Genomic DNA, 144,179 nt, shown 5'->3' on the forward strand with positions numbered 1-144,179 from the left:
TATTTTACTTTATTTTATTTTAGTCCAGTGTAATCAACATACAGTGTTATGTTAATAAATTAGGCTATTGGGACCCAAATACCTTTCTAGAATTTCATCCTAAGCACACCGACAAAGGCTGAATATTCATCTCTGACGTTACTAAACATGGAGGGGCCGAGGCTGCTAGAGGAACCAACCATCCTTTCCTGCTACCTGGATGTGTGGGGTACCCTGGTCGCTGCTCTTTCTAAGCCTGGTTCTGCAGCTTTCCCTTGGATCCACAGATGGCCCTGTGTTCTCCCAATGCGTTCAAGTTAGCCAGAGTCAGGTTCTAAACTTGCAGCAAAGAACCTGAGCGAATAGAATCCTCATTTGATACAAGTGGCGGCTGGACTTCGGAAGCTAAGGAACTCTTAGCTTAGTATGTGTCAGTTCCAGGATATGAACCTAGACAGTTCAGTTTTAGAATTAGCATCCTTCTGCCCCTGGCTCTTGCCACACATGCGACTTTTGAAATCTTGAGATCACTGGGCTTTGGGACGCTCCCTTTATCCTTCGGGGAAGCGTCTTCATGCCAGGGTTAGAAAAACCAACAAAAGCGTCAACAACAAGCCGGGAAGCAAATGACATCACTTAGGGGACCCTGTCTGGTTGTAGCACATATTTTCCTATCTACACACTGTTTCCCATGCCTTTTGAGTTTAAGCAGTCTCTATTTGAATTTTAGCCACAGCAGTTCCTTTCCTCCTGCTTCTGAAGCCTGAAGTGAAAAGTCAGAAAGCCGAGCAAACTTAGCAGTAGCTGCTTCTGTTCACTCCCCTTTCACACCTGTCAGGGAAAAAAAAAAGCCCACTCCTCTGTGAACCAGTTTCTGCACATCCCAGTTAAGCTAGTCCACTCTCTCAGTTACTCCTTCAGTAATTACTGGACCCGCTCTGTGCTGGCCACCTTGCTGCTTCCCCAACCGCAATTGCTTTCTTAGGAATACTCCTCTTTTCTAGATCTCTCTCTCTGCCGGAAGCTTTTCTCAAGTTCGAGGTTCTCCTATCCTAACACCACAAACAAATCCCTCAACCTGATGTTTCCCTCTAGCCAGTGACCTTCTTCACAGTATCTTTCAATGTTTGGGTTCTCGCTGTATTTGAAATTGATTCTCGAGTTTGGTTTGAGGCAGTGTTATAATTTCACTTTTATGTGAATCATAGCTGTTTCAGCTCCATTTGTTAAATAATTTCTCCTTTCTCGTGCCACCTCTATCCTATATCAAAATTTCACATAGTCATATACTGTTTTGAGAGCTAATTTGTGTAATTGGTCAATGAGTCCATCCCTATACCATATACTCTTTCTAATCTTTATATTTAGAGCCACAAGTCTCTTCTCCCTCTTTCCCTTTTCAGAAACAAATTAGCTATTCTCTGCCTTCTGGTTCTCTGCATAAATTTTAAAGTCAACCTGACCAAAAATCCTGTGGGGATTAATTCTGCTCCTTGAGAATACACAGACTATTTACCTCTATTTATAATTGTTATACACTTACTTTGTCAGGACTATTCTATCACTATTGATCACTGATTCCTTAGGACAATTTTCTAGATAACAAAATGTTTAGTATAATATGTTCTCTTCCCACCAAACACTGTGTTATAGAAAATTTTTAATGTCCAGAATAGGTTGAAAGAAGACTAAAATGCATTCCATGTACCAGACATCTAAATGGAACAAGTGTTAACATTCTGCCATTTCAAAGATGCAGACGTTGTGAGTCTCCTAAAAATTAAGACATTTCTATATCTCTTAAAAGTAAGGAAATTTTTCTTTATATTCATAATACTTTTATTACCTTAGATAAAATTAACCATAAGTCTCTAATACAACATCGGTTCATATTAAAATATCCCCCAGTTGTCCACAAAATATCTTAATTAGCTTTTTTATGAAAAAAAAAATCTGATTGATTGAAGTTTACCCATCATATTTGATTGTATATCTTTATAGTCTCTCTTAATTGAGAACAGTCTCACTACCTCTTTTTTTTTTTTTTTTTAACAACATCGAATTTTGAAGAGACTGGGCCAGTTGTCTTGTAGAACTTCTACGATCTGAATTTGCCTGACTGATTGTTTCCATCTGGATGCCAATTATCTTGCTTCTTTTATCTCCTATATTCCTGTAAACTGGAAGTTTGGTTTAAAGGAATAATTAGCTTCAGGTCAAACATGTTCAATATGAATACTTTATAGGGAATGCTATGTGTTTCATATTATGTTATATCGGGTGGCACATAAAATCAAATTGTCTTACTCTTGGTGATGTCCAATATGAGCCCTTGATAAAGAGGGTAAGAGTCAGATCTTTCCGTTGTAAAGTCGTGTATGTTTTCATCCTTAGAGTTAGAAAATTACGAGATAGTTTGGTTCCGTGTGAATGTAGCCTTTTTTCAGCTTTATTGAGGTATAATTGACAAATAAAACTATAAGATACTTGAAGTGTATAACATGATGATTTGGTATACATACACATTGTGAAAGGATTTCCACCATCAAATCACTTAACACATCCATTACCTCACATATTTACGTGGGGGGGGGAGGGAAGGGTCTGTCTGTGGGTGTGTGAAAACACAAGTTCTACTCTCTCGGCAAATTTCAATTCAACAACACAGTATTTTCAACTCTAGTCACCATGTAATATAGTATTAGATCCCCAGACTTGATTCATCTTAAAACTCTAAGTTTGTACCCTTTAACCAAGCTCTCCCTGTATCTCCCACCCCAGCCCCAAACAACAACCATTCTACTCTGCTTTTATGAGTTCAACTTTATTTTTTTAGCTTCCACATATAAGTGATACCAAACAGTATTTTTGGTCTTTATCTGTCTGGCTTATTTCACTTAGCATAATGCCCTCCAGTTTCACCCAAGCTGCTACAAATGGCAGGATTTCTTTTTTAAAAGCTGAATATTATTTCATTGTCTTTAATACACACACCGCACATTTTCTTCATTCATCTGTTGACAGATGCTTAGGTTTTATCTTTATCTTAGGTTTTATCTTTAACAAAGATATCTTTGTTATCTCTTGTCTTTTGATAATAGACATCCTAACAGGTGTTTAAATTGAGTTATTTGGTGTTTTTGCTATTGAGTTGTATGAATTCCATATATATTTTGTATATTAACCCCTTATTGGGTACGTGGTTTGCAAATATTTTCTTCCATTCTATAGGTTTCCTTTTCATTTCGTTGATAATTTCTTTTGCTGTGCAGAAATTTTTAAATTTGATGCAGTCTAATGTGTTTATTTTGTTTTTGTTACCTTAGCTTTTGTTGTCAAATCCAAAAACTCATTTCCAAGACGAAGGTTAAGGAGATTATTTCCTTTGTCTATTTCCAGGAATTTTATGGTTTCAGGTCTTAACATTAAACTCTTCAATTTTTTTTTTTTTTATTTTTGTGGACGGTGTCAGAGAGGGGTCCAGTTTTGTTACTTGGCATGTGGCTATTCAGTTTTCCCAACACCATTTATTGAAGAGACTATCCTTTCCTTCTTGTATATTCTTGGATCCTTTATCAAAAATTAGTTGAACATATATGCATGGATTTGTTTCTGTTCCACTGATCTATGTGTCTGTTTTGTGTTAATATCAAATTGTATTACCTTTCATTTTCTATTAATGTGGTGTATCACATTTACTGATTTGCAAGTGTTGAATCATCCTGGTATCCCTGGAATAAATCCCACTTGATCATGGTGTATGATCCTTTTAATGTACTATCTTTTTTACAATTTTTTTTAAATGTTTATTTATTCTTGAGACAGAGACAGAGCATGAACAGGGGAGGGGCAGAGAGAGGGGGAGACACAGAATCTGAAACAGGCTCCAGGCTCTGAGCCATCAGCACAGAGCCCGACGTGGGGCTCGAACCCACAAACTGTGAGATCATGACCTGAGCCAAAGTCGGACGCTTAACTGACTGAGCCACCCAGACACCCCTTTAATGTACTATTGAATTCAGTTTCTTAATATTTTGTTGAGGATCTTTGCATCTATGTTCATGAAGGATATTGGCTTTCAATTTTCTCACCTTGAAAATGTCCTTGTCTGGTTTTTATAATCAGTGTAATGGTGGACTCATGAAATGACTTTGAAAGTGTTCCTTCTATTCTAGTTTTTTGAAGGAGTTTGAGAAAGATTGATAACAATTCTTCTTTAAATGCTTGGTAGAATTCCCCATGAAGCCATCTGGTTCTGGACTTTTCTTTGCTGGGAGGTTTTTCATTCCTGATTCAATCTCCTTAAAAGTAACTGGTCTGTTGAGGTTTTCTGTTTCTTCATGATTCAGTCTTGGTACATTGTACATTTCCAGGAATTTATCCATTTCTTCTCAGTTATCTAATCTGTTGGCATATAAATAATTGTTCATAGTCGTTTCTCATGACACTTTGTGTGGTATCATTTATGATACCATTTGTCTCCTCTTTCATTTCTAATTTTATTGATTTGTATCTTCTCTCTTTTCTTAGTCTAGCTGTTTGTCAATTCTGTTTATCTTTTTAAAAAACCACCTCTTAGTTTCATTGATCTATTGTCTTTTTAGGTTCTTTTTCATTTATTTCCACTCTGACCGTTGTTATTTCCTTCTTTCTACTAAATTTGACCTTCCTTGTCCCTTGGTACAATTTTCGACTTAAAGTTTATTTGGTCTGATATAACTATAGCTACCCTTGCTTTCTTCTGATTTTGATTTACTTGTAATATCTTTTTCCATCCCTTCACTTTCAGTCTATATGTTTCCTTAAAGCTGATGTGAGCCTTTTGTAGGCAGCATATAGTTGGGTCATTTTTTTTTTTTTAATCCATTCAGGCACTCTAGGTCTTTTGATTGGAGAATCTCGTCCATTCACATGTAAATTCATTACTGATAGAATATGGATTTACTCTTGCCATTTTATTGTTTTCTGGCTCTTTCACAACCCCTTGTTCTTTTGTTTTCTCTTTTTCTTCCTTTCTTTCTTTTCTCTTGTCTTTCTGCTTTCTTCCTTTGTGATCTGGCTCAGTCAGTGGTGCATGTGACTCTCGATCTTGGGGTCCTGAGTTTGAGCCCCATGTTGGGTGTAGAGATTACTAAAAATAAACAAATAAACTGAAAAAACTAAATAAACTTTAAAATAGCAAGCCTCACTCCCATGATCACATCACAGAACTTTTATAATCAAATCAAGAATCTGGTACATACAAAGGGTTAGGGCATTTTACCCAGCAAAACACTGTCTTCACGACTCTGTGGGGTAGAAATAAGTGTTGCTATTTTGCAGATGAATAAAGAGACCGAGAGAGACTAAGTAACTTATATATGATCACTTAGGAGGAGATTTTACAAGCTACTAGTTAAGCCCAGAGCCACCTGCCCCTAAAGCCCACAGTTTTTCCATTATATCATGCTACTTCTTTTGTGGCAGTGGAAAAACACGCAAAGTCATGGACTAAGGAGTTGGATTGTGAGACATTTAGTATTTGCCCTAAGCAAATAAAACCTTCCTCTTGTTTTCTCTGTATGTCTTCCCTGTTTATCCCAGATCCTTCGGTCTTAGGCATGTGTGAACAAGACAATATATGATTTTTAAAAAGAACAAGGCTATCTACTGAGGCTCAGGGAGATCCCTACCGGGACTGCTGTCATGGTCAGTCTCAAATATCAGGGGCAGATGCAGTCTATTAGGAATTACAAGGCCAGCTGTTGTTTTATATCATTAGGCTTTTGAAACCAACTGGGAAAAATCTCCTTCTGCCAAGAGGCAAGTCTCCAGGCTCTGCAACAAATATCAATTCCAATTTGGTTGAAGTTGTGCAGGGTTTTTTGTTTTGTTTTGTTTTTTTCATTTTCTCATGATTCCAGAAGTGATTCTCTGCACATTGGTTGGAGCCGAACCTGAAGTATGTCATATTTTCCATCTAGACTGAAGAAGATGTGCATTTATCCATGCCTTCTAAAACAGAGCTGGGCACACCATTTCCGTCTAGATTGAAGATGTGCATTTATTTATGCTCTCTAAACCGGAGAGGAAGCATAACAGTTGTTGGGACTTTGAGCCCAGAACAGTGCATGATTTGCAGAGGCGATCATCTTGCCTTAGACAATGGAAAAAAGGATTATAATTTGTTTTCCTCTCTTGCGAACAGTTTCATTGTCCAGTCAAGGTTACCAGCCATCCAGAAATTCACAAGTGGTTCTCCCTGGCAAAATTGGATTTGGGATTTGACATTAATGCTGATGATTTCATAGCATTTTAGAAGCATGAAATGTTAACGTTGGAAAGGACTTTGGAGATCACATAATCCAAATATCTCATTTTAAGGATGAGGACATTGATGTTCAGAGATGTTTCAAGGTGGCCGAAGTCATAAAGCTGGAGTATGAGCTGGTCCTGGAAATCAGAGGTTCTGATCCTTGTTTACTTCTGTTTCTATTACCCCACAGCTGCCTCCTTTGACTTAGTTGACATGTCAAACTCCGTTTGCTCTGACTCTGCCAGCAGTTTCCAATTCAGTGGGGAGGCTCCTTGAAATAGGAACGTTGAAATGAATCAAGTTTTATGGAGCATATACTTATTGGGGTTTTTTTTGAAAGAGTATTTAACACAGCACTCAGTGTGGTGCCTTGTACATATAGAGACTTCAATCATCCTTCCATCCATTTATTCAGTCAACAAGTATCAAATATATATTGAGCATAAGAAATAATAGATGCTCATGAAGATGGAATTCATTGTTCATTTCTACTAAGATAAATAACAGGTGGCTTCTGCCCTAAAGGAGCTTGCAGTCCGGTGGGACATAAATATGAACAATTAATAATGGTTTAATCAATAATTACACACAAAAATAGATTCAATTACAAAGGCACAATAAAAGCACTACAGAAAGATGAAATTTTACAAAGGGCCTTACTGAGTAAGTAGCATATGGAATCAAATCTATAGACTCCAATGGAGGAATAGCATTATAGGCTGAGAAAAGAGCAGGCCCAAAGGTGCAGCAGTATGAAAGGTCAGGCGATATTCTGAAATCATGGAAGGGGATAGGCTGCACAGCCCATGAACGAGATATGGAGGTAGAAAGACACAATCACATCAGGTCTTGGTGGCAATGGGACAATAGGCAGAGGAACGCACGTATCATCATGGAAACAATGGGGCTATTACAGTGAGGGAACTGAGATGATCCAATCTGTACGTTTGGGGATGGCGTAAACGTTGTACCGGAAAAGCAAGAGAAGAGAGATAATTAGTAAATAATTACCAGGGTATCTCCACCCAGTGTAAATCCGATAATCCCACTGATTGTGTTTGATTAGGTCACCTTCTCCTTCAAGATCCTAAAATAGCTCCTATTGGTCATCCTTTCAAATCTAAAATCTTTCGCCCTTCACCAGATTCCTATCCTACATCGTGGACAGAAAACAGATGTCATAAAATCTTTGTGCTCGAACATTGGCAGATTATTTACAAGACACTTTCTTATGCACTGCCCCGTTTGATCCTCACAATTATCCCCTACAGTAGGAAGAGGTTGCTAAGTTCATTTTACAGATGATAAAATAAAGGCTCAGAAAGACTAATATTGACTTATTGAGAGCCTATTAAGCATGTTCTTCTAGTCCTCCACTTCTCTAAACTCACACGTCTAGTAAATGGCAGTGACCTCCCAGGTCCTTGACTTCTCTTCTCCGATGACGTTGCCCTCCCTGACCTCGGTGACACCCTCCCACGGGCATTGCCTGGACTTTGTCACTACCAATAACCACAGCACCTCCAACTTTCTTCATTCTTACCCAATGTTCCCACCCGCTCCCCTTGTCAATCCTATCAGTCCAACCTCAGGAATGCTTTAACCTCACCGCTATGAATAACCCTACCCCCTTCTCACTGGTTCTCATTCCTTTGATGTCTCTTGTCTTACACAGCATAAATTTATAGCTAATCATTCGCATCTCTCTATTACCTACATCCTTAAGAAGCTCGCCTTTCTCGTTGTGTCAAAGCCACAGCCCAGAAGCCCAATCATTCCATCTATTCTGCTCCTGCACTCAATGCCGCTGAACATGGCTGGAAAAAAAAAAAAACACAAGCCACTCTGTCTGTCTGCCCTGACCTTAACTTCATAACCACAAACCTCACATGGGCCTTAATGCTGTCAGAAAACCGAGGTATCCGCACCTAGTCCGTTCATTGTGCTATTTAACAATTTAACACACCAGCTTTTCTCTCCCCAGATGTCCAACACCCCCTTCCTCCACCCCAGTGCCCTCCCCCCCCCCCCCCCACTCTCAACTGATGACCTTGTCTCCTGCTTTCCTGGGACAACTGAAGCAAACAGAAGACAAATTTTAGACTCACATCATGATATCCACTTACCTATTGGCATATGCGGCCACAGGCTCTGCCCTCCTGCCTGTTACAAAACATGCACTCTCTCCCTGCTCCTCCGTAAGCCAAGCTATCCACCTGCATTGGGCAGATTCCATCCCCTCTCAACTGCTTGAGGACCCGAATCTCGGGGTTCTCCCTTCTCACACCCACACCAATTTCCCCCTCTGTAGAGGTCAGTTCTAACCAGCATACACATATCTTGTTATTGCCTCCATCTGAAGACCAAAACCAAAAATAGTGCTTCATCTATCAATACTAGTCTATGCCCTTGCTCCCCTCTGCAGCACAGTTCTGTCTACACTTGGTGCTTCTGATTTCTCTCATTTCTTAAACTCACTTTAATCAAGCTATTACCTCCTATTAAAAGTAGGGTCACTAATGGCTTCCCCATTGCTAAGCCCAGAGATAAGGGATTCGTTAAACACCATAAATGCACAGGACAGCACCCCCCCTCCCCCAGCAAAGAATCATCTGACTAGGAATGTCAGTGCTGAGGCTGAGAAACCCTTGTTTATCCTCATCACAGCTGTTAGAGTGATCCTTGCTTTTGAGACAGAGTGAGAGAAAGAGAGAGAGAGAGGGAGAGAACAAGCAGGGGAGAGGGGCAGGGGGCAAGAGAATCTTAAGCAGGCTCCACACTCAGCACAGAGCTGGATACTGTGCTCGATCCCATGACTCTGGGATAATGACAGAGACGAAATCAAGAGTCAGACCCTCAACTGTTCAACTGACTGAGACACCCAGGCACCCCTAGAGTGGAGTGATCCTTTTTCTTTCTTTCTTTCTTTCTTTCTTTCTTTCTTTCTTTCTTTCTTTCTTTCTCTCTCTTTCCTTCTTTTTGAGAGAAAGAGAGAGGGCACAAGCGAGCGAAGGGCAGAGAAAGATTGAGAGAGAGAGAGAGAGAGAAGCAAGGCTCACCAGAAGCGGGGCTCATGTTTTACCCAAAGCAGGACTTGTGCTCACCAGAAATGGGACTCGGACTCATGAACCGTGAGATCATGACCCGAGCTGAAGTCAAATGCTTCACGACTGAGCCACCCAGGCATCTGATCCTTTTTTAAGAAACAAAATTAAAATTTCATATTAAAAAAAAAAGAAAGTGGGTGATGGGCATCAAGGAGGGCACCAGTTGGGATGAGCACTGGGTGTTGTATGGAAACCAATTTGACAATAAATTTCATATTAAAAACAAAACAAAACAAAAAAAAAAACAAAATTAAATCTGGGCACCCCTCTGTTAAAAACTCTTCAAAATGTCTCCGTATCATGAAAGTAAAACCACCATTTCTACAATAACTTATAAGGCTCTATAGGATCTGGTGCCTGATGTTCTAGCATGCTCCATCAGGCTTATTCTGCTCCAGAGGAACTGCCTCTATGTTGTTCTTTAAACATGCTGGTTATGCTGCCCCTTGAGGCTGCAATCATTCACTCTGGTCAGGATACACTCATACCCCCACATTTAATCCAAATCCCACCTACTCTTACTGGTTGGCATCACAACCTGCTTCCTCCCCTGCCATTTCTGACTCTCCTTACTCCGTTTTCTGTTTTCTATTTCCCATAGCAATTATTACTTTCTAACATGCTATAAAATTTACTTTGTTATGTATGTTGTTTACTGTCTGTCTCTAGAACATAAGCTCTATCAATGTGCCCAACAATCTAGAAGCATGCTTGCAGACGAGGTGCTTGGGTGGTTCAGTCAGTTGAGCATCAGACTTCAATTCAGGTCATGATCTCATGGCTTGTGGGTTCGAGCCCCATGTCGGCTCAGAGCCTGGAGCCTGCTTCAGCTTCTGTCTCTCTCTCTCTCTCTCTCTCTCTCTCTCTCTGCCCCTCCCCCACTCCCACTCTGTTTCTCTCTCTCTCTCAAAATAAATAAACATTAAAAAAGATTTTTTAGAAGCATGCTTGCATATAGGAAACCATATGTTTTGAATGGTTGAAGGTTGCTTGAAGGCAAGAAGCCCAACCCAAAGTTGGGTTATGTTCGCAGAAGTAGATAGATCAAGTCATTTGCAGAACAAATCTGAAAGGAAGACATTCTCAATCCTATTCTTCAGGTAAACAAGAAGTCTGACTTGCCCTAATTCGTGCAGCTAGTATATAGGGAGCAGGCTCCAAACCCTGGTCCTACTTGACCCCAACTCGCTGTTCTTTAAGCAGTGTTAACCTGCACGCCAATAATCAGCATGACATTAACATGGGCAGAGTGGGGGAATCTTACGTGAGTTTCACCACTCAAAAAGCATAATAAAGGTGCAGAAAAAAAAAAACGGGTTAATAAACAAAGTTGGCAAAACCCTTTCTGAAAGAATCGAGGCAATAAGAGTAGAAGAAAAAAGGGAAAAGGACAGTATTCTCAGAGAATCACAGAACGGGCAGGAACATAGAGACTGTGCAGTCCTCATTCAACAGATGAGAATGCTAACGTCTGGGGGCAGGACAATTTAATCCCGTTAAAAATAGCTCTGACATGGCAAGAGTCAGGATGGAAACTTGGACATCCTGCTCTATCCAGTGCCCTTTTGATCGTATCTCCTCCGTAAAGTAGAGCTGCTCTTCAAAATAAAATTGGCCACTGTGAGAAGACACAACAAAAATTTGAACAATTCGATTTAACTCAAGGGTGAAGGGAGTGGACTACTCAGGATGAGAAACTATTTTTAACAAATTGTTTTCAAATTCAGATGATAACAAAAACTACGTTTAGGAGTGCTGTTAAATATTAAGGCTGCAGTGGTCTATACTAATTAGCACACTATTGTTAATGTGCATTGCTAACATATAAACACAGGCTATAAATACATAAATACAGGGGCGCCCGGGCGACTCAGTTGTTAAGGGTCTGACTTTGGCCCAGGTCATGATCTCACAGTTCACGGGTTCAAGCCCCGTGTCAGGCTCTGCACTGTCAGCACAGATTCTGAGCCTGCTTCGGATTCTGTGTCTCCCTCTCTCTCTCTCTCTGCCGCCTCCCCCCACCACTTGCGCTCTGTGTCTCTTTCTCTCTCAAAAGTAAACATCAGAAAAATTTCAATACACGAATACATACTTTTAACACATAATTATGCTTTCTATCGTAATCCAGAACTGTTTTCTCTCTGAAATTCCAAAACCTTTCCACAAGCCATGGCCCACCTCTCAAATCTAGCAGATAGGCATTTATGTGTGTACGTGTGTTACGTATGTATAAGTACTTATTTATGCCTTGTCTCTCAGCGTGCCAGGACTATGCACTCATTTCCCAGATTCTACCCCTGCCCCACCCATGTATATTTATAGCCACCAGAGCTGCATGGAGGATAGGCGGGTCCCCCAAGCCTCAGTATGAAGCAACTTTCCAGAGCACCAGATCCTTCCTTCTCCCTTCTCAGTGGCCAGCGTATCTCTGGCATTCAGGATTCCATTCCAGCTGGCTGCCAAACAGCCAGGAGAGCTACAAAACAGAAGAAGAAGAGGGTAAGAACGGGATTCCAGAGGACCTTACCCTGGGGTCCAGTCTCTTGGGTTAAATTATAATACATTACTAAAAACTGTTAATTTCTCTTCAATTAGTTTTCTATTCAGTACATCAGAAAATGCTTCCTTCTTCCTAAATAGGTTAGTGTGCCATAAAAAGTCATACTTATGCTATATCCTATGTTTTCCAAAAACCTTTTATAGTGGCTCTTTGGGCACTCACCTGCCTGCTTCTAAATTATCTTGCATAGATCCTTCTTCAGACAATAGGATCTTCCAGAGCAGGATCTCTTTCTAGTTAATCTTGTGTGCCTGATAATGGTAATAGGAGTAGTAATTCTTCTCTAAAAATTTTTATTTTAATTCCAGTACACTTAACATACAGTGTTATATTCGTTTCAGGTGTACAATATAAACATTTCCACACAACACCCGGGGCTCGTTGTGGTAAAAGGATAATCTTAATCCCCTTCACCTATTTCACCCACTCCCCACCTCCCTCCCCTCTGGTAACCTTTACTTTATTCTCTACAGTTAAGAGTCTGTCTTTTGGTTTGTCTCTTTTTTCCTTGTTCATTTGTTTTGCTTCTTAAATTCCACACATAAGTGAGATCATATGATATTTGTTTTTCTCCGATGGACTCATTTCACTTAGTATTATACCCTCCATATCTATCCATGTTGTCGCAAATGGCAAGATTTTATTCTTTTTATGGCTGAGTAATATTCCAGTGTGTGTGTGTGTGTGTGTGTGTGTGTGTGTGTGTGTGCGCGTGTGCGTGCGTGTGTGCGCCACATATTTTTTTTATGCACTCATCTATTGAGGGACACCTCTTCCATTCAATAGGTTGCTTTTTAACATTGTTGGTTATTTCTTTGGCTGTACAGAAGCTTTGTATATTGACACAGTCCCAATAGTTTATTTTTCCTTTTATTTTCCTTGCCTCAGGAGCCATATCTAGGAAACTGTTGCTATGGCTTTTGTCAGAGAAATTTTTGCCTGTGTTCTCTTCTAGGATTTTTATGTTTTCAGGTCTCACGTTTAGATCTTTAACCCATTTTGAGTTTATTTTTGTGTATGGTGTGAGAAACTGGTCCGCTTTCATTCTTTTGCACGTGGCTGTCCAGTTTTCACACCATTTGTTGAAGAGGCTGTCTTTTTCTCATTGCCATATTCTCACCTCCTTTACCAAAGGTTAATTGACCGTATAATCATGGGTTTATATCTGGGCTCTCTATTCTGTTCTATTGATCTTTGTGTCTATTTTATACCAGTACCATACTATTTTGATTACTACAGCTTTGTAGTATGTCTTGATATCTGGGACTGTGACACCTCCAGCTTTGTTCTTTTTCAAGATTGCTTTGGCTTCGGGGCACCTGGGTGGCTCAGTCGGTTGAGCATCCGACTTCAGCTCAGGTCACGATCTCGCGGTTCGTGAGTCTGAGCCCCGCGTTGGGCCCTTTGCTGACGGCTCGGAGCCTGGAGCCTGCTTCGGATTCTGTGTCTCCCTCTCTCTCTGCCCCTCCCCGACTTGCGCTCTGTCTCTCTCTGTCTCTCAAAAATCAATAAATGGAAAAAAAATTTTTTTTAAATAAGAAAAAAAAGATTGCTTTGGCTTCTTGGGGTCTTTTGTGATTCCATACACGTGTTAAGATTATTTGTTCTACTTCTGTGAAGAATGTTGTTGGTATTTTGATAGGCATTGCGTTAAACCTGTAGATTGCTTTGGGTAGTATGGACATTTTAACAACATTGATTGTCCCAATCCACAAGCATGGTATACCTTCCCATTCGTTTGTGTTGTCTTCAATTTCTTTCATTAATGTTTTATAGTTTTCAGAGTACATGTTTTTCACTACCTTGGTTAAGTTTATTCCTAGGTATTTTATTATTTTTGGTGCAACTATAAATGGGATGATTTTCTTAATTCCTTTTTCTGCTGCTTCATTGTTAGTGTCTAGAAATGCAATGAATTTCTGCATATAGATTTTGTAGCCCGCAACCATGATGAATTCATCTATCAGTTCTAGTAGTTTTTGGGTGGAGTCACTAGGGTTTTCTATATGCAGTACCATGCCATCTGCGAAGAGTTTTACTTCTTCTGTATCAATCTGAATGCCTTTTATTTCTTTTTGTTGTCTGACCACTGTGGCTAGGACTTCCAGTACTATGTTGAATACAAATAGTGAGAGTGGACATCCTGGTCTTGTTCCTGACCCAAGGGGAAAAGCTCTCAGTTTTTCCCTCTAGAGTATGATGTTTGCCGTAGGTTTTTCATAAATAACCTTTATGGTGTTGAACTATGTTCCACCTAAACCTACTTTGTTGAAGGCTTTTATCAGGAACGGTTGTTGTACTTTGCCAAATGCCTTTTCTACATCTATTGAGATGATCATATGGGTTTTATCCTTCTCTTATTAACGTGATGTATCATGCTGATTGTTTTGTAAATATCAAACCACCCTTGCATCCCCCGAATCAATCCCACTTGATTATGATGGGTGACTTTTTAAATGTATTGTTGGATTCGGTTTGCTAATATTTTGTTGAGGATTTTTGCATCTCTATTCATCAGAGATATTGGCCTATAGTTCTCTCTCTCTCTCTCTCTCTCTCTCTCGGTAATGTCTTTATCTGGTTTTGTTTCAGGGTGATGCTGGCTTCAAAAATTAAATTTGGAAGCTTTCCTTCCTTTTCTATACTTTTGGAATAGTTTGAGGAGAATAGGTATCAACTCTTCTTTCAATATTTGATAGAATTCACCTGTGAAGCTGTCTGGTCCTGGACTTTTGTTTGTTGGGAGTTTTTTCTTTTTTAAATTACGGACTCATTTTCATTGCTGGTAATCAGTGTGTTCAAATTTTCTATTTCTTCCTGATTCCGTTTTGGAGGTTATATATTTCTAGGAATTTACCCATTTCTTGTAGGTTGTCCAATTTGTTGACATCTACCGTTTCATAATATTCTTGCAATCCTTTGTATTTCCGTGGTGTCAATTGTTTTTTTTTTTAATTTTGTTTTTAATGTTTATTTATTCTTGATACAGAGAGAGACAGAGCGTGAACAGGGAGGGGCAGAGAGAGAGGGAGACACAGAATCCAAAACAGGCTCCAGGCTCCAAGCTGTCAGCACAGAGCCCAATGCAGGGCTCGAACCCATGGACCATGAGATCATGACCTGAGCCAAAGTTGGACGCTCAACTGACTGAGCCACCCAGGCGCCTCTCCGTGGTGTCAGTTGTTATTTCTCCTCTTCCATTTCTGATTTTGTTTATTGGATTCTTCTCTTTCTCTCTTTTCCTGGATACTGTAGGTGTAAGGTTAGGTAGTTTCTTTGAGATTCTTCTTGCTTCCTGAGGTACGCCCGTATTGCTCTAAACTTTCCTTTTAGAACAGCTTTTGCTGCATCTCAAAGATTTTGGATCGGGGCGCCTGGGTGGCTCAGTCGGTTAAGCGTCGGACTTCAGCTCAGGTCACGATCTCGCGGTCCGTGAGTTCGAGCCCCGCATCGGGCTCTGGGCTGATGGCTCAGAGCCTGGAGCCTGCTTCCGATTCTGTGTCTCCCTCTCTCTCTGCCCCTCCCCCGTTCATGCTCTGTCTCTCTCTGTCTCAAAAATAAATAAAAGGTTAAAAAAAAAATTAAAAAAAAAAGATTTTGGATCACTGTGTTTTCATTTTCATTTACCTCCATCGATGTTTTGATCTCCTCTTTGATTTCTTGGCTTGTTCATTAATTGTTTTGTAGCATGTTATTTAACCTCCATGTATTTTTGTTCTTTCCAAGATTTTTTCTTGTGAATGATTCTTAATATGAGCATAATGCATCACAATTTTCAAAGGATGTTCATACACCCTATCTCACTTTATTTTCACATGTTGGTAAAGTATACGTATTAGAAGTTTAGGTCTAAAGACATTTACAAGACTCACTTGGTATCATAAAACTAATAAGCTGTGACTGGATCTAGAATATAGAACTCTTATTGCTACCAATGTTAAAAAATAGTATAATAATAATAAGAAGAAGATGTTTAAAATCCATTAAACTTAGTGATTACAAAGTCATTGGAGATATTCATGAGTATAGTTTCTGTAGCATAGTGGTAATAAAAGCAGTTTTAAAAGTCTGTAGTATGTCTCACAGTAAGAAAATGGAAAAAGAAAATTAACCTGAGGATTTTGATAGTAAAATGGAGACAGGTAAAAGATCAGGTTGATGGAGCTGCAGGTCAAGAGCCTGTTTTTAGGTCATAAAATATGAGCATATTGACATGTAATAAGAGAGCAAAAAGGCTAGAAAAACTATATAAGCATGGTATAAAGAGTATCTTCCTGAAGAGTTGTTTTGAGAGAAGAGCAAAATAAAGACAAAAAGTGTCTAAAAAGAGAGAATTTTATCTTAACGTCTCTCTTTAAATTGCATTTTTGAAAAAATACCACAGCCGCAGATTTCAAATTAAAAATACGTGAAGATGTTCTACAGACGTATCTTCTATTCATTCAACAGATGTTGATTAAGTCTCTGCTCTATGGTAGGCACTGTTCACCCTTGGATTTAACTTCTCGGCAATGACTCTCTGAAGTAGTTGTTTCAATCCCCACTTTTCTGATGGGGAAACTGAGTCTATCAAGTCTGTGATTTTCCTAAGGTCTCCCAGCTAACCCAGGGACAGGCCAGTGTCTCACAGGAGCTCTTTCCAGCACATTAACCCCCCTTGCAGAGGATTTACCACCTACTAGGCCAGTAAGACAGGTAAAGTGGGCAATTATTGGATACCCTGGGCATACCCACTCGGGGGGCTGTGAGGCTCCTATCCACCTGGAGACCATCAGAGGAGGCTTCGTAAAATAAAACAGTTTAAAATATCTCTTTGAGATATTTAAGAAGCTATTTCAAATATTCAGCAAATGTTCTCTTTTTAACTGCCTTGTTTTTCCGAAATTCTCACAATGCCTTTGAGAAAGGCGTTGCAGGAAAGAAACTGGTGTTAGCCACTTTGTCCTCTAGTGCAGTTCTTTCTGGAGCCACCATGTGGTATTGTTGTGTAATTAAAATAGCTGCGTCTTCCGGCAACCTGGCCTTCCCTTGCCCAGTTCCAATCTGAGTATCTTCTCTGAATATTACCTGTCAATTCTGTAATAGGTGCTTATATCCTTTCCCTGACGTAGGGCTTTATAAATGTCTACGTTCTCCACTTTCTCTAGAAGCTGAGGGAAATGGCTGGCCAAATAACATTTGTTCAGACAAAAAGCCACTAGGGCATCTGTTCCCCTGTCACTGTTTCAAAGAAAAAGGACACTTGTCTATCTGTGGGCTGGCCGCCTTTTATCACAGCATCACAGGGGATAGCAGTAGTCAGCCCACACTCTGTTGGAGCGACCCCACGGCCAGGGCATAGGATAGCACCACTCGGATGCACTGGCTTGAGCTGGTTCTTTGATGCTCCGCAGCTCTTCCATCATGAAAGCCACATAAAAGCACATGAAAAATTAGGTCTCACATTGTCACCCCCTAAGGGAAAGCTATCGCTGGGGGAGGGCAGTTCATACTGGCTGGGATTTGTGGAAGAACACTGAGCTTTGGAATTTGCACCGGAAGTCCTGGAATCTCCTTGGAAACCTCTGGAAAGGGTTGGGTCTCAAATTTCCCATCTGTCCTTGAAAGATTATCCTTGTTTTCTACCCATCAGGATCACCATCGTTACCGTTTATTAAATTCTTATTGGCTTTACATTATTTTGCCGTCCCGTCTGGATACGCTAAAGGACAATTGCTCAGAATCTGAGATTGTGTTGGAAGTGAAACAACACCTCAAATCAAATGGAAAGGGTGTGCTTAAGGCAAACAACCGTACAACCTCTAATACTTTTGTATTGCTGAGGAGTTTTCAAAGTATCTTCTCATGCATTATCTCATTCGATCTCACAGCAACTCTGGAAGGCAGGTATGACGTTTAGTGATTTTCCTCAAGTCACCAAGTGACAAAGGCAAGGTGGAACTCGGGCTTCTGATGCTCAGTACGTTGTGTTTCCAGCATGCCTCAGCTACCCAGGCTAAGAGGCAGAATATAACAAACAAATTGTACGCTCAATAAATGGAGTTTGGGACACAAGGCAAGGAAAAGGCATGACAAGGGACAGAGTATTGGGGAAACAAAGGACAGTGAGATTTCACTGATCAAAATATAGTACATGCTTGGAACTCCCTTTTGGTAGAAATCTCATAAAATGGCTGGGTAGGCTGCAGGGAAGTTGATTCCACAACTTAAGAAAATCTCATCAGCTAATGTTTGTCATGATGTCTTTCATTTGAAAATGTGCTTTGCACATGTGAGTGCCTAATAAATGCTACTTGATAATGACAATGAGGACTGATGAACTGAGATCACCTTTGGCACTGAACTTGTCAGCTTTCACATGAGCTGCATGTGATGAGGCACCCTGCATCCCATTACCAGCTTGCTGAGCATTTGAGTCTGTAATAGTCACTTTTGGAACCCACTGTGGTGGGGGCACAAGGACTGGTAACACGAGGCCATATACACGCAATGCCAATCATCCCGATGAGAACTGAAAAATTCAGTCAATCATCTAGGGATCTATCCACATGACACCAAACATCTGGATCCCTGAGTGTTTCCAGTTTTCACCAGCTTGGTGCCATGTAGATGCTTACACTGACTCATAGAGGCCAGTAATGCTCCAAGATAAATAAACTTTTACATAGCATGGCACATTTGGGGCCACAAGAGTATATTCCATTCATTCCTTCGCTCAGTAAACACATTTGTAAGAGGGAGAACTGTGTGTCACCAATCACTGTTTTGGTACAAGGGACCAAACATATACAAAGTCCTCATGATCTAATTCAGGAAGACAGTGATTATAACGCACGGTAATAAAGTCTATCATAGAGACGTAAACAAAATGCCAAGAGAATGCAAAGCGGAAATGAGCTATCTCTGCCTAACAGAGCCTGAAAAGCTCCAAAGATGAGGTAGCATTTGAACCGGGCTTTATGACACGTCAGCAGAGTAGGCGTGGGTGTTCCAGGTGAAAAAGAAAGTCAGAGAGTAGCATATAGGAAGACAAAGACATTCTTAAAAGCACTTTTTAGAAAAAATGAGAAATTAGGAGGGGAGGAGAACTTGAGGTATATTGGCTATACCTTCTCGAGGTCCTGTGCGTTAGAGGACCAGGCTTCAGTCGGCCTCCACCTACACACCTTCCATGAACCAAGAAGTCCTTGGGAAAGAGAACATACTCACTCAGAGCTCATACCCATGCCCTCCCCACCACCCTACCCTTATCCTCTGCAGACCACAGTCTGCTTTCCCAGGGTCAAAATGCCCCTGTCCAAATGGCCCCCAAACACACTGGAGGGCTTGCAAAGGCCTTTCCCCCAAATCCATCCTTCCAAATGCAGACCGCGCGATTGATGAGAGCACCCACGGGCTGAGATGAAGCCAAAGAGGGTGAGCGTGTGGTCAAGCTTGGATGCATGAGCTAGAGTCCACGTGGTGTGTATGAGGTCCCTCACTCTGTGGCTGAAGCTGAATGTCGGCTGTAACCAGGGGCTGGGAGCAACCACCCCACAAGCTTAAGAGTGGAACTCACAAGAGTCCAGGAAATCTAATTTAGAAGGTAGCCTGCCAGAGTGTTGTAAGGGCAGGGTACTCAACGTGGGATAGTACAGCATGTGTTATTTAACAGTCTGTTACCTTGTTTTATAACTTTTAAATATCTAAATGCCTGTTCTATGAGCTTCCACTGATAGCCTTGACCTGCATTTTATAAATTTTAGAGACAAGTCTGTATTTTGGGGAAACTGGTTAGAGAAGGAGCTGGAGAGAAAGGCTGGATCCAGGCTGTGAAGGGTTTTACATGAAAGGCTTGGCATAGACTTTTCTAAAAACAGATTTGTGAGATGTCAAGTGGCTCAAACTTCCCTCTTTCATATCTTCTCCAACTGCTCCTGCTCTCAGAGATGCCTTTCTTTTCCAAGCTACTATTATGATGATTGGCCACAACATAGAGGTTAGCTCTTAATTAGACTATCGAATTGATTAATGAATATCATCTTAACTCCCCTACCTGACTATTAGCTCTAATGTAAGATAATAAATGTCTAACATTTCTTTTTTATCTTCCATGGATGTCTTGCATAATTTTAGGGTGGTGGTTTTTCTAGCAACTACTTAAGGATTCATTGCACAAAGTTGTTGACGAAAAGCAAATTTCAGGGTCACAACTGAGCCATGTTCTGATGCCAACCTTTTCACATTCCTCTATCCTTTTGGGACTGGCTATACAACTTGCAGCACCCAGTGGAAAATGAGAGTGTGGGGCCTCTTGTTCAAAAATGAAGAATCCCAGGAAGGAGATAGGGCCAAGCCTGGGGTCCTTCCGAGCATGGGGTCCTGCATGATGGCACAGGTATGCTTCCTTTTCCTCACTTAAGACAAGATGCCTTTCCAACAGGCTTTGTTAGTCAACTCAGTGGAAATGGTCTTTATAACTCTTTCCCAAAGTGTGGTTCAGTGGTAGACAATCTGATTTTAGATGGTGCACAGATGGACATTTGTTTAGTGTAATGGTTATGTACCAATGTGTTATGATATATGTAATAGTTATGCAAATAGGCTTTAGGGAAATACAATTTGCACATCAATCAATAACTTCATGTTTATTATTGTTTGGGACAAGGCTAAGTTAAAAAAATGGATTGAATTAAAGAAAAATATTAAGTAAATAAGAGTACGGATGGTATGCAGATGTTGTAGAAAGCATAAGATGATATTTACATGATGGAAGTTTGGAAGCCGTGCAAAACTGAATGGTTAAGGTGTCCTAACGCCCTTATCTATTTGGGTAGCATTCTTGGGCCACATCTGACCTTTGATTTTTTGTCCTGGCAGATCCCTTTTTTGTGTTTTCCTACTTGTCTGGTACAAGGTTTTCCAGTTTTGAAAAAGAAAGTCCACTGAATCTGGAGTCTGGTAGTCCCCAGAAATCCCAGGATCCCACAGTCCGTGATGGACCCCTTCACCCTACCCTTTCCTTACCCTATTTTGCAGATGGAGAAGACTCTTTTCTAGGGCAGAAAATGGAACCACAAAGCTCTTTCTACCAATTTCGAGTTGACTTTCTGCCCAAGCTTTTGCTCTTCCCAGTTTTAGACCTGTGCATGCAAAATTTTAGCAAAGATCATTCGAGACAACTGCCCGAATTTATACCCTTTATTTAATTAAAATACTTTTGTTTTTTCAATTTTTTTTGAACGTTTATTCATTCTTGAGAGACAGAGCATGAGTGGGGATGGGGTGGAGAGAGACAAAGGGAGACACAGAATCCGAAGCAGCTCCAGGCTCTGAGCTGTCAGCACAGAGCCCGACGCAGGGCTCGAACCACAAACCGTGAGATCATGACCTGAGCCGAAGTCGGACGCTCAACCGACTGAGCCACCCGGGCGCCCCAAATTAAAATACTTCTAAAAGTACAAAATGAAATTCCTAATCTTATTTGATCTTATCAACCTTCCAGGAAAGTGTTAGTATATCTGTATTGCCAAGTGGCTTGCCCCGGATTGCCCAGAGGGCGAGTCTCTGTAGGAAAGCTTGTACATATCTCTTCCAGTTTCCAAATGTGTAATATTTCCACCATCCTTTGCTGGGGCATTTAACACCAGAGCTCCAGGATTCCGTTCTAGAATGAGATTTCTTCCTAAATTTATCCAAAGCCAGTGTTCTACATTCCCGACAGCTATTAATCTTAGGGACTTGGGAACAAGAAATCCAAATTCCTAGGGATTCCCGAAGTCATAAGGTATTCTTAAAATACTTCCCACGTTCTTTATCCTCTGTACTCATCATGGACGTCTAAAAAATGCTTGTTTAATAAATATATTTACTATTGCTGATGAATTTATCAATGTTGATTGTTAACAAGTAAGAGATATTAAGTTTGGTTGTACCAGCAAGAACTATGATCCACAGCAGATATTCAAACAGTAGAGAACATTATTGGGTACTCTTTAAATGAAGTAACATTTGGCTTTTCAAAACAGGATAACGGCAGTACATAGAATCGCATGTCAGTATTATCAGCTGAAGGACTCATTTCACCTCCCCAACTTGTTATTTCTAGAAACGCTATTCCAAGAATTTGTATCAAACATTCCACGTGACTAGACTTACTGATATTTGTTTTATTTACAGGAACGACTCTGTTCGCAGCACAGGGACCGTGGTCCGACCACAAGCGAGGCTGATCAGACTGTGATCTCTCCTGCGTGTTGCCGCCCTCCCAGTGAAGATGCTGCCTTTGCACTTGCCCTCCACACATCCCGCTTCCCGAGATTCCTTGGACTCAGCAACGTCTCTGCGTTGCTGATCAAGTTTAAATCTCTCAGGAGATGATACATTTCTCGCCATTTTCTTGATTTCTCAGCCTATTTTCCTTGGGATTCATTTAGAAAAGACGATAAAGGTAAAAGATACGCTGGAAGAAATTTCCAAATGAAACACTACCTGTGCCGGGCAGGGATCCAGGATCGCAAGCGTCTGGGCGGAGCCCTTAGGTCAAATTATTTGTGTTCTGAGAAAGAGAAGGGCAACAATTAAGTAAGGTTTTTAAAAGCACTTCCTGTTTTTAAGTAAAGAATGCTCTAAGCCTCATATTAGGTAATAAGCGTTCTACATGGACTTAAAATCCAGTCTTCCCAGGAAGAACTATTATTTAGGAGTTAATTGCTGTTGCTTGTTCAGTCTTTCTGTGGCCGTCAGATTATTGCTGAGTGGGGGCCTCGTAAACAAGAAGCTTCCTAGCCTGTCCTCTCCAGACCAAATGGACATGTGTTTCCCATTTCAACATTTCATTGCCCCAACTGAAAACAAATCAGCTGTGTCTTTGGGATCTGAAGGGGAGAAGGTTGGGATTTATTCCTGGACAAGCCTGAGGAAAACATTACCCTAATGGATGAAATATGTTTGTACTAAAGACTTCTTAGAAGTGTTGAACTGATCTTTCCCAACTCGATCTCCTTTTCTTTGAAAAGAGAGAAAATGCAAGAAAGTCCTTCGGCGCTCTCCTAGAGCTTTGTCCTCAAAGGAAGAGTAATGGATGCAACTTGCTTTGGTTTCGGTAAGCATCAGAAGGAGTGGCCACTGTCTTTGGAGATTATTCACACACCTTTGACAATGTGGTCCAGAAGTCCCATTCTCTGTTGGCCATACACAGCAATAGAAACCCACTTCCTGTTTTCTAAAGCCAAATTCCTCCTTTGGTTCAGTTTTTCCCAAGAAGGCTCTCCCTGATTTCTCAATACTCAATGTGGTCAGCAAGAAAATTGGTGCTGGAAAAAATATTTGACTTTCTGTGTAGAAAATAATGGTCTCCTAAGACTGCAAGCCCACTGTGGAGGAATTTTGGCTTATTTTATGTTTTGTACCCTGATGGAGCACAGGAAATAGGAAAATAGATTATTTTCCTTGGAAAACCCTGAGTGTGTTTGGTTTAGCAATTGGACAATTTTTAAGAGTTCAAACTGGCCAGCACAACGTGGAGCCACTCTCAAAACGGCGTGTCAGGGTCTGAAGCATAATTAGGAAAATTCATCAACACTAACGGCTTTATTCTGAAATCTATGCGATAGGACTGCCCGGCCAGCACAATATGTGGGTATTTTTCTTTTCCGGGTTTCATTTTGCCATAAAAGGCTTGGAAACGCAAAGAAACTGGAGAGATGGCGTGCCCCACAGGGTCCCCAAGGACCCGCTAGCTAACCAGAAGCTGGCACCTTGCTTGTTTCAGTGCTAGGCCACTCAAGCAGGGAAAGTATGTCAGAGTGGTATAAAAAGTCAATTTAAAATTATCCTGGGGCACCTGACTTTGGCTCAGGTCATCATCTCACAGTTCGTGGGTTCGAGCCCCGTGTCGGGCTCTGTGCTGACAGCTCAGAGCCTGGAGCTTGTTTCAGATTCTGTCTCTCCTGCTCTCTCTGCCCTTCTGTTCACGCTCTGTCTCTGTGTCAAAAATAAATAAACACTAAAAAATTTTTTTAAATAAAAAAATAAATTATCCTCATATAGATACCCAAATCAAACTGAAAATGAATTGTAGAAGTCACTCACAACAAGAAACCTCACTCAAGCTGGTAAGCCTCCATCTGGAGATAGCATGAGGGAACTCTTCTTATTTTAGGCAAGAACAAACCTAGGCTCCCAGAACCAACCTGATTGTCTCTTAGCAGAGACAATTTGAGCAGAATCATCAGGGGTCAGTCTGTGGTTTGCCCTAGATTACCTTCTGGCTTTCCTATTCTGTGGTATGATGTCTTTCTTTTTGAGTTTTAATTTTTTTATTTTTTTTTTTAAATGTTTTGTTTATTTTTGAGACAGAGAGAGACAGAGCATGAGCAGGGGAGGGGAAGAGAGAGAGGGAGACACAGAATCTGAAGCAGGGTCCAGGCTCCAAGCTGTCAGCACAGAGCCCAACGTGGGGCTTGAACCCATGAACTGTAGATCATGACCTGAGCCGAAGTTGGATGCTCAACCAACTGAGCCACCCAGGCGCCCCTTGAGTTTTAATTTTTTAAAGTGAGACCGTAGGTTTTCCTTACAATCATCATTCTGTAATGCAAAACGAGAGTTTACGTGGCAAGATGATTCGCATTCGTGTGAAATGTAAGCATATTATCTCATGCTGAAAATCAGATTCAGTTTGTATTTGGTACCAGCATGGTTGCCTTCCAATAGTAGATGGTGCCTAAATTTCAGGAAATTTCAAGGTACGCATACAGATATATTAATCATCAAGAGAAGTATAAATACAAGAATAAGTAATAAGGATTATAATAATGGTTATCATTGCTTATTTGCAGATCCTAGTTCTTGAGGCATTGAGGACAATTCTGAACATATAATATTCTCAGAAGTGATAGTGGGAACTTTGTTTTGGGTCTGGATGTTCCATCAGTTGATCAACACACACCATGAGTTTAACCACTACTTTGCAGCTCAAGCCATTGATCAACAACGGTTCCTAGATCTCACTTCCTACAAGTCAAACTCTTCACCACAGGGTCGTTCCAGGAGCTTCTGTTTCTGCTACTACATACTTTATTGGTGTCTCTAACTTTTTCTTAGAGTTCTACAGTCAGGCTATTTTTAAATCAACTTTATTGAGGCCATAGTTTACATACAAGAAAATATACTTAGTTTATGCATGTGGTTTGAAGAGCTTCAACAAACGTGTGTAGTCATGTAACTATCATCCCAGTCAAGATAGAACAGTGCAATCACCTCAGAAAAGATCCCTTGTAATGTTTGCAGTCAATCCTCCCAGTTCCATCCCCAGGCAACCTACTGAATTTATACTCCTCCAGATTGGATTTGTCTTTTCTAGAGTCTCACGTAATGGAAGCAAACATAGACACTCTTTTATCTGTATCTTCTTGCAGTCAACATGTTTTTGAGATTCATTCGTGTTGTAGCATGAATCAGTAGTCTGGCCTTCTCCCTGCCAAGTAATATTTGATTGTATATATATATACCACACGTATGTTTATTCATTCACCTGTTGTGGGCATGTAGGTGGTTTCCATTGGGGCTATTATGAATCAAATGGCTATAAACAGTTGGGTATAAGTTTTTACATAGCTAAATGTTTTCATTTCTCTTGGATGAAAACCTAGGAGTGGAATTTCTTGGTCACATGGTACTGTATTTTCAGCTTGATAAGAAACTAACACAATGTTCTACAAAATGATTATATCATTTTTCATGTCCACCAGCAATGTATAAGATTTCCAGTTGCCCTACAACCCCACCAACAGTTGGTATTGACAATCTCTTTCATTGTAGCCTTTCTAGGGGGTAGGTAGTGGAAACCACACCAGTGAAAGACATTGCTTTACATAGATTTTGTTCCTTTGGAACTAGAAGTCCACTAACCGGTTATCTAAAATATATAAACAATGAGGACCATTTTGAAATGAATTCTGTGCTTCAAGTCCATGAGCTATTCTTTCAAGTTTTGGGTCATTTGAGATTTTGACAAGCTTACATTTTTTTTTACCTTCGTACAAGTAACCGATTAAACGATTAAGCAAAAATGGACCTAGTCCCAAGTTCTGAGATAAGCTAATAAAGACAGATAACCTTTGGATATGGTTTCTCAGCCAGTCAAAAATCATATGCAATTGCACTCTGTCATTATCTATCTCATTTTTCTCTGTTGGTTGTTGTTGTTGTTGTTGTTGACAAATGAGAAACTTACTAAAAAAATCCTCTTGGGCATCTTCAACTTTGTAGCTACCAGTCTGAGGATAAAGCCATCAAGTAAAAGAGTACGGAATCCCTACCATACTAAGTTTCTTAATTTGGGGGCACCTGGGTGGCTAAGTCGGTTAAACATACAGCTCTTGATTCAGTTCTGGTCCTGATCCCATGGTTTGTGGGTTCAAGCCCTGCATTGGGCTCTGCGCTGGCAGCACAGAGCCTGCTTGAGACTCTCTCTCTCTCTCTCTCTCTGTCTCTCAAAATAAATAAACTTTAAACATCTTTAAAAAAAGTTTTCTTAATTTTTAAAAGGTCTTCAAAAAGGAAAGTGACAAGTACTTTAGAATATCCTAACCTACCAGTTTACTAATCCTGCCCATTTAAAAGAGCATAATCAACACATCCTATCCTCTTGTGGTCGTATTCACTTTTATCTTTTTCTAGAAAAGCATCCATTCACTAGTTTTCTGGGAAACAAATAAAACAAGACAATACATTTTAGCAGGGGGCTTGGATTGACCTAAAGACCAAATGCAAACATTACTTCAATAAATCAAGCTGGATTCGCTTTTTAAAAGGATCCTTAAGGAAGTTAGTACTGTTAGAATACACAGCACATTTTCCAGGAAAAATGGAAGGGCACATTTCCACACCATAATATCCCGTACAGTTACGGATGATAACATCTTAGTAAGTGAGGGTCACACCAGCCTTCAGGAAACCTAGCTGCTTTGCTTCCTTGGTCCTATATAGGCCAAAGCAGGCCTGAGCCTAGACTAGACTGAACATATGCCTGAGATTATCAAACTGATTATTATACAATGTCCTATATTATTATTAGGTACAGCTCTGCATAGTACATTCAGAAATCTCCCTCAGCCTCCATAGGTCACCATGAGTTCAGTCCAGGTATGTTCCAAAACTCAATAGAGTGGGATAAAGACAAGGGTCAATTACTGTGATGTCTCCAACAGCCAGACCAGCATCATCATAGACTGCCTGTAGGGCTTCTTCCCTACACACACACAGGGAGAATATCTGTTATCTCCCTTCCTTAAAACTTTGTGATATCTTCCTGGACATATGCTTCTGGAATACCTTCTGCTGTCTATGACTTTCAGATATGGCCTATCATGTTTTCCCATCATATTTCTTTAGTTAATGATAGGATGTTTAACCAATTTATAATGAAAAGGTGGTCTGTATACTGAGTTCTTTGATATTTAAAAATTATTTTATATTGTCAATATTCATAAAAATCAAGCTCATTAGTTGTCTTGTTCAGCTCTTCTGTATGCTTCCTAATTTTTAATCTGCTTTATCATTGGCTGAGAAAAGTACGTTAGAATTTCCAACTGTGATTGTGGATTTTTAAATTTTTTTGTAATGCCGTCATTTTATGTTCTATAAATTTTAAGGTTATGTCATTAAATGTTTAGTGTTCTTTCAAATTGTTACGGCTTCGTGTTGAATTGTTCTTTTTGTCATTATGTAATGATGCTCCCTATCCCTAATGGTGCTTTGCCTTGACGTCTATGTTATCTCTCATTCATATGGAAAGACTAGGTTTCTTTGGTCTAATACTCATCTGATTTATATTCTCTTCAAAATCCCATCCTTGTGTTTTATGCATCTCCTGTCAATAGCATATACTCGCAGGCTATTTAATGCCATCTGACCACCAGCAATTTATTTCATATTGGCATGAGATGGGGGAGAGAGGTGTATTCTTTCCTTGGGAGGATGGGGACTGAGTTAGGTACCTAGTGAGAGAGACTGCAGGGTGTGTGGGAGCCAGCCCCAGACTTCAGTTTTTTGAGGCTGAAAGAAGGACATGTCACAATCATTCCCAGGCCCCCATGGTGACTGCTTTTTCCCTCACTGACCCAAAAACAGTTGACTCCAAGAAGACTCTCTGAAAACTCGCTTGGAGCCAGGAAGGCAGAGGTTGGGAGTGAGGAGAAAGAGGGAGGGCCATCCAGGCTGAGGGCAGTTCTCTAGCAGGCTGGCATCTGACACTCCATCCCTGAGGAGAAGGGACATCGCACAGACAAGAACACTAGGGAGACGGAACTGAACTAAAACACTTACAGGGCCTTGTCTTCCCTCAGAAATGATCTCTGTGCTCTAGGGCTTTGTGTCTGAGCTCTTCTGTGTCACTAAAGAGAAAAAAGGAATTCATTGAAACTCTGTAGTCACTGTTCTGTAGAATTGCCATTGGGGTAGGGAGAGGGCTTCTCAACTTCTGAGCGCCATTTTGGTATCCCAGGCAAAACACACACACACACACACACACACACACACACTCAATGTTTTAAAAGTTTTTATTTAAATTGCAGTTAGTTAACATACAGTGTAACATTTCAGGTGTACAATATAATAGTTTCAGGTGTGCAATAGACTGATTCAACTCTTGCATACAACATCCAGTGCTCAGCATAGCAAGTGCCCTCCTTAATCCCCATCGCCCATTTAACCCATCCCCCCACCCCCCCCCCCTCTGGTAACCATCAGTTTGTTCTCTATGGTTAGGAGCCTGTTTCTTGGTTTGCCTCCTTCTTTCTTTGCTCATTTGTTTTGTTTCTTAAATTCCACATATGAGTGAAATCGTATGGTATTTGTCTTTCTCTGACTGACTTACCTCACTTAGCATAATACTCTCTAGCTCTATCAATGTCCCTGCAAATGGCAAGATTTCATTCTTTCTCATGGCTGAGTAGTACTCCGTTATATATATATATATATACATATATGTATATATATATACACACACATATATATACACACACATATATATAAATAATAAGCAAGTATATATATGTATATATGTATATGAATATATATAATATATTATAATATAATATATATAATATTATATATTACATATATTATATATAATAAGCAAGTACATATGTATATGTGTATATGAATATATAATATTATAATATATATTATATATTACATATTATATATATTATATATATATAATAAGCAAGTATATATATGTATATGTGTATATATACACCCATATAAATTTACACACACACATACATATACCACATCTTCTCCATCAATTCATCACCTGAAGGACACCACTTGGGCTGTTTCCATAATTTGACTATTGTAGACAACATTGCTATAAACATCAGGGTACATAGGGTACCTGTATCCCTTTGAGTTAGTATTTTTGTATTCTTTGAGTGCGATTGCTGGATCATAGGGTAGTTTTATTTCTAACTTTTTGAGGAACCTCCATACTATTTTCCACAATGGCTGCACCACTTTGCATTACCATCAACAGTGCAAGAGGGTTCTCCTTTCTCCACATCCTCGCCAACACCTGTTATTCCTTGTGTTGTTGATTTCAGCCATCCTGACAGGTATGAAGTGATATCTCATTATAGTTTTGATTTGCATTTCCCTAATGATCAGTGATGTTGAGCGCATTTCATGTGTCTGTCTGGATGTCTTCTTTGGAGAAATGTCTGCTCATGTCCTCTGTCCATTTTTAATTGGATTGTTCATTTTTGGGGTGTTGGGTTGTGTAAATTCTTTATAGATTTTGGATACTAACCCTTCATCAGATATGTCATTTGCAAATATCTCCTCCCATTCTGAAGGCTGATTGTTTCCTTTGCTCTGCAGAAGCTTTTTATTTTGATATAGTTTCAATAGTTTAATTTTGATTTTGTTTCTTTTGCCTCAGGAGACATGTCTAGAAAGAAGTCAATGTCAAAGAAGTTACTGCCTGTAAAAACACCTCAATTTTAAGAGTAGCTAGGCAACAGGAAAACCATCTTGTGTATACTTGTGGGAAGAACAGTAAGGTCGCCCACATTCTATGCAATATGTTCCCTCTTTTCCTTTCTACATTTTTCCTCCTCCTCTTGCTGCCACACTTCCCTCATCTTTAAATTCCTTCTGCTTTCATGCCACACAGAGAGCCTGGGCCTCCTGACCTTTTCAGGACTCTTTTCGCTGTTTCTGAGTTGCTCCTCGATAACATAGAAGGGAAAGGAAATCCACAAGGGGATTCCAGTAGGATGTTAATGCTTTATGTATGTTGTCTTAGTTTATGAGGTAGGTATCATTGTACAAAAGAAGAAAAAAGACAACTTTTTCTTGTCTTGGGGATAAGCAACTTCCCAAGATCACACTGCAAATAAGTAACCAGGCAGGGACCGGAAACAAGGTCTGTGTTTGCCTCATTACATCCCGTTATCCCCTCAAATTCCCCTCTGTAGAGTTCTCCTCAATGTTTGCAATTCTGCAACAGGATTCTCAGACCCTACACACATACGTCTCTTTTGCCCCCATTCCACGTATCAAAACTATGTCCTATTCTTTCAAGATCATGCAGGAATGATGATGGCTAATAATAACTTCAAGGTATGGGTCACCTGATAGAGACCAGATAATGGATCCTGGAAACTCATATTCTGAAAGCACAAATTTAGGTACAATAGTAAACTGAGGGAGATGTTTTTGGCAGAAATCTTTCGGAGCCATTGACTCTTCAATGCCTAGAAGTTTGGGTGAGTTAAGATATATGCAGGGTTTGTTTTTTTTTTTTTTTTTTGTCTTCTAAAAAATATAACATTCTTCCTCCCCACTTGGCTACAGCAAAGTCTAGAATTACACAAACACACCCACCTCAGTCTCCCATCTTCCCTTGCCAAGGCGGTAAGATATACATGCCCATTCTTTTCTCTCCACATTTAACAAATTTTGAAACATGATATGCACAGAAAAGTACAAGAGATCAACATCATGAACATGTTGTACTTACCACACAGCTTTTGTTGAACTTTAAGACTTGTCATATTGGCATCTCATATTTTTTATAAGATATTTCAGATGTGTTTGAAGGACCCAGTGTATCTCTCTACCTCCGTACTCAGAAATTGCTTTTCTGAAATTATTATTCTGAAATTGTTTTTCACTCTTACGCGTCTTTTTACATTTTTGCCACATACATTTGTGTTTACAAACAATGCATGATTTTAGTGTGCATTTTTAAGCTTCATGGAAATACGGTCTTACAGCTTTCTGCAACTTATTTTTCCCCCTCAGCGTTATGTTTCTGAGAAGGATCCAAGTGGATATGTGTAGACATGGTTCATTCATTTCTTATTTCTGAATAGTATTTCATTATATGAACATATCACAGTTTATTTATTCTCCCGTTGATGGACATTTCATCTGTTTCCAAAATTTTGTTATGACAAGCCATTCTGCAATGAACATTTTCGTTCACGTCTTCCTGTACACATGGGTGACTTTCTCTAGCTGTCTGGTTTTGCCAGCCTTGATTTACCTCTTCTTAACTGAGTGACACTAAGCAAATAAATAATATGACTCTAAGAAGTAGTTTTCAGATGCCTTCAATTTGTAGATGACCTGGCTATCTTCCTTTCAGGAATGCTCCTTTTTTATAACTAGAATAACATTTTCTAGGAAGTCCAGAGCGTCAGGCGTTAATTTATTGACAGTGTTAACAGTGTTATTTCATGTATTCATTTACTATTGCATCCAATTACTTTATTAGGGGTAATCCAAAAGGCACAAGATGCTATATAACTATATAATATTTATATATGTAATATTATATATTATATATATATAATATAATATAATATAATATAATATAATATATAATATTTAAATGTCCAGGGTGGGAGAATTAGAGTGTGTGGTCATTGAGAGCCATGTCTATGAGTTACAACAAGCATCTTGAAATGCAGGTAGTATGGGAGAAAGGAAGGAAAGAAGGATGAAAGGAAGGAGGGAAGAAGGGAAGGAAGCACGGAAGGAAGGAAGGAAGGAAGAAGGGATGGGCTGAAGGAAGGGAGGGAGGGAGGGAGGGGGAGAGGAAGGAAGGGAACAAAGGAGACTAAGAGAGAAGAGAGAGGAAGGAGGTGTATTAGTTAGGTTGGGCTAGGTTGCGGTAACAAATAGACCTGGTTGTATAATGATTAAACATGATAGAACTTTATTTTTCTGTCAAATAACATGCCAAGATGGTTCCTGGTCAGCAAGGTTGCAGCTCTGTTTCCTGCAGTCACTTTTCAGGATCCCAGGTTCTGCTGCTTTACCATCTTTAAAACATGGCTTCCGAGGTTGAAGTCCCCTGGGGGCCAAATGCTGCGGTAGTGCCTAGAACTAGAGATGGGGACAAGAGGAGATGTGTTGGTGCCCGATACAGGCAGACACCCTGGTCCGGATGCACAGTACGCCTCCACCTGCAGGATACAGTGACTGGATCATGGCTGTGCACAGAACAATTCAGGACCCTAGAATCCACCCTCAGGATTTTTGTAACAGGACCTTGTTTCTCTGATCTTTTCTCCAAAGTGAAATGGACGATGGTAGCCTGCTACGTGGAGAAAACTTGCCTGCGGAGATGGGAGGCAGACAGAGAGTTCTGACCATGTCAAGTCTCAGTTCTAGCGCCCGAGGTTCTCAGAGCTACCCTAGTTCCTATAGCCCCTCCTTTTGTTCTTTGACCACCCCTACCCATCTAACAAGTCCCCTAATGAAACCATCTCAGCCTAATTAGAGTTGAGTTTCTGCCACTTGCAACTGAAAGGTACTTGACAATATAGAAACTGATAAGTAAGTGGAGCATTATCTGTTACAGGCCTTGAAATCTAGAAGCAGATGACCAGAGGCACTTCATGGAACAGGGAGGATCTCTACCCAATCCCAAATCTCCCAGACTCCCAAGGGTCAGACAATAGTAAACTCGTTTTTCAAGCAGAGTCGGGAGGTTTGAGACACGGTGGAAGATATAAGGGCTTAGAAGCATAGGGCAGAGAAATGACTGCAAGTGTTCTTTCTCGGTCCCTTCTCCCCATTAGCCTGAAACAATGTGTCAAGCTCCCCCCCCCCCACCCCCATTCACCACAAAGCATCATATATGGAGATGCTGCTAAGGATAAAGGGCTCAGGAACTGTCCAAAACTCTGCTGCCACCCTGTCTCAAGGGTCGAGGACTAAAGAGGCTTTCAAACTGAGGTCTTGGGTGAGCAGAGCTCTGTCCTGTTTCTAAGAGGGAAAAACAAAGTGAGGCCAGAAGGGATTCACATTCAAGAATTACATCTCAGCAAGATTTCTGGCATGGGTTTCTGTTTCATGGAATCTCCAGAAAGTGACCCAAAAGACAGAGCTTTAAAAAAGGTGTATGGCACCCATCCACTGGGGACACTAGAGCAGCGTCTGGGCCCCGGGGACAAATGAAAGTCCGCGTGTTCACGTCCATAAATTTGTTATAAATCGACCTAACAAACCGTTCAACAAATTCTGTTCTACCCTCCTATTTTAATGAACATACTTTTGCAGTGACCCGGAAATTCAAGCTATACGTAGAATTCTCAAACTATTTGGGGTTCCTTTCCAGAACATGGCAGTGTGGGGATGCTCTGACTCTCGAAAGCCAGCCTGCGGCCTGTCCACTTCTCTTTTCCCATCCACCCACCCAGCACCAAAAGCAGACCTGCACATACAAAGGGGGCAACTGCATTATGCATATCCCAGATTCGTCTGCGTATCCTGACCCACACAAACATTGGTTCACAGGGGCCTAAAAATGGGCTCAGATGATTGAGCAGGGAATTCTAAATCCCAAGTGCCTGAAGGATGGTCTGCAATAAGGAGTGCAGGTTCCAGGTGGGCACGTCCAGTTGGCCCTGCAGACTCGTTGCCCAGGAGAGGGGCACAGTCAGAAGAGTGCTCATGGATGCCAGGACAAACTGTGCGGCTCTTGCCTGATCTAGGGACTTGGGCCTTCTTCCAGGATCTGGGATCTCAGGAGCTGCTTGGGCTCCAGCAGTACTTTGGGTTCGGTGAGCAGCCCTAGGGGGCTTTAAATAAAATCCCTTGTAATTTGAACCGGGTGGTAGGTCTCTGCCACCTGCAGCTGAAAGAATCCTTATTAAAAAATTTTCAGTGCCAGCATGTCTCAAGCAAGGGGCCTATAAGCCGCTGTTTCTGGTTTTTCTGAAATGCTTATTCTTACCCTGACTTGTCAAAAGGCACCTTCTTCCTCCGGCACCGTAGTAAACTGTACTCTAGAAAATCATGCAGCCAATGGCCTTTCCTACATCCCCGGTTAAGCTGGTCTGCTCTACAGCATTTGAGCATATTGAACATTCCCTTCTCTTTGACAATTCCTCTTTTTTCAACTCTGGGATTACAAACAAGCTAATCTTCCCCTATTTCTCAAACAGCTCCTTGTAAATTGTCTTCCATAGCCTTCTCTCCAACTGTAGATGTTCTGCAAAGTATAAGCTTCCTCCCTGGGTTGAAACTACAGTTGGCCTTTGAATAACCTAAGGGTGAGGGGCGCCAACCCCCGGTACAATAAAAAATCCATGTATAACTTTTGACTCCCCCAGAACTTAACTACTAATAGCCTACTCTTGACCAGAAGCCCGACCAGTAACACAAAAAGCCTATTGACACAAATTTTGGATACGATTTATATGCTGTATCTTTACAATAAAGCCAGCTAGAGAAAGGAAAACGTTGTTAAGAAAGTCATAAGGAAGAATAAACACATTTACAACACTGGACTATCAAAAAATCCACGTATCAGCGGTCCCACGCAATTCAAACACGCGTTGTACAAGCGTCCACTAGACTTCCCAAGGCCATTTATCAGAAGCATGATTTGAGCACGGTGACGATGCTCTCTCTTCTCGAAGAACTCATTCGCTCTGGTACCTCATGGCGTCACCTCCTTAGAGATGAATCCCAAGGTTCCATCTCCATTCGTGACCTTGCCTTCAAGCCCTACTTGCATATCTTCACTTACTGGACACTGACATTTTGGTTCTCAAGTTCAGTCACACTCTTAAAACTGCAGTTATTGTCCTCTGTCACTGGGTCTCTCCTGTTTCTCTTGGGTTGTCAGTTTTGTCCACCGAGGGATTCGTTGTCCTGGTTCCCAGGTGTCAAACCAGTATAATCTTGGACTCTAACCTCTCTTTCCTGCCACAAGATCCTATTGATTCTTTCTTTGCAAGACGTGTCCTATTCAACCTTTGCTTTTTGGCTCCACCCCCCGCCCCCCCCCCCAGCTGTTTTTCTTTTTTTTTTTTTTTTTTTAATTTTTTTTTTAATGTTTATTTTTGAGAGAGAGAGAGAGAGAGAGAGAGAATGTGAGTGGGGGACGGGACAGAGAGAGAGGGAGACACAGAATCCGAAGCAGGCTCCAGGCTCCGAGCTGTCAGCACAGAGCCCGATGCGGGGCTCGAACCCATGAACCATGAGATCATGACCTGAGCTGAAGTCGGACGCTTAACCGACTGAGCCACCCAGGCGCCCCCCAGCTGTTTTTCTGCTTCTCGCTCCTGTTCTGCTCTGGAATAGCTTCATTCTTTGGCCACAATGATCCTGCTAAAGTTGTATTGTTTTGCATGACCTCCTTTTTTTTTTTTTTTTTTTTTTTCCTGACTGATAACTTCCAATGGGTTTCTGTGGCCTGAGCAAAATTCCAAACGCCTCTGCCCTGACACACAATACTTTGCAAGATGAAGACTCGGTTTCAATCTCCAGTGTTTTCTTCCATTCAGCTTCACAACAAACCCTCCGTTCCATCTGGGCCCATCTTGCCATGGTCCCTGAACACAGATTCCTCCTTTCTGTGTCCCCGTCTTCATCCCATCTCTACTCCCGGGCTTGAAAGGCCAACAACATCTCCTCTCCTCTCAGCGCTCGCTGATGAAACAAGCCAGGTCCTCCGAGAAACCCTCAGCCACTGGAGCTCGCTGTTTTGTTTTGTTTTTTCTCCCTCTCCTGGACTCCCGTCTACACTATTTGTTTGTTTGACACAGGCGCTTACCGTCTTGAACTGTTGCATACCTTGGTTCATGGTTAATTTGTATGAAAACAGAACCCATGTCTCCCAATTTGGTTTTCTAGTTCCCTCCCAGGCCCATTCACCCAGCGTGAAACACAGTGAGCAGCTGCCTAAGAAGTTTTGCCCTGTTGCTTCTGTACTCTAAAATGAAAGTCTGTGCTTTGTATTTTGTCTGTTTTGTCATCCGTCAGCTGGTATTGTGAGCGCTAAAGTGGGGGGTAAAAAATAAGTGAACTCCCATAAAAGTTCCACTTTACACGTACCCATTATACCAATAAAGGCCCCCTGTCCCTCCTACCATTGTCCTTGCTTTAGAGGAATAGATTCTTTCCCTTTTTGAGGAAACACTATCACACTCCAATAAAAGTTCTCTCCTACAAATCCCTCTTACCTTCACTCTTTCCTGCATGTAATCTTAGGTCCCAGCAGATCTATTTTTGAAATTCGAAGAGAAAACAATCAGCAGACTCAAATGTACGTAACAAAAGACGACACAGTAGTATCCTTCTTCTTTTTATTGAAAAGGAATCATTTCTATTCTAGCGCAAACAATGTATATTTTACATCATAAAGCAAGATATAATTTACATATTACATTTCTTATGAGATCTTTATACCCTAAGTGTCATTCCCTTTTTTTTTTTAATCACCTTCTCTGGTTAATTTTAACCTGCCAGGTATCCTACAAATCAGCATCTCGTTTGGGGAGGGATTGGGGACACAGATAGTTGGTACGCATTATCTGCACCTGGGTATAATGATGGCGAGGAACAGGGGTATGTATGCCTTGGGACTTTGTGGTCCCGAGACCCTCTCTTGAGACCTGGCTTGGGAGCCAAAAGGCTACTCCTCTAAATCAGATATCCAACTTCTACCTTAAAAAAAATCAATAATAAATGAACAATACTGAGTGCTTGTCCCATGTGTATACTTCTTGATCAGGTGCTTAAATAACAGATGCTTTCGTTATCAATGAAAGCTCCTATGGCTGATCTCGGATATTCTCGGATATTCTCAGACATCGTTAATCTCGGACATTCTCAGACATCGCTTCCCAGGCTCTAGTAGTAAAACTTCCCAGTTTCACAGAGCATTTGGGTTTGGGGTTTGGGGTTTTCTGTGCACCGCTGAAAACGGGTGTCAGGATGAAAGCTTCAAATGACTTTGTTTCACAGGACCTTCTATCCCTTTACACCCTCTTCGAAGACTCCCCCATCCAGCAACATCTTGTCATGTGTGATTTCTGTTCCCTGCACTCTCACCCAAACACACTTGTGGCTCTTCTCCCCAAAGTCCAAACTCCAAGAGTTCGCCAATGTCTCGGATCGTACTCGGATTTCACAAAGAATGTTTTAATCTGTTGGACCACACCGTTCCTTTGAATCTTGAGAATCCACAGCAGCTAGCGGGACAGAAGACTTCACCGAGGGACTCTTTAGGAAGCAAGTAATATGTGGTGTTCAGCCAGCCTACATAAAACATCTGTTTAATAGTTATATTAAAAGAAGAGGGGATCAGTTGGTGAAAGCAAAATGCATAAGATGGGCTTCCTTCTCATTGTGAAAAGAAGTACAGAAGCAACATTCAAAATATGTTTTCAGATCGGTGGCTGTTTGGCTGAAAAAACTACCACCATTCACTCAAGGTGACAGGTGGAAGGGGTGGCAAACGTGTGAGGAAAGTGCATCTTAGTCCTTGCCTGTCATTCAGAGTTGGCGTATTTGGCCAAAGCCAATCTAAAGCTTTTTAATTACTGACAACTAAGATTACTGGAACCGACCTGGTCAGGAATAAAAATAGGTCGAGAATATGTCTGTTCTGTGCATCTTACATTAGTCTTTGGTCAAGTGATGTGATTTTTGAGAGGTCTGGAAGTATAAACCTATTTCTCATTTCCAAATACGAGGCTGTTAAGTATTTACGGCAAGGTAGCATTTCCTTGCTAGGAAACGAGGCTTCCAGGTACCATATCTTTCCATTAACGTTGTGTACTTTTGGCTACAAAGTGCTGCACAAAGAGAAAATACAGGAAAGAATGAAGGAGCAAACGAAAGGAGCCTCACAACACCCCTGTGAGGTAGGTAAGTATTGTTAAACCCATTTTTACAAAAAAGGTAAACTGAGGCACAGCACGGTGGTGTAGTTTGGTCTAGTCCACCTGACAAGTTACCAAAGCACAGCTGGAGACAAAAAGAAACAAACAAAGACAGGTCAGTCCTGGCTCGCAGCCCTAGGCACTAAACTTTATTTCAAAATACTGTATTAGAAAAAGAATGGCCCACAGTGGCCTTTTCCATTTTTGGCACTTAGACAAGCCTTTAAGTATCCCATTTAAACATGGCCTTTCAGATTCCTGTCGAGTGGAGAGGCGGAAAAGTACATGGCTTTCCATCCTCTGAGCGTAATTCCCATGAGGTGTACCAGGATCTATCCCCATTCCACCGGAGCTCAGACTCCAAACTCAAGAACACTGTCAGAGCCTCAAATAGGTTCTGATTTATTTGAAGCCCAAATGTGAAAATGAGACCTGTTCTCAAACAGATGCCCTATCAGTTGCTCTGTGGCCTTGATGAGAATTGTGTGTAGAGAAAGAAAGGAAACAAGATCCCTAAAAACATCTCATCACTGTAGAGATAAGGACAGCGGTGACGGCGTGAAACTTGCTTTTTGTGGTGTTTGAGTTTGCAAACTCAAGCTTGCAAGAATATTTTATATATATATATATATATAATATATAAATATATACAGTATATATATATAAGTGTGCATCTGACTACCCTTAAGGCACTAAAGAGATGTAGGCCATGCCTTTCACAACTCAGTCTCTGTTTTCCTAGAGAAATTTCTCTCCCTCTCTCAAGTGAAATATATTTCTTTTAACAAATAGCCCGTGACAGCAAATCATTCAGAAACAACAAATATCTTTAACTTAATGTGGCTGACTGCTCGGATGGGGGTGAGGGACGGTGGTGATGGTGATATTATCGTCTACAGCTTAGAGCTTAAATCTATAGCTTATAGTAAGTAGAGCTTAGATCTATAGCTTAGAGCTTAGAACTAGCCAGACACAGCCAATCGCAGTGGATCTGACAAGCCAGTGGCCAGATGTGGTTAACAGTAGCTGATGGAAAAGCCGTACCGTGACCAACAGAGATGGAGACAACGAGAAAGGAAATCGTATCTGGCACAGATTCTGCAGAAAGACTTTGGCTTTCCAGAAGTTTCCAGAGCTTCTATACAGAGAACTGGGAAGAAGGAAAGGGTAAGGCACTGAAGTTCAAACAGGTCACTGAGGAGACTATAGACAATGATTCTGAATATATATACGATTTCTTTGGCTGCTGTAGGTTTTTTTTTTTTTAACCCATACAATCATGGGGGTGGGTGGGCTGAACCTAACTGAAGAAGCTTGGAGTATATTAAAGCAAAGCGCATGAATAGAAGGAAAAACAAAATCAACACACACAGAAACAAGTGGTGGTGGTATCCCAGAGGGAGGAGAAACATTGGTTAACTAATTTTCATTTTGCTCCTCTCCTGCTTTTCTCTGCCATGGTCCCAATATTTTAGTTCAGGTTTTTGGTTTGTTTGTTTTTATTGATTTTTTTTTTTTTCCAGCAGATGAAGAAATGACAGAGCAGGATAGGTGTCTTATGGTTTTTGATTTCTTCTTAGGCCTGCTTAATTATTTTTTTTTTCCTCAGTTGACTGTTGGCACCTGGTTCCTCTGTAAACTATATTCCTTGGCCTTCAGTCTCAGGTTGGCAATGCTGTTGGCCATGTTGATGCCCTGTGCAGGGCTATTGTTGGCACATGTGGCAGAGTAAGTGGCCATGGCGCTGTAGGGACAAAGGAGAGAGCAGGGAGAATAACAGGCATTAGTTTCACGAAGCTGCAAGTCTGTGCCCCAGATGGATGCAATTCTCAGCGCGGGGCAGGTGGGGGCAGGTGGGTCGGATGAATGACCTCTGAGGTCCCTTACTTACAGCCCCAGATCTCATTGGTCTAAGGCACTTGGGAAAGTGTTTGGAAGGGCAGGGGAGAGTGGGGAGAGTGAAACAGGGCAGGGAGAGGTATCTGCTGTGTTGGACACGGTGAGTAATCATTTATTTCTGGGGTGAGAGAAGAAAGCTGCTTATGTTGAATAGCAGGTGTTTCGTCAGCCGACCAATGGAAACAGTATTGAATCTCTCTTCCTGCTTACATCGCCAGCCTGGGGGAGCGGCGAGCCAGAGAAGCAGGCACTTGAAAAGGAACTAAAGGGCATTTTGTCCTCTTCGCTCTGAGTAGCGGCCTTTAATTCTAACACATTTTAGGTAATCAATGAATACCGTATTAAATAGTGTACTTGAGAACCAGTTCAGCAGCCCATTCTTGATTGGTGAGTGGCGCTAAGTATAGCCAAATCAAGAGCTTCTTATCCCGACTGGGCTTGATTTTATAGCTTCTTCTCAAAAGTACGTGAGAAGCTCACGATGTCTTCTGGGTCAGTTATTTGGGAAATGTTGAAATCCCCTAGATACACCAGCAGAGGCTCCAGCCGGTTTCAGGATCCCTGACCTCAGGGGTAACGATTTCCCTCTGTCCTTATTCTGGAGAAAAACCTGAAGTTGTTTCACATTGTCAGAGACTGTAATTAAAAACCTAGAAATACAACTAGACAGAAATGTGCACTTGGGTTTTTTTTTGGTTTTTTTTTTGTTTTGTTTTTTTGCTAATTGCATCCATGAATTTCTTTTAAAGGAAAAAGCAGTGCTTTCTTAGCTTTGAATGTAAATTATTCATTACTGTGTACTAAACAGTTAAAAGGGAGCTCATGTTAATTAAACGAAAATGTTTCTAGTTGTTTCTAAGATTAGCAAAATCCTTTTCAACTGAGGCCTGAAATGAGATAGACTTATAAATGGAATGACATGTGCTTTGCTGTTGCCTGCATTCCAGCGCAATTTTATCGGCCACACAGGAGTTTGTGGCTCTGGGGATCAAGTGACAGACCAGAAAGAGAGAAAAAGTAAAGCTACTCTACAAATAGAAAGACCGTATCATGAATACTCATCTGGGAGACCGTATAGTCAAGACTTATAGTCAAGACTCACAATAGCCTATTTCAGTTACTAGCAATTAACCCAGGAAAATTAGGTTAATGAAATGTAATTAGTCCCAGATCACTAGGTTTTTCCAGAAATGCACATCCTTAACTTAAAATCCTTACAGCACTGGTGTGTGTGTGTGTGTGTGTGTGTGCCTTATAACTGAGAAATAGCTACTATAATTAAACTGATTCCTGCTCAGTGTCATTGATCAAGCAGGGGCTGATGATTGCATATTCTTGATCCATTAAAAATATCTTTTCATAGTTAAAAAATGAACAAATATCAGTGCAGGTTAGACCTACTCGACAGACCATCACTCTACCACTGTCTACCGAATGAGGCAGAAGGGATCCCAGTTAAGGTAGTTTTCACTTAGGAGTGAGATAAATGATCAGAATAACCTGTTAAAATGGGGCAAGGTTTTTTTAGTAATATCCCCAAAGTTCTCATTTGTTTTCGAAACCCATACACATATCATTCAATTCCTATATGAATTACGTGCTTCCATTCAAAACCCTACCAGAAATCTAAGCAAACCTGTAAATCTTACACTCAAGAAATTGCTAGGATATACTGAAATCTAAGATTTCAGTGAAATCAAAGATGTAAATAGTGAAGAAAAGAGAATTGAATTTGGGAAATGTTCCTAAGTTATAGATTATAAAGTGAACCAAATCAACCTGGTTTCTGTGAGAGAAGTCCTAAAGACAGTTCTAAGTACCATTTAACATGTGCAGGAGAGAAGCTGAAATGGTGAGTTATCTGTATTATTTGTTAAACACTGAGAGTCAAAATGAAAGACTTCTGAAAACAGAAGGCTAAAACTTTATGAGACGACATAAAGAAAAACCTTCCCTGATGGTAAATTGTAGAATGTCATAGAGTATTGCATTTTTAAGCACTTGACCTAATTTTCCAAGGAGTCTGTTTTCCAGCCTTTGAGATTCTAGACAAGCAAAGTCCTATTTAATAGAGATTCCCTCCTTTTTTGATGGTCAAAGGTGTGGTCCATTTTCCTTAGCAGACAAAGGGAACTGGAACCTTGGGGGATTATTTTCATTAACTGAAGATGCTACTACTGTTTTCTAGAAATGTCTACTAGAGTTGTGACTTCAGTTTCATCTACTGTAGAGTCATTGTTGCCATTCTTGCATCATAGTTTACTAACTTCATCTGACAGTCTGGTTTGAAGACTTCATATGGTAACACATCTCTTAGAAATACCGAGATTCTCTAATGCGGGCCAGATATTAACATCCCAAATGAGATGAATGTTGGTCCACTTTCCATCTCAAAACCAAATCAATGCAAATTAGACTTGTATGTCGCACTGGTCACACTGGAAATTGGATTTGCACTGGGACATTTTCCCTTAAGTGGCAGCCCGAGCTGCTAGAGTTGAGTAAGTACCCCTGTCCGACTGTACTGTGGTGCCATTCTAAGGACAGCACTGTATTAGCGATACTCTGACGATGCCTTGTAGGTAGCCCTCAAGTTAGTGGGGCTTGAAGACAAAAAAGCAGCTGATATTAACGAGTTTTGCCATTCCCTAGGAGCTTAATAAATGATAACATTTGCACTTGATAAATGTCTAGGAAAATTATTAACTCTCAAAAATGGATTCAACGTACTCCAGCACCTTCCATAACCCTAAGAAATAGGACAAAAGAACAGAGGCAGTCTTACTTCATGGCCTCTAAACCAATGTTTAGAATATATAATCCTGCAAGTAGAGACCATAGGGAGATTTTGTGCACATACTAAAGAATTACAAGTCCGTGTTCCCTCCGGTAGTTTGACATGGGTCTCGTTTCTCAACTTGCACCGAGAGAGCCATAGAGGCAAGCAGAGAACAGTCCTTTGACACCCCGGTGGCAAGCAAGACTTGTGACAGGTCAGAGAAGACAGAATTAGTGAGTGGGTACTCTAGAGCAGCTTAGTCATACTTTAAAAACAGCATGAAAAGTAAGCTGGGGAGGGACCCGCTTCCTAAAGTGACAACAGATGCAAGCGAGGCTTGAATGGCCGCCAAAGTGAAAGATTGTTTGTGACCACCTGTTTTCCATGTCATCAAAACGTATAAAGCTCTGTCTTAGGAAAAGGGAACCTTGAAACGTTTTCTCAAAAGGACGGAAACAAGTGAGGATAGTTAGCTATTTTCGACAGATTTTATAGGCACATTCCAAAGGTAAAATACCTGCTCGTTCCTATACAGGATCAAGCTTCCCGAGATTAGAAAGTGAGACAGAAACTAAGTGATTGGCATAGATAAAGCACATGACAACTCCAAGAGCCTCCTTAGCAACCCTGAGAGATCCTGCGCATTGGTCCTGCCTTCTAAGAATCACCTGCTCCTCTAACAGGATGCAGACATGAGCTGAGTACAGGGACTGGGCTTATGGGATTTGGCTGAAGCATCATTTCTATTGAGGTTTGAAGAATGTATGTTCTTTGTGTCTGTGACCAAGAAACTGCATTGCCAAATACAATGCATGGAGGAATTAGAGATGAAAAGGAAATGCTTGTATCCCATCTGTCGACTCAGCAGATCTGCACCGGGACTTGCACAGACCTGACACATTGAAGCAAGCTTGAAATTTTTCCATCTCCTTATTTGGAGATTCCTAACAGATGGAGCTCGGCCACAGACAGCAGAATGCTAACCACCAGCGGGGTTCGAGTTCTGTTTGCACTGGGGACAAATCATTTCTGATCATTTCAACCTACCCCTAAAGGTTGTCGGGAGGAGGAACGTGTTCGAGTGACTGCCAAACACCAAGGAAGCATGGAAAATTCTATATACGGTATGATTTTAAAGCCAGGAAACTTATGGACATCTGCCCCTCTGCTTTCGAATCACCCGTGGTGTTATGTCCCACAGATCACAAAGCAATTGAGGAGCGCTGGGGGAAGAATAATACCTGCCTCAATTTTCAACTCTAACTTTGTTTTCTATTTGGCCCTTTTGGACAAATGATGACAAGCTGTTGAAAATTTCCCCCCAAAGACAAATCTGTCAGCCCAAGAAGCCCATGTGTCATCCTGAGATCCTAAGGTTTCCCCAGCTTAGGGTTTTTTCCAAAGGCTGTAGAGCTTGAGGCATGTGTGACCCTGTCTGCGAGGTGTGGAGGTTGGAGACCATCTTTCTGGCTTGTCCTCTCGTCCGTGCAAGAACAGAGGTAGACCTGCTCCGTCTAAGACAACTCAATACCAGCTTTCCTGTGGACATTTACTTAAAAAGAGAGACCCCATAAATCCTTTTGGAAACCGTCTTTTGTGACTTAAATAGGCATTTCTAATTTCCGTTTTTAAAATTCAGGAGCTGATTTTTTTTAAGGGCGCATTTAGCTCTTAAAGTAGGTACACTTGGACCACAGTTCATTGGCAAGCGAGCCTGGAGTTTGCACTGAAGGTTCTGTGAGCCTTCTGCCATTTTTAAATGTTCTTTCTAGACACGTCTTTGTACCTGGAGCCTTGCGTCTTTCTCTCGTCTCAAGGACTTTCTTATCTCCTACTTGAAATGCACAGTGACTACCTGAAATCAAACGCCCCTGGCAGATACGCAGTAGGGAAACGTTGCTAGCTCAACCTTAGATGCAAGGCTGCATGAGGGACCGATGATCCAACTGGCCTGGGGAAGAGCAGGAGCCAGGATGAGAACGTAGTTCTTCGGACCCCTGCCCCGTATCCTAGCAGTCATCGAACACCCGGTGTCGACAGCATCAGCACCACGTGGAAGCACGTTAGAGATGCAGACCCCGACTCCCGCTCCAGACTCACAGAAGGAGTCTGCCCTGTAACACGCTCCCGGGTGATTCACATGCTCAGCGATCTTCAAGGAGCCCCGCTCCAGGCCATCAGACTACCCTTAGCTTGAGGGACGCGTATGCTCACGGCTCTGGTTTCCCGGGGGTATCCCCGACTTGAGGACCTCACTGCTGCCATTGCTACAGCTGCAAGCCCCGCTTTCTCGAACACGCTTCATTCCCACTGAAACCCTGCCCCCGCAGCAGCCACCCTCTTCCCCCACTGACAAGTTACCTTTTCAGTGTCTTCCGTTAGAATCCGTTATGAAGCCCCTCGTGTAAACAACATCTTGGGAGGGACGAGGATCTATTTTTGAAAGCGTGAAAGGGAGAAATGAGCCAAATGCGTTCAGCGGATGTCAGGCAGCACCGTGACCACGATCAAATGGGGGAGGAGGAGAAGGGCGGGGGAGGGGAGCCGTGGACAAGGATAGCTGGCCTCTCTTTCGCTTGTCGCGACTTTTCTGTGAAGCCCAGCCCCCCCTCTGGAATGGGTACCACAGACCCAGCGCCGCAGATCCAGGCCATTCTCTACCTCCCAGAGGAGAGGATGTCTCCGGGAGGGGCTTCTTGACCACTTCACGGAAAATAACAGTTAAAAGCCTAGGATTTGGTCGATCGCTGCTCCCCAGGAGGCAGAGCACCGCTAGACTAGTGAGTCTTAATACCTCTGGTGTGGTGCAAGCTCTCCTTCGCCTACGGAAAACAGATCTGAGCTAAGCAGCGGGCCCATGTGCCAAAAACAAGCTTCCCTCAACCGGCTGTGAGTAGATAAAGAAGACACCTGCCGGGACAGTAGTGTCTGTGTCGTCAGGGAACGCTTGCCTCCTCCTGGTGACTCAGTTGCCTGCCTGACGTCATCACCTGTAACATGCTCAAGGGAACGGACAAGGCCATGTCGTGCTATAAATAGGATGAACCATATGTCCCGGTTCCTCCTGTTGTCCTGGTGTAACTATTCACAGCGGTCCCCTTTCACTCTCAAAAGTGTCCCAGCTTGGATGATAAATTGTACAGCCGCCACTCTGGATATAAAAGACACCCAGAAAGAAAAAGGGTTGGCTGCTTCCCATCCCATAATTCTGCCCAGATGCAAACAATTGCTTTGAGTCTTATTTTCCTCCTCTCTTCTTCCAGGGGAGAGCCGCGGAAGTCAGCGAACCGTCCCCCCTGGCCAAACTGCTCACTGTCCCTGGGTTGCAAGGCCAGGCCACATCCAAGGGGAGGCTCACAGACCCCAGAAGGTGGCTTTCAGCTGTGGGCATGCTGCACCGATCTGAGACCGAGCCTGAATCAAAACGGCATGATCACACAGTCTCCCGGTCTTCTAGTTTTTATTACGTCCAACGTAACATAGGGTTTAATTTGAATGAAAATATGGTTATGTGGCCTAATATGTTGGACTGAAACAGGGATCACGAGCAGTGGGTCTCGTTCTGCTTGCTGAAGCCTTAAACTTGGGCCACTGTTCAGTTTCTTCTTTGGAACCAAAGCAAGGACAGAGCCGCGCACAGGCGCGTTCCAAGGATTGACCGAAAGAAATGCCTTTTAATGAATGTCACACGTGAGATAACTAACTTGACATAATAGTGCCAACAGAAATAGCCCATTAATTTTTTTTATAACACAAAAGGTCTATCATTGCCTTCGCTTTTCGTCACGTGTTTCTCTTTTATGTTTCCTAAACAAGACATATTTCCTACCAAGCTTCAATACGTGAAACCATAATGTATCTTGGTTCTGAACATAGCAGAAAAACCTCCGAGTAACAGAATAGCTTTGCCACTGTTAGAAATTAATCGAAATAGAAACACTTCAGTCCACATGGGGTCAAAAACATTGAGGTTGATTAAATTACTGCTTTAGACCATCATTCTACTTCTGTCTGGAGATTAATTTATTCTTCACACAGAATATGAACAGAGTCTATGCAATTTTTAATTATTTTTTGTTTACAAATTCTGTAACTAAGAGAAAAATTATATAAAAGTATACCATGAAATGAGTAAAAAGCACTAGTTTATACGATTTTAAATGAAAACAGCAGAATACAAAAATATGTAGGCTAAGGCTACACTATATAAAATACTGTGCTCTAATGGCAAAAATAAACAAATTCGTCATGTAAAAATGGTAGAATTATGGTTTTGTTTTGTTTTTTTGAAATGTACCTACTATTTCTCCATAAACTTTCAAAATAAAAATAGACCATTTCCCAAAAAGGCACACACAAACTGCACGTTAATAATTTCAGTTAGATGCCCATATACAAAATACATACGATGGAGGCAAAGGAACTTGAGCTTCCGCTGAGGTGCAGGTGATCTAATCCAATAGTAATGCAGGAAGGATTTCATCCCCACCCGCGCAGTGTCCCCTTAGACTCTCACTGGCAAGGATAACACAGCAGCCAACTGCACTGTTCAGAGCTGAGGTGAAAAGTTCCTAACGGGGACCCAGGCGGAAAAAGGAGCACTATTTCCTGGTTGTGACCAAATCCAAACCAGAGCCCTTGAAACATCGAGCTTTGAATCACATCCATTTCCCAAGCCATGTAGCGAGTCTATGAGCTACGAATATTTATCAGAGAGACAAAGCAGTCCTCCCCTTATTTAAAATATTAAAGAACACGTGCCTTTACAATGGTCTCCAAACTGTGTTTTTAGTAAATCTTATGGGAAAAGAGTCTACATTTTAAGTAAGACATACAGATGTGACTAACCTCTGGCAATCAGCAAGGCTTACTATATCGGAGAGCGATAGAAATTTCCAATTTCCCATGTATAGGGGTGTCTGAGTTCTAAGACCAACGTAATTCAGGCTGATTTCACAATGGGGGATTTAAAAAAAAAAATCCCAAATACATTTATGGCATTTCTTTCAAGGAACTGATTTGGAACAGAAAGAACATTTAGGGGAGGCCTCATGCTTCGATTAAAACCATCAACTTTTGAAAATTATTTGTACATTTTGCAAACGTGGCATTTCACATCAGGAGTTCAGCTTTAGCTGGGAGATAATCTCCTATGATTAGTTTAAGACCTCTCCTTAAACCGCTAATTAACCTTAGCAATAAAAAGGCCAATAAATGGACAATAAATGAATTTGTGAATACTTCCTCCACTGCAAATGGCCAGAGACCGCACACGGCCTTGACCCGTTTTCTAAGAGTACTCAGATTTAGGTTCAAAGAAAGGCACTTGGGATCAATGACAATGTCTCAGGCACTCACGTCTCAACTTCCCTCTAGCATTCACCTGTATCATAATAACCTGAACAGCGTAATAAAAGGAGGTTGAAAACCTCTCCAAGAGATTGAAATAGTACTCTATTAGTTGCTTCTTTAAAACTTTTCACCTTTTTAATATAAAAGTTTAGCGTAAATCATACATTGTTGTTTTTTTTTTTAATTTTAAAGACTCCGCACCCACAAACCGACCCCCAAAGAACTTCAGGTAAGTAGGTAAGAATTAGCAATAGAACAGGAAGGTATTTTAGATCATGAGACGTCCACACCTACTGACAAGGACAGTGGCCGTGAGGGTGATCGGGATGATTGTGGATTCTCCTTCCTCACCTCTCTCCTTCCTTCCTCCCTTCCTTTCTCTTTCCTTCCTTTCCTGGTTTGGATTCAAAATCAGTTTTACTGTGAAATTTGCCTTTGAGCCTACACTTAGAGCCTTCCAAGTTAAATTTCTACTCGAGCGTGGCGAAACCAATCTCTCTTAAATTTGGAAATGGAGTCAAGTTTTGTTCCTGCGTGGTTGCAAGAGGGACTCTGGGCATAGCTTATCAATCTTTTCTTTTAGATTCTTCCCCATCTTTGAAACCTTCGCAAGAGTTCCTGAGTCCAAGAGAAGGTTGCTGATGGCCTGCCCCTCTCTCTTCTGCCCCAAACCCTGCTCCTGGGGCAACTAGCAAGCTCCCGTGAAAATCTGGGGGTGTCAGCAAGTTGAAAGTCTCTGAAGAGGTTAACCCAGTAAGAAATGTCAGCCAGCTGCACAAGCAGCTTTGCACGTGACCGAGCGCTGAGAAACGCATGGAAGCGGAGCAAGGGAGGGCGGGCCAATCATTCACCTGTACGGAGAGGCCGTCCCCCAGGACAGATAGTCGGTGGGTCTTGGAGCAGGACGAGGTACAATGGGTTGTTCCACGGCAGTCACGTCCCCTGAGTAGGATTTGAGGAGGGAAGCGTTTTTATTGGCCAGCATGGCTCTCTCATTCCTGCGGAATTTGGCTCTTCGGTTCTGAAACCACACCTGGAACAGCATGGGGAGGAGAGGAGGGCGTGAGGAGGGAGAGGGAAACAAAGAAGAAGAGGTTACACGAATAACGTCCTGGCTGACTGACCCTATAAATGCGTCCCCGAGGAAGACACAGGACAGGGACCGGATTCTTCCCAGAGCAATACAAATATGCCGCAGTCCTTCCCCGGTGGGCCAAGCTAGAGGGCCACTGAGGGCCAAGACTCTTACAACCGGACCCTGAGGTACTTCCCTAATCGAGCCTCCAGAGGTGAGATCCACGGCTAACATATGGGTTGTGACCCCTGTTGCTTTGTAATCAAGGAAAAGAGACAAACCTCATTAGAGTTCGGCCACGGATACAACGACATTGCTTTTTTAAGTTGTTTCAAAATTCTTCAAAATGTGACAATACCATCTGCTTTCAAAGTACTTCTTGGACATTTCAAGAAAAGTCTCTCCATCTCACCAAAGGGGCGTGTGGCAACAATTTACGAGGCAAGTGGCTCGCTTGGAAGGTGTGGGGGGCGTCGGTATAAGAGCGAGGTGAAAGGAAGTAAAAGGAAGTAACAGGGAAGAAGAGCAGCTTCTAGAAGTGAGTTTCCAGGCAGCGCCCCCGTGATGGCCCAGCCACGGGGCCCTGAAGACCAGTGCAGGACACAGGGCCCAGCCGGGGTGAGAGAGCCCACGATCTGTACGCTGGCTCCCATCGGTCGTGGGTGATGAATGTTCCAGCACTTCTAGCATGCGGAACACAGGCAGGGCAGTCTCCTGACGTTCTAGAAAGAAACACGTAAAATAGAAATGCAGATACCCAAGGTTGGAAGTGGACTGGAGCACGTTTCCCGGCAGGGTCTGAGGGGTGTGGGCAGCTCGGCCACCAAGGGCTGCACCCGATGACACAGCAGCATTGATCAAGTGCCGCGAGGACTCGGAATTACGCGAGCACATGGTGTACATTACTTCCAGTTATCGTGGCCATTCCACACTTTAGGTCGCACTGTTTTCTACTTCGGAGCTGAGGAAACAGGTTCAATGAGATTCGTCTGTTGAACTTCACACATAATAAGTGGCTGCGTGTCTGTGCTCACGGACATCTGACTCATGATCATACAACTCCTGCAGAGCGCCACGGAATTCTATTCACTCGGTTACTCATTCAAGAAATCTTTATGGAGTTCCTGCTGTGTTCCAGGATCTGTGCTAATTGCCGGGAATAGACATGAGATTTACTCTCTGCTCATAAGCAGCTCATAGTCTATTAAAAGAAGGCAGGCATGCAAATGTCAAAAACCGCCAAACAAGTCTTTTAGGTACAATTATAGAAATGCATGACAAGGTATGGGAGAAAGAAATTCTCTGGTGTGGAGTGGGACAGGTGCACAGCCTTTGGGAGCAACATTCCTATAAAATACCATGGGGCTGGTGCCCCGCAGAGTCGCGTCACTGGAAGGGCCCGGGGGGAACTCGGTAAAGGAGAATCTGGACATCTCTTTCTGGCTTCGCGCGTGCCCGGCTCTTTCGTTTCTCATGTGTCCTTTGCATGGCGATTAGATTTCTCATCTTAAATGCAGATGGAATCGTGTTAGCGCCCTGCTTCATAGCATCCACTGACTCGCTCTCCATTACTCACAGAATAAAATCAAAACTTCTTACCATAGAGCAAAGGCTGTTCAGGAATTAGCTCTTGGTCCACCAACCTGGCCACATCGTGCATCACTTGGGCCTCACACGCTGGCCCTCCATCATTTCCAGTTCTTATCCTGGACTCAAGACTACCAGACGTCTTCAGTTATTTGCCACCTCTGTGTATTCACACCAAATCTCCCTCTGCCTGCGATGGTCTCCCCCTCTTTGTCCAGGTATCAAAAGACTTGTTTTTCAAGATTAAAATTTTTTTAATGTCTATTTATTTTTAAGAGAGAGAGAAAGTGGGAGCAGGCGAGGGATGGCGGGGGAGCAGAGGATCCAAAGCGGGCTCTGTGCTGACAGCAGAGAGCTTGATGCGGGGCTCAGGCTTACAAACCGTGAGATCATGACCTGAGCCGAAGTCGGGTGCTCAACTGACTGAACCAGCCAGGTGCCCCGGTTTTTCAAGATTTAATACATCACCCCTCCTTTGTAAAGTGGGGTAGCGGAAAGAATGTGACTTTAAAGTCTATCAGCGTTGGATAAAAATACTGGCCCTATTCCTTTAAAAATTTGTCGTTGAATAGTTCTCTAATGTCTCTGATCCTCTGTTTCCTACCCAAATGGAGGAAATAATACTCACAGGGCTCTTCTGAGAGTTGGCACAGAACGGGTGCCTAACATACGTGTATTTTCACCCTTCTTCACCGGGCAGGTTTGCTCATTCCTTCCTCTGGTCTATCGCTATTTCTTGTACATTCCTTCAGTGTAGGACTCATCTTACTATATCATAACAGTGTGCTATGCACATCTGTCTTCTCTGCCTCGAGTCTACAACACCCTAAAGGAGAGGGCCAATGTCTTACTCATCCCCAGCAACCCAAAAACAGTTCCAAGAGTATAACAGGTGCCTGATAAATGTTTGGGGGTGCGGGTGGGGAAAGGAGAGGAAAAAGAAAGAGGAAGAAAAATGACTTTTGCAAAAATGATAAGCTAGGACCTCCATCCAAGAGGATTCGCAGTCTAGTTGGGGAAGCTGGCCCACATACAAGTCAATATAATACGTGTCACGTTGTGATAAATGCCATAAAAGAAGGCCAGAGTCACGAGGGACTGGTTCAGGCTGGGGGAGGGTAAGACTTCATGGAGGAGGAATAAAGTTGCACAGGGAGAATTCTGTCCTGCTCGTGTATGAAACGCCCACAGCTCTGAGAGGCATGAGAACATAGTAGGGTTGGAAAGGAGGAGGAGAAAATAGTTTCAACATATAAGACAGCATTCGTTCATTGTTGGACTGGGAGGAAGACCAACTCACAAACTGCTCTTTCACATTAAAAAAATTATTTTTTTCCAGCTTTGCCCCATCCAGGTTTCCTTATTTACAATTCAGATCACCACGGCAGAAGTGGTACTTCAAGGTACGGTGGGGGGGGGGGGGGGGGCGGTTATTGGTCTAAAATGACTCATTACACCACTGTAGGCCAAGCTTGGGGCACAGAAGCTATGGGGGTTTTGAAGGGAGAGGAAGGGATTGAAAAGTGGAAATACGGAGCCTGTTTGGAGAGCTGTGGTTAGCTGCACAGGGGACGAGGATGTGGGAAGGCAGACCTCAGGATTTCGCTTTGGATGGTGGGATCCAGGCAGCAAAACCGAGTCCCGTCCCTGCACATCCTGCCGGTCTCTCTCACCTGAGCCGGGAGGGATTGCCACGCAGTGCCCAGTGCCTCACGCTTTCTCCTGACCCACGTGGCGCCATGGGGTCTGGGCCACTTCCCCTTTGGTGGCCGACCTCTTTTTGTTCTCCTGGGGAGCACTTCTAGGTGAGGCGGATGCGTCCCTATGGGGAGAACTCTTGCAAAGTTTCTCACCAGGCTGAAGGGACCTCCAGGACCCTCTCCGTCAACCCAACCAGTGTCCCTCACGGTACACCTCCTGTCAAGGCACAGACACGGCCTCAACGCCCTGAGGGTCTAGCTCAAGCGCCTGTCAGTCGAGAGATCTGTCATCTGCAGAAGGGAATCCCTCAAGCCCAAACTGAACACAAATATACAAACAATACCTTCCTCAAGAAGACAAGACAGATTGGCCTGGTCCCCTTCCACTCTTACCAAGATGGCGGCTCACCCCCCGGCTAGGCAGAGGACAATGAGATCTTTGCTTCCAGCAGAGGTAGCAAAGGGCCCCTGGAAAAGCACTTAGCCAGCAGACTCTTACTTATTCAAAGTCGACTCCATGCTTAAAAGCATGAACTCTGCATATCTGCACTCCAATCCGAGCTTAGCTACGCCCTAGCTGCGTGAGGCCCGGCAAAATACTGTAACCTCTCTGTGTCTCAGTTTCCACGTCTGCAAGGTGAAGAATACTATCCACCTCATTGAACTAGCAGGACGATTAAACAGTTTATATAAAGGACTTAGAACGCTACTCGGCCTATAAGGGTTCAAGCAGTGTTAATTATTACATTATTACCTTCATTAGTACTAATCCCGGGTTGTGTTATTTCTAGATGCCTGGATAGCAGTTGATGTGTCATGGCATTAATGTCACAAAGAATTGCTGTTCTCTCTCTACACGGTCTTACGTGCCTTTGCTCTTCATCGCTTCACAGAAGCACAGAATCATCTACCGGAACGTGCTCTTAACGCAGTTCCTAAACGCAAGGTCTCTGATGGGCTCATTTCTACTGCCACCAGGGTCCATAAACGTGTATATTTGTAATACGTCTCTTGAAGGTTTGTATGTTCCCAAAGTCTGGGAAGGAAAACTGACGTGGGGAACGGAGAATTCATCTCCGTGGCCACCCTAGAGCTCAAATTGAAAGCTGGGGGATGGGGGGGTGGGGGGGTGGGGGGGGAGGGCCGAGTCAAATGCTCCGAAGTACAACGTTCATACCATGAATCTGAAAGGGCGGGCAACAAGGAGTGAGAAGTCAGAGCTGTAGCGAGGCATATTCTGCCCACCTAAGGGCTTACATCTGATTTTTAAAAATACTAAGCTGCCCAAAGAAACGCAGCTCGGATCCGATTCTCCCTCGTGCTGCCCCCTTTTTTTTTTTTTTTTAATTTTTTTAATGTTTATTTATGAGACAGGGAGAGACAGAGCATGAACGGGGGAGGGTCAGAGAGAGAGGGAGACACAGAATCTGAAACAGGCTCCAGTCTCTGAGCTGTCAGCACAGAGCCCGACGCGGGGCTCGAACCCATGGACCGCGAGATCATGACCTGAGCCGAAGTCGGACGCTTAACCGACTGAGCCACCCTTAACCGACTGAGCCACCCAGGAGCCCCTACCCCTTTATCATCTTTCTCAGCAGCAGCCCCTGTTTGAAACCAACGACCCGTGTTTTCGAGCAGTCTGCAGAGGTGTGCCCCTGAGGTGGTACTTTGGTTACCTGCACTCTGGCCTCGGTGAGGTTCACCCGGCGGGCGAGGTCCTCTCGCACAAAGGCGTCTGGGTAGTGTGTCCGCTCAAAGACGCGCTCCAGAGCCTGCAGCTGGCTGCTGTTGAAGGTCGTCCGGTTCCTCCGTTGCTTTCTCTTCTTCTTTTCCTCGGAGTTCAGCTGGTCATCTGGGGCAGAAAAATTGATGCTAAGGAGCTAAAGTCATGTCGGAGTCCCCAGGTACACTCTGGCTGAATATCTATGGTAAGGGATCATCGCATTCACTCACATTCTTATCAAAGTGTTGGAACCAAATGCCACTTTCAGGGGGCAGATTCGGGCATCGGCGCTCTTGAGGTCACAAGCCGACGACCCCCAGGGAGTTCTGATGTTTGGCTGTTGCTTCTAAATCTGGGACCAGACCCGAACCGACAGGGAGACATTTCTTGCACGTTCCTCGAACCCTGTTCCGTCAAAGATGGCTAAAGGAAAATCTTACTCCTACCCATGATCCCTAGACTTCTCTAGAGATGAGGGAAGAAGGGTGGATTGCATTGGACCTTATTTGCCGTATATTATGTTCATTCATACAATTTCACAACCAAGGAAACCAACTATTCCCTGGTTCCTTCTCCTCAACATACCCACACAAACACAAATGGAGAGTTACGGAGGGAAAAAATGTGTTCAAACTGATTAGAATGATTCCTGTTTTACCACGCATTCTCCCAGAAACCTCAAGTCATTTCTGACTGCATCTGCTCTCGCTAAGGCTGGCTAGGGAGGCCTCAGCCTAGTTCAAGGATGGTGCTCCAACACCATCAACCAAAGCCAGCATCGGCTTGGGACGTGCCCTAGGAGAACGCAAGCACGGGGAAGAGTACTGAAAGATCTCTGAAACAGTTTCACCCCAAACTGGAGTTCTAGGGCCCTGAGATCTTAGGAACCTTTGGAGAATCGGGACCCCAATTCTTCACCTGTCGAGATCCCCCCTGCCTTGTTTTCCGCTGAGTTCTCCCAAAGGCACCTTGGCAAACTGATCGCCCAGGATGCTCTTGGAAACAAGAGGGTAGCATGCTCCCATCCTGCCACCTGACACAGTCCAAGCAGGAATGACAGATGTGTGAATCCAAGCGGAACACCCGTTGTGCTACCATGACCACCATCCAGGTGAGGTCCAAACCACGGCAAAGGCCATGTAGTTCTCAGAGGTGCTGAGGCCTAAGACACACGCTCTGCCTGAGGGACTGGACTATTAGCTCTCGGCCAGTTTTATTTCCAACATGTGAGGTTGGAAATCCTGATCCTCTCTGACCATAAACATACAACCCACTCAAGAAAGGGACCAGCATGAATCATGATGTCCCAAAGAAAAATGATGCCTACCTGAGCTATAGCATTATCTAGATTTGGGTGTGCATTCAAAGCATAGCTTGAATCCAAGAGCTCCTGGCCCAGATCTCTGAGCGCCTGACAACTGAGGCCTCTAAGTGGTTTTGATCAGAGTTTTCATGAGTGCCGCCTTCCCAGAATAGATACTTGGGGTAGAGACTGCGCATTTCCCCCGGATATTTAAAGCACCCGGATAGCGTAAGTACCTGTTGCATTTGTTTTCAAGGAAAATGTGAAACTTTTCTTGTCTTTAGAAAACTGTTACTGTTGAAAGAAACCACATGATCCCAATCCCATTCTTCCAGCTAAGAAGGTGCCGACACCCATTCTGTCAGCTTCAGGGTTGTGATTCACAGTTGACCGCCTCCCTGGTTTCTTCCATTCGTGGTACCCCAACCAGGAGCCCTGCTTTGAAGACGCTGCTGTGACATTTTCAATAAGAATGTCAGACCAGTGGCATCCTGAGAATGAAGCCAATCTAATTATCATGATCTCTGGGATCTATCAAGACCGGGAACATCCCACCCAGCATCCTGTTCGGCTACCAGCGAAATCCATTTGCAATTACATCTACACTAGAATTCACACACCTGGGGTCAAACCGCTCTCAGCGGCTGCCTCACATCTGTGTTCTCCTTCCTATTAAATATTGGGAGGCTTTCCTGTTGGTCTCATTCTCTTTCCCAAATCTCTTTGTCTACAGTTTGATCTGTCTTGCACTTCAGGTCTCTCTGGGTCGTCTAGGCCTTTTTCACAGTGCCACCATCTGGATTTCATGCTCCTACGAAGCCAAAGTCTGGGGGAAAAAAATCCTTAGTTTCCATACCTGCCCAGGACTGAGACCAATTAGACCCTCGGCTATTATTCTTATTCCTATCAAGGAAATCCCTTCTTAAGCCGATCCCATGATCTATTTCTTCCCTCAAAGAAGTCTTCCTCAGGTATAACCACAAATTCTAAATCCTTTCTTCTGGTTTGTAAGCCTTTTCTTTTTGTGCTGCCACACTCTGATCAAGAACAAGGGTATTTTGTGTTTTGTTCTTAGTACTACAACCTGCTACATAATCTCTTGGTAGTTCTTTGAAATCGTCCACTGTTCACTCAAATTCCACCGACTGTCCACCATAAACCACCAGCTCCCCCGACGTGGGAGTAAGGGAAGTGGAGAATTATAGTTTGTGACACAGAATAAATAGCTATGATGGCCTGAAACAATTCCAGCAAAAGTTTCCCAGTGAATGTTCTTGTTGTTTTTAACAAATGAAAACAGCAGTCCAGATCACGTGCAAGGTGAGAAAAGACACACAAATAACAGGGGTCCACGGACTCCGGATCTGGCAAACGTCCTTCAAAGTGCAAGGATAATGGAAAGAGACACTGAGTGGGCAACAGAGACAGCTTGAGCGGCAGTCCTTGGCTCGTCTGTCTTTGCTCACTATCCACAAGCTGCGCGCTCCCTGTTTTCCTCCAAGAACACCGAAGACAGGACCCAACACGGTCTCCCGGGCAGCACGAGAGGAAACGTAAACATTGCAGAGGTTCACAAATGTGGGGCATCTGAAGGGCCTGTGATAAGCTCTTTTACCAGATTCCGGACTCCGGTTAAGTAGAGGGGAGAGAATTCGGTGTATTTTTATCACTGCAGGTAAATCATCTTTCTCGTAAAACCAGTTGCTTCGAAAGTGGATTTTGATACCCTTGCTGCCCAAGGATACTGATGTCCGATTGGACTTCGGGAAGCATTTCCTGTTTTGAAATTCTGAAGTGGGTAGGAGTCACCAAGCTGCAGAATAACCACAGAGGACACGGACGGATTCGTCTCAAAATCAATATTTCTATTCCAAGGTGTTTATGGATTTTATGAAGGATTCTGTATTTTTATGTATGCTATGGATGACTAGTAAATTGCAAGTATACAGTTACTGCCACGATTTCTAATAAAAAGCTTGGACTCACGAGTCATAAAACATTGGCACCAAGTGAAGCCAGAGAAATTGCCTAATTCAACCCCCTCATTGTATAGATGAGGTAAACGAAGGCTTGAAGGATGAAGTGACTTACCCCAAATTACACTACCAGCTGTGACGGAGCCAGAGCTAGAAGCCAGGACTCCTAATTCCACTCCAGTCTCAAGTACAAATGACAATAGTCATGTTGTATGAAGCATCAGAGATATAAATAAAAACCCCTATTCTGGGAAAATTTTCTGGGGAACACAGGTTTTTCCATATGAGCTACATAAAGAGGGTCTAAGATAGGGGGTGCATGTGTATCACATGTTGTCATTCCTATCAGAACATTTAAAAATGTAAACAGTCTCATCTAGAATAGCTACTTTGATCCAGATGTTCTTGAATTTTCTTTTTCAATGGCTTCTATAAGTCCCTGCTTCATCAATTAAACATGTGCAGGGGGATTTTTGCACAGTAGGAAACCCCGTCTTCCATCTTCTCTCCACATCCATATTAGCCCTTCTCTTCCTTTCGTTCTGGGACACAGTTCAACATCTCTGCTTCCTGTGGCACATCGCAAATGTTACCTCCTCTAAGACTTTGCTGATAACTTCTATCCATATTGATCTCTCCATTCTCTTAATCCCCACCTATATTTTAGTATACTACCAAATACTTTGTTTTAGAGGGGGGAGAGGGGCAGAGAGAGAGAGAGAGAGAGAGAGAGAGAGAGAGAGAGAATCTTAAGCAGGCTCCATGCTCAGGGGGGGAGCCCGACTCAGGGCTCAATCCCACGACCCTGGGATCATGTGCTGAGGCAAAATCAAGAATCAGACACTCAACCAACTGAGCCATCCAGGCTCCCCTAACCAAATATTTTTTTAAAAAATTATGGTTTCATCCTTTCTGTGTAAATGTTTTGTCACTTCGAGGCACTCATATATTCCTGTAGAAAAGGTATAGGGTCCCTTGATAAATGGCATGACAATAAAAACATAAGAGTCGGGTAGTAATTGTAGCATAGAAGCAGTCTCAGAAAATCAGAGCTTTGGCGATTCATCTGGTTTTAAACGGCTGAATGATTTCTGAATTCCAATTATTTTTTTTAACAGCCCATAGCAAATAGTTAGGCTAGCAAATAGTAACCATTTAGGTTAGGTTAGGTTAGGTTAGGTTAACAGTCTCTTTTGTTTCTGGATCACCTTACCGGTGGAGGAAAGAAAACGTTTACCGTTTCTTTTTCAGATCGGTCAGTCATCATCAGATCTAGACCTGGGAAAGATCTGTGTGGTTCCGATTCCTTTGTAAGTGCAGGAGTTAGTCCTTCATTTTCATTCCTTACTAGAAAAGCAGCTCCGAGATAAATGAATGGTTTCCACGAGCGGAAGCACAGGCGAGAAAGAGGTGCTTAAGGTGTTTGCAATGGATCAGGATGTTAGAACACTCCAGAGAAGAGAGCCCCTAAGTCCTAGGCGGGACGTCCCTTGTACATTCAACCAGTAGTTAAAGGGAACACCAGCTCCGTCCTAGGTTCTGGGCTGAAATTCACCGTGGACTCCACATATGGCTGCCGGAGCCTCCCTGGAGAGAGGGTGGAGAAGACAGCGTGAGGCGTGAGGAGGGCCATCCTCAAGCAGAAGGGCCAGGCGGCACGCCGTGACCCCTACTCACTAGGGCGCCGCACTCACCACGCAGGCTTCATTAACTCCCAAAGACCTCGGCCCTCTCTCTGCCCCGCATCTGGTGGGAGATGCCTCGGAGATTCCAAATAGGTCAGCCAAATGTAATTTAAAGGTAGAGCAAAAACATATTTTAGGAATAAAATCCGAAGAAAAATGTGTTTCGTACGCCTGAGTCACATCAATTTGGAAAGAAATCTGATGCAAGAAGATAAAACGCCAGCTTCAGTAGCAGAAACCAACCACCACATCAAAGCGTGTCTTCTTCCTTTGGGTTGAAAACATGGCAGGCAAGCGGCTCTAAAGAGCAGCCCGCTGATCGTTTTATGGGCCTGGAAGAATGTTTTCAAAGGAACTTCCATTGCACAACAACTACTTACTTTAATGGGATTTGTGTGGTTCGGGCCCGGCAACCTTTGGAGAATTGAAGGGAAGTATAATTGCAAAAGCCACTAAAAACTGTTTAGCTTTTATTGCAAGGCCTATGAAAAGCAGCAAGACGCAGCCGTGGTATTCGTTTGAGTTTCTTTGGTTACACTAAGCTGCAATTGCAATTGAGACAGCATCCTTTTAATACGCGCCCCGATAGGTGGCACATGGGTCACTTAACGGGGATGGCTGTTGCAGTGTAGACCGAGCTCAGTGCGTCACAACGACCAAAGCCAAAGTTAGCAGCACATCTACACCTTCTCAAGAGTAGACCTGGTATCTCCCATCCCTGAACCCCAGCAACTGTCAAGAGTGCCCGGGTCTCTGCCAACGCAAGTGTCCAACGTGCAAGCTATTTCCACCTCAGGGTGCAGCTGCCAGACCCTGAACGTCGCGTGACGGTCCTTGATGTGTAGAGTTTTTTTCTTTCCTGTCAACTTGGCAAGTGCCACTCTTTCTTTTCAGTCAAGTATCAGTCCTAAACCCTAGAAACGAGCATGAAAACACGTTAAATGTAATTTTGGGGCCATCTGTCCTTTGGAGAATACAATCCTTTTTCCAAGGGACATAATTCTCAATCATCTTATCTACTTTACCTCTCTTAAGACACTTTTCTGAAAAGATTCCTGATCGGAACCCCAATGAGACCCGATATAAAGCCAGCCTCCTCATGCAGTCCCATACTGGAACCCTAGCTTTCTTTTGGGACGAGGTGCATAATTTCCCCCTGCTGGCATTTTCCACGTGGCTCTCAGTCTATTTTATTTATTCACGTATTTCTTTTTTGTTCAAATTCGAGTTCGTTAACATACTGGGTCATCTTGGTTTCGGGAGTAGAACCTGGTGATTCGTCTCTTACATAACGACTCCTGAGTCCGATTTAGACCGTAACCTCAGAGTACGAAGTTTATGTTTGTACTCAAATGAAGCTCTTATCAATGCTCAATAGATACAAATTAGTAATCAGGTGTAAAATATCCTATACTGGAATTATTATTGCAGGAGTTCAGCTGCTGCACAAGTTACCTTCTCTTTGATGAAAAATAAAATTCTGGCTTCAGATATGTAACCTACTCCCAATGTCTCTGTGGATGAATCACGTATATACTTATTTTCAATTCATTTTTAGATGTCAAAAAAAAAACCACTGAAAAATAAGAATGTTTCCATCAGACCCAACTAAACTGCCACTGGCAGGTGGCCACAGTGACGGGGAGCAGAAGTTGAACTGGCTTCGGAATCAAGATGACCCGTGCTCTCCCACAGGCCCTGCTACTTCCTGGCTGTGTGACCTTGGGTAAGACCCCTCCCTTCTCTGAGCCTCAGTTTCCAAAACAATAAAAGGGAAGACCACCTACCTCCCAGGGTCATTTGAAAATGTAATGACCACACAGTAGGCGTATAGTCTGGCACATAGTAGGCATTTGGTAAGTGGTGGATTATATAGCTACTTCGTTACCCCTCAGAGACAGGCTGCTCAAAACCCCTGCTGTTGTTTTTTTTTTTTTCCTTCTGTTCACTGTTTGTTGGTATTTAATCGGCAAGCTTTCTATCGTAGCGTAACAGTGGAGAAAGCGAGAAAACCATTCACATGTGTGAGAGGGCTTCGTTCGTTTGAAGGAGGGCAGGACTGAGACCTAGGGAGCTTGAAAAATGAGCAAAAGCCTTAAAAAATCAAGATCTGAGACATGGTGGTTGACCAAAAATTGTACCATAGAAGTCATGCACAGACATTTGTCCAAAAAGCCTCATTCGGGACATATTCTGTCGTTAGTCAATCCTGGCTTTCTAACAAGACATTTTTCCTTTTTCACTTCAGATGTTGAGGAAACATTCAGAAAGCAGGCCGACTCTCCACTCAAAGACAGGGAAGCCATCGGTACCTTGAACAAGTAATCCCAGAAATGAATTTTAAAAAAGAGACAGACAGACAGGAAAAAGGAAGAAGGCCAAGGGCTAAAGCCAGGCTATGAAAATTCAATGATTTCCCAGCCTGTTTGCCTTGGGTTGACTAATTTGGTTGCCACATGTCTAAAAACACAAAACTTGGGTCATATTACTCAATATTTATTCAGTGACTTTTTTTTTTTCTAAATGTCTGAGCACTTTGGTAAATGCCAAAGGGATGAAAAGAAAACCAAGAAAGGCAAAGTTCTGGGAAAAGAGCGAGCTCTGACTGAGATTTTAAAAGCTTTCTAAACTTGCAGTATTCCAGGTGTGTGGTCCCCTTGGAAGTGCTGATGTTTCGAGCAGGATTACAAACACAGCTCTAGATGAGCCATAGGCTCCTGCCTTCTTCTGGTGCCATTTTTTCCTTTGTAGTGAGACTGTTGTCATCTTGTAAATGACACAACATCAATCTTGACATGAGCAGTAGAAATTGGTGTCTTCATGGGAGGTAACCACCGTGTGTTGGTTTTTTTTTTTTTTTTTGATGATTCATTTTTTTTTGGCAATAAATTTTAATGGTTCTAAAGAAAAAGCTGGTTTAAAAAAAACAGCTTTAAAAAAGCACAACTAAAAGCAGAAGGAATGAAGGAGATGTACCCCATTAATGAGGAAGCTCAGCTCTTGGAAGGACAGTAGCCATGGAACAACTCTTTTAGTTGGAGAAAAAGACAATTATGAGGCAATTATGAGGCATTTAAATACTTGAGAGTAGGGGTGCGACTTGTACTTCCTTAACTTTGTCATCTCAAGGGTTTTCTCTCTCTCTCTCTCTCTCTCTCTCTCTCTCTTTTTTTCACCTCAAGTTTTAACTGTAGGACAACAAGCCCACAAGAGAGAAAGCCACGGGGAACAGAGAATTCACGTTTCATGGCAATAAAAGACGGGGCCAAGGTAATTCTGTAACAACACCACATAGAGTAGAAGAGGGAGGCCGGAGAGAAAATAAAAGCCCGTCTCAGGTGTTGCCCCAGTCTTTGACATCAGACTAAGATGAAGACCGAAACATACTAAAATGGTCAACATAAGAGGCTTGGTATTTTTAAATAATGTTTAAATGAAAGGAAATCAAAAATTGTCCTTCAAGAATAAGAAAAACCTCACAGTGATATAAAGCTGAATGTTTTTTGGAGGAATATGCCACACCGTAACATCGCTGCATTTCAAATTTCTCATCTGTCAAATGGGTTGTGTTGAGATATAAACAATACATGTTTTTAAAACTGTAATGATTAGGCATGTACATTTCCTTCTATTTTTTTTTTATTTTTTAAAGATGAGAATTCTTTTTTTTTTCAAATGTTTATTTATTTTGAGAGAGAGAGAGACAGAGAGAGAGAGAGTGAGAGTGCACGCCTGAGCCAGGGAGGGGCAGAGGGAGAGAGAAAGAGAGAGAGAGAGAGAGAGAGAGAGAGAGAGAGAGAGAGAGTCGTAAGCAAGCTCCACGCTCAGTGCTCAGCACAGAGCCCATCCTGGGGCTCGAACTCATGAACCGTGAGGTCATGACCGGAGCCAAAATCAAAGAGTCGGATGCCCAACCAACTGAGCCACCCAGGTGCCCCTTCTATTTTGTTTTAAATGCTACTATGGAGCAATTGTGGAAAGGGCTTTGGAGTGGCAATCAGGAGGCTCACATTCTACCCCAGCAGCATTCCTGGCCAAATCCGTGATGTAAAGCTTCGGCGGACTTACGGGCAAAGTTACAGGTTGGAGTAGGTGACTAAGATCTCTTTCAATTCCAACGTTGCGGGTTTCTACAATTGTTTTATATTTTCCATATCTTGCCCAATAGAAAAGTACGAATAATTGCTTATTTAAGGCAATGTCTGAATCTTGTCCTTTGTTGTTATTGTTGTCATATTTTTGTTTTGCCTTGTTTCGTTTTGTCTCTGTTCTGGAACATCCTTGGCTAGGTGTTATATTGGAAGAAGACTATACTGTAATTACCCGTGCCTGGAGAAAGCCCAGGTGATTGACCTGTTCCTCTATACCCAGAGCATACTGCAGAGGTCAGTCTCCAAGCTGGAATCAATGTGACTGTTTTTTTTTTTTTAATTTTTTTTTTAATGTTTATTTATTTTTGAGACACAGAGAGACAGAGCATGAATGGGGGAGGGGCAGAGAGAGAGAGGGAGACACAGAATCGGAAGCAGGCTCCAGGCTCTGAGCCATCAGCCCAGAGCCCGACGCGGGGCTCGAACTCACGAACTGCGAGATCATGACCTGAGCCGAAGTCGGACGCTCAACCGACTGAGCCACCCAGGCGCCCCTCAATGTGACTATTTTAAAAGAAATTTTAAAAAGCAGAGGGTCAGAAAGTGCCTGGTGGCTCAGTTAACGGTCTGACTCCTTCAGTCAGTTAACCATCTGACTCTTGATTTCGCCTCAGGTCATGATCCCAGGGTCGTGGAATTGAGCCCCGAGTTGAGCTCCACGTCAGGCTCTGTGCTGGGCATAGAGCCTGCTTAAGATTCTCTCTCTCCTTCTCCCTCCACACCTGTCCCACTTGCACACTCTGTCTCTCTAATAAATAAATAAATAAATAAATAAATAAATAAAATCCGGTCACCTTTAAGCACAGTCTAGAGAAAGAGGAAATCTGAGAGGTTCCTAAAGAGACAGCTATTCTAATCTTTAAATTTGTCAAACAGAAATGAGAATAACTGTTATTTCTCTTCTTTCTTCTACCAGCCTTGACCTCCTAACCACAGCTTAGCTAACCGTGGCCTTGCTGAGAACACTGTCTATATCAACCACCTTAGGCTAATCCCAAAAGTGACATCACTAACAATGGTCACACTCAGTCTTGACCTTCACAGGTTTTCACTAGCACCCAGTTCATTCATTTGAACAAATATTTACCGAGCATGTGCTACGTGCCAGGCAAATAGGTGCTCTGAGAAATGTCGACAAACCCTTTCAAGAACTTCATCCCTGGTTTGGGGAAAGAAGTCACAAGTACTTGAAAAGTAAAGTGACAGTAACCAAGAGATATTCCAGGAGGGGTGGCAGCCAGCAGAGCCGATGATAGGCAAGGGAGGAGGGCAGAGACAGCAGCGTGAGTGGTAGGTCCAAAGACAGTCTGTAGAGGTTTTCTCTGTCCTATGAAAGTCCAGCATCCCTCTCTCAGCCACATTGTGACATGTCACTCCATCACCCTACTCTACTTGTGCTGCAGACAGTGGTGACATTTTCCTCGTCTTTCATTTACATTCTTCTTTCACCTTGATTCTGCCCAACTCCACAAGCTTACCTGTATCCACTGACTACATCGATGGCTCCTTGTCCTTCTCCAAGCCTCAGTTTACCTGTCAGCAATTCACAAGGACCTTCTCTGATCACCAACCAGAAGCAGCCTTCTTATCATTATTCTCTGTCCGGCATCTGAACCATCTGCTTTACGACAACCCTTCTGACCATCTGTAATTACTGCTGCTGACTGCCTCACTCGAATACAAGCTCCGCGAGGAACGATTTCTGACTCGTTACCTGTAGCGTCCCGGCAACTGGCGTTAGCGTCTGGTACATTTTAGGCACTTTTCTTGGGACGACTGAATATGTTAACCGTGCTTGGTGAAAATGCCTATTTGGCACAGCCTGATCGGTTCACATTCAGCCACCAAACCTGACAGCCCCTTCGGGGATGAGTCTCAGTGAAGTCTCGGCACACAAATTTTCCTGAGATGAAGGTTTACTTCACTCTTTATAAGACACGTAAATTCCAAGAGCGTGTGTTATCCAGGTCTTGCACGAACTTTCTCCGTGCGAGACTTTGCATCAGTAATTAGCTCCCCAAATTAGAAGGCAAGCCTGGAAGGCGGGTGAGCCAAGCCTATAGAATGGAGCCCCCTACATCTTGGCAGCCCCCAGTAAATGCTTGGCTTTGATAATGATGACCCGTATGGAATTATTGACCATTTTGGACATGCCCTGGCACGGTCATGTCTATGTGCCAAAAAATATGTTTAGCTTTGGGTTGTATTTTCTTCTAGTTAGTCATTTCTAGTCACTGTGTTTTCTGTTCCTTTTCACTGGCAGAGGAGCTTGGGCCAAAGCCTGGCTACTTTATTCTCTACCATACAGCAACATGACTCCCTGCCAACCACACCTAAACCTTAATTATACGGTGATTTCCTCTCCAAGGATGTGTGACTGTTTTAACTAGTAAGAAAGCTGATGCACTAAGGTCACATGAAGTTAAAAAAAAAAAGTTTTGGGCAAAACACTCAAAACTCCATGCGGAATAATCTTAGTCCACTGAATCATGTCCCCTGTTGTTGAACAGCCCTAAAGAACTCCTTGTTAATAGGTGATTCTGTCCGCCTGGAGTGGAAACCTATGAGTAATCTATGTGTCACTGTGAGTCATGTCATGGCCACCACTTCCAACTCCCCATCATCTGAAAGTTGGCAAGAAGAATTCAGACTGCTCAACTCATAACAGGAAGAAGCCAGGATGGAGGAAAGACCTAATAACCAATTTTATTGATTAAAAAAACAAAAGATACCAGAAAAGGAGGCTAACCCAAGGTAAGAACAATGGCTTCTTCGTCGCCACCGAACACATTCTCTTCCCTGGCATCTGTTTCCAATGTGCCTCTGGCGCTAACACAGGTGCTCTTCCTTCCACAACCTTGAGTCTCTTTCCAGATTTCCCCTCGTTTTAGAGGGCTTTCAGACTTGTAAATTACTTTCAAGAAAGGACTTTGATAGCAATATGTTGAAGCAAGAGGAAGGACAAACGGGGGCAGGCCAGTGTGTAATCCCACTACAGCCATTCCCCAGCCATCGATAGGACTTTCGTTTGCCAGCTTCCTTCTTATTACACTTCCATTCCTCTGCAATTCCAATTAAAATGGCACAGAGTTAATGATGTGATTAACTTACTGGGAAGTCAGCACATTCAAAATAAAGTGTCTCGAGGATAAACTGGAAGATTTTATGAACTCAAGGGACCCCAGTAAAGGACATATACTGATTCGGTAGGTAGGTGGAAGAAGAGATTTTGGAAAATCAGATTTTATAAGCAAACTGTTTGCCATAAATTGGTTAAAGGAAAGTATGTGTATGACAGTGGGTTTAGGCAAAAGTGGAGACATCTTAGCATGTACAATTTTTTATGTAGCCAACGAGGGAGTTATTTACAAGGACGTCTTCTCCTCTTTGGCTCTTCAGACATGTTTTGCAGACCCTTGCTGGGCTCCTTCATCTTATTCATTTGATTATTTCTATCAAGGTTTTTTTTAGGGATAGTGATCACACCTCCTTTGGTAGCATCAGTAAACTTCTTCCTTTACTACAGATCTGTTAGTTTGGGGATAAAGCTCCTTGGTTAGAAGGATCCTTGTGATTTTCTTTCCTGAGGACTTCAGTTTTAGATTGAGTCCCAGCTCTTCCCAAGGCTAAAGGGACACTAGCTTTGCCGGCCGCTGTGGTTAGGTGGTCACCAAATAATATGAGATAGTTAACTTCTTGACCGGAGAGAGCCCATTTTTTAATACCAAAGCTTATCTCTAGTCACAGCCCCAGACCAGATTTATTCAATAGTTTTATACCCCTTCTCACATTTTCCACAATTCAATATTCTAAAAAGTTTTTTCATAGAATTTTATCATTAAGGCTTTACATAATGGTTGGGGGTGGGGCTCCAGTCGATTAGAAGTCAGACAATGTGGGGTTTCACTCTGTCCCTAAAAAGTCATGTGATTTTTTTTTTCCAGCCATGTAATCTTAAGAATGTAACTTTGCCAAGTGGGTTTCCATTTGACCCTTGTCAAAAAGGGTATTGCCCTAGATTGTTTCAAATATCTCTTCCTGATTTTAACTTACAAATTCCTTTTTCAAATACTTGACCAATGGAGAAATCTAATAATAATATGTTTAGTCCATGTTTGTAATCTACTAATTTAACAATGGATTAACTAGAGTTTATATAATTCCACAGCTACAGATTTCTATAGTCAAATGTGTAATGTTCTTGATGTCCTAAATAACATTGCTGTCGAGTTTTGCAGATGTCAGGGTTATTTCAACATTGTATGGATGCTTGTTTTCTGTTAAGTAAGTTTTAAAGAAAATGATCAGATCTGGCAGGTATTCAAACAATTGAGAAGACAGCAAAGATGAAAAACTGCTTTCGCAAAGTTCTTGAATTTTAAAATAATTTTACACTGAAGGATGGGGGGACACATTTCTCATAAAATGTCTGCGTACCTGTGCACGCATACGTGGCACGTGTGGGTGTCTGTACGAGCGTATGTGTGACTCAACTCAGAGAATCCAGGGTTGAACTATAACAGCGCTATAAACACGAGAACCAGAAGCAGATCCAATTGCCCACAGGGAAAAGGACAAACCTGTGGCACTGTGAAAGATCTTACTTGTTTGGGCTTTCTGTAGAGCCCACTAAAACTGCTGAGACCTATCATCATTACCTAGTCTCATGCCAACTATATCTGGTAACGCACTTTGACATATCAGTTTCTAGGTAGACGCTCTAAGACAATGGCTCATGTGATATCCGTGCCAGCTGGAGTCAGCTGCAAACAACACACACACACACACACACACACACACACACACACACAGTATTTTAAAATAGATATTTCAGATGTTTCAAATTTAAATAAAGCAAGGCAGAGTGTGTGATGTTCCAAGCGAAGTCAATTGCCAAGCTGTGCTGGTTGGTACGACCAAGTGCTATATCAACGGAGCCATAAATCTCTGCATAACGCAGACATGGCGGAGGGAAAGTGGCAAGAAAAAAAAAAAAGAGTGTGCGTGCATTAAAGATGAATCCCTAAGGATACTCTTCCGTGAAACTCTGAGAGTTTACAAAGTGACACCATCCCACCAGGACCCACGGAATATGTGAGCCTTTGGAACCATTTGCAGTATGTGTTTCAAAGTCCAGACAAAGCTACTAGGCAAGTTTTATTGGTCCCTCTAGAAAGCAGTTTTTTGACAGGGCTGGAAAAATGATGTTACAAAGGATCCAGTAACAACAGAGTCTAGGCCTGTTAGTTAGATTCCAAGTTGATGCCTCTTCCAAAAGCAGAGCATCCAGAAAAACACCATATTCCCCGGACTAGGAGAGGAGGTCCAACATTGAGGATTGAGAAAAGTTTGGTAGATAGTCTATTATACGCAGGGTGCACATCTGTTGGTGCAAATCTGTTTTACCCTTTTGTTTCAACAAAGACTATCACAAAGGTGAGTTTCTCCAAGATAATCCCATGTAGGAACTTGAAACAAACGACAGGAGGATGTATGTATCGCTGGCTTTCCAAAGTCTATCTTGCTTCTCAAGTTTCTTTAAGAACTAGTACAGCCGAGAAGACAAGTTTGCATGCATACAGTCCTGTACAATGACCTCAGTGACCAAAGGCCAATGAATCAATTACATCACATGCACCCTACTTAACCTTTGGGTATGATGAATATTCGGAGTGTGTTTTTGTGGTCTCGAGCCAAAAATTAACCGCAGCCTAGAGGTTGTTGAACCTCAGGAAAATCTCTGTTCCCCACTTTATTTTCCGTGCAGTTGGGGAGGACAGAATTCCATTAGAGAGAGACAATGTAATTGTGTTCATAGCTGTGCAGTTGAGAGGTTGCATTTATATGGTGCCTTTCTTCCAAGGATCATAAAACACCTCACATATGCTATTTCATTCATATTTCAAACGTCTTTATGGTATAAGAGCACAATGCAGTTTCAACAAAACAAATGTACGAATAAGTTATAGAGTTTAGCAAAACTAAGCAAAGTAGCATTTATTAAATTTAATATAGAGGGGAAACCAACATCTACTAACACGCGGAGAAAAAAATGGTCAGTAGGTGGGTACATTATTTTTAACCTTTAGTGAAAATCTTCATTTTATTTTACTTTTCTCAGCTTCTCCAGATCACATTAATTACTCTCTTTTCTTAACTCTAACTGCACTAAGTGCTTGAGTCTGACAATTTAGTACATTGTTACACACCGTCATATTGTCTTCTTTGTTTTCTATGGGTTTGAGTCTCAACAGCTACTCAGCAGAGATACTGGGGTGTATTGAAAATGGCACTAGAAGGCCGAACTCCAGCGTGCCAGTCTTGCCTCTGTCGCTCCTTATCTGTCGGCAAGCTCCCTCATCCTTCCCATGCTCCAGTGTTTTTACGGAAAGGTGACATTAAAGTCTGAAATGTCTTCAAGGACTGCAAGTGAAGTTCAAGTGAGATGACTTTTCTGAAAGCACGAGGCAGATAAGTAACGCAGTATCGCTGTAAACTCCGTGAAGGCAGAGACAATATTTTGTGCCTCTTTTACATACTTTCTAGGATCTGATGTTGGATGAATACGATTTCCCAAGTAAGGACTTAATAAACGTTTCTTGGTAACAATCACTGGAACACTTACCATTTGCCAGGAACCACTGTTAAGCGTGTTACATGGAATATTCTCATATTTCGCTCCCCGAAGAGGTCATGTTATTATTAATCCCCGTGCTGCAGATGAAGAGGCAGAGGCTGAGAGAGGATGAGCAGCCTGCCCAAGGGCACACGGCTGAGGCTCCTCGACGCCTGGTAGTTTGGCCACGAAGCCCAACTTCCGAAGCTCTCCTCTGCCTGCCTCTCCTACAACCCGCGGTCCGGAATGAATGCGGAAGTTAGGAAATGTGCTTCCCAAACTATTAAAAAGTGGAAGAACTTTTAAGAAGTAGACAAGAATTGGAGACAGCGTGTTGGGTATCATGTCAATCCAGAAATTGAAATAAAGAGGCCAACTTCTTGATGTGATTGGTTTGCAATCATACGATTTTTGTGAGAGGTGTTTAGTTCTGAGAAACTCTCCTAAACATCTGATTTGGCAAGAAATTGAGAATTGAAGTTACGACCTGCAAGCTAGTTCTATTCTCCTCCTGATCATCTAGCTGCAGAACCCTCCCCGAATCGTGGGAGCATAAATCCGATTATGCACGAGGCCAATGGGAACGAGATAATTGCGTGGATCCGGTACCCATCCATTACTCGCGGCGCCATAAATCACCGAGCTGCCACAACCTCAGCTCTCTGGAATCCCCAAGTTGTTTGAAATACTCTACGACTGCCGTTTATGGAAGAACCATATTATACTGTCTTTGCCTTAAGTGCTGTCAAAATAAAATTTAAAAGTTGAGTGTTTACCCTTCAGAGGATGTTCACGTGACACAACAGTGGAAAACACGAGAAAACCCATCAAAATTTGTGTCTTCCAACGTCAGCATGCGCAGGCACGAAGAAACTGGCTAAGAAATTAAGCAATGACGTTGGGTAGTTCTCTTTTCCATCCTTTGGTGATGAACATTACATTAGTTCGCAGAAATGTGGGTCTGGTTTTCCCTCACACACACCTCACACACGCGCCAACTTCGTGGGTTGGCGGGGGGAGGGGAGCCTGACAAACGGGTAATTCTTGAACCAGGCAAGCGAAGCATTTGGCCTTAGTAGAGATGGAATGATCAGATGGCCACAAATTAAAATGAGTTCATGCCCAAGGCTTATTTGAGCCCTTAAACCATGCAATTGAAATTACGTTTTCCTACCTTGTATTTTCTTTCTATTCATTGTAACATATGTTTACTGAACACCTACTGGCTGCTGGGTCTGAAAGGTGAGTGGCCTCCCTGCCGCCCCACAAGGAGCTCACAGTGTAGTGGGAAAAACAGATATATACACAAGTAAGTGTTTTAAACGAGCTAACTAAAATAGTGGAGGCAGACACCACTGCGGCAAAGCTTTACTGCGGTAAAGCTGAGGCACCAAGGAGGGATTAACTGTATCTTAATACTTGAGAAAAGAGTCACAGAAAAGGAGGGAGTAATCGCACTGAGTTCCGAGGGAAAAATACACATTGTGACGGGGAGGAAAAGTCTGGAACGGATGGAGCAGAGTGATAAAGAGCAGTATTACTCATTCCTAATAGTGGATTTTCACCTCATTCATTCCTCACTAGGGTGCCGTGTCGGGGCATGTCATTGTCCCCATTTTAGAGGTTCAGAGAAGGAGACGTCTCAAGAATGCAGGGCTGGGAGGTGAGAGGATCTTGACCCTCTCTCGTTGCCACAGCTGAGCATGGGGGGGCTCTGAGGAGAGGAGAAAGGGAGAGCTGGAGGGAAAGCAGAGCCAGCTGCCGGAGAGCCTCTTACAAGGAGCCTTGCAACTTCATTCTTCAGTGCAGGGGGGTCAGGAACGGAGTTTTTGGCTGGGTAGTGGGCAACAGGAACACGTGTGCCTTTCAGACAGCATCCTGGGAACGGCACGGAGCTTGCCTTGGGCTGGGCATGAGACAAAAATCCGTGCTTTATAGACTCAGAAAGTTAGCACAGATAATGCAGCCCATCCGGCTACTTTCAGTGGTCAGGATGCTTGAGGCTTCTCTGATTCCTAAACTGCCACCATAATATCTCACTGTCCACCATCTCCCACGATCTCCCCGACCTGGGCCTGTTTTTAACTCTCCTGCTCATCTTTCTTCCGAGCTATGAAGTACGTATGTATCAAAGTTACTAAAGACGCAAAGTACACGTTCAAGACACAAAGAAGTATGACTCTTAATGTATGGGCGTTCCAAATCGTCCAGATACATATCTGAAAAGCCCACGCACCCCTAGGTGGGAAACCTGCAGTAACACAGCGCACCGAAGGCTCTACACCCACCGGAAGTGTGTCCGCCCTCCAAACTTCCCCCGGAGTGAGACCGGCGGAACCTGCCTGGACTCTGAGCAGCCTCGCTTTAAGCCACTGGATTCATAAAAAAAGGAAAATCTCCAAAAACACAATATCGGATGTGACAAAAGTTGATCTCAGGATATATACTGTTCTTATTTTAGAGTGGGGAGGGGGGCGGAGGGAGAGAGAGAGAAAATGTTAAGCAGGCTCCACGCTCGGTGCACAGCCGGACGTAGGGCTTGATCCCATGACTCTGGGAACGTCACCCGAGCTGAAATCAAGACTGAGGTGCACAATTGACTGGGCCACCCAGGCGCCCCAACATTAGTGTATTTTAAATTGCTAACTCCACTAGTACATTTAAACTATAATTGGGGCGCCTGGGTGGCTTAGTTGGTTACATGTCCAACTTCGGCTCGGGTCACGATCTCGCGGTTCACTTGAGTTCAAGCCCAGCATCGGGCTCTCTGCTGTCAGCACAGATCCTCTGTCTCCCTCTCTCTCTGTCCCTCCCCCCCTCCAATAATAAACATTAAAAAAAGAGAAATACTTAGACATGCTTTTAAAAAAATAATTAAAAAATAAAATAAAATACAGTTTCATATATAGGAAAAGCCCAGAAACACATCCATTTGTACTCTGAGGGAAACTAGTATTTCTCATTGTGTTTTCGTGTCACTTCGTTTCATTTTTAAAGGCAGTAATCCCAATTCGAATCTCAGCAAGCCTGTCTCCATTTGAGGCCGCAGGAACCCTTATTTCTCTCTTCTTTGCCACTTTCCAGCCCCTTTCACTGTCATTTCTCCGCTCGGGCCTTGTGACGACGGGCAGACCCCCTGAGACTCTCTTCCCGGATTCCACCGCTCATAATACGCTTTTCTCCAGGCTGAGGGGAGGCTCCTCCTTGCCATTCATCCGGAGGAGCCTGAGGCGAACCAGAGCTCCAGAATGGAGCAGAGGAAGAAACGAGACACCCTGAAAAAACTCGAAGAATCCTCCTCCTTTCAGAGCACCAAACATTTACCTCTCTGAAAGAGTTTTGCGAAAGAATCAAAGTGCAAAGTGGAAAAAAAGGAACACAAAACCTTCTTAATGTCTGCCGGGGAAACAGAAACGCTTTCTCCACGAGAAAAGTCCTTTCTGTACTGAAATTGGCAGCCAGACGGCCTGCACATTTATCTCCTGCACAGAAAGTGCTCTGTCAGGCAAGCTGTGACTAACAATGCACTGAAAAACACGCCACAGACTTCCCCTGTATTTTATTTGGCAGAGAGGAATTATTCCTCGGCACAAAGTATTTGCAACTGGCATCGGTTAAACAAGAAATTACAACCTTTAAAAGCCCTATTTATCATTAGCTGCAAAAGTGCAGACTTCACCGTCAATTACTCTGACAAAAGATTACAGACCAGCAACACCGCACGCGGGAGAACAACAGCCTTGGGGGCCAGCGGGCCTCTCTGAAGGGAGGATTAGAAACTCAAGGGCCAGGAGCCCCTTCTCCGGGGACCTCCCCCCCCACCGCAACACCCTTCCTCACCCACCCTCCTCCCCTGTGCGGGCTGACTCTCCCACCTCCAGCACGCTCCCTCCCTTCGCCTCGCCAGCAGAGGCTGGTAGACCAGCAAGCCTTCCCCAGAAAGACCGGACGATGGTTGTGGATGGAAGTCAGTGCCTAAGGATTGCTGGCCAAGTCAAGTCAGCAGCAACTCTGCCCCAGTTCTGCTCTCTGAATGTGTTCTGTTGATAAATATGGAAATTGCAAGATTGATTTCCCAAAGCTAAAGAAATAATATGGCGTTATTCCTCTCAGCTGCTCCATTTAGTGGGTCAATGGTCAGAAAAACAGTGGATTTTAATAAGCAAAAGGCCTCTACTGTGATGCTAAGACATCCTCCCAAACACTGAATGGTGCCTATGTGTTCTTGGAAGAAGCCTTTTTGCATTTCACTGAGGCATCGACCCATCTTTAAATGATTTCATCCCCTAGGAACAGAAAAACAAAGAGATGCTTTGTTCTCCACACTTTAAAATTTAAAAAAATAAAATGTATTCTCAAGTGCTTATATAAGTGGCAAGAGATCTTTATTAAGAAACATACGTATACATCCTTACTTGGCTTTAACTGTCTGAGGTCGTTATGAGTGTCACCACCACCTTGTTGCCAGTTAAATCAGTTTATATAGTCCTGAAGCTTCTCTCAGAGGCTTACGGGTCAATATCATCATTTTCTTCGATATTTTATATTTATTGGCTATGTTTGTCTCAGTATACAAACATCAATATTTCATGAAAATGAAATAAAATAACATACGTAAATTATATATGGTTTGCTACAGAGTGTTCGCTAAATGATGTTGGCGATGTTTCTAACGATGAGGAGGGGGGATACGCGATATGAATAGTTATATTTATAAAGGTGTTTTACTATGAGAGCACCTGTGAGTATACATGCGTGTATATTCGTATCCATTTATATGAATACAACTTACACATATGGTGTATTCTTAACTATACAAAACAATATTCAGCAAAAAATCAAAAGACTGGAAGGAAATAAGAGTGTTCACCTCTGAGAGATGCACTAAGGGATATTTTCCCCTTATTGCCTTTTCCGTATTCTATTCTCATTTTCTCTGATGAGCTTGCCTTACGTTGATTATGAGAAAAAAAATAAATAGGAAAAAATAGATACAAAAATAGAAAAGTTACAGGCAAGGCAAGGATAAAAGCTAAAACATTATACTTGCCAAGTGATCGTGAATGTACACACTTGTTTATATCCAAGAGGATAACTCTTCATGGGAGACAATTGTTCCCATTTTACAATAAAGCAACTGAGAGTCCAGTGGCTTTGCCCAGTGCTGCAACCAAAACCCTTCCTCTTTGCTGCTTCCTGGAGTAATGAGTGCGTGCGTGCACACGCACACGTGTGCATGTATATAAGCATGGGCGCAAGTGCGCACTCACGCACGATTGCAGGCACGTTCACATTCCACATCTTTTCCGGTTAATGCGTGTTTAAGGAGTGGGTCTATTCGTGGATGAAGCTCCTAAGCTCTCCAGTTTAGAGCATGCCCTGCACATTCAGTCTGCTATGTGGATAAAAACTCTCACAGGGCTATCACTTGTGGGTGACCTCCTTTAAAAAATCACAGGAGTTTGGATAGCTTTATTTAGCTCTATTAGGTTCAAAGAATGTGCCAGGCAGATTCTCAGTCCAAAAATAATCTCCCTTTATTAGTGCTCTAAATTAACTCATGGAGGAGTGAGCTGAGCTAAATTAAAGCTTTCATACGGCGAAGCCCAGGGATTTTTACTGAGTGGTAAACGTTTTCTCTCTCTGTGAGAACTTTACTGTTTCCTTCCTCTAAGAGAGGCTGTGCTTAGACGCAAAGAAAGTAGCTCCAAGCAGATCTCGGAGAATTCCTTTTATTTGACAAAGACTCTTAGTTTAAGCCCCCTGGTGTGGGACATTTAAAATTTTATAGGTTTCCCTAGCTTTTAAAGTAATTTGCATGTAAATAAAGATACTAATCTCTAGCACAAATGGCAAAACGTGTCCTTCGCCCTTTTTACACTGGAAAACTGGATTCATAAGAGTCATTGGGGGGAGTATTTTTACGTATAAAGAACTTCCAATGGCTTGACAAATCTTAACCACATCCTTCTGCACTGCCGGCCGCACCTTGCGTTATCTTTTCATAACCGTTGGAACACTGTGGTACATTCCCATCTGAGAACCACACACTGGGCGACAGCCAACCACAGACCTAAAATACGATACTGAGATTCAAGGTTGCCTCTTTTTCTATGATACAGGCGTGTCTCTGCTGGTCGCGGCTAGTGACGCATTTACCATCATTCCTGCATTGTGGGACTAACACCCACTGTGTTTCTAAATAGCCACAGAAAAGCGTGCCCAGCTTGTCTTACTGCCACCTGGCCCTGGGACTTTTCATGGGTCACTCTCTCCTTTGCTCCTGCCTACCTCGTACCCCGAATGAGTGACTGGCCAGGTGTGAGGTGTCGATCTTCTCTGTCTCTCTCTCGTACAGGATTTTGGATATGCGCACCACCACCGACAGAGCAACCTGAAAGGCCAAAGCCTTTCATGTTGAAATCTAGAGGACAGCAGGTCTCCATTTTATTTCTCCACACTGAACATCTGGAAGGTCCCAGAAAAATCATCTTAAGTTAGTCTAAGCCTGTGCTGGGTTCAACCGAGGTTCCGGCAAAGGTCCCCAAGAATAGAGCAAAAAAAAAAAAGAATATACCCAGATAAAGAAGTGACAAGAGAAGAGGGGGTCAGGATAGCCGTGGGGAAAAGATTCAAGTTCCTACCTCCGCCAGATTTCTTGTCGAATTTGAGGTGATATGAACTAACAGAAACTATCATTGGCTGGGAGCTTGTATGTCCAAGTGAAAAGAACTCAGGCACAACTGGCAAGAGAAAAGGCTTCTGGTCTTGACTCGGGAAAAGAAAACACTCTCCTCTACCTAAGTGTGGCTGCGACTCTCCCGCGTGTATACATTCTCAGCATGAAAGAGTGAACTTTCCACCCAAGGACACTCCCTTCCTCCACCAAGCATATGTGAATACTTTCCATGAAGATTTTGCTAAAAGAAGGGGACGGATGGGGGCAAGTGATCGAATGCATGGGTGCATAATACTGACAGAGCCTCTGATTCTGTCTGAGTGGTCACAACCAAAACGCAGCTATGGGAGGCCATCGGTGGAACGTAGTGGGCATTGAACGGGAGCTCGAGTTCCAGCCCCACTTCTGCAACTAGCTAGCTGGTCTTGTGCAAATGGCCTCAGTTGCCCCGCTCTGCAAATAAGAGCCTTGGATAGACCACCCTCGGCAGCCCCTTCTCAGCTCTGACAGTCCATCGGGTGCGGTGAATGCCTTCAGCCATTCTAACATCAGATAGCTTATAAATCAGGACCCCAAAGACATCCCAGTGGGGGAACCCGACCCAACAGCATGCCATCTCTCCCAGGGCACTGGATTCTCGCTCTCTGCCAGTTTTCGAATTTGTTGCAGGAAGAGCCGGAAGGACGCATCAGAAGAGCTGATGCCTTTAGCCACCTCTTCATTTCTATAGGCACTGTTACTCCAACAACAAAAACATCCTTCGACGTTCCCGTGCTTTAATTTTTATCTATAGGAACTACTTGGAGCACAGCTGTTAGTCATTATCCTCTAGTGGCTGAAGTATTTGGCGACTCCAGGAAAAGGAAAAAAGGAAATCAGTTAAGTTTTATTTACCGTCTGCTTTCGTTGTGAAATAGTAGAAGTCCCTGAATCAATAAAAAGATGCGCTTGTTTCTACAAGCATAAATATGCTTTCTTAAAACACTGGTAAATACTGTGGGCATGTTTCCCAGATTTTAAGTGCTATCCCCATTCTCTTATTTTCCCCATAAGTATGTTCACACTTCTTAGCCCACGTGACCAGCTATTCAAAGAGAAAATGCAGTTACATAAAAAAAAATATATATGCCTCTTGGGGCACCTGGGTGGCCCAGTCGGTTAAGCGTCCGGCTTCGGCTCAGGTCACGATCCCGCGGTTTGGGGGTTCGAGCCCCACGCTGGGCTCTGTGCTGACAGCTCAGAGCCTGGAGCCTGCTTCGGATTCTATGTCTCTCTCTCTCTCTCTGCCCTTCCCCCACTCATGTTCTGTCTCTGTCTCTCAAGAATAAATAAACGTTATAAAAAAAAAATATGCCCCTTAGAGGGCATATGCATTGTACATGCACACAGGCATATACATACACACAATTTTCATATAAACTTTATAAAAATAATTTGCACCATACAAAGAAAACAGCTGTTCTGTGAGATGGTGTCCTCCCTATCTGTGAACATCTTTAATTAAGCAAGCCTGGCTTCCGTCTGCCAGGAATACCAGAGAAGGAGTTCTAGATTCTAGAGCAGATCTGATTCGACCACTTACGAACTCAATTTTGAATTCACGGATTCCCTGAAGTCACTATTTTTTTCCTAAATCCATTAAAAAAATCGATCCGACCTTCCACCTGTGTTTCAGGTGTTGGCCTGTACTATAACGAACCCATGTGAGAAACGGCAACTTCTCAGTACTGACATCTGGACACAGGAATCGAGGTCCGTGGAATAAGTCCTTCGTGGTCATCCCCTTCCTCAACGAAAACTGCAAAGTGCTTTGGGACACAAAAACTGGATTTGCCTCATGGGATCTCTGGGTGGTACACGATACCATTCCCACTTCTCACAAGCAGAAAACATGAACGTTAGGAAGTAAATATTTGTAAGTAAGACGATTATGGCTCCCAACCGTTTTACTTGGTGGGCAGAAACTCACCTGAGTTCTACAGAATGTGGAAGCGTCGCTTCGCTGCTACATCTCGCCTTCAGTTAAGATCAGATGTCGGCGAGAATACGTGTTCCTGGATCCCTTGTCTCAGCCGGAAATGTAGTCCGATTCCAGATCTGAGTTTCTCGGCTTTCTAGCTCAGTCTCTGAGAAATCGCAAGGAATAAATGGACCCGCTCCCCCTATTGTCCGTCCTCCATCATGCTACCCATACAACCCAACTTCCTATTCCTAAGAGTTTTCCTTTGAAGCGTCTGGCTGAGCAAGTTTTACCCGGCAACACAAACTTGCAAATTATTTACGATGGTGACTGTGGACTTCAGTGGGTGTGGGGGATGGGGAGGTGGGGGATCGCAGCCCAGCAAGAAAGTCAACTGTTATTCTTTCCTGGTCCCCTTCATAGGGAAGGCAGGACTGCCATATCAAATATCCTGTTTCCTGAGAGCCTGCCTCTGAGATCGGTATGTGCAGGAAATTACATCATTGCAGAATTCGGTCACACTGACCCTAAGTGCACCCCTATTCCAGCATTTGCCCTCTGACCCCACCTCCTTAATCACATTTGCATGCTGTCTCCACTCCTTAGAGTAATATTTAGAACCTTTCTACAGCATATTCTAGGCTTGCAAGTCATTTATCAATGCTAATTCATCTTTTCTCACCTTCGTTCCGCTGAGGCAGAGCCCTGTGATTAGAAATAATAACAAAACCATGGTATTTGGCTTTTCTGTAGCTTCTGTCTCCTGAGAACTCTACATATATTAACAGCACGCACATGGGTCTCCCGGAATGGCTCAGGTCACAGGAGGGGTGGGGGAGAATGCTGTGTGACTAGCCCAAGTGGAATAAATTGAAGACTGGGTTGGAACTGAATCAAGATGCCGGTGTTAATATGCCCGACTATTTAGGAAAAGTTCCAGGATCGCTTAATGATGAGAAGCAATAAGGCTGTCAAAATTTGCCTGGAATATATATAGGATTAGGCCAGCTCCTAAAATTTCCCAAGGTACCTCAGGGTCAAGGGCTTTCTGCAGAAGGTAAGCCTTCTTGATGATATAAAAATTTCAAAAGCCCCAGATGCAGAAAAATGTAAGAGAGGTAGGGGTGTGTGTGTGTGTGTGACAGAGAGAGAGAGAGAGACAGAGAGATTGATTTAAGGGTTTCTTTCACTTATTTCCACAAAGGTTCTCTATTGGACCCATTCCAAACCTCATTACTTATCGTAGATTCTCATTTCTTATCTTGAAAAAATGATTCTACATCCAGGACAAATCTGACTAATAAATAATAAGAGAATGCTAGTGATCTGAAATAAAAAGTGTTAGTTTTCCATCAAATACATGGAATACAGCAACTTAATAATAATGTAAGATTATAATGCTTATTATAATGTAAGGTTATACTCAATAAGAATGCAAGGTTATCCTTTAATTATATTCTAAAGAGTCAGCTACATAAAAATACACAATTCAACCGTGAATCAAGAAAGGGTATTCTGACACATTTACTAACTCCCATTTATCGAGGTTTTTAAGGCCTTTCTTTTGAGTTAAATAAAACTTTCAAATCAATTAACTTAATGAAAAGTGTTAGAACCATGGAAAAATAAGAAATTAGTTCTTAACTCATAAGGATTATTGGTAGTTATTGGAAGGACTTCCTGATCATGGACAATTGTAAACATAAACACCTATTCTTTCCCGGAAACGTATAGAAATGTTTTTCCTGGAAATGTATTTCCAGAACAGATCCTTCTTATTCCAATTTTGAACTGCCAAGATAAAGATAACTCCCATATCATATAGTCCGTTCCTCTTTCATAGTATCCCTTTCCACTTGTCATTATATTTATTTGTTTCCATATCTAATCTGAGTCTAGATTCTAGACCCATCAACCAACTCTTAAGTTTCCTGAAGAACAAGGAACTTCATATCCCCCGGAGTGCTTAACATAGTACCAAGTACATACAGTTGTACATTAAATATTTCTTGAATAAATGTTGCAATAAAGCAGGCTTAAGTGTTGTGATAAGGCACCGTGTCCCCCACCCCAACAGAAGGTCCCATAGTTCCCCGAGACCTGCTGCCAGAACTCTGTGAGCCACCCGGAGCACAAGGGTTAATGTTTTCCCACTTCTCATCAAGCCCTCGGGACTACACTCCTTTATTTTATTTATTTTCAGTACTACACTTGTCCCTCACACAAGAACAGGGGAGAGAAAAAGAGGGGAGGAAGGGGAAGAGGAAGGAGGAAGGGAGAAAAGGAGGGTGAGGGAGGGGATACAGACAGGCAGAAGGGGGAGAAATAGAAGAAAGGAGAGAGAAAAAGAAAGGGAGAGAAGGAGGAAAGAAGGAAGCTGAGGAACACATAATTCCATGTACCTGAAAAAAAAAAAAACATGAAAAAGGAAAAAAGAAGGAGAGAGGGAGGATGGGGGGAGGGACAAGAAGAAGGGAGGGAGGAAGGGAGGAAGGAAAAAAGGAAGAAAGGAAGGAAGGAAGGAAGGAAGGAAAAAAGGAAGGAAGGAGGGAAGGAAGGAAGGAAATGTCTTCTCAGTGGTGTTGGAATCCATTTGAGCGGCAGCTCAAAACAAGTTGGATCTCACCACTTCTCTGTTTTACCTGATTATACCCAGCAGCAGTCTCTAAAAAACACTACTTTATATTTCACTCTCAGGTTGGCTGATAAACATATTAACCCAATCTCTGCTTGCTGGCTGGCACCCAACCCATCCACTTTATTTCACTACTCATTTGATAAACACCTTTTGAGCAACAATTTTCCAGGTGTTGATTGGCACCGAAAAAACAGTGGTGAGCAAGACGCATCTCTCACTTGAAAGGCTTGCCTTACTTTCTCCACAGCCACACCAAACCCACATTACCGGTATGATGCATCCTCAAATTGGATCAGGCAAGCACCTTTTTATAGCATTATCCTCACTAGACTCATCTGGCCTGCCGAGACAGAACCTTCTCCCTGCAGTCAAGCCTCTTCTAATGAACCGCCTCTGATCAATTCAAGCAGTCCTTTGTTCCCATACCAATGACATCACCGGCCTGCGTCAGGCCACCTTACTATTCTCCCTCTGGGCTCTTGCATTTTCTGAAATTTCCATCTGTTTGAATAGCTTCTAAATTTTATTTTACTCATGCTCTTCCCGAAATCATACTTTCAGGACCTCTCCGGCACATAATCCAGGTACCCCGTGTCTATCCATCCTGACCTCCCCCCACCCAAATCTTGCATATTTAAGCCCAATTTATATTATAATTACTCTTATCACACAAATTCTCACATATGACAGGTGGTGGAGAAGTGAAGTTTTGCCAAATGTGTATTCGCTCCCATTTTCAAGTTCAAAAACTAGTCTACTAATGGTAACTACTGATTGTGCTTTCGAGCATGATTATGAATGAATGCTAAGACCCGACCAACTTTTTTTTTCTCATATGTGCCACACACACTTGAATTGTTCATGGTGGCAAAATTAACTATTATAATAATCTCCCTCTCTCGATCTATTCTAAGCGATGGATATCTATTCATCTTTCACTATCCAGCTCAAAGTTCATATCTTCCATGAAGTTTTTGCTTGGCCACTGGATAACAACTCTATCCTTTGCATCCCTCCTTTATCCTGCCCTAATCCTGACTCCATTCTAGAACCCATAACATACTGCTGATTTAGGATTCACACGTCTTCTTTTTTTAACCTCTGAGCTCCTAGGGGGCAGGGACCAGACCTTATATGTCCCGATATTTCTAGTGTTGTGCATAGAATATTGTAGGTGTTCTGCAGAGAATGGATGGAAGGGAAGAGAGTTGAGAGAATCTTAAACATAATGAAACACTAAAAAAAAAAAAAAAAGTGGCTAGCAGGAGCTAGAGACCTTCTGGTAGCTCCTGAATTTTCCAAGTGAAATATTGTCTGAAATCTCATGAGAGAAGTGTTTCATACAGATGATGAATGGCAACCTCGTCTTTCTCAGCCAAAAGGTAACCAAATCTTTAAAAAGTTTTCCCTTTTGTGATCTATTCATCTGTCTGTCTCTAAAATGCACACTGATCAGTCTGCTCTCCTGATCTCCATCCACATGCTTCCCCCCTGTCACATGACATGATCCAGTCTCAGTGCCCCGCCCCCCGCCTCCCCCACAAGCTCCCCACACCTCACCCCATATCGCCCCCTGGTGTCCTAAAGCAAGAAAAATACCCAAGAAATGAAAATGATTTTTTTTTTTAAGCTGATAAATATCAGGACCCTGGAACTATATACTGGAAGTTAAACAAACAAACAAACAAAAAGCAAAAACAAAAAATCCACGTCCTTCTGAGCATAGACTTCTGGGCGCAAACATAAGAGATTAAGTGTATAAACCCCCCTCAAAGCACAGCCTTGTTTCCACACATATCTTCACAACATAGAAATGCTCTCAATCTTTTCAGCTCCATGGAATGCCTTCTCTCCATAGATTCCGTGTTTTGCAACCCTTTCTACCAAGTAAACTATATTCTGTCACTTGCATTAATTAAATTCAAAATTGGCTCTCTACAGTACAATTTAGCTTGTGACAGGCAAGAATGTCATCATTCATTACTGCATTCATTCAGTTCTTTGATCAGCCCCTACTGTGTGCAGGGCTCCACAGAATCACACTAAACTCACATTGATAAAGGCAAAAAATCTTAAAGTTTTTTTTTCTGTTTGTAGAGGATAAACATATATTATTATGAGGTATCTTGAAATACTGAAAATTAGTAAAAGTTCCCTTCCCTGCCCCCTAAGACATTGGGGAATATGAGATTGGGTACCAGTGGATGAGGAAAAATATACATCCTGGTGGATTTAGTACAAGTTCAGATCAATAATTCATGTCCCAAATGTCTACTTTTAGCTCAGATTCTCTTTCATCTGGTTTTAACTGTGCATTTGGTTATTCATGCATATTGATGATAATTTTATTAGCATGGAACTAGGAACCAAAAGACGTATAGCTAAAGAATAATAGCAACTGTGCTTGAACTTGGGTCACCACAAAATCATCAAATGAGTGTCATTAATGAAATCAGCAACCATATAGTGAAGTGTAGGAAGCAAAAAATGCTTCAGTCAGAGATTCCCAGTCAACAATCCTCAGAACAGAGACAAAGTTTTCAAGACTCCAGAATAAAATGCGGAGCGGGAGATAAGAACAGTATAGTGAGTTTCTTCTTGAGTTAAATCCATTCGTTTTGAGATTACAGTCATTTTGTTATTTTGGTGCTATAATGTCCTTTCTTTTCTAAAGCAATATACACAGAAAACGGTAGGAAGTTTATGTAATATCCTTACTTAGCTAAATAAATAAGGATACTCAGATTTTTTTAAAAAAAACTTTACTGGGTAAATAAATTTCTAAAGACTAGATAACCCTGAGCATAAACCTAAAATTAATTTTGAAGGGCTAACATTCAGAATCCTTGCAACATACCTCGCTTTCCGTTATCGTTAAGATCAAATTTAAAAACCAAATTGCTTTTTCAAATGGATTGGTTAAATAAAAGCAATCTTTTTAAGAAAAATAGAAAAAAATCAGACGTCTTAATTTTGCCACAAGAATGGCCCAATTGCAGAGATATCTACTAACACTATGTAACATTACATCTTCCTGACCCACCCTGTACCTTCAGTTTAGTGTTTTCTCAAGCTATTTTTTATTGCTTTTGCAGTCCAAAGTTGTAGGGGGTTCTAGGTTTTATTTTCTCTCCCAAGATCTCTTGGTTAATAGGAAAAATGATAGTAACAATTCCAATTTCTAGAGAGGGATGACAGCAGACTTAGAAGTCACTCCACAAACACGTGAAGGGATAGCCTGATGCTCTGACTCCTACATGACATAAGAAACACCATGTTGCTTCTCAATCAAAATATTCTTGATGCTTAGACTCAAGCAAAAGCTATTTCTCTCCCGCCTCTTCTTCTTCACCCTCTTTCTTCCCCCCTTTCTCTCATCACAAAACTTTCTGGATCTTACTTTTAAGTAGTTGGTCACTTGCTCTTTGACCCCAGAGTCTCCTGAGACTATATATTCATTTTAAGAATGAGTCCCTTTAGTTACCTAAAGTGTCCTCGGACTAAATTGTTTCCAGATGTTTGCGACTATTTCAAGGAAATAGCCACACAGCTTTTATGGCTGAGTGATAAAGGACTCCACAGTGTCTGCTCAGTTGTACAATGGGAACCAAGTGCTTATTATAAGACAACTTCCATCCAGTAAGGATCTGTCGCATGCCTGGCGCAGCGCTAAGCGTGTCCCTTACTTTATCCCAGTGCATGCTGACAACAGCCTTCTGGGGGAGGCCATGCGATCCTCATTCCAGAGAAAGGTGAGGTTCCAGAGAAACTGCACAGAACAATGAGTGACAGAGATGAGTGCTCCCCAGAGCCCGTGGTCTTGGCCTCGGGGTCCTCCCTCTCCCTCGGAGCCAAACTCTGGTAGCTTAGAACAGAGAAGAACAGAAAGAATTCAGGAAAGTCATGGGGTACTGCTGAGCCACCAGAGACATTTCCTATAAGACACTGCAGAGGGGGGTTCGCAGACCAAGAATCCTTGTTCAGTGTCAGTGAGCACCTCCAACCGAGTCACGCACCAAATATGACTTCAACAGACTATGAACGTTCGATGCCAAGATGTTCTCATCATTTCAAAACCAGCTTTCACATATGGGGTCTGAACGCTGCCTGTCTAGCGTCGGTGTTGTTCTTCACTCCGTATTCTGAGTTGTAAAGACAAAAACAAAGACACAATCCCAAATGGTCAAGGTGACCTTAAAAAAAAAAAAGAAGCTCTCAATATCATTGAAATCACGCTTTCTGTTTAATTCTGTGCTACCCTCAAAACAGGCTGTCATTAGTCCGAAAATTTAAAAGACTTGGATTTGGGGTGGAGGTAGGGAAGGGGCCAGTCGATTCTTGATGATTCTAACCGGTGGAAGGAAGCCGGGGGGAACCATTGACGAGGTACTCCGGGAATGTTAGTTCCATTCCCCCAAACAAAAGCCCGTATTTATGCCCGGGAAATTATATGGGGTCCTCGCTTTCATTTACCCGGAAGGTACACACTTCTAAAGTTTCACCTAGGTTGACTTTCCAGATGACGGTGCATTCTCAAAGCGCATCCTCCCTGACAGCGAAATGAAGGAACTCGGGCGTGTGCGCGTTAGAAATGTCAACTGCAGATTTTAAGAAGAATCCACCAAGCGGGGAACCCATATGCAGGCAATTAAGAGGTGATTCTGTTTGTTCTGGAAATGCCTCCCATGGAATTGAGTATGCAAGCTGCTGCAGCCGCCTGTCTCCTACCCATGTTAAAAGTCATCTGTTCAAGGCTTCTCTTCCTCTGCTCTCATCAACCAGCTACCCCCCTAAGGCTAGAATTTGAATGAGTGTCAGAAATTGCTGACCTTGGCAAATCACATTTTCCTTAGTCCCACTCCCCAAGGCACCAGAGAACTCTCAGACTTTTGACCTTGCTGAAAACCATGGGATTATTTGAATGAGAAATTCTCTTCTCCACTTCTCTTCCTTCGCCTTCTGCTTCTCCCCCTCCCTCTCCAGGGCCGCTCTAGCTCCTTCTAAAGAAAAGCCGGGTTATAAAATGCAGGGTGCCCTCTTAGGGTTTTGGTCCTCTAAGCCGGCATTTTTTCCAAGCTGCCATTCTCCACGCAGCAGACCATATTTTTTAAAAATATCTGAAACACAAACAGCGACTTGTTTTTTTGTACCCTTGACCAAAACTCTAACCGGGCTTTTTTTATTCTATTTTTTTAATGTAATGTTGTTTCAAATCATTTTTAAAGGAGTTTAATGTTGGTGAAAGGTGCCAGATTGACAGCCTGGAGGCGGAGAGTCTGTATTTTTAACTCTAACAGGGTGAAGCAATGTCCGCTCCTGCCAAGGAAACTCACAGGCCTCGCCCTTCTGCTTGGAAGGGTTCTTATGGGATCGAACAGGTACGCGCCCATGTGAGATCTGCTTGCTTGGTGTTTATGTTGTTCTTAGCTCGCAGTCGTCTGACTTGTAAAACAGAATTTCTGGCACGCTTAAGTCCCGTTCAGGTGACGCATCTTCCATGAAATCTTTCCTCGTGTGTCCCTGTCAGGTGTGACAAGTCCACCCTCTGAATCCCTAGCAGTGTGTTACCCACTTGTTGTACTAGAGTCTTCCAGAAGTATTGATCAGAGCTGGAACCACATGTATCCTTTCTTCCACACTGCACCCCCGAGACGCCACAATGATAAAAAAATCAGCAGACATTATCGTTCCGTTTTATAGACAGGTGACAGAGGCCAAGAGGGGCACGCGCAAGGCAGAAATAAAGGCAGAACCGAAATCTAGATTTTTCTGATTCCGCATTCTTTATCCTTCATCTCTGGAAACAAATATTTTTTAAACTTCCTAGTCTGAGCGAAAGTACTGTAAGTCCCCAATCATCTTCCCTCTAAACGTGTCTCCCGAACCCCCCTGGCTGGGAGTGAGCCTTTTGAGAGCTGCTGAGGCGTTTCCTAGTCAGCTGTGAGTCCAGACTTGAATCAGCCTTTGACAGGACATCCCACGCCTGCCACTCTGACGGGCCTTCCCCACCTGGCACTGTCCTGCATGTCCCCTGACATCAGGAGGCGTCGGGGCTGGTGGCGTCAGTCACATATGGGGCAAGCTGCTCTCTCCTGACTCTATTTTCTCTGCTCTTTTTTTCAGACCATTAATGAAGACATTCGGGGACGCTCAGAAGAGAGAAGCCCAATAAAACCTCAAATAAACCCTCTTGCGAAGCCAACGTTTCAGCCTCAGGAAAAATATGGATTCGGTTCCCTGTGCTAAGAAATTAAGACAGAAATTAAGAACTCAGATTGCCTCTGAGTTCTAGCGTGGAAGCCTGTCGTCTTGTTCCGAGGTTTGGTGTATATGAAGCCTAGTCTTTCTATCCAAACACTGAACTTGTTTGCACAGTTTGTTTAATCGATTGCATACATAATCATAAGTGTATGCTGACTATAACTTTCCATTTGCCAAATTACTCAAAATAGCATGAGGGGTGTTGGCAGACTTAGAATATTCTGGAAGATGAGCTACGAGGAGCTTCTCAACTCGCCGGGGCTACAAGTTGCAGAATGCCTAAACTACTTGGGGTTGAAAATCTTCTTTATTTACAAAAACTTTTTTAATGTTTATTTTTCAGAGAGAGAGACAGACAGACAGAGCACGAGCGAGGGAGGGGCAGAGAGAGAGGGAGAACCAGGACCTGAAGCAGGCTCCAGACTCTGAGCTGTCAGCACAGAGCCAAACGCGGGGCTCGAACTCACGGACCTCGAGATCATGATCTGAGCTGAAGTCGGGTGCTCAACGGCCTGAATCAGCCAGACGCCCCTCAAAATCGTCTTTAAAAGCAGGATGGAGCTATTCAAAATTTCTCCTGATAGTTTGCCAACTGGTGGTTTCTTACAGGTTTGAAATTCTTCCTCTAGGTCATAAAGTTCCATCTGCAAGGAACTGCGAGGAAAGATCCCACCCAGCCCCCCTGTGACACAAGATGTCTGCCCTGAGAAACAGGCCTGTAGAATGAAAGACAGGAAGGGGGTGGGGTTGCTGTTGAGATTTTTGAGCTGGTTCCTCCCCCATCCCCACCCCCAGCTTGAGATACTGTTGAATAACAGGGAAAAGAGGAAGAACAGTTTGCAGGATTGAGGATTTCAGGATTGGACGTGTTAAAATTGCACAGAGGGGAGCCACATGAGAGCCAGTATTAGATTTATCTCACCAATTAGACAATTGGCTCTTTTGGCCACTGCCCATGGCCATTTGCTTCTTTCGGATCCTGGGGAGTGCTCCGCACTGGGCTGAACACAATAAATATTTGTTAGCTGAATGACCGGTAGGTAAAACACTCTGATGGCAGCTCGAGGGAACCAGGATTGCTATTCCATTGTTTGGAGAAAAGGCCTGATGGATTTCTGACCTCGGGCGGCATTAATGCACACACACGAAAGCAGAGGAACTCTAACCTAGGAAATACAAATCCCTTCCTACGGCGACACAAGCCTTCAGGTCTCCGGATCGTAACAGCGATGCTGCCTTCTGATGTTTTTGCTAAATTACAAAGAGGCTGCTTTTGCAGAACTTAAAACAGAACCCTTCCTTTCTGGGAAAATTATAGGCAGTACCTGAATTACAGGCTCTAACTTTTCAAATAACAAACTCAAGAAAACATTGCTCCCATATCACACCCCGATGCATCCAACCACTCCCTCTCCTTTGTCAGCTGCTTCCAGGGAGCCCGCCAGGGAGAGGCTTTTGAGTTTGAGAGAAAACCCGGTACAGAAATACAGAAAAGACGAGGCTAAGAAAAGCAAGTACCCTGAGTGAGTCCTCCAGGCAAGGCCTCTTGCAGCTACAAGGCCAGTTGGCTCATCAGCCTTCTGAGCCCCTACAGCGAGGCCACTCTGGGTGCCCACTGGGAACCCAGTCTGCTCAGCGCCTCACCCAGAAGGCCATTCAAAACACCATAATCCCTTAGCTGCCCCCATTGCAAAGGCCTCTTCATCACGTCTCCTTTCTCCCCCAATATACATTCTCAATAGAGCAATCAGATTGTTCTTTGGGGGCGCCTGAGTGGCTCAGTTGGTTAAGCGTCCAACTCTTGATTTAAGCACAGGTCATGATCTCCCAGTGCCTGGGTTCGAGCCCTGCGTCGGGCTCTGCACTGACAGCACAGAGCCTGCTTGGGATTCTCTCTCTCTCTCCCTCTGTCTCTGCCCTTCCCCTGCTCACATGCCCACACACACTCTCTCTCTAAGTACATAAATAAACAAACTTAAAAAATTGTTCTTTTAACTACGTAAATCAGATTACAAAACTCCCCAGTTTAAATCTCTCCAATGGCTTCCCACTGCCATCATTCTTAGCCTATAAACCCTACTCCTCACTGTGATCTACAAGGTCCCTGTCACCTGACCCCTACTCCAGTTCTCCGACCTCATCTATCACCTCCCATCACTTGCTATCTTCCGGCTATACTCTCCTTCATTCTGTTGCTCGGACTTACCAAGTTTATTCATGCCTGGCGGCCTTTAAACTGGCTATTCACTTCTGCTCTGCCTGACAGACTCTTTAATCTCATCTCCACATAGTTAATATCTTCTTTTCATTCATATCTCTCTGCTCAAATAACCTTGGTTCGTCTCCTTTATAGGACTTATTATTATTTATGATTGGCTTATTTATCTAGTTGTTTATTCGCTTGTGTATTGCCTTCTTTTCCTAGGAGAGCGTGAGGCTGATGAGAAGAAGCAAGTTGTGTTTTTCACCTGAACCCCCAGGCCCTGGAACAGTGACTGGCACACAGCAGGCACTCAATACACATTCGCTGAACGTAAGACAAAGTGAGTGATAGAAAGAGTAGAGAGGGAATCTGTTCTGCAATCGTAACAGACTTAAGCCTAGGCCTCCAACTTTGTCGTATCAGCACGTCCCCGAAGACGGGGCCAGGGTTGATTGAGCGCTTGTCCAGATGATGGCCATTCAGCATTTTATCCCCACTCATCTCTTGCTCTGTTGTTTCTCTTCCTCACTGAGGACTCTGGAGAAGACGGGTGAGCAGGATGACGGAGGCACCGAGACGTCAGTGGCATTCTTAAAGAGGCCATGCAACGTGCCCATGCCATGGAGGGTGACGGGAGAGCACACAGGAGGAGCACCAAATACAGACACTGATGGTCAGGGTGGGTGTTGCAGCAGGCTGCCCGGAGATTAAATTCATTTAGGTCTAAAGTTTACCCGGCACTGGTCCTACACCAATAAAGAGGGCAAGACGTCCCCTTGCCCCTCACCGCTGAGACACTTTCTTCCAGAAGCAAGACTCTGGCTGCCTCCAGCATCACTACAGTTCATCTGCATCATACATTTACCAGCCTTTTGGAGGCTTCCAGGGAACCTAGTCACTGCTTGCAACATTGCATCTGGAAAACGAATTTCTGGCTCCAAACAACCAGATCAGACTGTCTGAATCTTTCAAATAAAATCCTATTCTCGGGGCACCTGGGTGGCTCAGTCGGTTGAGCGTCCGACTTTGGCTCGGCTCAGGTCACGATCTCGCGGTTCGTGAGTTCAAGCCCGGTGTCAGGCTCTGTGCTGACAGCTCAGAGCCTGGAGCCTGTTTCAGATTCTGTGTCTCCCTCTCTCTGCCCCTCCCCTGCTCATGCTCTGTCTCTCTCTGTCTCAAAAATAAATTAAAAAACATTTTAAATCCTATTCTCAACTTTAAAAACACACATACAAACAAAGGAGCACCACTCATTCCCATAGAGGAAGAGAATTGAACCAGAAATTTTGCATCTGCCTTTTTTTTTTCCCCTCCGTATTCCAATCCAGCATTAGAACTGACACAAATCCAAAGCTTTGTGCCACCTGCGAGGTAAGGTAAGACAGATCCACATACACCTGATTTAATCTTCAACAGACTTGTCAAAAATACATTGCTATTCTTCCAGCTTCATACGATTATAGTTCAGAAGGGCGTGGTGGCATGTCCAAGGTCAGAGGCGTGATCCGAATCAATTCTTCACCTTCAGGAAAGCCCTCTGGTTCACCCGGTTTCTTCTCTCGTACGATCTTCCTACTCACTCTTTCATTCAAGTTCCCCGAGCCCCGTAATTAACCTCAGTTTAGCTGCTCAACTGTCACTGAAATATCCAGTGCCACAGGGGTTTTCTTTACAAAGATACAATTTCCTGATGGATTATTTGCATGTTTTCACTTATAATCCCAATACACAGTCCAGGACTACAGTCACCGGAGTTCTGTGTTCCACTCAATAAATGTCGCAGAGAAGCCATTGAGCTCAACCAGCTCCTTCCAATTTTCTAGCCACCGGAGGGTAAAGGCGAGGACAATGGAACACAGTGTTCCAGAGGGGTCAAGACAAGTTCTGGTTTTGTCAAGACTACCTTTGAGGCTTCAGGCAAGTTGCTAAGCCTCCTCGGAGCCTCAAAGCCTATTTGTAAATCAGGGCGACAATATCTACCACTCAACCTTATTCCGAAAATTTAAACAACATAAGTAGTACAAATCACCCAGCACATTACGTGGTCATGTTGGGTGCTCAATAAATCTTAATTTCTTTCCTTTGGAAAAGACTTAGGGAATCTTAATTTCCTTCCCTTTTTTTTCCCCTTCTCCCATTGAAAGACCCCCCCCCCCCCCCCGCCCCAGGCACTAGATAGGTGGGGTCATTTCTGAGCAACAGGGCTCAACACGATGAAATACGGAGACTAATCCACCTTCCCTTTGCTAACCCAGAAACCTTCTTTGTTATCTGATTGATTCATTTTGTATCCTTACGGGACACTGGGAATAAAACCACATTTTACAGTTCCATTCTCAAAGTCGGTATCACATTCGGGACTGTCTTTCTATAGAAACTCAGAAAACTGCATTCACACTCGGAGGCCCAGCTGTCTTGGGTAACTGTTCCTGCAAAAGGAAAACTCATTGAGAAGGTGAGTCAGCCGGGACAACTTTCGGGACAATCACAGCCGAGGCCAGCATCTGCAAAGGTCTGAAATATGGGATGTTATGACACTTGGTGAATTACTTCTGACGTACTTAATTATGCAACGACAAGATTTGCAGGACCATAACCACACAGTTCCCCTGGGTATGCTGCCAGTGTGCTCCACAAATGATTAAATATAAAATAAACAACAGCTAACTGTGAGTTATGAAGTTGTAATTCCGCCAAGGGGGCTCCAGTGATGTCAGAAACCACCAGAGCAAAGTTCATGTCACCAAAGGATCCCAGATGGGCTCGGAGGCCTGTTACACAGCAGTTGTCTCTGCTGCGGAGAGGGCTCCAAAAAAGCCTTTCTCTTTGCTTTTTGGCCCTTCTCGTCTCTGCAAGCGCCCTCCATTCTTTTTCTCGTCCTCTGAGCTTTCTAAAGTCACACAAACCTTGCTTTTCCAAATGAGTTAAATGGTCTGTCATTTAAGAGGCTATTTCTATCGGGGCGCCTGGGTGGCTCAGCCGGTCAAGCGTTGGACTTCGGCTCAGGTCATGATCTCGTGGGCGGTGAGTTCGAGCCCCGCGTCAGGCTCTGTGCTGACAGCTCAGAGCCTGGAGCCTGCTTCGACTCTGTGTCTCCCTCTCTCTCTGCCCCTTCCCCACTTATGCTGTCTCTCTTTCAAAACTAAACAAACAAATAAACATAAAAAAATATATTCTTTTAAAGAGGCTATTTCTATTCTCCCCTCCCCCCCATATACACACGTTTTGGAAAGCAATCTGTGAATTTACACATACTTCATTAGGAAAAAAAAGCTTAATATATAATAGAAAATCCGCTTAATTCAAAAGCCTTGCAGCGTACCTTAAAAGGAGACATTTCAGATGCAGCTTTAGTATATGCCAAGTCTAATACCCCACGGATGGAATATACTTGTCTTTAAACAGGGCAAGGTTGGAAAAGTTACATTGAAATTTCAAATACAACCTTCTCACCGCGAGTGTCTGAAAAAGAGGGTAAATTTAAAGACTTGCTGCCTCCACCCAAAAGCTCCTGAATTAAAATTCTGGGAGTAGAGTCCAGCACTCCGTGTTGTAACACCCTCCAGGCGATTCTGGTGAGTGCTAATGTTGGAGAACTACTGGTCTGCAACTAACGGCACCCAAGGCTGAGTCTGGACTTGGCTTCTACTCGGTAATGCAGGACCGTGTCCGTCTGAAAATCCCACCCCCCCCCGGGGTTTCTGGCGGGTCCTCAGGGGTGCCTCCAGCATGCTGATGGATAGCCTAGTCAGTTACCATGCGACACCCCACAGTGGTTTTCCTCTGTAGTAGGAGTTTATGAAGTTATGCAGCACCTTATCAACTCAGGCTTCGGGGTTTTGTTTAGAAAACGTTGCGATCCATCCTACTCATTGAATGGTTTTTAATAAAATTCTATATACCGACAAAAAAAAAACCTCACTTGGCTTTTTTCAGACCGTGTAGAGAACGAGTAAGCAAAATTGCGTAAACATTGGGAGAAAACTGGGCTTTATCAACCATCAGACAGCAAGGAAGGACTTTGTAAAGAAAAGAGACACACAATACTGAAATACAGCTTCCTAAATGTGGCATACTTTCATCTGAAAACGTACTTAAAACTAAAGTCAAATTGTAAATATTAGTGTCTGTGTGATAGCGTGCCCTGTCTTTGGCACAAGGTTTTTCTTCTAGAATAAGAGTTGAGAGGGGCGCCTGGGTGGCTCAGTCGGTTGAGCGTCCGACTTCGGCTCAGGTCGCGATCTTGCGGTTCGTGAGTTCAAGCCCCGCATCAGGCTCTGTGCTGATGGCTCAGAGCCTGGAGCCTGTTTCAGATTCTGTGTCTCCCTCTCTCTGACCCTCCCCCGTTCATGCTCTGTCTCTCTGTCTCAAAAATAAATAAACGTTTAAAAAAAATTAAAAAAAAAGAGTTGAGATAGCAATCACCTAAAATTAGCCACAGTTAGGATTTTTACAACCTTCAAGAATCACCTTAGTTTCACCTTAAGTGGTGTGGCTTTCTTTCTTTTTTTTTTTTTTTAATATGTGAAGCATTTAAAACAGTACCAGGCATCTAGTGAGTGCTTCATGCATTCATTTACTCAGTAACTGCTTATTAAAGTCATTTACAATAGGAAAAGCACCATCTGTTCTCTGACGTATAAAACATCTTCCTGTCTGCCCTTGTCTTGAAAACATTACATACCTGGTTGAAGAGATAAGACTAATGCTTAGGGAGAATTTAGTAACAACGGACCACACGGGACACAATGGACGGCACACACAAAAAGACGTCATTCGACCAATCGCTATTGGTAGAGAACACGGTCTGCGTCCGTGTTGTCAAATCTTATGGCATATGAAAATCATCTGCAGTCAAAAGGCACATTTTGGGGAGATGCTGATTCACTGGCTATAGACTGGGATCCTGGAATCTGCATTGGAAGACATTTCAGTTCATTCTGATGAAGAGGAACCAGGCAGGCATCATCACCCTTTAAGATATGCAGGATTCAATTGTAAGCACATTAGAGAAAGAATCCGATTATCTGTTATTTCTCTTTACCTCTTTCCTCTAAATCATTAGAAATGAATAGCATATGGGAGACACATAGAAGGTGGAAATGCAGGAAACAAGGACCAAAGGAAAGTTTTCCTACATGAGGAAGGATTCCGTGTTCTCTAAAGGAGAACAGTAATCCAGCTATCCACACCCCAAACAGAGACTGCATAATACTGTAAAGCACACACAGCATTTTTAGCAAACACACAAACACTTTTCCATATGTCAGAATGGATATTCCTGACAGATCCGTGCTCCTAATCTCGACTAATACCCACTGAGCATGCTTACAAGCTGACTTGTCTCTCTTTTGCATAAAATGTACAGTAAACTGCTTCTCTAGACCAGCACACAAGTCATGCGACAAACTCATCCAAGTCCCTCACCCCCAGTGACCCGTTTTCTCCCCATGGACCAAGGAGATGTGCATCTATTACCAAAGAAGCTCATCTATTACCAAGCATCGTTAATTGTTTGGCAAAAAAACAAAGAGCCCTGGATGCTTTATGATAGAGAAATGCAGTCTGAATACCTTCCTGGTTTCCCATATTTCGAAGCAACATATCTGAAAGCAGGTCACATATCAAACTGGGGGACAGATGTTTATCCTACTCGCCTGGTTGGGAAATCCAAGTTGGCACAAGAATGGCAACTTCACATATGATCACTGTTAGTGTGGCGAGTATTATTCATGTATAAAAAATTAAATAAACCCAAGAAATCTCAGAGGGGTGGTAAGACAGTGCTATGTCAGAGATATTACACTACCGAGAAAATTTAACAGGGCTGGCGTCCGGGAAACCTCGTGGCTGTGTCAGGTCTGGGATGAGAAGTCTTGATGTCTGATGTCCTAAGCATATGTCGTATCTTCTCCATTAAATTCAGTGTCTCAACTGGGGCGAGGCATTTGTCTTCTTTAGTCACCGTTCAGTCCGCGGTGATGGATGAAGCAAGTGGAAATAAAAACGGTTGGGGCCAACTCAAAGTTTAAGAAGATTTAGATTACTGGTTCATGCTGATGAGGAGAAGGGGTGGCCTGAAGGAGTGGACCACAGTCCGGGACTTCTGAGCCAGACTCCTGGCTCTGCCGGGCACTCATGGTGTGGCTTCTGCCCGTCATTAAAAATCATAAGGCATCAGTTCCTGACCGTAGATCAAAAACATTTGTCTATTTGCTCGCTTGGTAAGGGACATGTTGTAAGAATGTGACTTTTGGAGTATGGGAATATTCCTAGTTTTAACGACATTAAGTGGCCTCCGACATCGATTGGGAAACCACATTGAATACATATCCGAGCCTGGAATGAGTGACACTTGTCAGAGACGTCACAGAAGTGGGAGCAGGAAAAGAGCAAGCATTTATCTGAGTGCCTTCAATGGGATGGGAAATAGGGTATTGGGGTCTTTGTTTACACTACCTCATTATTCCAAGCAACAGACTTGTGCAATAGATATTAACGCGCCAGGTTTTTAGGTGAGGAAATCGTGACCCAGAGATGCATCTAAAGTCAAGCAGCAAGTAAATCGTAGAATCGTAATTTAGCACAGAAGTCTCTAAATACAAGGTAAAAGGCTTTGAAACCCCCAATGCCCCTAAATCTGAATGAAAGATTCTTGCTTTTGGAGGGCTGGGCATCAATCTACTGAGACACCTTCTTAGCTTTAAATTTTTGCTTGATGACATCATTTAGAAAAGTCTCTACTCAATTCCTTATGTATGATGATAAATTTGGCCCTTTATTCCTCAAGTGTTTTCACAAAGGCAGTATCTTTTGAAGCCTGCTGCATTCCCACGAGGAAGACAGGTACAGTGGTTAACATGTTCCCTCTATATCACAGAATGCGAGCCAGGGGAAATAAACGAGAATTGTGCCACATGGTCGTGTGTTACGAAGTTGGCATGCTAGTCTCCCTATTCGTGACTCAGCATTGTTTCACTGAACTATAATGTATTAACAAGAATTTGGTTGACATCAAAGATGATGAGATAGAATGAAAAAATAAATAAAATGGGATCAAGAGAGAAATCCTCAAGTCACTTAACAGTAGCTTCCTAAAATTCTCCGAGCCAGTTTTCTTACCTGTAAAAGGAAAACAATTATGCTACCCCTACCTGCTTCTTAGGACGGGTTTTATAAAACATAATAGCATGGATATATATGTTCTTGGAGTTTGTGAAGCAAGCTTTCTTTTCTTTTTTTTTTAATTTTTTTATTTATTTTTGAGAGGCAGAGAGAGACAGAGCACGTGCAGGGGAGGGGCAGAGAGAGAGGGAGACACACAATTCGAAGCAGGCTCTGGGCTCTGAGCTGTCAGCACAGAGCCCGACGGGGGGGCTCGAACCCATGAACCGCGAGATCATGACCTGAGCCAAAGTCGGATGCTCAACCGACTGAGCCACCCAGGTGCCCCACAAGCTTTCTTATTCATATTAATGTTATTAATTCTTTAAGACAAACTAAGACATTAACTTACACAAGTAATCAGGGAAAAGAATTAAATCCTCCCACAGTCAGAGTATATACAGTAATTCAGTTAAAATGATCGTGCTTTAAGGCCTACCCAGGCACATCTGGAATTTCTTGGCTGCTCAAGGTAGCCCTGATTCTCCAAGCCAAAAAGTGCAAAACAGGGCAGAAAACAGATATTCTTACCACCCTGAGAAAGGATAATGTCAGGGCAAAGGTGGGGGGGGGGGGAACCATACATTTAAATAGAGCTTCATATATTCTGAGTAAAACTGATCACACCCAGAAAAATCTCTTCTTCCCTGAGGGAAGCTAAGAACAGACTTCTAACAGTCAAGTGTACATGGTAGGATTTTCTGTTGCTCTTGACAGAAGGGATTCAGCCTTTGAAATATGTGGAGCAAAACTGCAGATTTCAGTTTCATGATTAATGAACTAAATTACGTTTTATTTCTTAAATGTGTTGAGGATTCATCCTGTGGTCTTCCCTCAAACTTGAGTAGGGCTGCTGAACAGCACATCTGGTTACAGGCAAAGAGCTCTCTGGGTGGTTCTCCTTTCTTCCTTCAGAAAGAGGCAACGCAGGGAACTGCAGAAACTTTTATTGGACAAGTGTGGTTTTTTAATCCTCAAATGTAATGATTATTCTCTCTGTCCCCCCTTTCCCAGGAGAAGGCGATTCATTATTAAGATATATCTAATTCATATTTTAAAAATTCTGTTCCACATGATTTTACATCACTTTTTAATACTTGCCTTAAAGAAAATATTTGCATGCATCAGGCAAATATTTTAACATCAATTTGCCTGGGAACGATGTTTAAGTATACTTCATAATAACAATTTATATTTTCTCTGTAATTATCACTTTAAGTAAGGGCTGTGGTACTGTAGACTTTCATATACGGATAAATGCGTTATTTTTTTATTTTTATAAGTGCTTCTCCTATCCAAACACACTGCTGTGTGATGAAATGTGTCACTAACTACCTGACCATCATTCTACAAGGTATATAGAGAAATAAATGTTGCCTGCCTCCTCCTATGTTACAAAAGCATGTATGAGTTTTAAAACATTTCAAAGAAACGTCAAGGGGGTTTGTGAATTCGAGCCCCGCGACGGGCTCTGTGCTGACAGCTCAAAGCCTGGAGCCTGCTTTGGATTCTGGGTCTCCTTCTCTCTCTGCCCCTTCTTTGCTCATGCTCTTTCTCTCTCTCAAAAATAAATAACATTAAAAAATTAAAAAAAAAAGAAAAGAAACACCAAGGGGCGCCTGGGTGGTTCATTCGGTTGAGCATCTGACTTCAGCTCAGGTCATGATCTCACTGCTCGTGAGTTCGAGCCCCGTATTGGGCTCCGTGCTGACAGCTCAGAGCCTGGAGCCAGCTTCATATTCTGGCTCTCCCTCTCTCTCTGCCCCTCCCCTGCTCATGCTGTCTCAAAAATACATAAACACACAAAAAAAATTTTTTTTAAAAACATCAAGATCCAGAGATCTACAATAATAGAAAATGTGCAGTCCTTTAAGACACTTTCTCCCCACCAGTTGTGTGGAGCTCTTCCTTACCAAACTACATAAAAACTAATTTTTTGAGCAGTAGCCCTCCAACTGTGGTCCCAGAATGTCCTTTAACTACTATGCCACTTTTCCAATTTTAAAAGGAGACATGTTCTCATGTCTAGGGAAGGTTCCCCGCTAGAACAAGCAGAAAAGAAACAGCAACTGTTTACTCTGAAGGTCCTCACTGCTGGATGGAAATGGATCCACTGGCACCTGAGGAATCTGGGAAATGGCTGTGACATCAGGGTTCCCACAATCCTTGAGGAGTTGCTGTTTGTTGTGCGTGTGCTGGTTGAATTTTTCTGATGAGAGCAAGTGGGTTATATGTTTGTGTATGTTCTGAATGTGGGGGAAACACAATCTTTGAAAATGAGATTAAAAATTCTTCTGTTGGGGTGCCTGGGTGGCTCAGTTGGTTAAGCCTCGGCTCTTGATTTTGGTTCAGGTCATGATTTCAGGGCCATGGGATGGAGCCCTCCATCTGGCTTCATGCGGGGCTTGGAGCCTGCTAGGGATTCTCTGTCTCTCTCTCTCTCTCTCTCTCCCCCTCTCCCTCTGCGCCTCCCCTACGCTCTCTCTCAACGGAAAACAAAACTGCCCCGTTGGTTTAAGAAAAATCAGTAATGGACAACATTAATACAAAATTGTGTAAAAAATAGAAAGGAAATATTTCAACACCAAACTATGAACTGTGTCTACCTCAGGGTGGTGAAACATGGGTGACTTTATTTTCCCATTTAAACTTTTTAGTGTACAATAGAACAGTTTCTAAAATGAGCATGAATTGCACGTTGGTGTTATGCCTATATATATGCGTATATATATATATATATATATATGCATATATATGTATGTGTATATATATATACATATATATGCATATATATATGTGTATTTTAGGGTTTTTTTGAGAATGAGTGAGAGAGAGTGAGTGGGGGAGGGGAAGAGAGAGAGGGGGAGAGAGAGAGTATCCCAGCAGACTCCACACTGTCTGTGCAGAGCCCCATGCAAGGCTTGAACTAACAAACCATAAGATCATGACCTGAGCTGAAGTTGGGTGCTTAACCAGACTGAGCCACCCAGGTGCCCCCATGCTTTATTTCTAAAATATTACTCTCAGCTAGAGAGTGTAAAACCAGCAGAACCACACTATACAAAAAAAGAAAGAAAGAAAAAAAGAAAAGAGAAAAGGAAAGGAAAGGAAAGGAAAGGAAAGGAAAGGAAAGAAGGAAAGGAAAGGAAAGGAAAGGAAAGAAATCTATTTACTTACACAGCTTTGCTATATACACTATGGAATATGCCTCCCCACCTCCTTACCAAACTCTCTAATCTTAAGAAAATCCTCAGGGTAAATTAACAATCATAGCTCATTTAGAAAATAATTAAGCAATACTTGTAAAAGTGCCGATCACTTCTACCGGAAGCGTGGAGGAAAGGGGTTCACTCAGGCCAAAAGGAAGCAGATCAAGGAAAGAGTCTCAAGGAGGGGAGATGGGAGCAGAACCTTGCAAGGGAGCACAGGTGGGTTTGCAAAGAGAGGTGCAGAGAAAGGACATCTCATCAGAAGTGAGAGAAGCAGGAAGGAGACTAGAGGACGTGGGAAATGTCCCAGCCTAACTAGCACGCTAGGGAAAAGTAGGGGAACAGTTCTGATCTACAGTGAATGGGCAGGCTGCTGGGACCTGGATGGAAATCCAGAAGGCACTGGTGATTTTAGAAGGTAAACTTGCTGAGATCCCGACATGGATTGGCCAGAGGTGGAAAGGAAGGAGTCAGGGTGAGCCTGTAATTTCTGAGGTTTGCATCCTGGGTTGTGATACAGAAACACAGGAAAAGCTAAAAGGGGATCGACTGGGAAAAGGGAGTGCCATACTGTCATGTTTTGTTGTTGTTCTGTGATGTTCACGTGGAAATCAGTTGAACAGGGCACTACGTATATGGATGTGCAGTTCCAAGGGGGGCCCTGAAGCTGTAACCTGGGAGTCATTAGTATGCAGACCTATGCTGAAATGGTGAGCCTGGGGGCGATCTCCCAGGCAAACAGTATAAAGTGGGAAGGGAAGTAGAGGGGACCCAGTGCTTGAGCTGGATTAGAACGGGGGGACCCACTAAAGATGGGGAGGTCACCCATTCACTTAAGCATTCCCTGAGCCCAGGCAACAGTTTAGCAGCTGTCCCAGTGGTATGGGACTACTGTGACCCAGACAGGTATTTGGGACAGTAGCCCTGGTGGAAAATGGAAAGAAAAGTCACGATGTACACAATTATTTAGTGTCACTTCCCAGTCTGGATTGATGACAATATGTCAATGCCCAGGCATAAAAGTTGAGATTCAATACCTATTTCCACTGGAAGATTCAACTTCATATATTTATGAATCACCTGAAAAAGAAACAAAACAGTAACCAGTTCCCCAAACCTCTATTTCCGAGAAGTCTCTAAGTACGCTAGTATAAAATGAAATATCAGAGAGAAAAAATACATGAAAATGCTTGGTTGTGTTATAAACCATTGACCTCAACAGACCCTCTCCTTTTCTGAGGATTCTAGAAAGCAGCATTTAGGGGGCTTCCAGGGTCTGTAGGCAGGAGTCTTCTGGGCAGTACACATACCTTGGGCAGCCAGTCGGGGCACAGGGCATGAAAAGAAAAGGATGGCTGACGAGGGCAGGAGGCTGGACACTGATTCCCCTACCCCCCACGAGGCCCAGGCCAACTCCACCAAGCCCTTTGCAGCCTAGCATGAATCTGTGTGGATAAATACAATAGAGATTGGAGAAAATGGGCTTGTCTGTAAAAATCGCAAGTGCTGGAGAGGCCTTTCAGTTTGCCCCAGAGTCAAGCTGATTAAACTTAGCACGTCCTGGCTCAAACTTTGATTGAGTTGGGCCCCTTGGCCTTTAAGTTGTATATCTGAATCCTCTTTGAAAAGATTTGGCCTCCCCATATACATTTTGAGTGCTGGGAGAGCGCCCATCTGTTTTTATGCTTATTTATAACCACAGCACCTTCCAGCACCGTGAGGTCCTTTAAAATATAATGACATGACTGATGATGAGTAATTAAGTGAATAGGGTGAATGTTCTTACTCTCAGACAAACGTTTGTGGGAAAGCAATTTCCCTTGTGGCCCCGGCCTGGCACTTCTGCTTCTAGTGAACACCCAAGCTCCGATTATCTTGGAAGGTATGTGTGAACCACCACCTCTGCTAAGAAGACAAAGTATTCTTTCTGCCCGTTCGTTCCTTGCTCCCACTGCTGCCTTGCCTTGTTGACCTCCAAGTTCAGGGTGTGGTAGGGAGCCCAGTCGAAAAACCCAAGATTTACAGAAGGGGGTTAAGAATCTTTCTCAAATGTCCTGTAAGCCATTTGCCTAAAAAGGGAGGATGAGGGGAAGCCAGGGGTCAGATCTGGGGACACACACACACACACACACACACACACACACACAAGACTTGGGGTAGCTGTTGTTCTTCCCTTGAGGGAAAGAGGGTTCCGCTAACCCCAGGGCCTGACTCTAGGGTGGCCAGTGTCTGTCCTGCGTGAAGACTGGGGTACAGTGAGGGTGTGTGTCACAGCTCAGCGGCCCCTCCCTAACACGCCAGCCCTCCCGCTCTCGCTCTCCCATCTGCCCCGGTTTCTTTAAGCACCTGGAGTTGATGTGCAGAAGCATCTCACCCGCCTCCACGGAGACAAAGCCTCTCCTTCCCAGGCTCCATCCCTAGCACCCGCTGACCAGGGGCATCTAGTCCCCCCGCCCCTTCCTCCCCCTTCCTGGAATCCTGACCACCCTCATGTCAAAGGCAAGAAAGGCAGAACTCCTACCAGCTAACTCCGTGTTTCTGTGAACACGCGTGTATGGCATACATTTATGCAGTCCCTGGAGTGTCTTCGTGACACAGATATTTCCTATCTGTTGCTACTTGCGTAGACGGGTCTTCCAGCTGGTCGCTCTGCTGCCAAAGTCCAAGGATTTTGGAAGGCAAGGCCCGTCCCGCCCCGGCCCCGGGGGGAATGCGCCTCCTTTCGGCCGGAGAAGGCAAGCAGGCTCGCGGGTACATCCCGCGGCGCCCGGGGCAGCCGCCTCGCCGCCCTGGGAACTGGGAAGGCGAGGGCGGCGGTGGGGTGGGGTGTTTGCATCTTTGTTCCGGCCCAGATGAAGAGCAAGAAAATCTAAGCCACTGTCAAGCTCTGTTTCGAAAGTTAAAATGTAATTTCTCTGCTCTATCAACTCCCTCCTCCACCGCCCCCCCCCACCCCCAAATGGAGAGCCTGCTGTTCAGGCCGGGTGCGATCTCCATTCCTGCAGAGAAGTTTCCCGAATGGTGTCTCCTCGCCCGCCCGTTAAGAAAATTCCCAGTCGCTTGCAAACAGGTCCAAGCAGACGAAACAGCAACTGGAGGACCTGTCCTTGTCCTTTCTAATAACGCGAATCATGAGGATTCAAATTAAGACGCATTTTTCAGATTCGTTCCTCATTTGAAGCTGAGTCTGGGGGTATCGATAACGGCAAAAATAAGCCTCAGAGATCTTGGGAATTAGAGCTCCCTCATTACGTGGTGCAGCAAAGAGGCTGGGACATCCAGTACCCGGGGACTGATTTCTGGTCATGACTCTCTTCCTGTATCTGAGAACTGCGGGGCGCAGAACCCTTAAGATTCCGATTGTCCCTGGGCTCTTCTGAGAAGTCACTCATGTATGTGTGTGATTGATTTGTTCTGACAAGTTTATTTTCTTTCATAAAATTTCCTTCACCAACCACTGGTTGTGTCTTTGTTCCCCACCCCACCCTTAAAGTGACTATCGTCCCTGTAATCAGCTTCCTAGATATTTTTTCAAGAAAAGTGGTTCCAGGGCAAGTGAAATGTAGTGATTTTTTGTTAAGTCTAAAGCTAAAATCGGTAGTTCCTAATTTTCTGTACAACTACTTCCTCCAGGCTGCCTCACTTTATTAGACAAAATGACCACGCCAAGAATCTACTAATATTCAGACTACGGTGGAGACATCTTACTCAACAACTTCTACAGGTGGAAAGCAAACCCGCAGACCCCGAACACCGATGACTGTCCCTTCCTCAGATGTCTTGGCAATGCATTTCTGCATTTCCTGATTTAATAAGAAACAGCATTTAGAGAAAAGAAGGTCGTGGCAGTTTGTTGATATTGTTATTACTGTTTGAGATAGTTTTTAATTGAGTGCTGTTAGCCTGCTCCTGGAGCTGGTGGGAATTACAAGAATCCAAATTCTTGTGGATAAACATTAATGCTGTTGACATAGACATCCTCTCTGTATTGTTGAAAAGGGAGTTAAAGGGAAACCGTTTCGGGTGGTACTCGGTCTGAGTTAAATTAAAACCGAATTCCGCCGCAGAGCACCCAATCAGATTACAGTGGTGTGCACTCACAGGTAGTTCTGTAAATGTTTGGACACCAAGTGGACGCAGGAAGTTAGACCTTATCCAAGTAGCTCGTGTAAATGTCTCATCTCTAGCTCAGAGGAATACTCCAAGAATCCTGTTGGTTGACCTTACGAATTGGCTTGAATAGAGGATGCTGAACCCCTAAGTTTTACTTTTTTTTCCTGGTGGAGTTCTTCCCCAAGAAACTCTTCTACCCCTTGGGGGGAGAAAAAAAAAGAAGCAAAACTCAAGACTTATCTACTTTTCTATAAACACTACTCGCCCTATTAAAAAAAAAAAAAGTACCTCCTAGCCCTTCCTCTAGCTCCATCTCTCAAAGACTAAAAAAGAAATATATGATCTTAGAACCGCCACGGACAGGAGGCACGCGGGGATCGCCTTGCGCGCACAAGCTCACAAGCTCGCAGAGATCTGCGACATCCCGTTACCCTAGTCCCCGATGTGCCTGCGAAGAAGCTGAGTTCTCCCTCGGCTACCGGTCAGCTGGGGTGGCGGTCCCGCTGAAGGAGGGAGCAGGTAAGCAGGGTAGAGGGGAGGGATTGTAAAAGAAATGCATTTTAAAAAAATAAAAATCAAACTGACCTCTAGTTGAAATCTACAGATGCCATTTAAAAGTGAAAAAAGGTCTCCGAGGTGGCTGCTGGCCGGGCACGCAGTCCCAGACCCGGATCTCAGTTTATCGGAGCCAGTGGAGTAGGAAGGTATCTGTGGTTCTGAAGTTGATGGGGTTCCCCACCCCCCGCAAGGCAGGGGAGCGTATGTGACACCTTGTTCGTTTGGAGATGGTTTATTCACTCGTGTTGTAAAATCTAAAATGACGCCGCTGGGAAGACGAAGGAGCTGCTGGGCCCCTTGCGACCCCCGGTCTAATCTAAGGATGTGGGGGACCCTAAAGTTCACCATGCCAAAATGCACGGGTGCCTGACGCCTAAGATGCGGCAGAGGCGCTTGGGAGTCTTGGAAAGGGCTTCGTCACATAAATGAATGGTGGAGACACTCGCTCACTGTCTTCTACAGTCAGGGGGTCTGGAGACCCGGCGAGTATTGGCAGTCTGTGGCCTCGGACTGTACAGGCCCGGATCCCTGACCTTCGCACTCCGGGCTGTCCTTCTCCCCAGGGCGGGTGAAAGTCACCAGACTGTCAAATTCTCCAAAATATTAAGAGAAGGAGGCCATCCAGCGCCCTGCTCCTGCCTGTCAGATAAACAGGATTTGCCACCTCTCCTCTGGACTTGACCTGCGACCATAGGGGCTCCGTGACCTGTCTTGATTCTGGATTTCACTGCCTCCTATAAAGAGAAAAAAAATCTCCAGGCTACCTTTAAAATGATATATTTCCTTGGCTCCTCTTTGAATCAAGATCACTGAGGCCCAAATTCAGAGTGCCAGCAACAGCTCCAGGGCCCCAGGGTGGTGCCGCAAACATTTCTGGCGCCGTGGGCGTTACAAATGCTGAAACTCCAAGGAAATTGATATTCTGATGTGAATTCCAACTAGGAAGCACCCTAGAGAACATTCCCGCTCCCCTGGGCGTACCTCGTGCGGGGAGGAGCCGGCGGCGCTGGGCCCAGGGAGTGTGGCGGGGCGACTCCTTCGCGCCGCGTTTACACCTCTCCCTTTGTGACAAATCGATTTCCCGCGCCGCTGTTCTGCATTTGCATCCCGCCGCGGCCCGGGGCCCAGCTGCGCCCGGTGCACACTTAGCACCGGCTTGGGACTGTGTGCGTGTGTGCACGCGTGTCTAATTGACTTTCCGTCTACCTTTTTATGACTACATGTGTTTCCAACAAAAGGTCTTATTAGGACAATCTGGTTTCACTAATTTAGAGGTTGGGAACGTGGAAGGCAGGCGCTTTTTTTTTTTTTTTTAAGAGTTTGCAGAAGTTCAGATTAAGAAATGACAGCGGGATGCACCGTGGTCCTAGGAGTAGGTCTGCCTATTTTTATGACCTGTTCCTCTTTCCTCTCGCTGGCTTCCCCTGTTCCACCCCCTTCACACTCCACACTGCCCCATTAGCCACTGGATTCCTAACTGTTAAAGAACCATTTCTTTAACACTTAAGGCATTTGAACCCAGAAGTCTGAGAAATTTACTGGGCTGGGGAAATCAGTAAGAGGGAAAAGAAATCATTCTACAGAGAAGAAAGTGCAATGAATATCAACCGAGGAGGAAACAGAATTGTGCTGAGGAGTGACAGAGATCAGTGAGGTCTTACTAAGGTCGGCCCAGGTTATAACTGGAGAATTTGCAATATCGTTGTAAATGAAACCTGTTTTACTAACGGGAGCTGAAAAGAATATTTAGGAAGAACAGGTTTCTATGTCACTGAGAGAGTAAACCCGGGTCTTCTACACGTGCCCCATCCCTCTGAAGATGATGGCTTGCCACTTTGGGGTAGACTGCCAGCAGGCTGCAAGGGGCACCTGATTCTTGGGGTCATTCTCCGTCCCTTTCAGGCTCCAGAGCCCAGCTTTAGTCGTCTGCCTGAAGACTCCTCTCTTCTCTGACTCGCCCTGGGAGCCTCACTGTCCACTGCCCACTGGAAGCCCAGCAGGGCCCAGTGGGGGGCCCGACTCGAGCAGCTCACGACAGCTTCCTTCGAGACCCCTGATGGCGGACCCGAGGACTGAGGACAAGGGTCCTCCTGAACACTATCACCCCACTCACCAGACCTTCCTATTCTCATCTCAGAGATGAGTGAGGAGGTTGAGGAAACAGGGCTTCTAAAAGCAACAACTATTTGTTGGAAGAATAGGCCCCAGTCATCTCCAGAAAGCCAGGCCTTGTTGTGTTTCTCTGCTACTTTCTTAGCCCCAAGTGTCGGTCACTTTGTCCCCATCAGCGCGGTCTGCATTTCTGCTACCTTCTTCCAGAACCGTCTGTCCACCATCCTTCCTTAAACAGCCTCTCTTTGGCTGGCACCCGAGCCTCAGTTTCCTCTCGGGGGCCCACTCCCCACCAGGCCTGTCGTTACTCCTTGAAACTCAGAGATGCGTTCAAGAATCAAGGGGGCGGGCTCCCGAAGTTCGCATCCCCTTCCCTCCGGACACACGGTCCCCAACTTCGGCCGCTGCGCTTTTTGTGTCCTTCGGCACCACGGCGGACGCCACGTGCGCAGCGCGACCTCTGGCCACGCCAGGTCTGGGTCTCACAGGAGCCACCACCGCGCGCCACCTACACCTCAGGCGTTTCCCAGGCGGCCTCCACAGTCCAGAGTCGTTCCATTCGCACCAGGAGGCCACCAGGAACCCGAGCTCCCTTCTCGTGGCGTTCCCTCGGCAGCCCTCCAGCCCTCTTGTATCCGGCGCCCATCGAGGCCGACGCGGGCCCCGGACTCGCTGTGACCACCGGCCTTGGGCCTGCTTTTCACATCCCTCTGCTTGTTTTAGGGGTAAAGCCACACTGGTTGGTCTCGCCCGCCCCATCCTGGTCTTTTCACGCAGCCGTTTCTTCACGACCGTGTTTTCGGTTGTGGGTCCAGCCTCCAGTTCTCCGAACAGCGATAAATGTGGCGATTAATAATTAACCAGGGCGAAAGGAGAACCGCGGAAGGTGCGGAATCAGAGAAGCTGGGCGATTCGGTAGCCTAGTCTCCCTGTGCTTTGCATATTTAAATTTTCCCTAGCGAAACGTTTAAAAAACAATCACATTCCGCCGCGCATTCTCTTGGAGCTCCAAGTGTGTACGCCAGCAATTAACTCCTGCTGCGGACGCGTGCAGCGCGAGCAACCCCCCTCCCTTCCACCCCTTCCAGGCTCCAATATCTTCAAGAGAGCCTCCGCCGCTGTGCCCAGCCATTGCCCGGGACTTGGGGACACCGGGTCTTCATTCCTCAGAGCTGGCCTTCTTTCTGTAGTAACAGAGCAGGCCACATTTCCATCAGCCTGAACTCCCCGTCGCCCTCTGCCTCTGGGAATACGTAGGGTGGATCGACCCCAGTTCGATTTGGGCTGAAAAACGCGGAGGGGATCCTAGGCCTGGACCCAGGAAGCTGGGCGAGGGGCAGGCGGCCTGCCCGAGCAAGGGGCTTCCCCTGCCGCCTGCTTCTTTGCAGCCCTTTGCCCGGGCCTTGCTTCCAGCTGTCTCTGGGTCCTGTTTGCTTTGTCTATTTCCCGAGAGTCTGATATTGGCTTTTTTTTTTTTTTTTTTAAACCGTGGAATGCCGGCGGGTCTCCTGTGTCTACAGGTTCCCAATTTGAAGACCAAATAAATAATGACACGGAAAGGAATTAGCTTCATTTAAAAACTTCCAGCCAAGTTGAGACCCTTGAAATCTCAAAAAGGAAATATCAAGCCCCATGTCACCTGGGATGAGCCAGGTGACAGGTCTGTTACAGACCCCAGAACGTAGGGATACATTTGGGGGTCACCTTTTAAGGCATGGTTAATGAGGCCAGCGAGATTTCCACGGAGACGCGGTATATCAGTAGGGAAGGATGGGGAAGGGAGACTGTACGGGGACTTTTCTCGAGGTCTTAGGGCCAATAGGGAGAGCTCCTCGAATGTGACACTAGGCTCGGCTTTGGGGCCCGAGCTTCCCCTGCGCATCTCTCGGGTGCGGGACCGTGCGGGCCGGGAGCTCGGGTTTCACCCCAAAGGACACTCCCTCTGCTTCGCCGAGTCTTCCCCAGGCACAGGCCTTTGATTCCGCCGGGGGTCTCGAACCCAACCGCAGGTGGAGGGCGGCCACCGCCGGGCACAGAGAGCGGCTGGGCCGCTGGGGCTGGGCGCTCCAAGCGGCCCCTCCCGCACGCCCCGGCCTCGGGAGCCCCGCGCGCCGGGGCCGCGCGGGTGTCGCCGCTGTGCGCTGTGCCCTCCTCCTCCTCTGCCCCGCCTGCCTCCGAACCCGCGCTCGCGACCCGGGAGGAGCCCCCCCGACCCGGCTCGGCGCCTTTAACCTTCCGCCCTCCCGAACAGGGCAGGCTCCCCGCCTTTACACCCCTCGGGGACCCTTGCCCAGCCAGCCCGGTTGCCCCGCGTCGCCGCGCGCGCCCCGGACTGAGGGGCGGCCCAGTGGGTTTCAGAGACAGTCGGCGGCGGGCAGAGTCCCCGACCCCGACCTCGGGGCCTCTCCCTGCAGCGGCCGCCTGGGCTACGCCCTCGTCAGAGCCCTCCTTTCCTCCCCGTCTGTGACCGGCCCTTCCTCCGGCCACTGCCACCACCTCTCCTCGCCCCCTCTCTCTCCCCTGGCCTTGGCGGGCTGCAGGCGCCCGGCCGGGACCCCCAGCGTCCCCAGCCCCCCACCCCCACCCCGTCCCGGACACACACTCCCGCGGGCATGCGCCCCTCACTCACTGTCCTGCTGCGGGGTGTCGCTGCCGCTGGTGAGTCCCGGCGACTCCAGTAGGCTCCGGCCGGCCTCGCCCACGCTCTCGTCCGCCTGCGCCGCCACCATGTCCCCGGCTTCCTCCAGGTCTAGCAGGTGACTGACGGAGAAGTTCTTTTTCGCCTGCAGGGTGTCGAGGTTGCCCGGGCTGTCCAAGCGGCCGCCCAGCGCCGGTTGCCGCTCCAGAACGTGCCCGTAGCTGGAGGTCATGGTCTCCCCCTCCGATCCCACCCACCCCCCTCTTCCCGCTCGAATCAACACCAAACGCTGTGGGCGCGAGGGGGGAGAGGAGCAGAGTGGGGAAGAGAGAGGGGGGAGTGGAGAGAGAGTGAGAGAGAGAGAGAGAGAGAGAGAGAGAGAAGGAGGGGAAGGACAAAAAAAAAAAAAAATTGGAAAGAGGGCGGGGGACCCCCTTCTGCGGAGCAGAGTTCTGCACCAACAGCCTTCGACAGCCTCGGTTGCTTTCCTGAGGCCAAGTCCGGCGCGGTCCAAGGAGATAATCCACACCAAAAAATAAAATTAAAAAGTCACCCTATGTTCAAGTCAGGAGAAAAAAATTCCTTCCAGCTCTCCAAAAGCGTCCACACGCACACACTAAAAATAATAATAAGGGGGAGAAAGGAAAGGGGAGGCCAGCAGGGCGGGGGAGTTAGGCAAACAGAAGAAGAGAGAAGAAGGGGTGGGAGAGAAGAATCAAAGTGGGTTTTTTTTTCAAGGTTAAAAAAGTTATTCCCAGGCAAGAGTTCAAGCACCAACAGAAGAAGGCTTGTTCCAGCTTTAAAACATCTTCAAGAAAACGTGTTCCCCCTCTCTGCACTCCTGTGGATTCTCAGGAGTGACTAAAGTTTCAGGAGGAGAGGGTGATGTCTTGCAGATGTATTGGAGAGCAGGATTCTCACTTTACTTTTCGTAAGAAGAAAAAAAAGGGCTTCAAGAGTCCGAAGGAGGGTGGTGGTGGGTTTCCCCCCTTTCCCTTCTCTCTCTCCCCCTCTTCTTGCTGAGCTCCTTTTTCCTTCTCAGTTGGATCAAGAAGCTCTCTGGCACTTCAAAAGGCACAAACTGGCATGCAGAGGAGGCTTTGTAGGGAATACAAGAAAATTGGAGACCCCTGGGAGGGCAGATCTCGACTTAATAGGAGCCTGTAATTACGTGGCAAAGCCTTTGTGCGGTGCCTGACGTTTTACAGACCCCCTTTCTCCATCACAATCTCCTTCTTCCTCCTTTCCCTCGGACCAAAAAACAGTCTGATTAAGAAAACCCCCTTTGCCAACATCTGAGCAAGAGAGAAAGAGAGAGGGAGGGAGCCAGAGAGGGAGGAGGGAGCGAAAAGGGAGGGAAGAGAAAGCGAGAGAGCCCCTTTGGATTTTTTAAGTAAAGGTCTAATTATCATTCCCCTGCAATAGTATCACGGGGAGGAAAGACAAACTGAAACCCACAGTCACTTCAAACGGACTGATTATTTTGCTTGGGCATTAACTCCTCCAGATTTGTTTAAGATCTTGTTGGAAAATCTCATTTGCATGTTTTGATAACAGCTGCGGGGAAACTTGTTGGAAAAAAATCCACAACTATCTCAATCAAATTTTCTTCTCTCTCTCTCTCTGCCTTTTTTTTTTTTTTTTTTTTTTTAGCGTTTCCTGCAGTTCTAACAGTTTTTGGGAGTGGGGGTGGGGGAGTGTCTGAGAGAGAATGAAGGAGAGAGCAAGCAAATTAAAGCTACGTTTGGCTCCGTAGAGACAGCCTCTTAAATAATGTAATAAAATAAGAGGCGCGATAATAGTGGGAGGCTCTCCCACGCTTCTTCCGCGAACCAAAGGCAGGTTAGGGGAGATCTAGAAGGCGCCGAATCGGTTCGAGTCTCTCGCCGCTAGGAATCCCGGGGCCAGGGCAGTGGGAAATTTACATATTTATTTAGCCGGAGGAAAGCACTCTGCGAGTGTAGCATAATTGCTCTCGCCTCCCCCCACCCTGGCCAATTTCGTAACCTCTTTGGTGCGGCCAAGGTCGCTTCCCCAGGCGACGACGCTAAGCCGGGAGGGTCGCGTTGCCCAGATGCTCGGAAGGCAGGGGCACTCCTGGAGCGAGCGGCCGGCCGGGCGAGGCTCCTGCTTAGTTCAGGGTCCGGCCCGGGTGCCTGGGCGGGCGGCGGGGGGCGAGGGGGTGGGGTAAGAGGAAGGACGCGGAGGGATAGAGGAACCCCCAAGTCTACGGATAATGCTCTGCCGTCTGTCTGCTGAGCCCTGACTTGACAAGGAACAGAGAGGTGCTGAGGGATTTTTTTCATGACCTGTTGGAATTTGGTAACAGCTTTAATAGTCTCATTAGAAATGAGTTACTATATGACGAGTAAGTAAAATATTAAGTGCTTATTTGTGGCATTTTATGTTCTTCAAATACACACACACACACACACACACACACACACACACTTTCCCACTGCCTTGATTACTAGACTCCCCCCCCCCCTTTTTTTTCCTCCTCCTATAGCCCAGAGGCTCTACTGGAGAGAAAGAGGGGTCCGAGTGTGTGTAAATGCTTTCTGGGCTCCAAACGGCCATAGTTAGCCCAGAACTCCCAGCCCTGATCTGGGAAAAGAACATTTGATGCCATCAAAGGGCTGCAGATTGAAACCAGATGTGCTCGCCTCGGTTCTTTCCATGCATTTAATTAAGGAGCCGGGATGGAGGAGACTTTTTCATCATTAGTCCACCCACTGCCCCCTCCTATTTCCATCCCCTCGCCCTCCCCCGCCCCAACCCGGCCCGCGCGCACCCCCGACCGGGAGCCCAAAGCCCCGCCAGCGCCGCGCGGTGCGCCGCGCGGGTCGCTGCGTCTCCTCAGCGGTCGGGGCTCCAAGCAGTAAACATCTGTCCGCGTCTGGGCCCGTGCGAGCGGCGCGGCGGGGCTCTCGGGACGCCGGTGGGAGGCGGACGCGCACCCGGGTGGGCCCGCACCGAGTGCGGGCGCCGCGCCGGACGCCCTCCGCGGGGATTTCCAGCACCGCAGCCTCTGGGAGCCCAGGCCGAGCGCCTCACGTGGCACTGCCACCCGCTCGCTCGAACGGACGCGACTCGATCGCGCAGAGGTTTTCCCCAGACGTCCTGCTGGATGAGCTTAGGGGGAAAGGCCGAGGGGCCGTCTCCCCCTTCCCCGCACGCCGAGCGCGAGGCACCGCTGGGTTTGTCCCCGCAGCCGGGGGCAGCCTACCCAGCTCTCCCCTAGCCTGCTCAGACCCGGAACGGGCCCGGGCCTCTCCCGCCTTCTCCGCCCTCATTTACAGTTGAATTTCACGTTTCTTTCCGTCCTGACACTGACCGAACTGCCCTTTGGGACAAAGGGCTGGGTAAGAGGCCGTGGGGCTTCTGACGGCCCCCCGGAACGTGCTGCTGCCCCTGGAGACCGACCCAGCGATCTGTCAGTCGAGGAAGATCGCCCTTCGGAGAAAGTTGCCTTGTCCCTGGTATGCGGTCGGGCGGTCTGGTTACTGACCGAGAGGTAGCGACGGGGGAGATCAGGGATGGGCCGTTGGAAACAGAGTCGGAAGTCTCCACTTCTACTCCCCCGTGTTCTCGGGAGGGATCAGGCACTCCCTTAACATCATCCACTTGTCATTCGTGTAATAATGTCAACCAGTCCTACCACTACCAACGAGGATGCTAACGGCTTCCACAAAAACATCAGACACATTTGCTTAACATTTGCCGACTAAATATGTGTATGTGTGTATATATGTTATATTATATAGAAGTTTCGATGCACAACATTTCCCTAAAATGTCTCCGGGAGTGAGAGCTCGAATACTGCCGCCTGCGTGGGGCTCGCTCAGCGCTGGCGAAGCGGCCCCTGCAGGGGCTCCGGAGGCCCGAGTCTGGGAGCCCTGCTCCAGCGATTGGGGTGGCCTTTGAGGACCTTGGTGAGGGAGTGGGGGCAGGGTCCAGAAACTGGAACTTGGGAAAGAGAGATGCCAGTGTTGGGACAGGGATTCCAGGCAGGAGGCAGGGTCCCCGTCTCGCAGACCCAGAGCGCTTTTTCTGGAATCCTGCGGAGGAGGCCGCGGGAGAGAAGGCTCGCGGAGCTCTTCAGCCCTCCCGAAGGCAGCTCCTTCCCAGGGCATCCCGTAGGCCGCCGTTGCAGGGGTCAAGCCCCAGAATCCCCCAGCCTCCGCCCCAAATCACCGCAGGGAGTCGGGGCTGCAGGGTGGGCTAGAAGAAGGAGCGGGCAGGATCCCCAAGAAAGCAAATCCCGGAGGCATAGACCCTACAGAATTGATTTTTTTTTTTACTTGTTTAGACCTTTTTAGTTTTTTTCCTCCCCCCCCCCCTTTTTTTCTATTAACAATTGCTAGTGGATTGGATCCACATCCTGATTATGTTTACATACATTTGTAATTTGCTGAGATTCTGGATTTGCTGGATCGTAATTAAAAGCCATCGGGATAACCCTACAGGGAGACTCAAGACTGACTGGAGAGCGCAGTTTCGCCCAAGTAAAATGGTGAAAAGCACGGGTTCGTGCCGCCAGCCGGCCAGGCCGGAGAAGGCTCTCTGGGACCCTCAGAGCCAGCGCCGCCAGGTGCTCTCTTTTAGGCACACAGAGGTGGGCAGGAGAATGCCTTTCCAGAGCACCCAAGGTCGCAGCCTGGCCTCCCCTTGCTGTCCAGGCGCCAGGCCTTGTTCACTGGAGGGGTGGAGGGAGGGGAAAATTGGTGGATCAAAGTTCTCTGGGCTCAGGTTGCAGGAATCAGAAGGGCCAAGCACCTCTAGAATTCAAGAAGGACCATCTGGCAGAAAGATGTCAGAAGAAGGGAAGCTGTGGCCGGGAGCACATGCCCATCTCAGCAAGCAGGCAGCAGGCCTGGCCTGGGAATTTAGAAGGCCCCAGAGAACGCTGTGGCCTGTTTAGTTCCTTAATCACTACTTTGCTTTCCCCCTGTGATTTCCTTTTGGGAAGACTTGGAAGGAGAGCATTTCGAACTCACAATCTCTGAACATGTGTAGATCTTTCCTTGGCTTTCACTTTGACTTCCATCCATCCATCAATCTTTATTAAAATTCTGAAGCGCTGGGTGATGCAGCTAAACAGAACCCTCTTCCACATGATCCTTCCAGCATCTGAGCGCGCCTTTGCAACCCTTCCCTCTGCCCGCCCTGTTTGAAAACGAACTCCTGTCTCTGGATTCCTCCATAAGCAAGTGGGAGCAAAGCTGGGACTAGCAAGGAAACATGACGAGAGATCAGACCATGGTAGGAGGGAGGTTTGGTTTCTAGCCACGTGCCCTTGGGTGGTCCTATTCATAGGCAGGTTTGGTACTGATCACTGTCCAGGGTTTCCCTGGCACGGGGAACTGGCAGAACACTGCCTCATCTGGCTAGCAGAATGTCCCCCACCCTAAGCATTTCTCCCCCTGAGGTGGAAATCAGGAGTTGCACTCCCTGATGTGTTAATAAGCTGACGTGATAATCACATGTGACAGGTCACAGGTCCCACGACACATAAACAAGACAATGCCACCCTCATGCAAATAATACGCTTTGGGGGTAGAAATGTTCTCCTGCTCCTGGTTGACAATCTAATATATATTCATAGGCGATGAAACAGGGGAAGAAAATGAGATGCAAGATCGATTCCACAGGGGTGTCATATTTTAATGTTTCTGAGAAGAAGCCTCTCTGCCAGATTTGAAAGAAACTCTCCTTTGCCCTCCCAATTCTGGTTCTTATAACCATAGGTGGCATTTTAGGAACATCCCACGCATTGGGTGAATGCTCTCTACCCACACCCACCTCCATCCAATAGCCCTATTTTATTATTTTGAAATTTTGCAAGAATGAAAGAAAACTGGACTAAAAACACATTTCCAAAATAGGACTAAAAACACACACCCATAAGATGGATAATGTGTCCATCCTACTCCAGGCTGGGAGGCCCAATATATGCCCCGGGGGCCATTTCACCACTGGATACTAACTTTGCATGCACCGTTGGGCCAGCTTCAGCTAAAGATATCTGTAATCTGGGGGCACCTGGGTGGCTCAGTTGGTTGAGCGTCCGACTTCGGCTCAGGTCATGATCTCAGTTCAGGAGTTCGAGCCCTGAGTCGTGCTCTGTGCTGACAGCTCAGAGCCTGGAGGCTGCTTTGGGGTCTCTGTCTCCTGCACTAGAGCGTGCAGGCGCTCTCTCTCTCTCTGCCCCTCCCCCGCTCTCTCTCGCTCTCTCTCTCTCTCTCTCTCTCTCCAAAATAAATACACATTAAAAAATTTTAAAAAGATATCTGTAATCTGTAATCACATTGGCAAGTGCAATGAATATTCTCAGACCTCAGTTTGTTAAGTGCCTCAGCTGTAATTGACAGTATCGAACACTCTCGTTTTGAAATTTCTTCTCCTGGCCCTCTGCTTCTCTGAGCACTTCTTGGTCTTCATAGAGTACTCCTTTGCTTTAGCTTACTCCTTAAATATTAATATTCTCCGGAGTCCTGCCTTCTGTCTTCACTGTCCTTTCCATTAAACAGGTTGTTACTATAAGATCTCATAGATTTTCATGCGCTAGCTGCCTCTTGTTTGACAGTGAGTCTAATATCTAAATCTTAAGCTTTCTCGTCTACTGACGGTCACCTGGGGCAAATTGAGCAAGTTACTTAATTCTCTACGCCCCAGTTTACTCATCTTTCCAATAGGGCTAATCATGGCCCCTACCGGCATATATTTGCAAGCATTAAATGAGAATGTATGCAAGCCATTTAACACAGTGCTCAGCATATAGTCAGCCCTGAAAGAAAAAATTGCTGTCTTCTTGCTGACATTCATTCATTCATTCATTCATTCCGGAACCTTAAACTCAACATGTCCAAAACTAAACTGACCTAATCGCTCCATGCTTCTCCTCTTTCCCCAGTAGGAAACCAAGGAATGACCCCAAATTCCTGCCTCTTTGACACCAACTCTGGCTTATCCAGGCAGTCGCTAAGGTCGGCCTGTTTTATCTAGCTGGCATCAAATCTGTCACCAAACAGTCACCAAGTGATTGTTGCATTGGTACTGAAGACTAAGTCATACTGGAGCGAACGAACAGGCGACATTACGTGCGAATGCATAGCTATGGTTATTATAGAGTGTTCACGTGACATAAAACATAACAACTCGTCGGGATGCCTCGCCAAATGCCCTCGGAGGAAATACAAATGTGCAGGTACTCTACCTTGTCTCTCCTGAGGAACTCAAGCCCTTCTCGCCAGGCGAATTCAGAGGGACCACACATGGCTGTTGGGAACATTAAGAAAACAAAAGTAAAGTGCCTTACCATAGTCGTGTTATTCGACAAACGTGAATTTCCTTCCTCTGCTCTTTCCCTTAGGCTCAGATGGCCGGGGCGTCAGGTAGCTCCGGGCACCACTGAGAAACAGGAGGCTAAATTCCTGCTATCTTCCTGTTTTAGAAAAATCCTTTAAGGACAGGCATACGCATGTGACTAAGAAGCTGAAAACCGGGAAGGGTTCTAGGCAGGCAGCAGCACACAGCGCTGCCAGGGAAACCATTGCTGACCCTTCATTCCTGCGCCAGAACAGCTAAAGCCTGCTGGTTTTTTGTATCACACCCTGAGAACCAGAGAACCTGCGTGCTCGCTGGATTCTTGGCCCCGCACGAGACATCTGAGCTGAGGTCCCAGGCTGGCTTGCTGCCTCTGCGGGCTCCCCAACTTCTGGGCCCTGGAGCTCTGTTTCTAGGCCAAGCAAAAGTGAGGTGGGCTCTTACAGGATAGGTACAAAACGCTTTGGGCCCGGCTAAGCTTGGCTGATTTGAAAACCGTAAGGCCCTTCAGCTGACTTGAGTGCTTATTTATAGCATACCCAGTGGGTGTGCCGCTTTGGATAACCTTCTTTGGCTTGCTGCTTTCATAAATCTGGAGCCAAGCACGGCCCAGTCTCCACCTGCTTTCTTCTTTGGAGCCCTTGCACAAACCCCTACTCCCGGACAGGGCTCTCTCTTCTCCTCTCCCATTGTCCCCTCTGCCTCTAACAGTGGCCCATACGTAAACAAACTGGCTGTGTCTTCTCTTGGCCAGTTACACTTGTTAGGTTAGGTGTAATATATATTATCTTCCTTTTTTTCTATTTTTTTATCATATCTATTTTTTTTATCATGCCTTATTTTAAGTTTACGGTAAACAGTACCAACACATTTCGGCGACATTTTTTTTTTTTTTCTGGCTCACCTCGAAAGGGTACCGTGAGATAGCAGGTGTGCGAAGAACTTAATACAAAAGGTATGACTGTAGATAAGGCCAGCTGTAGCTACCAATACCTCTAGCTGTCACATTTTCCTGACACTCTTGTCTCATTTTCATCACTACAGAAGGAAGAATTGGTAGAGCGGGATTTATGAATTTTTGAATTTTAAAGTCTGAAATAATGTATTATTTCAACACTTTGCAGCTCAGGACCCATTCGCTTAAAGTCACTATTCACCTCTCTTACACAATACATACCTTTGCTTTTCAGGAACCTGGTGTCCAGCTTCATATTTAAAACACCAGAATCGTCCCTCCCAACATACATGATAAAAAACAGACAAAACAAAAACACTCACCTTTTGATCCTTTCCTCTTTCTGAAATTTTTCTTGTATCTTCTGCTCTTTAAGCCAGAAGTCTGAATCATTTCCTTCAAAGTTTGAAGGGTGTGGTTTATTGAGCGCTCTAATTTGTCAGGTATCTTGGTTTCTCCATTAAAAATTAGTAGACTGAATCTCGGATATCCGATTTTATGTTGTTTTTGGACCAAATGACCATTAATCTTTAGCCACTACCAGACAGGCTATTTGGAGCCTAGCGTGACAGAGAGAGTAGAGCTTTAGAGGCTGTGGAGGTACGTTCCTTGGTTCTGCCTCTCAAAAATTTTGAGCAAGTTACTTAGTCTGTCCGAGCTTCAGCAAGTTGGCTCACTGCTGAAAAAATGTGAGCCAACGCAGGTAAGGATCCATCAGAGTGCCTGGCAAATAGTAAATACTCAACAATAGTTCAGCATTTCCACTTTGGGCTATGACATGGTCGTGTGTAGCAGACCAACATTGTTCCCTCGGAGAGCAACTGGAAAAATCTGAACTACTTATGTCGTCTTCACCCTGAATATCAGAGGGCTTCTAAGGCAACCAGGACTCAGTGGTTGGCTCATGGAAGTAATCACGTTCCAGAAAGAATGCTTTCTGAGGTAAACCAAACTTGATCCATTCTCTCTTCATCCTTGGGTTCTCTGCCACCTTTTGGCATAGAACAACAAGAGGGAAGGACTTGAGTCCCGGCAGAGCTTTATCAATTGTATGACCTTAAAGGAAGATACATGTGAATCCGGGATTGCTGAGATTTCATAAAGGAGGGAGGCTGAGACCAATGAGACCAATAGTCACAATCGTTCTCGCCCCCCGCCCCGAGGTAGTTGCCAGTTAAGCTGCACAAGGCCAAAGGTTAAGAGGCAATGTGAATAAAAAGCAGATCAGAGATTCTGGCAACCTGACAAGGGCCAAGAAGACCACAATTGAAGTTCATGGCATACCAAGGAGAATCCATGAGAAACACTTCAGGCTCTCTGTTAGGAGATCTAGATAACTATATCCTAAGAAAGAAAACAAATCAGACGTAGGCTGACTCTTACCAACATTGAGTTCAGTCACAAAATGAATTGAGCTGATTTGCCTCTCTGTTGTCCTTTAAGATAGGTTGAATCCTCTATGAAGAAATATCACATCCAGAGTCACCGTAATTTTCATACAAAATGTCCAGCATTTGATCCTAAAACAGAGAAGCAAAACCAGACGTATTAAGAGACAAGACCAAGAGAAACGACACGTACAACAGAAGTAGGTGGCCCAGGTATTAGGGAAAGCAGGCATGGACTTAAAAGATTAATAATTAAGGGGCCCCTGCGTAGTTGAGTCAGTTAAGTGCCCGACTCTTGATTTCAGCTCAGGTCATGATCTCACAGTCGTGGGATCGAGCCCCACATTGGGCTCTGTGCTGAGCACGGGGTCTGCTTAAGATTCTCTCTCCCTCTTTCTCTGCCCCTCACCCCTGCTAGCACTCTCTCTCTCTCTCAAAATAAATAAATAAAAACATAAAAAAAAATAAATCTTTAAAAACATTAATGAATTATTAATGTATAACCAAAGTAACATATAAGATGAGAATTTCACCATTAGAATTGTAAAAACTAAATAGAATTTCTAGCACTGAAAAAGATGACTGAACTTGAAAGCCCAGTAAATAAGTTTAACTGGATATTTGACACAGTTCCAAAGAGAATTAATGAGCTGAAAAATAGACCAGAAGAAAATATCTAGACTGAGGCATGGAGGGCAATAAATACTGGGAAGCAGAGAGGATTCTGGGAGACTGGAGGAGTCAGAAACACCAGAAACTGTCTCTCCACCTAGGCAACAATTGCACTGGCAGAATCTGTCTAACATAATTAATTTAAAACTCCAGAGTCTATTAAAGGCTTGAAACTTCCAGGGGTAAGGCTTGGATGGTAAATTGAGGTTAATTTCAGTCAGTTTCTCAGTCCCATGGCAGGAAGCTGTGCACATGTTCCCAGAGCAGCTACACACAGTTTATTGGACCCTATCCTCCAATATCAGGGATTTGTGCTCTAATTGCTGGTTGTGGCTTCTGATCACAGAGGTGCAGACAAAGAGGGCGGGTGGCAATTATTTTTCCACTCCCTGCATTGTTGCAAGCCCCCTCCCCTCAAACTAAAGTGATTTCTAGGGATTTTAAGTGGTCAGTGCCCTTTCTCCCCCTTCATTTTTCTTTTTCCCCATTTGGGAGATAGACAGTTTTAAAAGACAAGGACATTCAAAAGCAAGTGCCTATGTGGGGAAAATTAGAAAGTGACCATGTATGCGCAAGGAAAGGTGCAAGCTCAAGAAAGACCTGAGAAGATCTTAAGTTTGCACCTCAGGCTGATCCGTGAACAGAGAGCCTGCAACAATAAAAAAAACAATACACAAAAGCAATAACTGAAACCTTGGGAAAGGGGAAGAATCTGATTTCCAAGATTACCAATTAATTAGATTCGAATGTCCGGCTTTCAACAAAAAGTCACAAGGCATACAAAGAAACAAGAAAGTAAGGTCTGTTCAAAGTAAAAAAAATAGATGAACACAAAATGTTCCTGAAAAAGATTTGATAGAAGATCTGCTAGAAAAACCATTAAAACCATCATTGCCTTAAGGATGTTCAAAGACTTACAGGAAGATGTGGAGAAAGTTAAAAGAAAAAAAAACAAGATATATGAGCACATTGGAAACACTAATAAAGAGATAGAAAACATAAAAAGGAGCCAGAAAGAAATTCTGGAGCCGAAAAGCACAATACCTAAAATGAAAACTTCACTAGAGGAATTCAAAAGCAGATTTGAGCCAGCAGAGGAAAAAACCCCACAAATCTAAAGGTAGGAAGGTGAAAATTATCACATGTGAACAGAAAGAAAAAGTACAGAAGCAAAGTGAATACAGCCTAAGTGCCCTGTGGGGTGCTATCGAGCAGGCCCTTTACATGTTATACGAGTTCTAGGAGAAGAGAAGGGGGCACAGGGAACATTTTCTGGAGAAATAATGGCCGAAAACTTCCCATATCTGAGGAAAGACACGAATAGAAACACCTAAGAAGCTCAACACTGTGCAAATAAGATGAACTCAAAGAGACTCACTCCAGGACACGTTATAATCAAACTTGCAAAAGCCGACGATGAAGAGATCATCTGGAAGCAGCCCAAGAGAAACAACTAATCACGTGCAAGGGAGCCTCACTACAATGATCAGCAGATTTTTTCATCAGCAGCTTTAGAGGCCAGAAGGCAGAGGGTCAATATATCCAAAGCACCTGAAGGAAAAATAAAAAACAAAAAACTTGCCAACCACGGATCCTATATCTGGTAAAACTGTCCTTCAAAAGTGAGGGAGAAATTAAGACATTTCCAGACAAGCAAAAGCTGAGGGAGCTCATTACAACTAGAGCTGCTTTACCAGAAATGTTCACAGGAATCCTGAAAGGTGAAATGAAAGGAAACTAGACAGCAAACTGAAGCCATTTAAAGGAAAAAAAAAATTATATATATAAAGTTAAATGGAAGCTAGTATTATTTGCAATTTCACTTTTTCTGTTCTACATTGTTTAAGAGACTAATGTCTCTTAGTCTCAAAAAAAAAAAAATTATTGTCTAGGGATGCCTGGGTGGCTCAGTTGGCTAAGCATCTGACTCCTGATTCCAGCTCGTGATTTCACAGTTCATGGGTTTGAGCCCCACATCAAGCTCCATGCTAACACTGCAGAGACTGCTTGGGATTCTCTCTCTCTTTCTTTCTCTCTCTTTCTCTTTCCCTTAAATAAATCAACTTAAAAGATTACTGTCGAAAAGCTAGTATCACTGTAACTTTGGTTTGTAACTCTACATGTTTTATATATAGTTTAAGAGACTAATGCATTCAAAAGAATTATTTGTTTAGGTTTGGGGACTCACAATGTAAACGATATAATTTTGTGACATCCACAACCAGAGAGGTAGGGACAGAGCTGTAAAGGAGCGGAGGGTGTGTGTGTAACTGAAGTTAATCTGCTATAAATTCAAATTAGAGTGCTATAACTTTAGGATGTTCAATGTGATCCCCATCGTCACCACAAAGAAAATAGCTATAGAATATATACAAAGGATATGAGAAATAAATTTAAATGTTTTACTACCAAAAAAAAATCAACTAAACACAAAAAAAAGATAGTAATGCAAGAAATGAGGGACAAAATGCTGTAGGGTCTAAAGAAAATAAATAACAAAATGACAGAAGTCCTTCCTTATCAGTAAATGGATTAAGCTCTCCAATCAAACAAAAGACAGAGATTGGTGAAAAAGCTAAAGTGCGTGATCTAACCATATGCTGTCTACAGGAGAATTCTTTTTTTTTTTAATTTGAGAGAGCACGTGAGCAGCAGAGAGGGGGCACAGGGAGAGAGAATCTTGAGCAGGCTCCATGACCAGCATGAAGCCCGATTGGGGGCTCAATCCCATGACCCTGGGATCATGATGTGAGCAGAAATCGAGTCAGATGCTCAACCAACTGAGCCACCCAGGCGCCCCACAAGAGACTTACTTTAAATCCAAAGACACAAACAGACTGAAAGTGAGAGAATGGAAATTGGTTACTTTAGCAAATAGTAACCAAAAGAGAGCAAAAGTGGCTAGAGGAATATTAGCCAAAATGGACTTTATATCAACACAGGTTAAAAGGATAAAAAACACTATATATTAATAAAAGTTTCAATACAGCAAGAATATATAACAATTATGAACACTGTGGACCTGATGACAGACCAGCAAAATACAGGAAGAAACTGACAGAATTAAAGGGAGAAATAGCTCTATAATAATAGAAGATTTTAATACTTGACTCTCAGTAGATGGAGGTCTTCAACAACATCAGAGAGCAGCTAAATCTGACATTACAGAACACTCTACTCAACCACAAAAGCACTTGCTTTCTTTTCAAATGTGCATAGCGCATTTTCCAGGTTGGACCATGTGTAAGCCACAAATTAGGTCTCAATGGATCTGAAAAGACAGGTATACGAATCCTTTTCTCCAGCCACAATGGGATGAAATTAAAATTCAACAACAGAAGAAAACTGGAAAATTGACGAATTAAAAAACAAGCAATACTCTTTGCAACAGATTCAAACTGCAAATAACCCAAATATTCAATGGTGTTATCAATAAATAGTGTTAGGTTTATATAATTGAATATTACCTGCTGTTACATGCATCAATATGAATGAGTCTTACTGAGATCATGTTGATAAAAAAACGCCAGGCACAAAGAACAGATTTTGTTTGTTTATTTTTTTAGAAAGTTGCTTCCCTTCATATTCTGCCTCCCAAGCTGAAGACATCCCTTGTTACATTTCCACAGAAACTATAATTCAAGGAAGAAATTGGAGGCCCAATGGGTGTCATTTATCTATCATTTGTCTTTGCCCGAGAATTTCTGTAAGGATGAGTAGAAACATGTAAAAAACAATACTTAAAACTGAATATTACTTGGTCTAACAAGCATCAAATATTTTTCAAATTGCCTTCTGACATTTAGCAGGATCTTAACTATATTTTTGTGTGTTTAATTAGGTGATATACTAAGTATATAGCATTGAAATCAGATATCTGGAACATACAGGCCATGAGATTTTCTCCAGCTATACGATCGTTCACATTGATCTCGATGTCATAACTTTGGACCTGCAGTAATAGTAATAATTGCTATCATTAGATGAATACTTACTATGTGCCAAATACTGTGCTGAGTGTTTTATATCCATTACCTCAGCTAAGCCTCACAATAATCCCAGAAAGTAGGTTTTACTATCCTTTCTGCCAAGGTTAAATCATTTTCCAGTGCAGGAGAGGTCACTCAGCCACGATTAGAATCTGGTTGACTCTGACCATGATCAGGCGCCTGCTGGTAACTCCCTTGATAAATGTTGTATCATGTTGGCGTGTGTATCAGTGATTTAAAGGAGTGTCAATTCAATGGTCTGAAACTGTAAATGTAAGTTCTAGTACAAATTTAGCCCTAAGAGTACCTATTTCCCATCCCTTGGCCTCTACTCTCACTTGACCCTCATGAGATACTATAGCAGTAATAAGAAAAAAAAAAACCTAGATATATCATGAGGAAGAAGTCCTCAATCCATTTGCTTATCTCACCAAAGGGTCCATATCCCCAAACAGGATTATCATCAAGCATTTTGGACCCTGTCTTTGCTTTCTTCTCCTGGGAATGGAGTAAAGAGAAAAGTTGTACAGTAGCATTCAGAATGACAAAACGTATGCTTTAGATAGTCTATAAATCAAAGGATATTTGTACTTAGATTATTTTTTCTTTTTACCGTTTTACTCAGCTCTTGTTTGAAAGGTTCCAATCTCTTGTGTCTAATGAAAGATTCCTTTGTCGTGTCATATTGGGAAGAGTATTGTCATGCGCATGTTCCTCAGTTGCCGGGACTCAGACTCCTGTCCTTAGATCATAGGAAGGACGTGTTATCACAACCTTGGACTGTGTTGGTGAAATATGTTCTCTCTGAAGATAACAGTCTCATTGAAAAATGAATCTGCACTTCCATAGGTTGAAGAACAATTTCAGCTCCTGCACCCTGCTGTAGCAAGAGTACTAATAAAAACCTTGAACCCATTACTCATGTATGAGAACAAAGAGACCTTTATTGAAAATCAAATAAAAAGTATAGAGAGTCAGGCAGCACATTAAGTGAAGATTCCAGCATTCTTCTTCACTCATATTGTTTTTCATGGCATTTGAGACTAAAGGTTTGATAGAATTCAACACAGTGACCTTTGCAAGGCTTGATTTTGCTGTATCTGCAGAGTCTATTCACCTCTTCACCCAGAACTGACCTTCACTTCTCAACAAGATGTCTGTCTTCATTGTACCTTTCATGCCTATCTCAATCCTCGCCAACAAAATAGGTACTTTTAAAACAGTTTCTCAGGCCTTTCTGCATTGAATATGCATTCATTCACTCACTCACTCAACATGTGTTGAGTGCCTAGTAACACTGAGTATTAAAATAAACAGATAAACAAAAAAACTGGTCTGCCTACAGTGTGCTCACTATCAAAGAGAAGATATAAACACATAATTGAAAACTTATTCGTGTGGCAAAGTTGATGATTGAACACTATATTTTTCTCTTTATTTTCTTCTTTCTTTCTTTCTTTCTTTCTTTCTTTCTTTCTTTCTTTCAGAGAGAGAGAAAGAGAATGAGTGGGGAGGGGCAGAGGTCAAGGGCAGGAGAGAGAATCTTAACTAGATTCCATGCCCAGCACAGAGTCCAATGCAGGGCTCCCTCCCATGACCATGAGAGGATGATCTGAGCCAAAATCAAGAGTCAGACTCTTAACTGACTGAGCCACCCAGGCACCTCTGAAAACTATAGTTTTCAAATAAAAAAGTAATTTATTTAATTTATAAAATCTATCTATTTCCCTAGTCCACCCCTCTGCCCCCGCCCTTCATCCAGCAGGGCCAAAAGAAAAACTTAAATTCAACATTTAATGGTATCTCAGACTCCTGGGGAGCAAATAGTCTCTTAAAGATAACTCAGTCTCTTTGGGGATGTTGATGCTCAATCTTTCCTCTTGCTTTCCATCCCCCTGGCTTTCTTCTAGGATAGCATCTGAGCACATCAGGGAGGGGCTTCAAATCTCAAAGAGGAGAGAGATCCTAAGACCCACAAATAAGATCCACAATCCATAAATAAGTCCTGTTTTGATTTCTAGGTCCTCTGTGACAAGGCTTCTGGTTGGGACCAATTCCTGGCTTCCCTTTTGCAGGTATTATTGATGAAAGTATGATTTCTTGGTCTTAGATGGTTAGGCCAATGTTCACCATGGCTTCCTAAGCCACACTTTGGTGCAATCCAGCACACCCGTCTCAGTTTTCAGCCCGTGGGTTCAGCTCTCCAGCACTGGGATCCTTTTTACAAGTCTCCTCATCACTTGCCACAACAATACCATACAGGTGCAATGGTTCAACTCATTTACCCCCCATCATCCACACCATGGGGCACGTGAACCTCTGGGTCTCTTCTACACACTTAAGCAATTGAGGGAGTCTTCCTTCAGAGGGCTAACTCAGGCCTCATAAGCAAACCAAGCCTTTCCATCTTTTGTTTGTTTGTTTTTTCTTGATACAGGATAAAACTCTGTGAGGTCATCTCTTCCTGAAGTTCCAAATAGGAAATAGAAAAGCCCTTGGAGTTGGAGCGATGGGGGGGAGGGGGGAATCTCTATGGGAGAATGCCTGAGAAACGGATTCTGACCATTTACTTCCTCCCATCTCTTTTTTCTTTTCTTTTCTTTTTTTTTTTTCCCACGATCTCTTACTCCAGAAGGTGGGATTTTTCACTTTCCTATATGGAAAGGACATGTGTCTTCTGAATTCTCTCTACCCGTGGGAATTTGATGCTCAGGTCAACCTTTCCTGGCCCTTGATGATTTTTAAAGAGTAGAAAAAGTTAGAGGTTTATTTTGCTCCCTCTACAATGCTTGGCTTCTAAGAATATTGTCGTAAAGATTACTCAAAAATCCCATTTTGGGTAGCCACTGATTGAATATCACCTCTTTCTTTGCTGTTCCTGTTTGGTATCTCCAGTAGATGGATATCGCTAAATAACTAGAAAGCTACTTTCATGGAAATATAAAAAGAAAGCTTCACATTTTCATATTTATTATATATTATGTATATTTATACATCTTCTGAAATTTAAAATAGATTACATACTTGTAGTTTTATAATATGTTATATGCTATTATATAAAACAGTCAAAGATTGCTTCTCAGCCTTATGGCTAAGATCAAGTGTAGTATCTGTTCTTATCAGTTTAATAAAACAGTCAAAGAATATTCCATTGGCTTCTGTGATTGAGTGAACAAACAAGAGTTGGACTGGCTGTAGTTATCACAATCAGGTGCCATTTATTACTATAGTTTATGCCAAACAGAAACTCATAGAAAAGCAGAACTAGAACAGATCCTTTTTGACAATAAGACAATAGAGTTAAAAATTACATTTAAAAAAGTATAACATAAATTATGACAATTAAAATTAATCTTTATTAAAATCTTATTTATTTATTTGCTTATTTGAAAGAGTGTGTACAAGCATGCATCACAAGAGCATGGGAGGGGCAGAGAGAGAATTCCAAGCAGGATCTGTGCTTTCAGTGTGGAACCCTACATGGGGCTCAATCGCAGGAACATGAGATCATGACCTGAGCCAAAATCAAGGGCTGGATGCTCAACCGACTGAGCTATCCAGGCGCCACAGAAAATTAACATTTTAAATTTGTAAAAATACATGAACCTAAGCATAATGAAAACTAGAATTATAAAATATTTAGAAAGTTATATAGACTCCTGGTAAACATGGCAAGTTGAGTAGGCAAACGCCAAACCAATGAAAGGAATGACTGAGTCAGAAAGGAGACCCTGAAGGAGCCTCATGAAAAATAACTTGCACTGAGTTTTCCTCTGGTGCCTTGATCCTCTCTCTTTGCTGTAATTGTTAAAAATTTCACAACTGTTTGAATATGGGTGAGCTTCTTTTAAGCTCCTGCTAAGGATTTGATATGTTCCTTTTCATGTCTTTTTTCAATTCTGGAAAATTTTTTAGTTCTTATCTCTACCATAATTGGCTCTCTCCCATTCTCTCTGTGCCCTCTGTCTGGAATTTTTTTAAACAACATATATCAGAATTGGTGATTACATCCTTCATGTTCCTAACTTCTCTATCCTATATTGTCTCTGTCTCTCGGTATGGTGTTTTGAGAAACTTGACTTCCTGAGACCTATTTTCCAATTCTTTTTTTTTTAGTTTTAATTTTTTATTTTTTTATTAAAATGTTTTATTTATTTTTGAGACAGAGAGAGACAGAGCATGAGCAGGGGAGGGGCAGAGAGAGAGGGAGACACAGAATCTGAAGCAGACTCCAGGCTCCAAGCCGTCAGCACAGAGCCTGATGCAGGGCTTGAACTCACGAACCGTGAGATCATGACCTGAGCCAAAGTCAGATGCTTAACCGGCTGAGCCACCCAGGCACCCCCTATTTTCCAGTTCTTGACCTCTTTCTTGAGCAGGGTCTGGTTTGTTGTTCAACCTATCTGAGTTATTTTATTTCAATGACTGCCTACATTAATTGATTCTTTTCCATTCTGTCTTATTCTTGCCCAATGACTTCTAACACATCTTTTATTTTTTGAAATACTCTGAACATATTTATTTAATCTCTTTTAGATTATTATCTTTCGTTAAGGTAAAAAAAATTCCCACTTATGCATCCAGTGCCTTCCCTCAAGTTGGTTTGCTCATTTTTGATGTTTGTGATTTTATTATGAGTAAATATAAAAATAATCACTAAATTGTTATAATTAAAAATCAAGCTTGACCAAAAATCTAGGCAAAAATTACATGGAAAATAAGAGTGTGGAGTTAAATCATTCTAAGGTTTTTAGACTGTTTAATAGGAAGATATAGATAATGATTAAATTTTAAACTATTAAATTAAATTAAATTAATGTTACAGATTTGAGGTTAACCACTAAAAGAACATAAATGGAATGTATAATTCCAAAACCACTAGAGGAAAATAAAGAATTTAAAAAATTCAATAAAATCAATAGAAAGCAAAAAAAAGAGAGGGGGGATATAGAGAGAAGCATGGTAAATATAAAACACAAAATCAAGTATATCAATACTCAAAATATTACAAACAGATTTAAATTAATTATTAAAAGTCCAAATTGGTCATACAATATTTAAAGGACAAATCCAGCACTATGATACCAACAAAAGACACACTTAAAGTAAATTGCACCAACAAGATAAGTAAGTCCAGGGCGGGTAAGGTATCATGGTGACCATAGTTAACAATATTAAATTTTACATTTGAAAGAGAGAGTGGATTTTTAAAGTTCTCATCAGAAGAAAAAAAATGTAACTAAGTGTGGTGATGGATGTTAACTAAATTTATTTTAATCATTTCACAATACATACCTATATCAAACCATTATGTTTTATGCTTAAAACTATATACAGTGTTATGAGTCAATTATACTTCAGTTTAAAAGAGTAGATTATACCTAAAGACTAAAAAATAAGAGGATGGAAATATTAATAAATGAAGGGATTAAATAAACGCTGGTTTAGTCACGTGACAAAATACCATACAGCAGCTAAAAACAAATGAGCTCTCCATACCCAGATGTATCAATATATCAATCAATCTATAGGTCCATTAGTATAGTTTTTGAAAATTGAATATAAAAGATGCAGAAGTATACATCGGTATGGTAGTATTATAACTACTTTAATAAGTGCTTTAAAAGCATAAAATAGGGGCGCCTGGGTGGCTCAGTCGGTTAAGCGGCCGACTTCTGCTCAGGTCATGATCTCGGGGTCCGTGAGTTCGAGCCCCGCGTCGGGCTCTGTGCTGACAGCTCAGAGCCTGGAGCCTGTTTCAGATTCTGTGTCTGCCTCTCTCTGACCAACCCCCCCCCCCCCTTCATGCTCTGTCTCTCTCTGTCTCAAAAATAAATAAACGTTAAAAAAAATTTTAAAGCATAAAATAATACTGTATTATTTTATGTATGTTATGTTATGTATATGTATATTATTCATGAATTTGTAGACTTGTAAATTTAAAGGTGTGGAATTGACAGTCATATCAAATTCATGATGATGATTGCCTCTGTGAAAAGAAGGAGAAAAATTATCATGGAACAAGAAACAGACAACTTCAACTTCATAATGTTTTATTTTTGCCAAATCCTAAGAAAAAGTAAAAACTAAAATAATGAATACACTATTTAATAAAGTAGTAATAATAGGAACATTATTATCAAGGAACATATTCTATGTGCCAGATATATATAATATTAATTATATAAGTTATTTAAGAAATAAAGAACGATAGAAGGAACTTATAATCATTGATTAAAAAAACGTAAAAGCATTGTAAGAGAATACATCCTATACTTTTAACCTATAACTTGAAAGTAAATAAGCAAAGTGTTTCAGGAAAATGAAAATAAAATGCACCGCCCCTGGAACTGGTAAAAATATTTACTGGATCAAAATTCATGGAATAAATAAAGACATTTGTTAAATAACTGTCCCTTCAAAAGACACTGGAGCCAAGTAATTTTATGGATGCATTTATCCAAACATTCAGGGAACAAATAATTCTGGGCTTTTTAAATTGTTCTAGAACATAGAGAAAGAGGGAATGTTCCCAATTTCTTTTTTTTCTTTTGATAGCTAACAAAACTCTGATACCAAAATTTTATAGAGAAGTGCAAAAACCAAAGGACTCACCAATTTCCCAAACAACCTAAAATATTTCTTAAAAGACTAAGCTATAATGACTAAGCAGGATTTGTTCTAAGAAAAAATGAGTGGTTTGATATTAGGATATGTATTACTATCATTCATCAAAAGAAAAGCATCAGAAGAGATGCTGAAGAGGCAGTTAATAAAATTCAACATCTATTCTCATAAAAGCTTTAAAAATAAGATTAGAGAGTAACTTTTTAGCATGATAAGATACACAGCTTAAAATAATTGAACAATATCATGTCTTATGATGATGTAACTCTACAGAAAGTCAGGAATAATGAAAAGAGCCTATGATCACAAAGGTTGTGTAGGATTGTCCAAGAAATGCCAGCTAACACAATTAAATAAGAGAACTGTGTAATGTTGGAAAGAGGAAGCACACTTATCAAGTGTTATAAAATGATATGATTGTCCACCTGAATAGCCTGAGAAAATCAACAGAAAAAAACCCTTAGAACCAATGAGTTCAATACTGTAGTGAGTTACAAATTAAAATTTAAAAGTTCCATAGTTTTCCCACATTTCAAGTATAGTCAGATACAATATACAATATTAAATAAAATACCTTAATCATAATGGTAATAAAATGTCAAATGCCTAATGATAAAATGAAAAAGACATGTATAGGACTTACAAAAGGCCAACTATAATCCACTCTTGAAGGAAATCAAAGGAGACTTGCTTTGAAGAGGAGAAACATAGCACATCTCCAGATGAAAATACTCAATATGTTAAAAATGTTGATTAGTCCTGGGGGGACGCTGGGTGGCTCAGTCAGTTAAGCATCTGACTTTGGCTCAGGTCATGATCTCGTGGTTCCTGAGTTTGGGCCCCATGGGGGACTCTGTGCTGACAACTCAGAGCCTGGAGCCTGCTTCAGATTCTGTGTCTCTCTCTCTCTGACCCTCCCGCACTCGTGCTCACCCTCTCTCACTCTCTCTCAAAAATAAACATTAAAAATCTTTTAAAAATTAAAAAAATAAATTAAAAATGTAGATGAGTCCTGAATAAATCAGTAAATTTAATGTAGTTGCAACAATAGTTACTTTTTTTTCAATTTGCCAAAATTATTTTAGAGTTAAGCTAGAACAAAGATACAAGTCCAATTTTCTAAAGTGTGTTCTGGCAAATTGTGTCAAAAAATGTATGCTTTGATATAATAAATTCAGCTTTTAGGAATAAATTTCTAGAACATAATCAGGCAGGAGCACAGCAATCTATATACAAGAATATTCACAAAAGTATTTTTTATAATGGAAAAATGTGAAAAGAACTAAGTAATAGGATAATGATTAAATACATTATAAATTTATTAAATACTATGCAGCTATTAAAATAATGAAGTCATTGGAGTACACTAGTTTGAGATGATGTTCACAAGGTAGGAGGGGTTTTTTTGTTATGTTTAACTTTTAATTAATAAATATTAGTTTACATATAGTTTACATACTATACGATAGTTTAGATAGTTTACATACAGTGTTATATTAGTTTCAGGTGAACAATATAGTGATTCAACAATTCCATACATCTGCTGGGAGAACTGGACAGCAACATGCAGAAGGTTGAAACTAGACCACTTTCTCACACCATTCACAAAAATAAACTCAAAATGGATAAAGGACCTGAATGTGAGACAGGAAACCATCAAAACCTTAGAGGAGAAAGCAGGAAAAGACCTCTCTGACCTCAGCCGTAGCAATCTCTTACTCGGCACATCCCCAAAGGCAAGGGAATTAAAAGCAAAAGTGAATTACTGGGACCTTATGAAGATAAAAAGCTTCTGCACAGCAAAGGAAACAACCAACAAAACTAAAAGGCAACCAACGGAATGGGAAAAGATATTTGCAAATGACACATCGGACAAAGGGCTAGTATCCAAAATCTATAAAGAGCTCATCAAACTCCACACCCGAAAAACAAATAACCCAGTGAAGAAATGGGCAGAAAACATGAATAGACACTTCTCTAAAGAAGACATCCAGATGGCCAACAGGCACATGAAAAGATGTTCAACGTCGCTCCTTATCAGGGAAATACAAATCAAAACCACACTCAGATACCACCTCACGCCAGTCAGAGTGGCCAAAATGAAGAAATCAGGAGACTATAGATGCTGGAGAGGATGTGGAGAAACAGGAACCCTCTTGCACTGTTGGTGGGAATGCAAATTGGTGCAGCCGCTCTGGAAAGCAGTGTGGAGGTTCCTCAGAAAATTAAAAATAGACCTACCCTATGACCCAGCAATAGCACTGCTAGGAATTTATCCAAGGGATACAGGAGTACTGATGCATAGGGGCACCTGTACCCCAATGTTTATAGCGGCACTCTCAACAATAGCCAAATTATGGAAAGAGCCTAAATGTCCATCAACTGATGAATGGATAAAGAAATTGTGGTTTATATACACAATGGAATACTACGTGGCAATGAGAAAAAATGAAATATGGCCTTTTGTAGCAACATGGATGGAACTGGAGAGTGTGATGCTAAGTGAAATAAGCCATACAGAGAAAGACAGATACCATATGGTTTCACTCTTATGTGGATCCTGAGAAACATAACAGAAACCCAAGGGGGAGGGGAAGGAAAAAAAAAAAAAAAAAAAAAAAAAAAAAAGAGGTTAGAGTGGGAGAGAGCCAAAGCATTAGAGACTGTTAAAAACTGAGAACAAACTGAGGGTTGATGGGGGGGGGAGGGAGGGCAGGGTGGGAGGGAGGGCAGGGTGGGTGATGGGTATTGAGGAGGGCACCTTTTGGGATGAGCACTGGGTGTTGTATGGAAACCAATTTGACAGTAAATTTCATATATTAAAAAATAAAAAAAATAAAAAAATAAAAAAAATAAAAAAAAAAAAACAATTCCATACATCACCCCAGTGCTCATCACAAGTGTCCTCCTTAATGCCTGTCACCTATTTCACCCATCCCCCCACGCACCTCCCCTCTGGTAACCATCAGTTTGTTCTCTACAGTTAAGACTCTGTTTCTTGGTTTGCCTCTCTCTCTCTCTCTCTCTCTCTTTTTGGCTTTCCTCATTTGTTTTGTTTCTTCAATTCCACACATGAGCGAAATCATTTCACGTTTGTCCTTTGAGTTATTTCACTGAGAATATACTCTCTTGCTTCATTCATGTCATCGCAAATGGCAAGATTTCGTTGTTTTTTTATGGTTGAATAAAAATTTTTATGGCTGTTTTTATGGCTGAATAGTACATTCATTGAATATAATATCACATTCTTTATCCATTCATCTATCGATGGATACTTGGGCAGCTTCCATAATTTGGCTATTGTAAATAATGATGCTATAAACATCGAGGTGCATATATCCCTTTGAATTAGTGTTGCTGTATTTTGGGGGTAAATAGTAGTGCAATTACTGAATCATAGGGTAGTTCTATTTTTAACTTTTTGAGGCACCTCCATACTGTTTTCCACCCTGGCTACACCAATTGCATTCCCACACGCCCGCCAACACTTGTTTCTTGTGTTGTTGGTTTTAGCCATTCTGCAAGGTGCGAGGTGATATCTCATTGTGGTTTTGATTTCCATTTCCCTGATGATGAGGGACGTTGAGCATCTTTTGATGCTGATGCGTTGGTTGGTCATCCGAATGTCTTCTTTGCAGAAATGTCTTTTCATGTTTTCTGTCCATTTTTAATTAGATTGTTTGTTATTTGGTGTTAAGTTGTATAAGTTCTTTATATATTTTGGATGCTAACCTTTTATCAGATGTCATTTGCAAATATCTTCTCCCATTAAGTAGGTTGTCTTTAGTTTTGTTGATTGTTTCTTTTGCTGTGAAGAAGCTTTTTATTTTGATGTAGTCCCAATAGTTTACTTTTGTTTCCCTTGCCTCAGGAAACATATCTAGAAAAAAATTGCTATGGCCGATATCAGAGAAATTACTGGCTGTGCTCTCTTCTAGGATTTTTATGGTTTCAGGTATCACATTTAGGTCTTTAATCCATTTTGAATTTATTTTTGTGTATGGTGTTGAGAGTGGTCCAATATCCTTTTGCATGTAGCTCACCAGTTTTCCCAACACCATTTGTTGAAGAGACTTTTTCCCATTGCACATTCTTTCCTGCTTTGTCAAAGATTAATTGATCACATAATTGTGGGTTTCTTTCTGGGTTTTCTATTCTTTTCCATTGACCTATGTGTCTATTTTGTGCCAGTACCATACTATTTAGATTACTAGAGCTTTGTAATATAACTTGAAGTCTGAAATTGTGATACCTCCAGGTTTTCTTTTCTTTTCTTTTTTAAATGTTTGTTTATTTTGAGAGAGAGAGAGAGCGCATGTGTGCAAGTAGGAGAAGGGCAGAGAGAGAGGGAGAGAGAGAATCTCGAACAGGCTCCATGCTGTCAGCGATGAGGCTGACACAGGTCTCTATCCTACAAACCGTGAGATCATGACCTGAGCTGAAATCAAGAGTTGGACACTCAACCGACAGAGCCACCCAGGCTCCCTCAGCTTTGCTTTTCTTTTTCAAAATTGCTTTGGCTATTTGAGGTCTTTTGTGGTTCCATATAAATTTTAGGATTTTTTTTATCCTAGTTCTGTGAAAAATGCTGTTGTATTTTGACAGGGATTGCATTAAATGCATAGATTGCTTTGGATAATATCAACATTTTACCAACACTTGTTCTTCCAATCCATGAACATGGAATGTCTTTCCATTTCTTTGTGTTGTCTTCAATTTCTTTCATCAATGTTTTATAGTTTTCAGAGTATAAGTCTTTCATCTCTTTGATCAAGTTTATGCCTAGGTATCTTATTATTTTTGGTTCAATTATAAATGGGATGTTTTTCTTAATTTCTCTTTCTGTTGCTTATTAGTGTATAGAAATGCAACAGATTTCTACACATTGATTTTGTATCCTGCAACTTTATTGAATTCACTTATCAGTTCTAGTAGCTTTTTTGGTGGAGTCTTTAGAGTTTTCAATATATAGTATCATGTCATCTGCAAATAGTGAAAGTTTTACTTCTTCCTTACCAGTTTGGATACCTTTTATTTATTTTTGTTGTCTGATTACTGGGGCTAGGACTTCCAGTACTGTGTTGAATAAAAGTGGTGAAAGTGGACATCCTTGTTTTGCTTTTGACCTTAGGGGAAAAGTTCTCAGTTTTTTCCCATGGAGTATGATGTTCACTGTTGGCTTTTCATATATGGCCTTTATTATGCTAAGGTATATTTTCTCTAAACCTACTTTGTTGAGGGCTTTTATCATGAATGGATGTTGTACTTTGTCAAATGCTTTTTCTGCAGCTATCGAGACAATCATATGGTTTTTATCCTTTGTCTTATTGACGTGATGTATCATGTTGATTGATTTGCAAATACTGAGCCATTCTTATATCCTGGGAATAAACCCCACTGGATCCTGGTGAATGATTTTTTAATGTATTTTTGGAATATGTTTGCTAGTATTTTGTTGAGGATTTTCACATCTATGTTCATCAGAGATATTGGCCTATAGTTCTCTCTCTCTCTCTTTTTTTGTGGTATCTTTATGTAGTTTTGATATCAAGGTGATATTTGTCTCATAAAATGATATGGAAGTTTTTCTTTCTCTTCTATTTTTTTGGAATAGCTTGAGCAGAATAGGTATTAACTCTTCCTTAAATGCTTGGTAGAATTTGACTATGAAGTCATCTGGTCTTGGACTTTTGTTTCTTGGTAGTTTTTTGGATTACTGCTTTAATTTCATTACTGGCGATCAATCTGTTCCAATTTTCTATTTCTTCCTTCTTCAGTTTTGGTAGGTTATATATTTCTGGGAATTTATCCATTTCTTCTAGATTGTTCAATTTTTTGGCATATAATTTTTCATAATATTCTCTTATAGTCCTTTGTATTTCTGTGGTGTTGGTTGTTATTTCTCCTTTCTATTGGTGATTTTCTTTATTTGAGTACTTTCCCCCTCTCTCTCTCTTCTGATGAGTCTGGCTGAAGGTTTATCAATTTTATTGATCTTTTCAAAGAACAAGCTCTTGGTTTCATTAATCTGTTCTATTGTTTTAGTTTGTTTATTTTGTTCTTGTTTTTAGTTTCTATATCATTTATTTCTGCTCTAATCTTTATTATTTCCTTCCTTTCACTGGTTTTAGGTTTTCTTTTTTGTTCTTTTTCTAGCTCCTTTAGGTGTAAGATTAGGCTGTTTATTTGAGATTTTTCTTGCTTTTTGAGGTAGGCCTGTATTGCCATAAACTCCCAAAGGTTTTGGACTATTCTTTTTTCATTTTCATTTGTTTCCATGTACTTTTGGATTTCCTCTTTGATTTCTTGGTTGACCCATTCATTGTTTAGTACCATATTATTTAACTTCCATGTATTTTTGCTCTTTCCAGATTTTTTTTGTGTGGGCGATTTCTGATTTCCTAGCATTGTGGTCAGAAAAGATGCACAGTATGACTTCAATTTTTAAAAATTTGTGAAGGCTTGTTTTGTGGCTGAATATGTGATATATTCTGGAGAATGTTCCATCTGCACCTGGAAAGAATGTGTTTTCTGCTGTTTTATGATGGAATGTTCTGAATATATCTTTTAAATCAATCTGGCCCAGTGTGTCATTCAAAGCCATTGTTTCCTTGTTGATTTTCTGCTTAGATGATCTGTCCATTGATGTAAGTGGGGTGTTAACCTCCTCCTATTATTGTTGTTGTTATTGTTATTATATGGTTATTAACTGTTTTATGTATTTGGGTGCTTCCATGTTGTATGCATATATATTTACAATTTTTATATCTTTTTGTTGGATTGTTCCCTTTATTATTATATACTGTCCTTGTCTCTTTTTTAAGCCTTTGTCTTAAAGTTAATTTTGTTCAATGTAAGTATTGCTATTCCAGCTTTCTTCTTACATTCCATTGTGGATAAATGTTTCTTCATCCCCTCACTTTCAATCTGCAGGTGTCTTTAGGTCTAAAATGAGTCTCTTGTAGGCAGCATATAGATGGGTCTTGTTTTTTTATCTACTCTTTCACCTTATGTCTTTTGATTTAGTCCATTTACATTCAAAGTAATTATTGATAGGTATGTATTTATTGCCATTTTGTTACTTCCTTTGTGGTTGTTTTTATAGTTTTTCTCTGATCCTTTTATCTCTTTCTCTCTTTCATGATTTGCTGATTTAGTTTAGTGATATATTTGGATTCCTTACTTTTTATTTTATGCATATCTACTAATTTTTTGATTTGTGGTTACCATTCAGTTTATATATAACATCTTTTGCATATAGAAGTCTATATTAAGTTGATGGTCACTTAATTTTGAATTCATTTTTTACTCCTCTCCCCTCCACATTTCAGATATTTGGAATCATAGTTTACATCCTTTTATTTTGTGCTTCTCTTGACTGACTTTTATAGATATACTTAATTTTTTTTTGTTTTTGTTGTTATTGATTTTCTGCTTCCTATTTTTCTTACTCTTTTTTTTAAACTTAAAAAATTTTTTTTCAATGTTTATTTATTATTGAGAGACAGAGAGAGACAGAGCATGAGCATGGGAGGGGCAGAGAGAGGGAGAGACACAGAATCCGAAGAAGGCTCCAGGCTCTGAGCTGTCAGCACAGAGCCCAATGTGGGGCTCAGACCCACAAACCGCGAGACCACGACCTGAGCTGAAGTCAGATGCTTAACCAACTGAGACACCTAGGTGCCCCATATTTTTCTTACTCTTACTTCTGCTTTTTGCTTTCCACTCACAGAGTGCTCCTTAAGATTTATTATCAGGCTGATTTAGTGTCATGAATTCTTTTAAGTATTGTTTGGGAAACTCTTTATCTCTCCTTCTATTCTGAATGATAGTCTTGCTGGATAGACTATCCTTGGCTGCAAATTTTTTCCTTTAAGAACTTTGAGTACATCATGCCACTCCCTTCTGGCCTGCAAAGTTTCTACTGAAAAATTAGCTGATAGCCTTATGAGGTTTCCTTTGTATGTAATTGGCTCCTTTTCTCTTGCAATCTTAAAAATTCTTTCTTTATCACTATTTTTTTCCATTTTAATTCCTATGTGTCTTGGTGTGGACCTCATTGGATTGTATTTGTTTGGGGATTTCTGTGCATCCTGAATCTGGATCTCTGCTTCTCTTCCCAGATTTGGAAAGTTTTTAGTTTTCCTTCAAACACATTTTCTGCCCTGTTCGCTCTGTTATTTTGGGATCCCTATAATACAAATGTATTACCCTTCATGGAGCCAGTGAGTTCTCTAAGTCTATCTCGTTATGCAATATTTGTTTGTGTCTCACTTGTTCAGCTTGGTTGCTTTCCATTACTCTATTCTTCATGTTGCTAATATGTCTCTGCTTCCTGTAGCCTACATTTTATGCCATCTATTGTATTTTTAATTTTATTTATTGAACGCTTCATCTCTGAAATGATATTTTTTATCTTTTTGTGAAGGTCTCACTGATATCCTCCACCTTTTCCTGAAGTCCAGCAAATGTCTTTATGTTCACTACTTTAAATTCTGTATCAGGCAGATTACTTGTATCTGTTTTGCTTAGATCTTCTGCTATGATTTTGTCCTGTTTTTTCTTTTTTTTTAATTTTTTTTTACCTTTATTCATTTTTGAGAGACAGAGAGAGACAGAGCACGAGTGGGGGAGGGGCAGAGAGAGAAGGAGACACAGAATCCGAAACAGGCTCCGGGCTCCAAGCTGTGAGCACAGAGCCCTACGTGGGGCTCGGAACTCACAAACTGCGAGATCACGACCCGAGCCGAAGTTGGACGCTTAACCGACTGAGCCACTCAGGTGCCCCTTGTTCTCTTTTTTCATTTGAGACATATTTCTCTGTCTCCTTATTTTGTCCAGGTCTCTGTTTTTGTGTGTTCGGAAAGTCAGCTACATCTTCTGCTCCTGAAAATAGTGGCTTTATGAGGAAGAGGTCCTGTAATGCCCTGGGGTGCAGTTTCCCTTGCTCACTAGAACCTGGCACTTCAGGAAAGTCTCATATGTGTGTTCCTTGTGTCCCGCTACTGTGCCTGAGTCACTTTTCCTTTCAGTTCAGGCATATGCACTGACTCTCTGCCCGTCGTGGCTGTGCTTGCTGTGTTGCTAGTGCTACCCAGGCAGGCCAGCTCTGAGGGGGTGCGACATTAAAAGAGCTTGGAGGCAGGGTGGTGGTGTAGAACAATTTTTCCTGAGCCTAGGTCAGATCCCCCACAGCCTGGTGGCTGCCGGGGGCACAGCACTCGGTGTTGGTGTTGGCAGACTAGCTTGTGTCTGTGCAGTGCCACCTCCCACAGATGAAGGGGACTGGGGGAGGAAAGTGGCACCTGCCAGCAACTTTGCTCCTGGAGAGGTTATCCCGACCTGCTCTGAAATCTGTATGAACAGCTTTCCCGCCCATTGTGTAAACGATGGCTTGCACATTGCCTCTCCTCAGGCTGTTGTCTCTTTATGGGAGGGAGCCAGTGATCACTCACCCTCTTGGCTTGCCTGGTGCCATGTCAGCTGACTTAATAAAGCTCCAGGCTCCAAGTCCCGCTGGATATACAAGCTCACAAAACTCAGCCCCTCTGGTTTTCAAGGCCAGATGTTATGGGGATTCACTTTCCATATGTGGGCTCCCTGGTGCTTTCCCCTTTCTGCACCTGCGGCTCCCTCCTGTCTGTAGGCAGCTCCCGAGCACTGTGTCTGCCCTTCCTAACCTCTGCCATGTGGCTTCTTCTCTACCTTTAGTTGTGGCCCTTGTTCTGCCAGTGTTTAGATCGCAGTCTGGTTTATTTACTCAGATGTGAGTGGTATCTAGTTGGCACCGTGGGAGAAAGTGAGCTTCGGGTCCTCCTACTCCACCATTTCCCCAAGCCTCTCTCCACAATGCAGGAGTCTTGTGAAAATTAGGCAAAAATATTTATAAACCCAATCTCTGTTTGCATAAAAATGAGACCAGAAGAAAGCACACGAAATATTGAAGAGTCATCTTTAAGTGCCGGAATCTTTCAGTAATTTTAATTGTCTTATTTTTTGTTTGATTGTTTATTTCTTAAATTACATATATTTCTTGTATTGTAAACAAAACACAAAAGGCAAATAAAGGAAATAGAAAGAAACCATTCTATAGCTATAGGAAACTAAGTAATGTCAGTTTTCCTTTCTTTCCTTAATATCACTTGTCTTCATCCTTTTTCCACTGCCTGGACCATTGCAGCAATTTCCTCACTGGTTATTTTGTGGCCAATACCCCTCTACTCTGCCAAGAAAGTGGATTTCCTAACTTGCAAATATGATCATATTTGCCTCTTTTGGCATTATCCAGTGGTTCCTTATTACCTACGGGAGGATAAACACCTTAGTAAAGTGATTGCATCCACTTCCTTTCATGAACTAGACTGACCTTACCTCCCACCCTCCATTTAACATATCAGTACCTAAGCCATTTACTCATCTGTAATGGTCATCCCACCTACTTGGCTTAAGATTAGCTTCTGATCATTCTTCGTCAGTTCCAATGTCACCTCTCACAAGAGTACTTCCTGGACTTCAAAGAGTTTTTCTGTTCCTCGTCTCCTCTCTATTCTCCACCTTAGCCTTCACTTTTTTTCTTTATAAGCACTTATAATTAGTGCTTTAAAATTTTACATATTTATTTACATTGCACTTTTAAAATCTGGGCAGGCATGGGCTGAACACATCTTCTTCACTGTTTTAAGGAGTTTAATAAATGAATCAGCCCTTATTCTAAATGGCACTAGCTTCAGCTTTCTGAATGTACTGAGCTGTTTCAGCCTCTACCCTCACACGTTCAGTTTCCTCCATCTGGACCATTCATGTCCTTCTCTGGAAAGTCTGATGAATACATGGTCATATTTCATGGCTGGGTTCAAGTTTTACTTCTTTAGAAAACCTGGTAGTGTTGATTATGCATATCTTTGTGTCCTGCTGAATCACAGTTCACCGTCTTCTCAGAATCTATCATTCAATTGCTTTTTATTAGTTCACGTGTCTTTTTCCCCCTAGAGATGGCTCTCATTCATCTCTATTTCCCCCACGATTAGCACAACATATAGTTGGCCCTCAATGATCGGTTGGAGCTGATTGGATGAATGCATAAATGCATTTCTCTGAAATGCTTCATAGCACTGTGACTTAAACTTTCACTTTATGTCAAGTGATTCTTATTAAAAACCGCCACAAGATTATTTAGTTCATAGTAGGAAAAAAAGACAAGAGGTTTCCAAAGGAAACTTCGAAGGCTATTTCATTTCTCCATAATCAATGGGATTTGTTAAAATAGCATCCATAGTCTTTGACCAATACCACCAAAAGCAACAACAAGAAATAAGAGTCAAAATAAAGGTTAAATTCATTGACATCACCGATCTTAGCCAAGTACCATACGGTATCACAGTTGTACAGCCCTTTGAAAGGACTGAAATTGGGCACGGTCTAGAATTCTCAAATCTTTGGCTTATATTTAATTTCTTAAAAGCTGCACTGACCTCATCTCGGCTCACTACCTCTGAACCGGAGACGCTTGGGACGCCTTCCTCTTTTGGTCTTGGGATCATCCTTGTGCTTTCCATGTCCAGGTCTATAGTAGTGATGTTATTTCCTCAGCTTCAGACTCACGCAGTTATGCAAGGACAGCTTCTGCTGCACAAATGAACATGAAACAGCCATCACTGCAGGTGCAGAGATGCTTTTACAATGAATTACTGCCTCCTTACTGGGAACCAGGAGAGACCTGCTGTGTTGTCACTTTTTAGTTATTAGGCAATGTCTGCAGGCACTCAAAATTTCTATTCCATGCTTACCCTTTTCTGGAGCAGAAAGCAAGTGCTATAACAGCTGTGTGTGTATTTGTTTTCTTTGGGGGCAAAGAGAGGCCAAAGAAACCACAGAACGGTCTAAATCACGGCTCTTCCCTCACTTACGTAAGGATTACAGAAGCAGGTGCACACTATTTGTTTCTTCTGGGTGTGTAATAAGGCCTCTGAGTTTTTCTATTACTAATTTATAAGAAGCCTATCATTACGGTCATATGTGTGGGGTGAGTGCTGTCTTAGCTACACGATAGAACTCCTTCGAAACACACACCCGATGGGGGTCTGGGACTGAACATTTCAGTCCTATCACAGCGTCATCGTTCCTCTCATGTTTGAGGAACTGCAAAGTGAAAGGTCACAGCTACCTGGTGTGAGAGAGGTCTACGTTCAGCTGAGGCTTCATTCTAAACCTTCTAAATTCCGCGGAGCCAAAAGGGTCGAGCAGAACATATTTGTCGTTTTAGGGATATTTCTCACTCCGCTCCATTCTGCTCTTGATCGTTCACTAAGGGGAAGAGCGGACCGTTTCCGTAAGAATCACATCGTGACACGCCTAAAAACGAACACTGGCCTTTTCCCTGATCTTCACACACTCCAAACTTGTATTCACCGTGAGGGTCACGAGGAATTGCTTGCTCATAGACTATCATCACGTTTTTCATTTTTATAGATACTGCCAAATTGTGAAGCACGAAATTTCCCAAGTTTCTCACGCGGGATTTCATGTGGATAATGGTGACGGGCGAACAACATCTTCGACCACAGTTGCTAGTAAGTACAATAGCCCGTCATGTGTTTCGAAAAAGACTAGTTGTCACTCTCAGTAGTAAATAGGCATAAAGCAAAATGCTTTTGAAGCCCAAGGTGTGGCTATTCAGTTTACTTTTCCTGATAGTGGGAGCCTAAGGAATGTTGTTGTGCTGCTGTGTTTCGTGGGGTGGGAGGCATCCTGCATCTGATTTCTGTGCCTGGAGTAAAAAAAAAAAAAAGAAGTTATCAGAAGCAGCATCCTAAGGTGACGTCGGATAAAGACGGGTGCGTTAGTTTGCTAGTGCTGCCTCAATAAAGTGCCACACAATTGTGTGGCCTACACAACAGAAATTTGTCATCTCACAGGTCTGAAAGCTAAAGTCTGAAATGAAGGTGTCGGCAGGGCTGAGTCCTTCCGAGGGCTGGGAAGGAGGGCTCTGTTCCAGGCTCCTCCTTGGCTTGTAGCTAGCCTTCTTCTCTCCGTGTCTCTTACCATCTCCCCACCGTACACTTGTGTCTTTGTGTCCAAATTTCCCCGTTTTGTAGGGACACTAAGTCATGGTCAACACCAGTCATTTTGACTGGATCGCTTCTCTAAAGACTCTCTCTCCAAATCAGGTCAGAGTCTGAGCTACTGGGAGGCACGAGTCCAACACATCTTTGGGAGGGGGCAACACAAAGACACAATGAGGGTTGGTTTGATGTCAGGTGACCAACAGATGAGAAATCCCAGATCCAAAGGCAAGGGGAGATTTGAGATTTAAGATAACCAATTTGCGAGGGGGCTCAAAGAGTTCAGAATGATCAGAAATTTGGAATAAGTCCTGAGCTGAAATGGCAGTGATTACAATAACTTTTTATGTGATGCACATAGCCCCTGTAATGTTTGGGTTAAGAGCATTTGAAGGGGCAGAGACGTTGGACAGGAGGAGGAACCGTGGTAGTAATGACATAAACAAGGCCAAGTTGTGGCACTGTTCATAATTAGGAGATGACAGTACCGTTTGGTATTAGCATGTTTGACCCTTCTGAGTTCCTTATTGGTTATAATTTGGTTGTTCGGTTTTTTTCTTGTTTCTTTTGAGCTCCTTCCTATAGCTTTACACTGATTTAATTTAGGTTGGGTTTAATCCAAAGGGGATTTTGCAGAAATAAAGTCTATTTTGCTGAAG

The 144,179-nt window shown here is 43.1% G+C and overlaps 1 protein-coding gene and 1 pseudogene across 4 annotated transcripts; one reads left to right on the forward strand and one right to left on the reverse strand.

Moving 5' to 3' along the window:
• Nucleotides 1–32,102: 32,102 nt before the first annotated feature.
• Nucleotides 32,103–110,777, reverse strand: PRRX1 (paired related homeobox 1). 4 transcript variants are annotated; one of them, XM_019424588.2, is made up of 5 exons: nucleotides 109,491–110,772; nucleotides 54,187–54,362; nucleotides 49,000–49,181; nucleotides 45,158–45,229; nucleotides 32,305–32,323 (listed from the first exon to the last, which is right to left on the reverse strand). In XM_019424588.2, the coding sequence occupies exons 1-4, from the start codon at nucleotides 109,729–109,731 to the stop codon at nucleotides 45,175–45,177; spliced, it is 654 nt and encodes a 217-aa protein (XP_019280133.1). In that variant the 5' UTR covers nucleotides 109,732–110,772; the 3' UTR covers nucleotides 32,305–32,323; nucleotides 45,158–45,174. The 4 variants fall into 4 exon arrangements, with proteins under 4 accessions (XP_019280120.1, XP_019280133.1, XP_053765278.1 ...); XM_019424582.2 differs by lacking the exon at nucleotides 32,305–32,323 and adding an exon at nucleotides 39,749–39,862 and having other exon boundaries at nucleotides 109,491–110,770; XM_019424575.2 differs by lacking the exon at nucleotides 45,158–45,229 and having other exon boundaries at nucleotides 32,103–32,323; nucleotides 109,491–110,777.
• A 16,126-nt stretch (nucleotides 110,778–126,903) lies between these two features.
• On the forward strand, nucleotides 126,904–127,084 carry LOC128778945 (U2 spliceosomal RNA; annotated as a pseudogene).
• Nucleotides 127,085–144,179: the final 17,095 nt, after the last annotated feature.

Source organism: Panthera pardus, unplaced genomic scaffold (genome assembly GCF_024362965.1).
Source record: "Panthera pardus isolate Hobbes unplaced genomic scaffold, ASM2436296v1 HiC_scaffold_21, whole genome shotgun sequence".
NCBI lineage: Eukaryota > Metazoa > Chordata > Mammalia > Carnivora > Felidae > Panthera > Panthera pardus.

Coding starts and splice junctions, on each gene's coding strand:
- PRRX1 (XM_053909303.1), bottom strand. CDS start 109,731: ATGACCTCCAGCTACGGGCACGTTCTGGAGCGGCAACCGGCGCTGGGC. Junction 54,363..109,490: donor CGACACCCCGCAGCAGGACA/GTGAGTGAGGGG, acceptor TTTCTGCCCCAG/ATGACCAGCTGAACTCCGAG. Junction 49,182..54,186: donor TCACCGAGGCCAGAGTGCAG/GTAACCAAAGTA, acceptor ATGCTGTTCCAG/GTGTGGTTTCAGAACCGAAG.